At 44.5% G+C, this 144,179-nt stretch overlaps 3 protein-coding genes, 1 long non-coding RNA gene and 4 pseudogenes across 4 annotated transcripts; 4 read left to right on the top strand and 4 right to left on the bottom strand.

Moving 5' to 3' along the window:
* Nucleotides 1-25,568: 25,568 nt before the first annotated feature.
* LOC115202647 (claudin-4-like) lies at nucleotides 25,569-28,155 on the bottom strand (annotated as a pseudogene).
* Nucleotides 28,156-42,015: 13,860 nt separating this feature from the next.
* Nucleotides 42,016-43,659, bottom strand: LOC115204552 (claudin-4-like). The gene has a single exon (XM_029770217.1). The coding sequence runs from the start codon at nucleotides 43,573-43,575 to the stop codon at nucleotides 42,538-42,540; it is 1,038 nt and encodes a 345-aa protein (XP_029626077.1). The 5' UTR covers nucleotides 43,576-43,659; the 3' UTR covers nucleotides 42,016-42,537.
* A 485-nt stretch (nucleotides 43,660-44,144) lies between these two features.
* LOC115202648 (mucin-17-like) lies at nucleotides 44,145-76,701 on the bottom strand. Its single transcript, XM_029766728.1, has 5 exons — nucleotides 76,502-76,701; nucleotides 75,971-76,134; nucleotides 74,454-74,726; nucleotides 44,274-45,250; nucleotides 44,145-44,174 (listed from the first exon to the last, which is right to left on the bottom strand). Exons 1-5 carry the CDS (start codon nucleotides 76,699-76,701, stop codon nucleotides 44,145-44,147), a joined length of 1,644 nt encoding a protein of 547 aa, XP_029622588.1.
* A 3,316-nt stretch (nucleotides 76,702-80,017) lies between these two features.
* Nucleotides 80,018-101,885, top strand: LOC115202649 (claudin-4-like; annotated as a pseudogene).
* LOC115204555 (claudin-4-like) lies at nucleotides 101,373-101,932 on the top strand (annotated as a pseudogene).
* A 16,897-nt stretch (nucleotides 101,933-118,829) lies between these two features.
* Nucleotides 118,830-119,638, bottom strand: LOC115204557 (uncharacterized). The gene is made up of 2 exons (XR_003880384.1): nucleotides 119,514-119,638; nucleotides 118,830-118,937 (listed from the first exon to the last, which is right to left on the bottom strand). It is a non-coding gene; the product is annotated as an uncharacterized LOC115204557 (long non-coding RNA).
* Nucleotides 119,639-125,832: 6,194 nt separating this feature from the next.
* Nucleotides 125,833-127,474, top strand: LOC115204553 (claudin-4-like). Its single transcript, XM_029770218.1, has one exon. The coding sequence runs from the start codon at nucleotides 125,904-125,906 to the stop codon at nucleotides 126,954-126,956; it is 1,053 nt and encodes a 350-aa protein (XP_029626078.1). The 5' UTR covers nucleotides 125,833-125,903; the 3' UTR covers nucleotides 126,957-127,474.
* A 10,075-nt stretch (nucleotides 127,475-137,549) lies between these two features.
* LOC115204556 (claudin-4-like) lies at nucleotides 137,550-138,063 on the top strand (annotated as a pseudogene).
* The last annotated feature ends 6,116 nt before the right edge of the window (nucleotides 138,064-144,179 follow it).

The following is a 144,179-nucleotide window of genomic DNA, read 5'->3' on the forward strand; positions in this document are numbered from 1 at the left end:
GCCGTGCAGAGTGAACAGGGAGTACAGGAGGGGGCTGAGCACGCACCCCTGAGGTGCCTCTGTGTTGAGGATCAGCGTGGGGGATGTGCTGTTACCTACCCTTAGCACCTGGGGGTGGCTCGTCAGGAAGTCCAGGTTCCAGTTGCAGAGGGAGGTGTTTAGTCCCAGGGTCCTTAGCTTATTGATGAGATTTGAAGGCATTATGGTGTTGAATGCTGAGCCGTAGTCAATGAATAGCATTCTCACATAGGTGTTCCTTTTCTCCAGGTGGGAAAGGGCAGTGTGGAGAGCAATAGAGATTGCATTATCTGTGGATCTGTTGGGGCAGTATGCAAATTGGAGTGTGTCTAGGGTTTCTGGGATAATGGTGTTGATGTGAGCCATGACCAGCCTTTCAAAGCACTTCATGGCTACAGACGTGAGTGCTCCAGGTCGGTAGTCATTTAGGCAGGTTATATTAGTGACATCGTTCAGCGTTGGATTGGCTTTTTCTTCACTGTATTTGTGTCTTTATCTCACAAGACCGTTGAGAGAAAAGACATTGTCTGTGTCCCAAATAGCACCAAATTCCATACATACAGTAGCGCACGGCTTTTGACAAGAGACCTAGTAGTACATTTGGGACTTATCAATCCAATCAGCTGGTATTTACCAAGCAGCTTTCTGACTATGAGTCCTGAAGTCTACTCTCACAGAGAAGCAGTGCCACCTAGTGACTTGCTTTAGAGACTACAGTCATGGACTAGTGACCTGCTGTAGAGACTACTGTCATGGACTAATGACCTGATGTAGAAACTACTGTCATGGACTAGTGACCTGATGTAGAAACTACTGTCATGGACTAATGACCTGCTGTAGAGACTACTGTCATGGACTAGTGACCTGATGTAGAAACTACTGTCATGGACTAGTGACCTGCTGTAGAGACTACTGTCATGGACTAGTGACCTGCTGTAGAGACTACTGTCATGGACTAGTGACCTGCTGTAGAAACTACTGTCATGGACTAGTGACCTGCTGTAGAGACTACTGTCATGGACTAGTGACCTGATGTAGAGACTACTGTCATGGACTAATGACCTGCTGTAGAGACTACTGTCATGGACTAATGACCTGCTGTAGAGACTACTGTCATGGACTAGTGACCTGCTGTAGAAACTACTGTCATGGACTAGTGACCTGCTGTAGAGACTACTGTCATGGACTAGTGACCTGATGTAGAGACTACTGTCATGGACTAGTGACCTGCTGTAGAGACTACTGTCATGGACTAGTGACCTGCTGTAGAGACTACTGTCATGGACTAGTGACCTGCTGTAGAGACTACTGTCATGGACTAGTGACCTGTTGTGTAAACTACTGTCATGGACTAGTGACCTGATGTAGAGACTACTGTCATGGACTAATGACCTGCTGTAGAGACTACTGTCATGGACTAGTGACCTGCTGTAGAGACTACTGTCATGGACTAGTGACCTGCTGAAGAGACTACTGTCATGGACTAATGACCTGATGTAGAGACTACTGTCATGGACTAATGACCTGCTGTAGAGACTACTGTCATGGACTAGTGACCTGCTGTAGAAACTACTGTCATGGACTAGTGACCTGATGTAGAGACTACTGTCATGGACTAGTGACCTGCTGTAGAAACTACTGTCATGGACTAGTGACCTGATGTAGAGACTACTGTCATGGACTAATGACCTGCTGTAGAGACTACTGTCATGGACTAATGACCTGCTGTAGAGACTACTGTCATGGACTAGTGACCTGCTGTAGAGACTACTGTCATGGACTAATGACCTGCTGTAGAGACTACTGTCATGGACTAATGACCTGCTGTAGAGACTACTGTCATGGACTAATGACCTGCTGTAGAGACTACTGTCATGGACTAATGACCTGCTGTAGAGACTACTGTCATGGACTAGTGACCTGCTGTAGAGACTACTGTCATGGACTAATGACCTGATGTAGAAACTACTGTCATGGACTAGTGACCTGCTGTAGAGACTACTGTCATGGACTAATGACCTGCTGTAGAGACTACTGTCATGGACTAATGACCTGCTGTAGAGACTACTGTCATGGACTAATGACCTGCTGTAGAGACTACTGTCATGGACTAATGACCTGCTGTAGAGACTACTGTCATGGACTAATGACCTGCTGTAGAGACTACTGTCATGGACTAGTGACCTGCTGTAGAGACTACTGTCATGGACTAGTGACCTGATGTAGAGACTACTGTCATGGACTAGTGACCTGCTGTAGAGACTACTGTCATGGACTAATGACCTGCTGTAGAGACTACTGTCATGGACTAGTGACCTGCTGTAGAAACTACTGTCATGGACTAGAGAGCTGATGTAGAGACTACTGTCATGGCCTGCTAGTACACACACACACACACACACACACACACACACACACACACACACAAAACAATGAGACGTGGAGAGAGGGTGTTTTGAAAAGGAGTGCTGCTTCTAACAGGTGACTCTCCCAGGTAGCCACAGTTTGAAATCATGTCATAGTGCATGCCTGTGGGAGCAGAACCACACAGTTTGGTTAGCTAGAATTAGCTTCCTATTTGCCTGCAAACAAGCGGAACACGGACAGAGAGTCTGCAAACTGATACTCTTTATCAACCTCCTGTGTGTGAGAGAGGGAGAAAGATGTAGAGAGAGAGATATGTGTGGTTAACTGAAACTCCCTGTAATGACTTCCGAGCAAAGGGAGGGCGGGGCAGGGAGAAATGGGAGTGGGAGAAGGAGTGTACTGCCTCTGATCTGCCAGACTCACTAAACACAAATGCTTTGTTTGTTGGAGTGTGCCCCTGGCTATCCGTCAATTTAAAATAATAATAAATGTGACATCTGGTTTGCTTAATACGAGGAATCTGAAATGGTTTATACTTTTACTTTGACTTTTGATACTTAAGTACATTGTAGCAATTCCATTTACTTTTGATACCTAACTATATTTAAAACCAAATAATTTTTTACTTTTGCTCAAGTAGGATTTTACTGGGTAACTCACCTCTGTAAGGTATCTTTACTTTTACTCTAGTATGACAATTGAGTACTTTTTACACCACTGATTATCTGGTACAAAAAGTATTGCAAGAAAACTGTTTCAATGTTTCCTCCCATAGAAGGACTGAGAGGTAAAATGTGACGATAATGACCCATTCCTCCTAATAGACCCAGTAACAATCATTGTTAGGAAACATGGGATCTGTCTTGACAGCTGAAACTATTGAAACACAGCCAACCTGTCTGACAGCTGAAACTATTGAAACACAGCCAACCTGTCTGAAAGTTGACACTATTGAAACATAGCCAACCTGTCTGAAAGTTGACACTATGGAAACACAGCCAACCTGTCTGAAAGCTGACACTATGGAAACACAGCCAACCTGTCTAAAAGCTGACACTACTGAAACACAGCAACTGTGTCATGCTACTTCTCCAGATACCCCCCAAAATACTTAAGTAGTACTTTAAAGTATTTTTACTTAAGTACTTTACACCACTGCAGATAATCAACTAACCATGGTACTCTATATGGACCTTGATTAAATAATTGTATCAGGTGTGTAGGTGCTTGGCAGGAACAAAAGCCTGCATTGCACATCTAGTACATTTTTTGGGTTGCAGAATTCTGTTATTCGTGCATAAACCTAGTCCAGGGCAACAGCAATTCACTTTACTCTTGATTCAAAGTAAAACAATAACTTACAGGGATGGTTTCCTGGACACAGATTAAGCCTAGTCATTGGACTAAAGAGAATCTCCATTGAAATATATTTTTAGTCCAGGACAAGACTTTTGGTCTGGGAAACCAGCCCATACACAGCCTCTAATACAAGTTTTTTATTCTTCAGAAGTCTATTGACCAGTATTGGTCTAAACTATTTTCCTATTTGACTGAATAAACACTTTATTTGATAATATTAGCAATCAAGTGTGCTTTAACTGATTGTGCGATTGAATCCTTCCTCAGACACAGATTAAGTTGATGTAATAATGTTATCTTATCGCGGCTAATTCATGATTAGTCTTTCGATGGTGGAGTGGCCTGTCCGAGTGATACCAACGTGTGGTCGAGTGATAACATGTACACATAAACAAGATCGTATTCTACACCCACTTCCTTCTGTGGCAGCGTTGGAATAACCAGTCACACAACCTCACACACTGAAACGTACACCAGTACTGTAGGTAGTATGCTCGCACGTGATCACATGCACACACACGTTTCACTTCCAATTAGGTCTTTATCTGACAGATAAAACGGAAGTGTCCTTGTTTTTGAAAGAAAAGCACCTTTTTTGTCTGTTAAAATAACATCAAATTGATCAGAAATAAAGTGTAGACATTGTTAATGTTGTAAATGACTGTTGTAGCTGGAAACGGCTGATTTTTAATGGAATATCTACATATGTCCATTATCAGCCACCATCACTCCTGTGTTCCAATGGCACAAAGAACTTTCTTCTGAAACTCGTCATTCTATACTTGTTCTGAGAAATGAAGGCAATTTCATTTGAGAAATTGCCAAGAAAATTAAGATACGGTACAATGTTGTGTACTACTCCATTCACAGAACAGCGCAAACTGGCTCTAACCAGAAAAGAAAGGAATGGGAGGACCTATAATTGCAAAAAGGTTTTCTAATGATCAATTAGCCTTTTAAAATGATCAACTTGGATTAGCTAACACAACATACCATTGTAACACAGGAGTGATGGTTGCTGATAATTGGCCTCTGTATGCTGTCAGGTTCTAATTCTCAGAGTAAAAAAACTCAATGGACACTATGAAACCTTAACCAAGTTTATTCTTCTCAGAGGGTCAATACAGCGGCGTTAGACAAAACATCTTTCCACCAACACAAGTATATATACTCCAATTTAGATGCAATCCTCCTTCTCTCCAACACTTACATCTGTAATGGTTCGACAGGAAGATGAAATGATGGGGTAATAAATCGTTTCTTCTCCCTTAAGGTGACCTGACCTCAACCCCCTGATGCCTAATCCATGTCTCTCTCCCCTTATCAATGCCTGCCACATGTGATCGCTTCCCTGCACTCAGTCTTTCAATAGGATCTCTGATGTAATCTCTCTCTCTCTCTCTCTCTCTCTCTCTCTCTGTGCATGCTGGGAATTTTTGGGAGTTTGAGTGTTTGGTGAGGAGGACTCTGTCCTAACTAACTTTCTAGACTCTTGTCTTGATCTTTTCCTTACATTTTATTTTCTATGGTGTACGGTTAATGCAATATTTGTTTTAGCGGTATCCACAGTTTTTTTTCAGAGTTAGGGTGGAAGAGGACAGAGTAAGTTTTCTGGGGTTTGCAAGGCGTGGTGTGCGCGATGGCTTCTCAGCCTAGCGCGGAGGAGATGCTGTCGATACGGCATGGATTCAGGTGTGTTCCTGAGAATGGAGTTAAGGTGGAGGAGGTTCTGCTCGCGGTCGGCGAACAGGTAGGAGCTGAATTTATACATTCTGCTTCTAGAATGAACAAAGCTGTGGTTGTGTTCATGAAAAGAGAAAATTTGGTTGGTAGGCTAATTGCTAGCGGAATATTTGTAAGGGATGTGTTGGTGCCAGTTTAACCTCTTTCTACCCCTTCGACAAGAGTAGTCGTTGCAAATTTACCTCCGTTTATTACGGACGATCAGATCAGGAAAGAGCTGAGTCGTTTTGGTAAGTTTGCTAGCGGGTTTCGTGTACTGTCGGCAGGCTTTCAGGCAGTTGCTGTTAAGCACGTTGTTTCGTTCCGGAGGCAAGTGTTTATGTTTCTGAACAACAATGAGCAACAGCTAAATGTGCATTTTAAAGTGAGGTATGGGGAGGGGCTCTATGCAGGGTTTGCCAGCACAGACAGTCTACGGTGTTTTGAGTGTGGGGATTTGGGGCATAAGAGCTTTGCATGCCCACATAAAGGCCGTAGACAAAGTGAGGGTACAAGCGCTGGTGGGGGAAATCGAGATCAAAGTGCAGGGGGTAATGAGATGCAGACAGCAGAGGCTGGGCCTAGTCATACCAGGGATGGTGGGGTAGCTGAGGCTGGGTCTAGTAAGGCAAGAGATGGTGGTGTAGCGGAGGCTGGGTCTAGTCAGACTAGAGATGGTGGTGTAGCGGAGGCTGGGCCTAGTCAGGCTAGAGATGGTGGGGTAGTGGAGGCTGAGCCTTGTCAGGCTAGAGATGGTGGGGTAGCTGAGGCTGGGCTTAGCTATGATATGGAGGGTGGTGTAGAGTATGCTAAGTCTAGTCAGGTTATGACAGTGGATGAGGAGAGTACAGTGGGGAAGTGTAAGAGACTAGGGGGGGAGGAGGAGGGTGCCAAGCGGAAAAGGAAAAAGGGTGTGGTTAAAGGCACAATAGAAACTTTGCCTGTTGCTGTGGGAGATGCCCTGACCAGAGAGGAAGGGCAGGTGGTCAGGGTGGGAGATAGAGATGAGGAGGAAAGTGAGTCTGAGGAAGAGGATGAGGAGTTATTTTTTTCAGACTCCTCTTCAATAGGCCCGGAGCTGACAGCCAGTCAAGCAGAGGGGTCTAAGTACACGGTGAGGGAACTGACAAGGTTCCTGAATGAGACCAAGGGGAAAAAAGTCAATCTTGAGGCTTTTTTCCCTGATTCAAGAAAGTTTGTACGATCAGTACAACATGCTGTGAGAAATGAAGGGCATGGTGTCCTCTCACCCAGGAAACGGTTTAGGTTGAGGAAGTGGGTCACAACAGTGCGTAAGGGTCTACCTTCGGACACTGTTTAGATGTATACTTTCTTTCTGACACTGGGGTTTTTGAGCTTTGCTATTGGTCTCTTTCTCTGCTGGCTTTTCTCCCACTTCTTATGGAGACTCTACGGGTAGGCTCGCTCAATATAAATGGCACCAGAGATGCGGGAAAGAGGAGTGTGTTGGGTGAATATGTAAAACAAAAAAAAGTACAGGTGTTGTTTCTGCAGGAGACACATAGTGATGTATTGAATGAAGTCGATTGGGGGCTCTGGTGGAAAGGGGCAAGTGTGTTGAGCCATGGGACAAATCTTAGTGCAGGAGTGGCAGTCCTTTTTGCACCGGGTCTGTCTGTAAAAATTTGCTCCTCAAAGGAGGTGTGTAGGGGTAGGCTCCTTGTTGTTAAAGCAGAAATTAACAATATGGGGTTTGTCTTTATAAATGTGTATGCGCCTAACACAGGGAGAGAAAGAGGGGTTCTATTTGGGAGTCTTAGACAGGAACTCTCACAGGTAGTGCCTGAGGAGACACTGGTGGTTGGAGGGGACTGGAACTGCACAATGGATTTTACAAAAGACAGAAATGGGGAAGAGCCTCATTCAGTGTCAGTGGGAGTGTTAAGGGATATTATTAATCAGTTTGACCTAGTGGATGTTTGGAGAACTAAACATCCGAACACAAGACAGTATACATGGGTGAAGGTTTTTGGGGCTAGGGTGAGTGCAGCCCGACTTGATCGGTTTTATATGTCTAGGAATCGGAGCAATAGGCTGTTGGGCGCTACCATTCTCCCGGTGGGGTTTTCCGATCATCATATAACCATGGCTCGGCTGTCTATTTCACCAGGGCCCCGGCAGGCATCCTATTGGAAATTCAATGTAAAGCTCTTACAAGATGCCACTTTTTGCGCAGGTTTCCAGACCTTCTGGGAAAGGTGGAGGCAGCGAATAGAGGATTATGAGTCTCTGAGCCAATGGTGGGATGTGGGAAAAGTCAAAATTCGGCTTTTCTGTCAACAGTACACAGCTCTCTCATCCTCAGAGGCTAGGAGAGTTTTGGGGGAACTAGAGCGGTGTATTAGTGAGATGGAGGTACAGATGGTGGGGCAAGGCAATGTAGACCTCCAGGCTAATTTAGCTGAATTACGCAGGGACCTGGGCAGTTTTTTCCAGGTTAAAGCAAAGGGAGCACTTGTAAGAGCTAGATTCTCCATGCTCAAGGAGATGGATGCTCCCAGCTCCTTCTTCTTTGGTTTGGAAAGACAGAGCAGTGAAGCCAAGGGTATGCATTGTCTACGGCTGTCTGATGGGCGGGTGACCTCTGTGGTGGGTGAGATGCGGGAGCGGACTGTGGAGTTTTATACTGAATTGTATAGGGCAGAAGAGTGTGATCCTTTGTGTGCTCAGGTCTTGTTCACAGGACTCCCTAAACTCTCTCTGGCACAGAGGGATGATTTGGACGTTCCTCTGTTGTCCCATGAACTGGCAGAGGCCGTAACCCAGATGTCCACCGGTCGTGCACCGGGGGTTGATGGACTCCCAGTGGAGTTTTATAAAAAATTCTGGGGAATAATTGGACAGGATTTCTTTTGCGTGTTGCGTGAATGCGTCGGGGTAGGAGAGTTGCCGATGAGCTGCCGTCGGGCGGCTCTGACTCTCCTGCCCAAAAAAGGGGACTTGTGTGAACTTAAGAACTGGAGGCCTGTGGCATTGCTCTGTGCGGATTACAAGATATTTGCCAAGGTCCTCTCTAACAGACTGAAGTCCCACTTGGACTCGATAGTACATAAGGACCAAACATATTGTGTACCGGGACGCTCAATCACGGACAACTTGTTCTTAATTAGGGACATGTTGGACTTGTCGAGAGGGTCTAATGTGAACTTCGGACTGGTCTCTTTAGATCAAGAGAAGGCTTTTGACAGAGTGGACCATGAGTATCTGTTTAATGTGATGTCTGTGTTTGGGTTTGGGAGGAGTTTTTTGACCTGTGTGAAGCTGTTGTATGCTGGGGCGTCATGCATGGTCAAGGTGGGAGGGGGGCTCAGTAGGCCAGTCTGGGTGAGACGGGGCATTAGACAAGGATGCCCTCTATCTGGGCAGTTATACACACTAGCCATTGAGCCTTTTTTAGGACTGCTACGCAGGAGACTGCAGGGAGTGTGCTGGACAGGCATGGATGTGTTGACAGGAATAGCAGTGTCAGCATATGCAGATGATGTTTCTGTGATGGTCAGGGATGGCCAAGATATGCAAGCACTGGAGACCAGTCTGAAGGTGTACGAGGGAGCTTCTTCAGCTAAGGTAAACTGGGGCAAGAGCAAAGCTCTGTTATGCGGGGCATGGGGGGATAGGGCTCCTCCTCTGCTTCCAGGGGGTTTGCAGTGGGGTTGTGAAGGGCTTAAAGTGTTGGGGGTGTACCTGGGCTCGGAGAGGTGGGTCAGGAAGAACTGGGAGGGGCTGTCACAGGCAGTGGTGTCAAGACTGGCCAGGTGGAGGTGGCTCCTGTCCCAAGTGTCATATAGAGGGAGGGTGCTGATAATTAACAACCTGGTGGCATCTTCCCTGTGGCATAAACTGGCTGTCCTCAACCCCCCCGCCGGTCTGCTCGCAGACCTGCAACGCAAGCTGGTGGACTTCTTCTGGTCGGGCCATCACTGGCTGAGGGCAGCAGTGTTGTATATGACCGTCCATGAAGGAGGACAGGGCCTGGTGGAACTGGAGAGCAGGATGGCTGCTTTCCGGCTAAAGGCGGTGCAGAGACTGCTGTACCATACTGACGTTGGCTGGAGGGAACCAGCATGCGCGCTGCTGAGGAGAGCTGGCGGATTAGGGTTGGACCGGCAGCTGTTCCTCATGAGGCTGGAGAGGCTGAGTACAGCAGGTCTCTCAGACTTTTACTCTGGGGTGCTGAGGGCCTGGCAGCTGCTAAGGCCCACACGAGAAGGGGGTGTGGAGCCTGGGCTGTGGGTGTGGGAGGAGCCTATCTTCCACAACCCAGCCATCCCTTTGAGATCGGTCCAGTCGGCCACCTTGCAGAGACAACTGATGGCAGGGGGTGTAAAAAGGCTGGGTGACTTGAGACTGCTGGGAGAGGAGGGGTGGAAAAGCCCGGAAGTCTTGGCACAGCAAACAGGGATAATGTCTCTTAGGCTGCTGGAGAGATTCCTGGAGGAGGTCCAGGAGGCACTGTCTGAGCCGGTAAGAGGGATGTTTGAGCAGCCAAAGGGAGAGGGGCCACCAAGCTTTCCGCCACTGCAGGTGACGGCAGAGACTGGAGACTGGCAAGGGGGTCTGGAGGACTTGTTAGATTTTAACACTCCGAGCCTGGGGGAGTTTGAAGGGGTGGGAGGTAAAGCCCTCTACAACCTCTGTGTTAAGGTGAGGAACATTAGGAGCCTAACAGGAGTAAAGGCACATCAGTGGCAGGGGGTATGTGGGGCGGAGAGTATGGTGGGTTTTAGATGGAGGGGGCTCTACAAACCCCCAGCACCAAAGAGGTCAGGGGACCTCCAGTGGAGGGTTCTACATGGAGCCCTGGCCACTAACAGCTGGCTGGCACGGGTTGAACCGGGAGTTGGGCAGGAGTGTCCTTTCTGTAAAATGAAAGAAACAGTGCATCATGTGTTTTCTGTGTGCACCAGGTTAATTCCATTAATGTCTCTGTTGGAATGTCTGTGTGAGAGGTTGGGGGTGGTCTTTACTGTTGGGGTGTTCATAATGGGATACAGGTATTCAAATAAGGAGAAGGCCAAATGTGTTTTGTTGAATTTTCTGTTTGCTCAGGCGAAGTTGTCTATTTGGCTAACAAGGAGGAACAGGGTCAAAGGTGGGGGGATAACAGACCCTTTACTATTGTTTAATGGGATGGTCTCTGCGCGCCTTAGGGTTGAGTTTTATAAAATGATAAAAAGTGTGGAGATGTTTCAGGAGATATGGTGTGTTGGGGGGGCTGTCTGTATAGCCGGGGAAGATGTTTTGGATATACGGTTGTAGGAGTGGGTATTGTGATGTTGGTTTGTATCATGTGGTACATGTATGCATCACAGGATGTATTTTTGGTTTTATTTTTAAAGGGGGGTTGGGTGGTGAGTTTTAAATGAGAATGGTTCAATAAAGAAAGACAAAAAGTCTCTCTCTCCCTCTCCCTCTTCTCCCCCCCCCCCCCCCCCCCCAGCTGGACCTCACTTCCCGTGAGAACCCACCGAGGAGAGACATGATGATCTTTGCAGGTGCTGTAAGGAGTACTGTGTGGGCCAGACCAACGCTGTCCCAACACCCCCTGCTACAGAGACATGATGATATTTACCGCTGCAGGTGCTGTAAGGAGTACTGTGTGGACCAGGCCAACACCCCCGCCTGGTGTGTCTTGATGTACACTCAATCTCCAGAATTCAGCCGTGCCCTCGGTTATCTCCTGCGCCTCATGTGCTGCTTTCACCTGAGGATATACACACTGCAACGCATGGGTCATTTCCTGACAACATTGACTCCCCCCTTATGGTAAGATCACTAATTTGCGGCATTTGAATAACACCCCCGGTACTCCCATCGGTCCCCCAGTTACCAGCTATCAATCCATGTTGCATGAGTCCTCATAAACTGATATCCCAACAATGCCACTAAAATAACCCCTGCTACTACTAACATGGCCCATGCCTATAGCCTCCTTCACTTACTGTCCTTACAGCGACTGCTGTGAGAATAACTACTGCATGTAATACGTCAAGTGTTTGCCGGCTGTTAGAAATTGTGAAAGATATTTAATGAAATTGGAAGAATATCCAACTAACAAAACTCTGAGTCACAGGTTTCTTGAAAGTTTACCATAGTCTGAACTGCCCGGTATCTCTGCTACTCTCACCATGATCTGGTTATGTGTAATGTTCAATTTAACTTCATAATAGTCCCTACATTGTGCACAGTTAGCGGTCCTCCCTCTTCTATGAGCTATCTCCTGTAACAATATACATAGTCTGGGAATGATACCACTCTACCACTACAACCTTGATTTATGAGCCCCCCCACAGATCTCCTCCGCAGTCACATTCCACCCCACTTAAAAGCCCTATGTAAACATTCTGTCTCAAACACAGACCTCATGTGTATCTTGCCTCCTGCTACAGGTACATTTGCACATATCATTCCATCTAACCCATAACACACTAGTCACTACTCCTAATGCACTTCTACAGTTATAAACATACTAAACCATTCTCAAATCAATTAGTCAATATACATCAGTCCCTCCTCTGGAACAATGATCACTCTCATGTTCCACGAAACCTAAAAACATATTGACTTAAAAAGGACAGAGAAAAAAAGTACATGTTTAATAATTTCACACCACCCTTGATGCGACTAAAACTGAGGAAAGAACCATTACGTTCTATACCCATGTGATGCTGGTCTCCATGCCCTCTCCTTCATTTTCATCCTTGGGTGTTATCGCAAAACACAGACTATGAGCCTCGTATGCAATTAATTGTACCGTATCAACCAGCAATCTCGATGTATCAATGTGATTTAACATAAAAATTCTGATGAGATGGTAAAACAAAAGAAAACAAAAAAAAACCTTCATGGTTGACCCAAGTTGTCATCCAGTGAGTACTCTAATAACCCCCCTTTGTCCCTGTGGCCTGGTAATGAAAAATTGGTATCTCAATGCATACTTAGTCTAAATTGTTCGCAGTGTGCAGACCCCCCTTCTCCCGGCACTTATCATTCTAGTGTGTCTTCTTCAGAAAGCATTACAGTTCATCTTCCCAACAGCACATGTAACTCTTGCCTGTCACATTTGATGGCCCTTGATGATGTCCCGATTTCAATATCCAAATAGATACATCCGTTTCTCCCACATACACAAGTCTCTCACCTGAGCCGTTATCTCTCTCCACGCTCACTCCACACGCGTGGTCTCATCAGCTCTCCTGCCGCCCATGTTTGGCTCGGACTCAGAAGTGTTAAGTCACTGTTGCATTGAACGCCTTTGTTGCTCGTTCTTCAGCCGGTTAAGGAGGGTATTACGTTCTCCCCTCGAGTGTAGCTCGACTGAGGAGGAGACGTAAATGGCCTAAACACACCAGGTAATACAGATGAAAGGGGGAGAAATGTGGGGTGCAATGAGCGATAAATAAATCAGACCACAACCAGAACTAAATTTTAACCCTCAGGGGATATTTAGTGAAGTAGTTAAACAATATAAAAACACCCATAAATAATCAGTAAGAAACAAAACAACCACAACAAGGGAAGGTAAGAGAAGGGAATGTTTGGGATCGGGGTCCAAGTAATGAAAATAAACAAAAGGTCCCTCCTCTTCTACACACCTAATCCTTCCTAACACATTCTAAACCCTAACCCACTGTCCTACCTGGTTCCAAGAAAATACAAGGGTGACACCCGCCCGGCTAACCTAGTGTATAAAACAATGGGTTATCTACGTGAGAATGTACACCCATGGGCAGATCTACCTTTTCCCTTCTCCAGGACCTAGGTAGGGTGGAGCGCCTCAGGAGGACAGGCTGAAACACAAACAAAGAAATTAACACAAATAATCAAACAAAAAACAAGTTCTCTCTCTCGCGCGCTCTCTCTCTCTCTTCTCACACGGCAAACAGATACAGCCACGCCCACCATCGTTAGACGCAACTCGGTACACCTGTAATGCCCAGGACACAAACACACTAACAGGGGAAAATGGGGAACAAGAAAAACGTAACACGTAACAGAGGTTTTTGAGGTTCACACACACACTGTTTGTGGCCAAATTATTCATACCATGCATTAAGACACCATCTGACGTCACCTTCCATGATAACCTCAAGAGAGGACAGATCAGAACAACAGTTTATGTCACGTCCTGGCCAGTATAAGGGTTAATTAGTATTGTAGTTTGGTCAGGACGTGGCAGAGGGTATTTGTTTTATGTGGTTCAGGGTGGTGTTTTTGTTGTAAGGGCATTTGATTTAGTATTCCGGGGTTTTTGGGCACTGTTCCTTGTTATGTATGTCTATGATTGATCTAGCTGTTGTATGTCTATGTGTGGTCAATTGGGGTTGGGACTCTCAATTGAAGGCAGGTGTTGTCCATTTGCCTTTGATTGAGAGTCCCATATATTAGGGTGTGTTTGTATGTCTTTTGTGGGAGATTGTTTTTGCACTGCGTTTGTGAGCCTGCAAAACTGTTTCGTGTCGTGAGTCATTTATTGTTTTGTTTGTCAAGTGGATGCTTTACTCTTGTTTTTTGTCAGTAATAAAACATGAGTGTCCACAATCCCGCTGCATTTTGGTCCTCCTTTCCTCAACACGATGAAGAATGTGACAGTTTAGTTCAATTAATTTCTGTTTCAGGAAATCCAGACAAGCAATGACTCCTAAATCCCCAATTAAACTACATGTTCACTTGTGGGAAGGGTCCGTGGACACGTAAGGGACAGTTATGATGAGTGTGTTTCATTCAGTGACCTCATGGAGGACAGGAAACACACATAACTATATCTCTGAATGTGTACATTTCTCAATTATGGGGTTTGCATCTAATTCTTGTATAAAATGAATGAGTAAAGATGAAACTATTTCTGAAAAGATGTAATTTTATGTTAACCTTTAGAATGAGGGAATTGAATTCCCTGTAAAGTTTAACTAGTCAGTGGCCACACCCCCGTGAGCACAGATATGATCTGGTGTCATGGAACACCCTTTTCTACTGTAACGAATAAAACCCTTTCCTGTGGAAATCCTCTACAGACTAAGCAAACCCACAGCAGGAGCTGTGATTGTGAATAGTTGAGTACCAAAACTAGAAAACTTTACCACGTGGAGCATTGGCTACAAGGCTGGAAATGGTTAAAATCAGAGACTATAGATCCATACAGAATAAGAGCAAATCCCATCCAAAATAAATCCCACTGTATCAACACCACTAACGCATATTCATAACTGGTAAGTTGTGTGTGCGTGCTGGTGTGTGGTAAACCGTCCAAAAACACACATGGATCTGCCTTACTTATCTTTAATTCCATTTATAGCCTAATCCAAATACTTGTATACTTAAAACTGAGAATATCACTGACTGCTCTCCCCAATACCACAGTTTCCGGGGACATTCCATCGAGAAACCAAACATGATAATGGTAAATCCACTGTCCTTACTCCAATCATTAAATGTTTGTTTCAATCCACCCCAACGTTTATGTATCTTTTATTTAGCATGTACTACCCTTAGACACGCCAACTTTATCTTGCCACTGAGTCCAACGATTCACTGTTCTCTTTTCCCTGTCTGATTCTCTATAACCACCACACCACAATGTTCATGAACTAAAAAAAATGTAAAGTTCATTTTAGGTTTAGTAACCACTTTGCTAATTCCTCGTTACCCCGACATTCTGAAATCAATTTCAGAATAAGACAACATAAAACGTAAATCTATTTCATAATAAAACACATACCATTTCTCATGAGATAAAAAAAAACTAAGGTTTTCTGAGTTTGCAAGGAGTGTTTGACCAGATAATTTTAATGTGTTACCTTTTAAGAAACCAAACCCCCCGGCATTTCGCCTAGATTCTTCAACCCAAAATACTTTTTTCCAGTGGCAAATTTAGCCAATTTCTAATCATAAGGAATCTGCGATATTTGATCCCTGGCCTTTATTAAAAAGTTGGCACTAAACCACTACTGATCGGACTGAGCCATATACCGCTATGTGAAAGTTTGCATGGCAGCATTTCCTCTGAATGCAGCAGGCTCCATTTCTACTTGCAGTCATTCTTCCAATCTCTGATAGTCCCACATCTAAAACAGGGAGCTATCTCCCTATGCTTTGATGTTTTTTTGCTACGTTTCTTTGTCTTACCTTGGCCATTAGAACCACTGTTAGTGACTTTCACTGTTGTTGTATTAACCCCTCGCACGTCTGCGAAGTGAGTGGAGTTATATTCCACTCTCAAAACATCTTGCTGTATTTCCTCCACAACCCCCGCAATTGCCGTTTTGATCACGTTTCAAACCTGCCATCAAAGCCGAAGTACAAATGATCAATGTACTCCCGTACCCAGTCTTTTTGTAGCTAAGTACATCTATTATTTCCCCATATTCGAGCCGAATTGCTAGAATGCTCGTGCATTCTTTCAGCGCCCCCATTGCTTTATTAAACTCCACTTGGAGAATCGGGGCCGCCTGTCGCCATATCAATAGTTATTATTCCCAAACCTCTCCCGACGGTGTCTAGGGTGTTTTAGATTTCTTCACTCCCGTCTACAATACATACCTTCCAATATCCATTTTCCAAGGTACCACTACCCACTTCCCCGGAGAAAAGTTATGGTATTTGTGTCTATTAATTGGTCATGGCACTTAATACCTTGTATTAGAACCAATACTATAGCGTCTGCAAATTTGTTACTGGAGAATACAGATGACATAATGTCTTATTCCAGTATTGCGCCTGAAATATCACTGTTGTTGATAACCCACATTACCAAAATTATTCACACTTGTCTTCCTATTTCCACATAATCTTTCATGGTTCCCCCTCCCCATAGGGCAAAAACCAACCTCTCTCCGTATTGCTACTGCTACTAAACGTAACTCAAACAGTGTTAGAATATCATCTTTTTTTTTTACTCACTAGCTTCTTGAACTCTCGTCTTCCTAAAACTCACTTGCTTCTAGAACTCTCGTCTTCCTAAAACTCACTAGCTTCTAGAACTCTCGTCTTCCTAAAACTCACTAACTACTAGAACCCTCGTCTTTCTAATAGTCACTAGCTGCTAGAACTCTCGTCTTCCTAAAACTCACTAGCTGCTAGAACTCCCATCTTCCTAAAACTCACTGTTACTGCAGCTGGGACTGTTGTCCCTTTTACAGTTCTCGCAGGGGAATACCACTCCTCGGGACCTATCCAATACGGAATCTACCCTACGCTATATTGTCACTCCTGGATCTCGCAGAGGGAAACCTCCACTCGGGACCTATCCTTGCGGGACCTGCCCTACACCTGATTTCTACTTGGATCTCGCCGAGGAAAACCACATGTGATTGCTTCCCTACACTCAGTCTTTCAATAGGATCCCTGATATAATGTAAACGTAATACATTACCCTCTCTCTCTCATGTTCATGAATAAGTATATTTCATATTCTCAGAACCCAACAACGCCTATGCAGATATTCCATAAAAAATCTGCCATTTCCAGCTACAATAGTCAATGACAAAATGTACAATGTCTACAGTGTATTTCTGATACATTTTATGTTATTTTAATGGACAAAAAATGTGTTTTTCTTTAAAAAACAAGGACATTTCTAAGTGCCCCCAAACTTTTGGAAGGATATTATAGGTGAGTATTGAACACAGGTAAGATAGAGACAGGTAGGTTGGCTAAGTGTCTATGAGAAATATACAACTGGTGCATTGGCACTAAAGCAGTTCATGGTGTTCTGTGTAAATCTCAGGGTCATTGACAGAGAGCTAATGGTATGTCAGTCAGGCAGTCTTTATCCCTAGGGGAGGGTCCTTTATCCCTGAGGGAAGGGTGTTTTAATTATCCCTGAGGGAAGGGTCCTATCTCCCTGAGGGAAGAATGTTTTAATTATCCCTGAGGGAAGGGTCCTTTATACCTGAGGGAAGGTTTCTTTAATTATCTGTGAAAAAGGACCCTTCCCTTTGGGATATAGGACCCTTCCTCAGGGATGAAGGACAAGGTGGAGGACAAGTTTTACGTGTTCCTATTGTTTTTTTGGTTAGTTTTTTTGCATTGGTTGTAACTGATTTTTTAACTTATTTTGTACATAATGTTGCTGCTACCGTCTCTTACGAGCAAAAATAAGTTCTGGACATCAGAACTGCAATTACTCACCACGAAATGGCAGAATCCTTTTTTTCCTTTAACGAGTCTGATGAGCCCGATGTCAATGACATACTGCTTTCCTGGGAACAGGCTGGTACACAATATCTAAGGAAGTCTCGAGGTTTTGCTCGCCTGAGGTAGAGTGTCTCATGATAAGCTGTAGACCACACATCTACCGCAGTCAATGAGCTGTATTCCGCCATAAGCAAACAGGAAAACGCTCACCTAGAGGCGGAGCTCATAGTGGCCAGGGACATTAATGCAGGGAAACTTAAATCGGTCTTACCAAATTTCTATCAGCATGTTAAATGTGCAACCAGAGGGAAAAAATCTCTGGACCACCTTTACTCCACGCACAGAGAGGTATACAAAGCTCTCTCTTGCCCCCATTTGGCAAATCTGACCATAATTCTATACTCCTGATTTCTGCTTACAAGCAAAAATTAAAGCAGGAAGCACCAGTGACTATATCAATAAAAAAGTAGTCAGATGAAGCAAATGCTAAGCTACAGGACTGTTTTGCTAGCACAGACTGGAATAGTTCCTGGATTCCTCCGCATTGAGGAGTACACCACATCAGTCATTGGTTTCATCAATAAGTGCATTGATGACGTTGTCCCCACAGTGACTGTACGTACATACCCCAAACAGAAGCCATGGATTACAGACAACATCCGCACTTAGCTAAAGGCTAGACCTGCCGCTTTCAAGGAGCGGGACTCTAACCCAGAAGCTTATAAAAAATCCTGCAATGCCCTCCGACAAACCATCAAACAGGCAAAGTATCAATATAGGACTAAGATCGAATCGTATTACACCGGCTCTGACGCTTATAGGATGTGGCAGGGCTTGCAAACCATTACAGACTACAAAGGGAAGCACAGCCGAGAGCTGCCCAGTGACACAAGCCTACCAGACGAGCTAAACTACTTCTATGCTTGCTTCGAGGAAAATAACACTGAAACATGCATGAGAGCACCAGCTGTTCCGGAAGACCGTGTGATCACGCTCGCCGCAGCCGATGTAAGTAAGACCTTTAAACAGGTCAACATTCACAAGGCGGCAGGGCCAGACGGATTACCAGGACGTGTACTTTGAGCATGTGCTGGCCAACTGGCAAGTGTCTTCACTGACATTTTCAATCTATCCCTGACCGAGTCTGTAATACCAACAAGTTTTAAGCAGACCACCATAGTACCTGTGCCCAAGAACACTAAGGTAATCTGCCTAAATGATTACGACCCATAGCACTCACGTCTGTAACCATGAAGTGCTTTAAAAGGCTGGTCATGGCTCACATCAACACCATTATCCCAGAAACCCTAGACACACTCCAATTTGCATACCGCCCTAACAGATCCACAGATGATGCAATCTCCATAGCACTCCACAATGCCCTTTCCAACCTGGACAAAAGGAACACCTATGTGAGAATGCTATTCATTGACTACAGTTCAGAGTTCAACACTGTAGTGCCCTCAAAGCTCATCAGTAACCAAAGGATCCTGGGACTAAACACCTCCCTCTGCTACCAGATCCTGGACTTCCTGACGGTCAGCCCCTAGGTGGTAAGGGCAGGTAACAACACATCCGCAACGCTGATCCTCAACACAGGGGCCCCTCAGGGGTGCATGCTCAGTTCCCTCCTGTACTCCCTGTTCACTCATGGCTGCACGGCCTGGCACGACTCGAACAACATCATTAAGTTTGCCGATGACACAACAGTGGTAGGCCTGATCACTGACAACAATGAGACAGCCTATAGGGAGGTCAGAGACCTGGCAGTGTGGTGTCAGGACAACAACGTCTCCCTCAACGTGATCAAGACTAAGGAGACGCTTGTGGACTACAGGAAAAAGAGGACCGAGCATGCCCCCATTCTCATCGAAGGGGCTGTAGTGGAACAAGTTGAGAGCTTCAAGTTCCTTGGTGTCCACATCACCAACGAACATTGACTAACTGGTGCCCCCGCAAATTGACTCTGTACCGATACCCCGCTGTACAGTATATGGTCTCACTATTCTTATTTTACTGCTGCTCTTTAATTACTTCTTACTTTTATATATTTTTCTTATCTGTGTTTTTAAAGTTTTTTTTTACTGCATTGTTGGTTAGGGGCTCGTAAGTAAGCATTTGACTGTAAGGTCTACACCTGTTGTATTCGATGCATGTGACTAATAACCATGCTGGTCATTTACGAACATTTTAACATCTTGACCATGTTCTGTTATAATATCCACCCGGCACAGCCAGAAGAGGACTGGCCACCCCTCATAGCCTGGTTCCTCTCTAGGTTTCTTCCTAGGTTTTTGGCCTTTCTCAGGAGTTTTTCCTAGGGAGTTTTTCCCAGCCACCGTGCTTCTTTCACATGCATTGCTTGCTGTTTGGGGTTTTAGGCTGGGTTTCTGTACAGCACTTTGAGATTTCAGCTGATGTACGAAGGGCTATATAAATAAATTTGATTTGATTTGAATAACGTTTGATTTGATGTAGGGAATATGGTGCCATTTGTGGCGCACACAAGGACAGATGTTCACAGGAACACACAGGGACATGGATAGAGTTCAGTAATGACTCAGTTCACAGCAGCATCCAGTAGACACAGGGACATGGATAGAGATCAGTATTGACTCAGTTCACAGCAACATCAAGTAGAAGAGTTCATATTCTTCATAAAGGAATGGCTCTCAAATTTTGTGCACACATTTGTTTCCATCCCTGTTAGTGAGATATTTCTCCTTTCCCAAAATAATCCATCTACCTGACAGGTGTACCATATCAAGCTGATTAAACAGATCATTACAAAGGCCAATCTAAAATGTGCTGTTTTGTCACGTAACACAATGTCACAGATGTCTCAAGTTTTGAGGGAGATTGCAATTAGCATGCTAACTGTAGGAATGTTCACCAGAGCTGTTTCCAGAGAACTGAATGTTCATTTCTCTACCCCTGCCCAGTCATGTGAAATCCATAGATTAGGACCTCATGAATGTATTTAAATTGACTGATATCCTTATATGAACTGTAATTTAAAAAAATATTTGACATTTTCGCATGTTGCATTTATATTTTTGATCAGTATCTTTCATAAGATCCCTGGGTGACCATACTGTAAAAAAGGTGCTCTAGAAAAATAAAACACTTCATGTCGTTCGTCCCTGATTTTTAAATTTCTGCTGAAATTGACTCCACTAACAAAACCAGAACAAAACTACATCCTTGTAATTCCTTACTACCCAGACAAAGACACTAACGAGGAACTAGGTAGAAATGGGGAACCTGGGGAGATCAACCCAACGTCAGAATTACCATCAAATATGAGGAAGAACTCCTAGTTCTGTCTGCAGCTGTAACCAAATGTGGGAAAAACTGTTAGGTTTAAATCTAAATCAGTTGGTATAAACAGATAGACCAATTTCTTTTCCCCTTTTACAGGAAACCCTATTTCTAAGTGAATGAAGCAGATGTGAAGTTGAGCGTTTTTGGTAAATAGGTCAGGCTGATGTCTGCATTCGATAAGAGATCTCAGGTGTAAACTAGGCCTAAGCTTGGCAGGACAGACACAGAGAGGAAATGAAGGGTGTGAAAACATCAAGTAATTTGCACGCAGCTGTCAAGGGGCCCTTACCGACTGATTCTGACTGTTGTTTTTACCCAAATGTGTTAGCCAAAGCTTTATAGGGCATTAACATTTCATAATTGCCTGAAATAAAATAAAATAAAAATGCAAATGAAAGAGGTATTTAAAATCTTGGGACGATGATTATTATAATAGTTCATTTACAGGGGAAATGTCTGTTTTGGGGTGTAGGGAATCCCCTCGAAGGCATTTTGAAATGGGCTCCCCAATCTCTAAATCCACTCAGCATACATGGGTGATGAAAGAATCTAACATTTGACCCACTAACATCTGGTTATAAAACTCAGACAACCATCGTACTACTTACACCATGATAAGACCTTGGCCCTGTCCAGAAACAACCCCGGTGTAGGAAGAAGAACGAGCTTCCACCATATGAAGTTAGGAGACAGAACAACAGTTGCAATTTAATAAGAGTTGCATTTTTTTGTAAATAATAATGATAAAGCAATTTATTTTTGGTGGTATTTCCGCCACCTATAAAAACATCCCACCTCAACCCCAGCCTTTAGACAGCATTCTTACATGTTTTTAAAAGGAAGTGGTAACTGTGAGTCTTTTCTGTGCGTCACTGAGTCAACACGTGGCAATGTTTTTTGTGTGGCCATTTTTAGTAAGTCTTACTAATTCAAAGAACAATTTCAGTCCCAGAAAGCGCCAGCGTGGATGTAGGCTTTTGTTCCAGCAAGCAGTAACACACCTGATTCAACTGCTTTCTAAGTGTAGCTATTTTCAATAATCATTGCTAATCATAATCATATAACTATACTTCACGTATTGCTTACAATGTATTGCTTACTGTGGTAGAACGGATAAGATAAATCAAGGTAATGTAGGACACGATTTAGAGAATGTCTCTCTTAAAGCAATAGTAGCAGCAGCAGCAGCACCAGACTATGGTCACAACCACAATATGACATAACTCCTCTATGACCTGTTGAAGACAGAGCTTTTAGCGGAAGGTTGATTGAGTCATTGTTGAGTCTGACTTGTTCCTCTTGAAGATGCAGCAGCAGAGTATGGTCCCACCTATCAGGAGCATGGAGGCGGACCACCTATTGAATTCAGCCAAGTAACCCAAAACACCCAAATAATCCAGCAGGTATGGAATATTCTGTATCATGTAATGGGCAAACAAGAAGAGAGTGGTGAGCTGGTGGATACCAGCCAGGATGAAGAATATTCCAACTATAAAACTGCTCTTGACCCTGGTCCTGTTATTCTTGATGCAGTTATAGCACTTGCTCCCAAATATGGATCCCATCACTCTTAGAGTTCCCAGGATGGAGGAGATGGAAGTGATCGTCATCAGAGTCCATATGACCCACTGGTGGGTCCATAAGAAACTACTATACAGACAACACAGGGCACTAGGGAGACTATCCATCCAAAGGCTCTCAGAAACATGGCTCAATCTCACTAGGTTCTTGATAAAGTTGGTGCACTTGGCCCTGACGATGGAGACTCCCAGAACCCAGAAGATGATGGAGATTATGGTCATGGCTCTGACTGGCTGCAGGTTCTGGGGTAAGGCCAGCATGGAGTCGTAGACCTTGCACTGTATCAGCCCTGTGCTCTGGACCAAACAGCTCCTCTATAGCCCTTCCATGTGAGGTGAAGATGTTGGCTCCGATGAAGGCAGTCACTCTCCAAACTGGCAAAGCACAGACTGCTATGGAGATGATCCATCATTTTAATATTACATTTTACATTTAAGTCATTTAGCAGACGCTCTTATCCAGAGCGACTTACAAATTGGTGCATTCACCTTAAGATATCCAGTGGAACAACCACTTTACAATAGTGCATCTAAATCTTTCGGGGGGGGGGGGGGGGGTAGAAGGATTACTTTATCCTATCCCAGGTATTCCTTAAAGAGGTGGGGTTTCAGGTGTCTCCGGAAGGTGGTGATTGACTCCGCTGTCCTGGCGTTGTGAGGGAGCTTGTTCCACCATTGGGGTGCCAGAGCAGCGAACAGTTTTGACTGGGCTGAGCGGGAGCTGTGCTTCCTCAGAGGTAGGGAGGCGAGCAGGCCAGAGGTGGATGAACGCAGTGCCCTTGTTTGGGTGTAGGGCCTGATCAGAGCCTGAAGGTACGGAGGTGCCGTTCCCCTCACAGCTCCGTAGGCAAGCAGCATGGACTTGTAGCGGATGCGAGCTTCAACTGGAAGCCAGTGGAGAGAGCGGAGGAGCGGGGTGACGTGAGAGAACTTGGGAAGGTTGAACACCAGACGGGCTGCGGCGTTCTGGATGAGTTGTAGGGGTTTAATGGCACAGGCAGGGAGCCCAGCCAACAGCGAGTTGCAGTAATCCAGACGGGAGATGACAAGTGCCTGGACTAAGACCTGCGCCGCTTCCTGTGTGAGGCAGGGTCGTACTCTGCAAATGTTGTAGAGCATGAACCTACAGGATCGGGTCACCGCCTTGATGTTAGTGGAGAATGACAGGGTGTTGTCCAGGGTCACGCCAAGGTTCTTAGCACTCTGGGAGGAGGACACAAGGGAGTTGTCAACCGTGATGGCGAGATCATGGAACGGGCAGTCCTTCCCTGGGAGGAGGAGCAGCTCCGTCTTGCCGAGGTTCAGCTTGAGGTGGTGAGCCGTCATCCACACTGATATGTCTGCCAGACATGCAGAGATGCGATTCGCCACCTGGTTATCAGAAGGGGGAAAGGAGAAGATTAATTGTGTGTCGTCTGCGTAGCAATGATAGGAGAGACCATGTGAGGATATGACCGAGCCAAGTGACTTGGTGTATAGTGAGAATAGGAGAGGGCCTAGAACAGAGCCCTGGGGGACACCAGTAGTGAGAGCACGTGGTGCGGAGACAGATTCTCGCCACGCCACCTGGTAGGAGCGACCTGTCAGGTAGGACGCAATCCAAGCGTGGGCCGCACTGGAGATGCCCAGCTCGGAGAGGGTGGAGAGGAGGATCTGATGGTTCACGGTATCAAAGGCAGCAGATAGGTCTAGAAGGATGAGAGCAGAGGAGAGAGAGTTAGCTTTAGCAGTGCGGAGAGCCTCCGTGACACAGAGAAGAGCAGTCTCAGTTGAATGCCCAGTCTTGAAACCTGACTGATTAGGATCAAGAAGGTCATTCTGAGAGAGATAGCAGGAGAGCTGGCCAAGGACGGCACGTTCAAGAGTTTTGGAGAGAAAAGAAAGAAGGGATACTGGTCTGTAGTTGTTGATATCGGAGGGATCGAGTGTAGGTTTTTTCAGAAGGGGTGCAACTCTCGCTCTCTTGAAGACGGAAGGGACGTAGCCAGCGGTCAAGGATGAGTTGATGAGCGAGGTGAGGTAGGGGAGAAGGTCTCCGGAAATGGTCTGGAGAAGAGAGGAGGGGATAGGGTCAAGTGGGCAGGTTGTTGGGCGGTCGGCCGTCACGAGACGCGAGATTTCATCTGGAGAGAGAGGGGAGAAAGAGGTCAAAGCACAGGGTAGGGCAGTGTGAGCAGGACCAGCGGTGTCGTTTGGCTTAGCAAACGAGGATCGGATGTCATCAGCCTTCTTTTCAAAATGGTTGACGAAGTCATCCGCAGAGAGAGAGGAGGGGGGGGAGGGGGAGGAGGATTCAGGAGGGAGGAGAAGGTAGCAAAGAGCTTCCTAGGGTTAGAGGCAGATGCTTGGAATTTAGAGTGGTAGAAAGTGGCTTTAGCAGCAGAGACAGAAGAGGAAAATGTAGAGAGGAGGGCGTGAAAGGATGCCAGGTCCGCAGGGAGGCGAGTTTTCCTCCATTTCCGCTCGGCTGCCCGGAGCGATGCCCACCATCTCCTTCCACATTGAAATGTTTTATTTTACATTACATTGAAGTACATACTCAGAGCTTCAAATGGCATATTATCCACTGTAGTTGTAAGAAACATGGGGAAGTAATGCTGCTTTAAATGTTGATGACTTTAAAATCCCATTTATGAGAAAAATTCATGAAAACATTTTGCTGCAATTTTCACACTTGCTCTACATTAATCCTTTGGAAACATATATTTAGAAAAGGAATACTTTCACCAAATTGCCTAAATGGATTCTCTGAACAGTATAGCACCAAGTTCCCCCATTGGACAAACCATTACGTTAATGTTATTCAATTCGTTATTGTTGTATAAGAAAGATAACCTTTCACATTGAACAGCTACAGTGCTGCTCTACAGTGGTGAACTGCAGGATACCAGCCAGAATGAAGAATATTCCAACGATAATCCTGGCCTTGACCCTGGTCCTGTTACTCTTGATGCAGTTACAGCAATTGGTCCCAAAGATGAACCCCATCACTCCTAAAGCTCCCAGGATGGAGGAGATAGAGGTGATCATCATCAGATACATTCATATGTCCCTATAGGAGGGTACACAAGCACATTGGGCTAGGCATAATATAGAGATAGCACAGGGAACAAGGGAGACTATCCATCCAAAGACTCCAAGAGTGATGCACAGTAAGACCCCTCCAATCAGGAGCAGGTCAGTTCACCCAGACAAAGTACAGCGAAGCCCCCAGCTTCTTCTTCCCTCCGATCCACTTGGAGGAGTTGCTGATGATTGATCTTTCTACCAATGAAACAGCGATAAGGATGAGAAGTATTCCAGTGATAATTATCAACTTGGGCTGAGACGTTTTGTCTTTGATGCCGTTGGTGCACTTGGCTCCGACCATGGAGACCATGACCCCCAGAACGCCCAGGATGATGGAAGTGAGTATCATGGCTCTGGCAGCCTGCAGGTTCAGGGGCATGACATCACACTGCATCTGGCTTGTGCTCTCGATATCACAGTTCATACCCGATAGTCTTTCCAGTCTTGGTGTGCATCACCCACATGGGCAAAGCACATGCCATTATGGAGCTGATTCATTCTATGACTCCCAAGGCGATGCCCACCATCTCCTTCCCAATTGACTCCTTGAGTTACTCAACAAAGAGGTTTCAGAAAACCTGAGAAGATAGAGAAGATACTATATCTCAAGGAATTTCCGTACCAACAAAGTTCTAGAACAATATAGCCTTCTTTTCTAAATGTTCTCACCTTTCGATTATACTGTAACTGAAGATCTGGGTTAGTTACAAGGCCACTACAATGCTGTGATGTCACTAAACCCTTGTGTGGTGTTCATGTTTTTGTTCTTCACCCAATGTTCGCAGGTTTGATGGACCCACAACATTATTGGGTTTTAAACAATACAGCCAAACAATTTACTTAAAAATACTTAATGCCTAATTACATTTTAGGATACCTGAGGATTAAATAGAAACGTATTTAGATTTGTTTTAACAAAGTTTAGCGGTAGCTTTTTGGATGTTGAACGAGTGGTTTACTCAAATCGATGGCGCCAACTAAACAGACTTTTTGGGATATAAAGAAAGATTTTACATTTCCATTACATTTAAGTCATTTAGCAGATGCTCTTATCCAGAGCGACTTACAAATTGGTGCATTCACCTATAATATCCAGTAGAACAACCACTTTACAATAGTGCATCTAAATCTTTTAAGGGGGGGTTAGAAAGATTACTTTATCCTATCCCAGGTATTCCTTAAAGAGGTGGGGTTTCAGGTGTCTCCGGAAGGTGGTGATTGACTCCGCTGTCCTGGCATCGTGAGGGAGCTTGTTCCACCATAGGGGTGCCAGAGCAGCGAACAGTTTTGACTGGGCTGAGCGGGAACTGTGCTTCCTCAGAGGTAGGGAGGCGAGCAGGCCAGAGGTGGATGAACGCAGTGCCCTTGTTTGGGTGTAGGGCCTGATCAGAGCCTGAAGGTACAGAGGTGCCGTTCCCCTCACAGCTCCGTAGGCAAGCACCATGATCTTGTAGCGGATGCGAGCTTCAACTGGAAGCCAGTGGAGAGAGCGGAGGAGCGGGGTGACGTGAGAGAACTTGGGAAGGTTGAACACCAGACGGGCTGCGGCGTTCTGGATGAGTTTTATCTAACAAAACGACCATTCATGTTGTAGCTGGGACCCTTTGGATTGTAAATCAGAGGAAGATTTTAAAAAATTAAGTGAATATTTAATAGTTATTTGTGATTTTATGAAGCCTGTGCCGGTGGAAAAATATGTTGATGTGGGGCGCCGTCCTCAAACAATGGCATGGCATGCTTTCACTGTAAATCCTATTGTAAATTGGCCAATGCACTTAGATTAACAAGATTTTAAGCTTTTAACTGATATAAGACAGTTGTATGTTCATAAATGTTTAATATGCATAATTTTTATGATTATTTATTTGAATTGCGCGCCCTCCAATTTCACCAGAAGTTGTCAACAGGTGTGTTTTCCGGTCCTTCTTGGTATCCTCACACATTGCAGCGCTTCTTCTTGTTGGAACCGACTGCATTCTAGAATGATGAAAACACTTAGTTCAGGAATTTTACTGACATCTCACTCACTCACTCACTCACTCACTCACACACACACACTCACATATATAGTTTCAGCAGGCCAAGGTAGGAGAGTCAGACACACACACATGCAACAACATCACCCACACTTACTTCAGGTATTGGAGTTGTTGGTTTTGTGGGTCAGGCAGATGGGGCACCAGCATCCTCCTCCTGAATCCTCCTCTCGATGGCTGCAGAAGCTGTGGTCCTTGGGATATGTTGCCTCCTCTGGATTTGAGGTCTTACCAATGCCTTGCCCAGCTCCTCGAGAAAGAGCCATCTCCTCTGGAACTTCCCTCTGTTCCAATCTGGGTTCAACGCCATCCAGATGACAAATGCATTGTACGCCGAGATGTCCAAGATATTGAAGAATATCACAAGTGGCCAGCGTAGGGTTCTTCTTTTGCAGCTGTAGCCAGTCACCAGCTTGTCTAAATTGTCCACCCCTCTTTTTGTGGTATTGTAATCCATTATCATAGATGATGTTCCTGGCCACATATTCTCCCATCCCTATGCAGTGTACCCATGAGTACCACATTTTTGCCTTTCTTTGGCAAGTAGGACACGAGGGACGTGTTGGACGTGAACACAAACTTAGAGGAATTGATAGGCCTGTACCATGTATTCAACAGCTGAGGTGGGAGCTCTGGCTTGTTTTTTCGTACTGTTCCTATTATTGTCAGCTTTCTCTTGAGGAGCTCCTGTCCCCGTATACAGTTGCAAGTTATGATATATGACGAATATGATGAAGAAGCATCACAGGCAGCCCACATCTTGATTCCATATTTTGCGGGTTATGTACTGCCTGAAGGGGCAGTGGCCCCTAAATGGCATAAGCTGCTCATCAACAGTAACGTTTGACCCAGGGTTGTAAAACGGGGGAAGGCTGTCCACACACATGTCACACACTGACCTGATTGCAGTTAGCTTGTCTCTCTTCCGCCGAGCTGGTCTGATGTCTTGGTTATCGAAGCAGATAGGTCTGGAAATAATGGGGAAGTTTCCAGAGGCAATGTTGCAGGGAAACGTTATATCCCAGTTTCTGCATCCCACAGGGATTCTGTGGATTTCCCATTGGATCTGAAAACACCAGAAAGGATAAGAACCTCAAAGTATGCATGTAAATGATTCTCTCCAAAAACACGCCTTCACCTCCAAATTAGTGCAGTCCAGAATGATTTTCAAATCAAATCAAACTATATTTGTCACATGCGCCGAATACAACAAGTGTAGACTTTACAGTGAAATGCTTACTTACAAGCCCTTAACCAGCAGTGCAATTCAAGAAGAGTTACGAAAATATTTACCAAGTAGACTAAAATCAAAAGAAAAATCAAAAAGTAACACAATAAGAATAACAATAATGAGGTTATATACAGGGGGTACCGGTACCGAGTCAGTGTGCAGGGGTACAGGTTAGTTGAGGTAATTTGTACATGTAAGTGGGGGTGAAGTGACTATGCATTGATAATAAACAGTATTGATAATAAAGCAGTGTACAAAAGGGGGGGTCAATGCAAATTGTCCGGTGGCGATTTTATTAATTGTTCAGCAGTCTTATGGCTTGGGGGTAGAAGCTGTTGAGGAGCCTCTTGGTCCTAGTGCAAATGAGGTAATGGAGTTAAGGCAATAAATAGGCCATGGTGGCGAAGTAATTACAATAAAGCAATTAAACACTGGAATGGTAGATGTGCAGAAGATGAATGTGCCAGTAGAGATACTGCGGTGCAAAGGAGCAAGATAAATAAATAAATACAGTATGGGGATGAGGTAGGTAGATAGATGGGCTGTTTACAGATGGGCTACTGTAGATTTTCGGTGAAAGCACATTTTGCAATATTCTGAGTAGATATCACGGCTAGATAATTTGACACCCACCAAGTTTGGCCCTCACCAAACTCAGATTTACTATAAGAAAAATTGAATTACCTTTGCTGTTCTTCGTCAGAATGCACTCCCAGGACTTCTACTTCAACAACAAATGTTGTTTTGGTTCCAAATAATCCATAGTTATATCCAAATAGCTCCGTTTTGTTTGTGCGTTCAAGTCACTATCCGAAGGGTGACGCACCGGCACATTTCGTGACAAAAGATTTCAAAATATTCCATTACCGTACTTCGAAGCATGTCAAACGCTGTTTAAAACCTGTTGAGGCCACGGGTTAGCAATGAACCCTGAGACGGGATTGCTAGCAAGGCTGGAAATTCAAAACATTCTCAAACAATCAACTATTTTACACCATTTAAAAGATAAACATCTCCTTAATCTAACCACATTGTTCGATTTTCAAAGAGGCTTTACGGCAAAAGCATAAAGTTAGATTATGTTAGGACAGTACATAGCCACAAAAGTACAAACATCCATTTTCAATTCAAGGTCAGGCGTCACCAAAAGCAGAAACCAGCTAAAATTATGCACCAACCTTTGACAATCTCCATCAGATGACACTCCTAGGACATTATGTTATACAATACATGCATTTTTTGTTCCATCAAGTTCATATTTATATCCAAAAACCGCATTTTACAGTAGCGGTGAAATTCTGATTTTTTTCTTCTCTGAAATGCTTCCGGTGAACAACGTTACAATTTTCAAAATTACTATTCGAAAACATCGGTAAATTATAATATTGTCATTCAAATAATTATAGTTTAACATTTCGTAAATGATACTGTCTTGCCAGATTTCAAAATAACTTTACTGGGAAATCACAAGTTGCAATAAACCGGGTGCTGTGCTAAGAACAATAAGCTAGCCTAATTAGCTTAGCATCATCTTGTAACCATGTAATATCAATAATACTATTGTCAATAATCCATTACCATTACCAGGAATTCCAGGTCCACAACAAATGGGGTTTCTTTTGACAAAGTTCATAATTGATGTCCAAATAACTCCAAGTTGTTCCATGTTGTTAGCGCTTCGGTGGCTACTAAAAAGTAGCGCGGGGGGGGTGTGTGAAGTCACGGCGAAAAGTTAAAAAAGTTACAAAAATAATCTATTTACGTTTGTTCAAACATGTCAAACGTTGTTTAGCATCAATCTTTAGAGCCATTTTTAACGTGAAACATCAGTAATGTTTCAACCCGACCTCACCTATGTCTAGAAAAACGTTTTTTAAAAATGTCTCGTGTCTCATGATTGCGCAGGTGCAGGCAATAATGGAAGTGACGACATCCCAGGGACGTCAACTTCAATGCATTCTAATTTGCTCCCTGTTAATCATAGAAGCTTCAAACAACTTTATAAAGATCGCTGACATCTAGTGGAAGCCGTAGGAGTTGCGAACTGAATCCTTTCTCACTATGGTATCTAATAAACAATGACACTAAATAGTACAGCCACAAAATTCTCATTTTTTTTAAATCTATTTTTCTCAGGTTTTTGCCTGCAATATGAGTTTTGTTATACTTACAGACACCATTCAAACTGTTTTAGAAAATTCAGAGTGTTTTCTATCCGAATGTGTTAATAATATGCATATCCTAGCTTCTGAGTTGGTGTAGGAGGCAGTTAAAAATGGGCACATATTTTTTTCAAAATTCTCAATACTGCCCCCGTGGCCCGTAGAGGTTAAAATAAATGTTTATGCTATTTTTCTCGTAAAATAGCAATAATATTCCAACCGGGCGACGTTGTATTCATTCAAACACTGAAAGAAAAAAATGGAGTCGTCTCATGCACGCGCACCTCAGTGTCATTGTTCTCAGAAGGAGCACTCACAAAAACCCCTGCTGTTTTTCGCCCAGAGACTGGAGAGCTCTCATTCCACTTTCTGGCGCCTTCCTAGAGCCAATGAAAGCCATATAAAATGTCACGTTACAGCAGAGATGCTGTATTTTTGATAGAGATGCCCTAAAAGGAGAACAAATTGTCAGACAGGGCACTTCCTGTATAGAATCTTCTCAGGTTTTGGCCTGCCATATGAGTTCTGTTATACTCACAGACACCATTCAAACAGGAAAGGTGCATTTTTAGAAGTAGGATCTGTGGGGCGGTATGCGAATTGGAGTGGGTATAGGGTGTCCGGGAGGAAGCAGTTGTGAGCCATGACCAGCCTTTTGAAGCACTTCATGGCTACTGACGTGAGTGCCACGGGGCAGTAATCATTTAGGCAGGTTACCTTCGCTTCCTTGGGCACAGGGACTATGGTGGTCTGCTTGAAACATGTAGGTATTATAGACTCGGTCAGGGAGAGGTTGAAAATGTCAGTGAAGACACTTGCCAGTTGGTCCGCGCATGCTTTGAGTACAGGTCCTGGTAATCTGTCTGGCCCATCGGCTTTGTGAATGTTGACCTGTTTAAAGGTTTTGTTCACATCGGCTACCAATAGCGTTATCACACAGTTATCCAGAACAGCTGGTGCTCTCGTGCATGCTTCAGTGTTGCTTGCCTCGAAGCGAGCATAAAAGGCATTTAGCTCGTCTGGTAGGCTCACATCACTGGGCAGCTCGCATTTGGGATTCCCTTTGTAGTCCGTAATAGTTTTAATGCCCTGCCATGTTTGACGAGTGTCAGAGCTGGTGTAGTAGGATTCAATCTTAACAGTCAGGAAGTTAAAGCTTGGTCGCAAATGGGTCTTCCAAATGGACAATGACCCCAAGCATACTTCAAAAGTTGTGGCAAAATTCTTTAAGGACAACAAAGTCAAGGTATTGGAGTGGCCATCACAAAGCCCTGACCTCAATCCTATAGAAAATTTGTGGGCAGAACTGAAAAAGTGTGTGCGAGCAAGAAGGCCTACAAACCTGACTCAGTTACACCAGCTCTGTCAGGAGGAATGGGCCAAAATTCACCCAACTTATTGTGGGAAGCTTGTGGAAGACTACACGAAACGTTTGACCCAAGTTAAACAATTGAAAGGCAATGCTACAAAACACTAATTGAGTGTATGTGAACTTCTGACCCACTGGGAATGTGAGGAAAGAAATTAAAGCTGAAATAAATCGTTCTCTCTTCATTTACTCTGACATTTCACTTTCTTATAATAAAGTGGTGATCCTAACTGACCTAAGACAGGGAATTTTTACAAGGATTAAAAGTCAGGAATTGTGAAAAACTGAGTATAAATGTATTTGGCTAAGGTGTATGTAAACTTCCGACTTCAACTGTAGACATTAGTTAATCATTTATAGGCACCATTATACATGTATGTGCATTAGGAGCAAAGGTTTGTATTACTTAAGCACCATTAGACATGCACCTGCATTAGGGGTGTGCATATCTGTTTATTTTTGTCTCATTACTATGGTTACGCCACCAATAGAATCTATGCCCTAATGTCTGTGCCAATAAGAAAATGTAAAACAAGCTAAAATAAGTGCATGGCAAAAAGATAATGGTGGCCAAGGCCAACGAAGATGATTCATTAACATCAAGAGGGGATTCTATGTGTGTGACGTAAGGATGAAAACTGTATAAAAGGTGTGTGCTGAGGCTGGAAAGGCAGTTGGTCCATGGGCCAGCTCGGCTTTTTACTTTGTAATAAAGTCTATTTGAATTCACAAGTTCCGGTATCTGAGAAATATTATTGAGCGAATATTTCTACGACAGTAGACAGTGTGGTCTACAGCTTATCATAAGGTACTCTACCTCAGGCGAGCAATACCTCGAGACTTTTCTGGATGGTGTCTGTGATGAACAGTTCAAAAGAAGACTTTATGCCCTGCACATGAGTAACCGCCATCCGCGTCGGCCCTGGTTGCAACCTTATCACATTGGCAGCCATGCAGGGTGGCTCCTTCCTTGGTCAAGAAGACCATTCAATTTCACAATGTTTTTATGTCCAAATTTCTCCTCCTGCAGGCTGCTGATGAGCTGGTTGCTGACAGACTGGTCCTGGGGCTGGATTCTGACGGGCTGGTCCTGGGGCTGGGTGAGGGTCAATCTTATCCTCTTCTTCCAGACTTCGAATTGACTGAGACATGATCCTCATATAAGAAAAATTCTTCATCTTCCAAAGTGGAAGACGTTCCTTCCACTCTAACTTCTCTTTCTGCAAAAATAATTTCTAAGGCAGAGATTATTTTTGCCATACTGATTGATTGTGGTAAGGAGCAACACATGAAAAGATATGTATTTGTTGTGTCCCTCCCCCAACTTGCACCTGGCTGGGGTAGAGTGTGGGATAATGTATCTAGGTTCTCGCAAGACATTGTGTAGTTTCACACACTACGAACGGTTAAGAGTGCGCGTAAAGCAGGAGACAGGCAAACAGACAGGGAGACAGACAGGTTCTTGGTACTATGTTGAAACAGCAGACCCCAGGAGGATGAAGACAGAGTGAACGCACACAGCAAACCTTTTTGTTTCATTTTTACTTGTTTTCACCGACACACACACACACACTTTTCCACACTTTTATTACCCTCGGGTCCAGTGGACCCGAACACCACATAATGTGTGTGTGTGTGGGGGGGGGTGCACAGTGCATGTTCTTCACAGAAAATGAGCCAATGCCAATGAGTCTCAGGTTGAATAAATAATTATTTGTATCATTTTTCTATTAGTAAACATTGAAAATGGTTCCCAGAGACCTGAACACCACACAAGGGTCAAATATGTTGTTATGTAAACAACCTATTCATTCAGATGTGGGGCAGTTTGAGGTTGGGACACACTTGAGGGAGATACTAGTGACATTCAGTTAGATTGAAACTTCATGATGAAAAACATTTAAGTTTGAAATAAATAGTTATGAGGTTGGATTCATGGACTGAAATGAACTATACAATAGACTAAATAGACTAATGACAACAGTTTCATAAACATGTCATAAAATAATTATACACTATGGTATATGTTTCAGTCATAAGGTCCCAGTCGCTGACTGTAGGCTTGTGGTTAACGTGGTGAGCATAGACAGGAAATGCATGGCAGCAACCAGGAAACGCTTTGCGGTCAGATACAATTATTTTATTTGAACATCTTCAACAGGGTTAAACATTCAACTTCTGATTCTATTATTTCTCGAATTAAATTCATCCCATTTTAAAGAAACATAAAGAGAAGAATCAATACTGGTATAGGAAATCAGAGAGCAAAACAGTGAGAATATGTCCCTTAATTGCAGTCTCCTCAGGAACTTCTCCTCACGGTCTAAATTAACTGAATATTTGAACACAATATGACATAATCTCCTCTTTGGTGTGTTAAAGACAAGATGGAACATTAACGATGTTGCTTTCACACCAATCTGGTCCTTTCCGATTGTGTAACATTGAACAGAAAAGATAGATGTTGTTTCATCATAGATTTACATACACAGTGCCTTGCAAAAGTATTCCCCCCCTTGGCATTTTTCCTATTTTGATGCATTACAACCTGTAATTTAAATGGATTTTTATTTGGATATCATGTAATGGACATACACAAAATAGTCCAAATTGTTGAAGTGAAATGAAAAAAATAACTTGATTAAAAAAATTCTAAAGAATAAAAAACTGAAAAGTGGTGTGTGCATTTACATTCACCCCCTTTGCTATGAAGCCCCTAAATACGCTCTGGTGCAAACAATTACCTTCAGAAGTCACATACAGTGGGGCAAAAAAGTATTTAGTCAGCCACCAATTGTGCAAGTTCTCCCACTTAAAAAGATGAGAGGCCTGTAATTTTCATCATAGGTACACTTCAACTATGACAGACAAAATGAGAAAAAAAATCCAGAAAAACACATTGTAGGATTTTTAATGAATTTATTTGCAAATTATGGTGGAAAATAAGTATTTGGTCAATAACAAAAGTTTATCTCAATACTTTGTTATATACCCTTTGTTGGCAATAACACAGGTCAAACGTTTTCTGTAAGTCTTCACAAGGTTTTCACACACTGTTGCTGGTATTTTGGCCCATTCCTCAATGCAGATCTCCTCTAGAGCAGTGATGTTTTGGGGCTGTCGCTGGGCAACACGGACTTTCAACTCCCTCCAAAGATTTTCTATGGGGTTGAGATCTGGAGACTGGCTAGGCCACTCCAGGACCTTGAAATGCTTCTTACGAAGCCACTCCTTCATTGCCCGGGCGGTGTGTTTGGGATCATTGTCATGCTGAAAGACCCAGCCACGTTTCATCTTCAATGCCCTTGCTGATGGAAGGAGGTTTTCACTCAAAATCTCACGATACATGGCCCCATTCATTCTTTCCTTTACACGGATCAGTCGTCCTGGTCCCGTTGCAGAAAAACAGCCCCAAAGCATGATGTTTCCACCCCCATGCTTCACAGTAGGTATGTTGTTCTTTGGATGCAACTCAGCATTCTTTGACCTCCAAACACGGCGAGTTGAGTTTTTACCAAAAAGTTATATTTTGGTTTCATCTGATCATATGACATTCTCCCAATCCTCTTCTGGATCATCCAAATGCTCTCTAGCAAACTTCAGACGGGCCTGGAGATGTACTGGCTTAAGCAGGGGGACACGTCTGGCACTGCAGGATTTGAGTCCCTGGCGGCGTAGTGTGTTACCGATGGTACGCTTTGTTACTTTGGTCCCAGCTCTCTGCAGGTCATTCACTAGGTCCCCCCGTGTGGTTCTGGGATTTTTGCTCATCGTTCTTGTGATCATTTTGACCCCACCGGGTGAGATCTTGCGTGGAGCCCCAGATCGAGGGAGATTATCAGTGGTCTTGTGTGTCTTCCATTTCCTAATAATTGCTCCCACAGTTGATTTCTTCAAACCAAGCTGCTTACCTATTGCAGATTCAGTCTTCCCAGCCTGGTGCAGGTCTACAATTGTGTTTCTGGTGTCCTTTGACAGCTCTTTGGTCTTGGCCATAGTGGAGTTTGGAGTGTGACTGTTTGAGGTTGTGGACAGGTGTCTTTTATACTGATAACAAGTTCAAACAGGTGCCATTAACCTCTATGGGGTAGGTGGGACGCTTGCGTCCCACCTACTCAACAGCCAGTGTAATCCCGTGGCGCGATATTCAAATACCTTAGAAATGCTATTACTTCAATTTCTCAAACATATGACTATTTTACACCATTTTAAAGACAAGACTCTCGTTAATCTAACCACACTGTCCGATTTCAAAAAGGCTTTACAACGAAAGCAAAACATTAGATTATGTCAGCAGAGTACCCAGCCAGAAATAATCAGACACCCATTTTTCAAGCTAGCATATAATGTCACAAAAACCAAAACCACAGCTAAATGCAGCACTAACCTTTGATGATCTTCATCAGATGACACTCCTAGGACATTATGTTATACAATACATGCATGTTTTGTTCAATCAAGTTCATATTTATATTAAAAAACAGCTTTTTACATTAGCATGTGACTAGCATGTGACTAGCATTCCCACCGAACACTTCCGGTGAATTTACTAAATTACTCACGATAAACGTTCACAAAAAACATAACAATTATTTTAAGAATTATAGATACAGAACTCCTTTATGCACTCGCTATGTCCGATTTTAAAATAGCTTTTCGGTGAAAGCACATTTTGCAATATTCTGAGTAGATAGCCCAGCCATCACAGGCTAGCTATTTTGACACCCACCAAGTGTGGTACTCACCAAACTCAGAATTACTATTAGAAAAATTGGATTACCTTTGCTGTTCTTCGTCAGAATGCACTCCCAGGACTTCTACTTCAATAACAAATGTTGGTTTGGTTCCAAATAATCCATAGTTATATCCAAATAGCGGCGTTTTGTTCGTGCGTTCAAGACACTATCCGCGCCCGACGCGTTTCGTGACAAAAAAAATTCAAAATATTCCATTACCGTACTTCGAAGCATGACAAACGCTGTTTAAAATCAATTTTTATGAGATTTTTCTCGTAAAAAAGCGATAATATTCCGACCGGGAGTCGTTGTTTTCGTTCAAAGAGAGAGAAAGTAAACATGGTGTCGGCTCGTGCACGCGCCTCCAGTCTCATTGTCCTCAGATCGACCACTATCCAAATGCGCTACTGTTTTTCAGCCATGGCCTGCAAAGTCACCATTCATTGTTCTGGCGCCTTCTGAGAGCCTATGGGAGCGTTAGAAAATGTCACGTTATGCCAGAGATCCCCTGTTTTGGTTAGAGATGATCAAGAAGGCCAAGAAATAGTCAGAGAGAGCGCTTCCTGTTTGGAATCTTCTCAGGTTTTGGCCTGCCAAATGAGTTCTGTTATACTCACAGACACCATTCAAACAGTTTTAGAAACTTTAGGGTGTTTTCTATCCAAATTCTAGTTACTGGGCAGGAATAGTAACCAGATTAAATCGGGTATGTTTTTTATCCGGCCGTGCAAATACTGCCCCCTATCCCCAACAGGTTTTAATACAGGTAACGAGTGGAGGACAGAGGAGCCTCTTAAAGAAGAAGTTACAGGTCTGTGAGAGCCAGAAATCTTGCTTGTTTGTAGGTGACCAAATACTTATTTTCCACCATAATTTGCAAATAAATTCATTAAAAATCCTACAATGTGATTTTCTGGATTTTTTCTAATTTTGTCTGTCATAGTTGACGTGTACCTATGATGAAAATTACAGGCCTCTCTCATCTTTTTAAGTGGGAGAACTTGCACAATTGGTGGCTGACTAAATACTTTATTGCCCCACTGTAATTAGTTAAATAAAGTCCACCTGTGTACAATATAAGTGTCAAATGATCTGTCGCATGATCTCAGTATATTTACACCTGTTCTGAAAGGCCCCAGAGTCTGCAGCACCACTAAGCAAGGGTCACCACCAAGCAAGCAGCACTATGAAGACCAAGGAGCTCCCCAAACAGGTCAGGGACAAAGTTGTGGAGAAGTACAGATCAATCAATCAATCAAATGTATTTATAAAGCCCTTCTTACATCAGCTGATTACAAAAAGTGATACAGAAACCCAGCCTAAAACCCCTAACAGTGAATACAGAATGCTTCAGTCTGGTTTTAGACCCCAACATAGCACTGAGACTGCACTTGTGAAGGTGGTAAATTACCTTTTAATGGCACCAGACCGAGGCTCTGCATCCGTCCTCATGCTCCTAGACCTTAATGCTGCTTTTGATACCATCGATCACCACATTCTTTTGGAGAGATTGGAAACCCAAATTGGTCTACACGGACAAGTTCTGTCCTGGTTTAGATCTTATCTGTCGGAAAGACATCAGTTTGTCTCCGTGGATGGTTTGTCCTCTGACAAATCCACTATTGTTTTCACTATATATTTTACCTCTTGGTAATGTCATTCGGAAACATAATGTTAACTTTCACTGCTATGCGGATGACACACAGCTGTAAATTTTGATGAAACACGGTGAAGCCCCAAAATGCCCTCCCTGTAAGCCTGTGTTTCAGACATAAGGAAGTGGATGGCGGCAAATGTTCTACTTTTAAACTCGGACAAAACAGAGATGCTTGTTCTAGGTCCCAAGAAACAAAGAGATCTTCTGTTGAATCTGACAATTAATCTTGAAGGTTGTACAGTCGTCCCAAATAAAACTGTGAAGGACCTCGGTGTTACTCTGGACCCTGATCTCTCTTTTGAAGAACATATCAAGACTGTTTCAAGGATAGCTTTTTTCCATCTACGTAACATTGCAAAAATCTGAAACTTTCTGTTCAAAAATTATGCAGAAAAATTAACCCATGCTTTTTTCACTTCTAGGTTAGACTACTGCAACGCTCTACTTTCCGGCTACCCGGATAACGCACTAAATAAACTTCAGTTAGTGCTAAACAAGGCTGCTAGAATCTTGACTAGAACCAAAAAAGGTGATCATATTACTCCAGTGCTAGCCTCTCTACACTGGCTTCCTGTTAAAGCAAGGGCTGATTTCAAGGTTTTACTGCTAACCGACAATGCATTACATGGGCTTGCTCCTACCTATCTTTCCGAGTTGGTCCTGCCGTACATACCTACACATACGCTACGGTCACAAGACGCAGGCCTCCTTACCGTCCCTAGAATTTCGAAGCAAACAGCTGGAGGCAGGGCTTTCTCCTATAGAGCTCCATTTTTATGGAATGGTCTGCCTATCCATGTGAGAGACACAGACTCGGTCTCAACCTTTAAGTCTTTATTGAAGACTCATCTCTTCAGTAGGTCCTATGATTGAGTGTAGTCTGGCCCAGGAGTGTGAAGGTGAACGGAAAGGCACTGGAGCAACGAACCACCCTTGCTGTCTCTGCCTTGCCGGATCCCCTCTCTCCACTGGGATTCTCTGCCTCAAACCCTATTACAGGGACTGAGTCACTGGCTTACTGGTGCTCTTCCATGCCGTCCCTAGGAGGGGTGCGTCACTTGAGTGGATTGAGTCACTGACGTGATCTTCCTGTCCGGGTTGGCGCCCCCCCTTGGGTTGTGCCGTGGCGGAGATCTTCGTGGGCTACACTCGGCCTTGTCTCAGGATGGTAAGTTGGTGGTTGAATGCATCCCTCTAGTGGTATGGGGGCTGTGCTTTGGCAAAATGGGTGGGGTTATATCCTGCCTGTTTGGCCCTGTCCGGGGGCATCGTCGGACGGGGCCACAGTGTCTCTTGACCCCTCCTTTCTCAGCCTCCAGTATTTATGCTGCAGTAGTTTATGTGTCGGGGGGTTAGGGTCAGTCTGTTATATCTGGAGTATTTCTCCTGTCTTATCTGGTGTCCTGTGTGAATTTAAGTGTGCTCTCTCTAATTGTCTCTCTTTTTCTTTCTTTCTTTCTTTCTTTCTTTCTTTCTCTCTTTCTTTCTTTCTTTCTTTCTTTCTTTCTCTCTCTCTCTCGGAGGACCTGAGCCCTAGGACCATGCCTCAGGACTACCTGGCTTGATGACTCTTTGCTGTCCCCAGTCCACCTGGCCGTGCTGCTGCTCCAGTTTCAACTGTTCTGCCTGCGGCTATGGAACCCTGACCTGTTCACCGGACGTGCTACCTGTCCCAGACCTGCTGTTTTCAACTCTTTAGAGACAGCAGGAGCGGTAGAGATACTCTGAATGATCGGCTATGAAAAGCAAACTGACATTTACTCCTGAGGTGCTGACCTGTTGCACCCTGTTGATTATTATTATTTGACCCTGCTGGTCATCTATGAACATTTGAACATCTTGGCCATGTTCTGTTTTAATCTCCACCCGGCACAGCCAGAAGAGAACTGGCCACCCCTCATAGCCTGGTTCCTCTCTAGGTTTCTCCCTAGGTTCTGGCCTTTCTAGGGAGTTTTTCCTAGCCACCGTGCTTCTACACTTGCATTGCTTGCTGTTTGGGGTTTTAGGCTGGGTTTCTGTACAGCACTTTGTGACATCAGCTGATGTGTGAAGGGCTTTGTAAATAAATGTGATTGATTGATTGATTGAATACAGTGGTGATCATGGCTCTGGCAGGTTCCAGAACGTGTTCCCAATACCCCATGGAGTTGTACACCTTTATTTCCAGAATTCCTGGAAATATAATTGGGCCAATGCCCAGATAACAAGTATCCCATTTCAGACTCAATTTGGACCAATGAGAACTTGCCATATAGCTGTCAGTCCCGGACTGAAATTCCTCCCATGTCTCTGACCCATTAATCATTAATTCCCTATTACAGAAAAACGTATATTTCCATTGATCGTTAATTCCCTCTTGACCTTTAGTCCTCTGCGTTGTGTATTATCTTAAAATATTCTAAAAGTGCCCATCAAAATGCTTTCTCCCTGACTATGTCTCGCTCAGCAGATTTGTTCACTCTGAAGTTTGTTCCTGAGGTCTTCTGTAAGAATGGAGAGCTGATCCACTCAGAAGACCTCTATAACTACTCCATGCTGTGATGTCACTTAAATATGTTGTCATGGAAACATAAATCCTATCAATACGAATGTGGGGCAGGATGTGTTTGCGACCCAAATGGGTGAAAAACTCTGCTCAGGTTTTCAGATAATCATAAAACAGCATTGTTATAACAATATAGAATGTGGAGATCCAACCTGGAATAAACCAATAATTACCAAATAGGGATAATTATAATGTAATAACTATCCAAAAATGTTGTAGGAATGAGATGAAAATGAAGGCTTCCCAATCTGAGTTTGGGATAAAGACATAATAAAATGTTTTATTCTTCCCTCAACCCAATCCTAACCACAACCATTAGTGGGGAAAATGCTAAACTGACCCAAGTATAGCAATTAGGGGCAACTTCACCATACACCCAAAAGCCTGTTCTGAGGGGCAATAAAAAAAGGACTGGGCCTCATAGTACACATCAATAGATTGAAACTAGATGCTGAAAAACCCTTGAGTGTAAAATAAATAATTGTAAGGTTGGATTCATGGACTGAAATGATCTATACAATAGACTAAATAGACTAATAATACCTGTTTCATGGACATGGCTTGAAATAATTCTACACTGTGATATATTGTATGTTTCAGTTAGAAGGTCCCGGTCACTGACTGTAGGCTTGTTGGTGATGTAGTGAACATAAACAGGAAATGCACAGCAGCAACCAGGAAACGTTTTGCAGTCAGATACAATTATTTTATTTGAACATATTTAACAGGGTTAAACAATCAACTACTGATCCAATTCTTTCTCTACTTAAATGCACCCCATTTTAAAGAAACATAAAGAGAAGTATCAATACTGGTATATGACATCAGAGAGGAAACAGTCAGAATATGTCCCTTCATTGCAGTCTCCTCAGGAACTTCAGCCTCCCAGTCTAAATTAACTGAATATTTGAACACAATATGTCATAAACTCCTCTTTGATGTGTTAAAGACAAGGTGGAACAATAACTATGTTGCTTTCACACCTATCTGGTCCTTTCCGACTGTTAAACATTGAACAGAAAGGACAGAGTTTGTTTCATCATAGAATTACAATTATATAATTAAAATTATATTACCTCAATTTTATTCATTAAAAGAAAGTACAGCCTCTCTGTTAAAGCAGTAGTAGTAGCAGCAGCTACACCAGACTATGGTCCCACCACAATATGACATAATCTCCTCTATGACCTGTTGCAGACAGAGCTGTTAGCGGGAGGTTGATTGAGTCATCGATGAGTCTGACTGGTTCCTCTTAAATATGGAACAGCAGAGTATGGTCCCACCTATCAGGAGCATGGAGGCGGACCAGCTACTCAATTCAGCTAAGAAAACCAGGTCGAATAGGATAAAATCGACGAGATTAGCGAGCTGCCGTTGGACATCCATTATCAAGAAATGGACAACCACAATTTCAGTGGTGAGCTGCAGGATACTGGCCAGGATGAAGAATATTCCAACGATAAACCTGGCCTTGACCCTGATCCTGTTACTCTCGATGCAGTTGCAGCACCTGGTCCCAAAGATGGATCCCATCACTCCTAGTGCTCCCAGGATGGAGGAGATGGAGGTGATCGTCATCAGAACCTTCTTCATGTCCCAAATATAATAATAATGACTTATAGAGATATAACAGGACACTAGGGAGACTATCCATCCAAAGATTCCCATCGTCCATCCAAAGACTCCGACAGTGACGAACAGTAAGACCCCTCCAATCAAGAGAAGGATGGCTGCCACCCATCCGAAGTACAGCGAGGCCCCCAACTCAGTCTTCCCTTCAATCTGTGTGGAGGAGTCGCTGATGATTGGTTTGGCTACCAAGAACACAGCGATAAGGATGAGAATTCCAGCCAGGATGAAAAGTATTCCAGTGATAATTATCAACTTGGCCTGAGACGTTTTGTCTTTGATGCAGTTGGTGCACTTGGCTCCGACCATGGAGACCATGACCCCCAGAACCCCCAGGATGATGGCAGTGGGGATCATGGCTCTGGCAGGCTGCAGATTATATCTCCAATGCCACATGGAGTTGTCACACTGTGTCTGTCCTGTGCCTTGGGTCACACATCTCATCCACAGGCCGTACCAGACCACCTCTGTGGTGGCAACGTTACCGGCTATAATGGTTGTCACCCTCCAGGTGGGGAGTGCACAGATCACAATGGTCAGTATTAATCCTATGACTCCCAGGGCGATGCCCACGACCTCCACCATTTCCACGATAAACACGATATCCATGCCCATCAAAATGCGTTCTCACTGACTGTGTCTCTCTCAGCACATTCGTTCACTCTGAAGTTTGTTCCTGATGTCTTCTGTAAGAATGGAGAGCTGATCCACTCAGAAGACCTCTATATCTGCTCGATGCTGTGATGTCACTTAAATATGTTGTCATGGAAACATAAATCCTACTAATACGGATGTGTGGTATGTGGTTGTGACCCCAATGGGTGAAAAACTCTACTCAGTTTCAAACTCTCAAGTTTATCAAAAAGTTATAAAACAGCCTTGAGTAACAATGTGGAATGTTGAGATCCAACCTAGAATAAACCAATAATTACCAAATAGGCAAAATTATAATGTAATAACTATTAAATAAAAAATGTATTGAAGCTTCCCAATCTTTGTTGGGCCAAAGATGTTTTAGTCTTCCCTCAACCCAATCCTAACTGTAAACGTGAGTGGGAAAAATGAAAAACTGACCCAAGATCAGCAACTTGTGTTAACTTCACCTTACACCCAAAAGCCTGTTCTGAAGTGAAATGATAAAGGGACTTTGCCCTTAGTTTTTAACCACATCCTTTATTACTGTTTTAACACACAGAGTATATCAGCACAGTGCCCTGGAAGGAGAGATGTGCCAGTTGATCTCATACATAAAAACCAAGCATAGCCACATCTCCCCTCAATGAAGGATTTAAAAAAAATACAGTTTCACAGACAGCAGACAGAGTAGTAACAGACAGAGGAGTAACAGACAGGGGAGTAACAGACAGGGGAGTAACAGACAGGGGAGTAACAGACAGGGGAGTAACAGACAGGGGAGTTACAGACAGGGGAGTAACAGACAGGGGAGTACCAGACAGGGGAGTTACAGACAGGGGAGTAACAGACAGGGGAGTAACAGACAGAGGAGTAACAGACAGGGGAGTTACAGACAGAGGAGTAACAGACAGGGGAGTAAAGGACAGTTGAGTAACAGAGAGCGGAGTAACAGACAGGAGAGTTACAGACAGGGGAGTTACAGACAGGGGAGTTACAGACAGGGGAGTAACAGACAGGGGAGTAACAGACAGGGGAGTTACAGACAGGGGAGTTACAGACAGGGGAGTAACAGACAGGGGAGTTACAGACAGGGGAGTTACAGACAGGGGAGTAACAGACAGGGGAGTACCAGACAGGGTAGTAACAGACAGGGGAGTTACAGACAGGGGAGTACCAGACAGGGGAGTTACAGACAGGGGAGTTACAGACAGGGGAGTAACAGACAGGGGAGTACCAGACAGGGGAGTTACAGACAGGGGAGTTACAGACAGGGGAGTAACAGACAGGGGAGTACCAGACAGGGGAGTAACAGACAGGGGAGTAACAGACAGGGGAGTAACAGACAGGGGAGTTACAGACAGGGGAGTTACAGACAGGGGAGTAACAGACAGGGGAGTAACAGACAGGGGAGTAACAGACAGGGGAGTAACAGACAGAGGAGTAACAGACAGGGGAGTAACAGACAGGGGAGTAACAGACAGGGGAGTTACAGACAGAGGAGTACCAGACAGGGGAGTTACAGACAGGGGAGTAACAGACAGGGGAGTTACAGACAGGGGAGTACCAGACAGGGGAGTAACAGACAGGGGAGTTACAGACAGGGGAGTACCAGACAGGGGAGTTACAGACAGGGGAGTTACAGACAGGGGAGTTACTGAGACAGGGGAGTTACTGAGACAGGGGAGTTACTGACAGGGGAGTAACAGACAGGAGAGTAACTTACAGGGGAGTTACAGACAGCAGAGTAACAGACAGGGGAGTAATAGACAGGGCAGTTCTAGGTTTTACCATTTTACTGATGAACCAAACTGAACTCAAATGCCACAGTGTGTACGTGGTCACATGACCACAATGATACCTGCACATCGACTCAGTACTGGTACCCTGTGTATATAGCCAAGTTACTCACTGTGTATTTAATCTTTGTGTTATTATTTTTCTACTATTTAAACTAAAAATATCTCTGCATTGTTCGGAATGGCCAGTAAGTAAGCATTTCACTGTTGCTCTACACCTTTATGAAGAATATGACAAATAACATTTGATTTGATTTGATTGAGCTGGATGACACACCTAGTATCTACATTCCAAAAGGCATTCTATTCCCTACATAGTGCACTTCATCCAGAGCCTTGGTCAAAAGTAGTGCACTATCTAGGGAATAGCGTAGCATTTGGGACATAGTCACAGCATCTCTCTTCTCTTCACTATCTCTCTGCATTCCAGGCATGCTGTAAAACAGGTTCCACACGCATCATATTTATACAGTCCAGAGATGAGGAAAGAACTGTTCACTGTTGTTATAAAGGGTTAACAGAAGTGTTTTACATGTCTGCAGTCATGGACATATATCTTTATTATACGTTCTTAAACTATAAATATGAATGTTTTTAAAAACACTGAATCATGTTGCTGGTTCAATTTTAAACACTAATTTCATTGAAGTACGAAGGCAGCAGATTTAAAACATTATATTGGAATATGGTTTTAATGTAATGGAGTATGGAGAGCTGCGTGTCGCCAGCGAAGAAGAGGGAGGTACGGCACCTGTGTACACCTGAACCAGTCTGACCTGTTCCTTGGACTACAGGTGTAGTCATGTATTACCAGACACCTGACTGAATGGTGAACGAAACCACTACAGAGGTTGGTTTAAAGATATTAGGTCAGAGAGAGAGAGGGAGCGAGAGAAAGGGAGGAAGAGAGACTGAGGGAGAGGTAGAGAAAGTGAGAGAGAGAGAGACGTAGACACTGAGGGAGAGATACTGAGGGAGAGATAGGTAGAGACTGATCGAGAGAGACTGAGGGAGAGGTAGAGAGAGAGAGAGAGAGAGACATAGAGACTGAGGGAGAGAGACAGAGTGAGAGGGAGGTAGAGACTGATCGAGAGAGACTGAGGGAGAGGTAGAGAGAGAGAGAGAGAGAGAGACGTAGAGACTGAGGGAGAGAGACTGAGGGAAAGGTAGAGAAAGAGAGACTGATTGAGAGAGACTGAAGGAGAGGTAGAGAGAGAGAGACGAGAGAGATGCCTGCCTGTCTGTCTCATCCCAACTCCCGGCGCATTCATTACTATGGGACAGCTGGAGATAGAATCTGAATATTGAAACAATGTTGCAAATGTAAGAGAGACAGACAGCAATGTTTATAAAAATCTTGGTTGTTGAAAACTAAATGCTAGTCTAAAAGAAATCTGAGATAATGCCTAGATGCTTTTTAAAATGGAGATCAAGTTTATAAATTGCCTGGCTGGGCTGACAGGACAGTGGATTGCGCAGTTAGATGGAACAGAGTAAATAGGCATTTTAACGTCATAGATTTAGCCGGTGGTAACTTGTGGAATAGCCACCGACTGGAATGTGGTTTTAACCATTCAAGCATTCAGGATTAGAACCACCTGTTGTATAATTTGGGAATAACCACTCTTCAATGTCCCATGTCTTTCTGTGTGTGTTCTTATGCCTAACTGTGGCTTGAGATTGTGAGATCAGAACAGGACAGAACAGAACAGAACAGAACAGAACAGAACCCACAGAGTGTTGTCCAGAGAGTTAGCAGTCAGCATGTGGGAAGTTGGTGGGGGAATTAAGGGCAGCTTCATGGTTAGGGTTTGGGGAAAATAGGATTTTGAATTGGAATCAATTGTTTGGTCCCCACAAAGGATAGTAAAACAAATGTGTGTCTGCGCCCGCCCGCCCAGCCGCCCGCCTGCCTGCCTCCTCTTTTCAGTTCTCTGCAGCTAGCGACTGGAACAAGCTGCAACAAACACTCAAACTGGACAGTTTTATCTTAATCTCTTCATTCAAAGACTCAATCATGGACACTCTTACTGACAGTTGTGGCTGCTATGTAAGATGTATTGTTGTCACTACATTCTTGACCTTTGTGCTGTTGTCTGTGCCCAATAATGTTTGTACCATGTTTCTGTGTTGCTACCATGTTGTTACTGATACAGGTATCCTGTGTGTGTGTTTGTTTTCTCTCCTTCTGCCCTAGTCACAGGTGCCAGTCATCAGTCGCCAATCGGTCGCCAATCGGTCGCCAATCGGTCGCCAATCGGTCGCCAATCGGTCGCCAATCGGTCGCCAATCGGTCGCCAATCGGTCGCCAATCGGTCGCCAATCGGTCGCCAATCGGTCGCTAATCTGAAGACACACCTGCTCCTTTTCCCTTACCCAATCACATCCCCTTTCCCTTGGTTTAAAGGAAGCCCAATCAGTTGTCTCTGGAGATCTCTCTTTTGTTTTTTGCACCTACATCTCACTTTGTCTGTTATCCTGTGAGTATTGTATTGTTGTGGTGTAATACTGTTTATTGGTGGGAAAAGGCGAAACCAAAGCAAGTCGCCCATGGGCATACATTACCCATAGGAAAACTGTGTCTAAATACCCTAGTTAGAACTGGGTGGACCACCCACTGTATTTTACTGGTTAGTTAGCTAGCTGTTCTTTACCAAGTAAGACTAGCTTAGGGCTTTTCGGAAATGTATTATTTCTTTCCTTGGGTCCAGCTCAGCCCCTTTTTCCCACACCCCCATTACCGTATGTTTAACAATAAAGCTTAAGTGTTTGACGGTAGATTTAGGTTGTCTGTTGTTTTTAGTTCTCACTGTTCCTTTTCACTGTTATGATTTGCATGAGATATGTTACTGGTCTCGTTTCCATCCCCCCTAGACTGCAGGGCAAAAGGGGTTCGTAACACATGTTGTCATGTTGTGTTGCTACAATGCTGTGTTATGTTTTGCTGCCTTGTTATGTTGTCTTAGGTCTCTCTTGTTGTGATGTGTTTTGTCCTATATTTGTATTGTATTTATTTTTTATAATCGCAGGCCCGGTCCCCGCAGGAGGCCTTTTGCCTTTTGGTAGGCCGTCATTGTAAATAAGAATTTGTTCTTAACTTGCCTAGTTAAATAAAGGTGATGTCACGTCCTGACCAGTAAAAGGGGTTATTTGTTATTATAGTTTGGTCAGGGCGTGGCAGGGGGTGTTTGTTTTGTGTGTTCCGTTTTTTTTGGTATTGTTCTATGTTAGTATATTTCTATGTTTCTTTTAGTTAATCTATTTCTATGTTAGTTTATTGGGTTGACCTTCAATTGGAGGCAGCTGTTCCTCGTTGCCTCTAATTGAAGGTCCTATTTAAGAGGGGTGTGTTTTCATTGGAATTTGTGGGTAGTTGTTTCTCTGTATAGTCATTTTGTCCTTACGAGACTGTTTTTCGTCGTTGTTTTTTGTATTAAGTGCTTTGTTATTTTGTGTTCGCGTCTTTTTTCCTAAAATAAATAGGAAGATGAGTATACACATTCCCGCTGCATTTTGGTCCCAGCAATACGACGCTCCTGACAAAACTACCCACCACCAACGGACCAAGCAGCGGAGGATGGAGCAGCAAAGGTATTTGGAATCGTGGACATGGGAGGAAATTTTGGACGGGGCAGGACCTTGGCACCAGGCTGGGGAGTACCGACGCCCTAAGGAGGAGCTGGAGGCAGCCAAGGCAGAACGGCGTCATTATGAGGCATTATACGCACAGATTGGCAAGTGTGAGAAGCAGCCCCAATAAAAAAAATTTGGGGGGGGCACACGGGAAGAGTGGCTAGGTCAGTTAATAGACCTAAGCCAACTCCCTGTGCTTATTATGGGGAGCAGCGGATCAAGAGAGCACCGTGCTATGCGGAAGTTCGCACGATCTCGCCCATGCGCACGCACAGTCCGGTGCGAGCGATCCCAGCCCCTCGCAAGTGCCGTGCTAGAGTGAGCACTCAGCCAGAAGGGGTTGTGAGCTTCAGACCTCCAGTGCTTACTCATGGCCCAGTGTATCCAGTTCCCGCTCCTCGCACTAGCCTTGTGGTGCGTGTCGCTAGTCTGGCGGCTCCAAAGCCAGCACCACGCACTAGGCTTCCAGTGCGTCAGCCCAGTCCAGTACGTCCTTTTCCTGCTCCTCGCACTAGCCTTGGGGTGCGTGTCTCCAGTCTGGTACCTCCAGTACCAGCCCCACACACCAGGCCTCCAGTGCGTCAGTCCCGTCCAGAGCTTCCGACGACAGTACCCCGTCCAGAGCTTCCGACGACAGTACCCCATCCAGAGCTTCCGACGACAGTTCCCCGTCCAGAGCTTCCGACGACAGTTCCCCATCCAGAGCTTCCGACGACAGTTCCCCGTCCAGAGCTTCCGACGACATTTCTCCGTCCAGAGCTTCCGGCTACAGTGCCTCTTCCAGAGCTTCCGGCGACAGTTTCCCGTCCAGTGATTCTGGCGATGTTCTACAGTCCGGAGCCTGCAGAGACGGCCCACAGTCTCCGGAGCCTGCAGAGACGGACCACAGTCCGGAGCCTGCAGAGACGGCCCACAGTCCGGAGCCTGCAGAGATGGCCCACAGTCCGGAGCCTGCAGAGACGGCCCACAGTCCGGAGACTGCAGAGACGGCCCACAGTCCGGAGCCTGCAGAGACGGCCCACAGTCCGGAGCCTGCAGAGACGGCCCACAGTCCGGAGCCTGCAGAGACGGCCCACAGTCCGGAGCCTGCAGAGACGGCCCACAGTCCGGAGCCTGCAGAGACGGCCCACAGTCCGGAGCCTGCAGAGACGGCCCACAGTAAGGAGCCTGCAGAGACGGCCCACAGTCAGGGGCCTGCAGAGACGGCCCACAGTCAGGAGCCTGCGCAGCCAGAGTCGCCCTACAGTCCGGAACCGGCGCAGCCAGAGTCGCCCTACAGTCCGGAACCGGCGCAGCCAGAGTCGCCCTACAGTCCGGAACCGGCGCAGCCAGAGTCGCCCTACAGTCCGGAACCGGCGCAGCCAGAGTCGCCCTCCAGTCCGGAACCGGCGCAGCCAGAGTTGCCCTCCAGTCCAGAGCTCCCAGAGTCGCCCTCCAGTCCGAGGTCTCCAGCGACGCGCATCAGCCTGAGGTCTTCAGCGACGTGCATCAGCCCGAGGTCTCCAGCGACGCGCATCAGCCCGAGGTCTCCAGCGACGCGCATCAACCCAAGGTCTCCAGTGACGCACTTCAGCCCGAGGTCTCCAGCAACGCGCTTCAGCCCGAGGTCTCCAGCGACGCGCCTTAGCCCTGAGTCTTCAGCGGGGGTGGACAGGTTAGGTTGGGGACTAAGGCAGGGGCCTGAGCCACCTCCGTAGTTGGAGGATTGGGGAGGGGGGGAGCACGTGAGCCGTCGGTGACGGTAGCCACCCTCCCTTCCCTCCCTTTAGTTTGGGATTATTTTCTGTTTGTTTTTGGGGTTCTTGTATTAGGTTTTGTTGTTTCAGGTGCATCTGGGGTCTGCACCTTTGGGGGGGGTACTGTCACGTCCTGACCAGTAAAAGGGGTTGTTTGTTATTATAGTTTGGTCAGGGCGTGGCAGGGGGTGTTTGTTTTATGTGTTCCGTTTTTTTTGGTATTGTTCTATGTTAGTATATTTCTATGTTTGTTCTAGTTAATCTATTTCTATGTTAGTTTATTGGGTTGACCTTCAATTGGAGGCAGCTGTTCCTCGTTGCCTATAATTGAAGGTCCTATTTAAGAGGGGTGTGTTTTCATTGGGATTTGTGGGTAGTTGTTTCTCTGTATAGTCATTTTGTCCTTACGAGTCGTTGTTTTTTGTATTAAGTGTTTTGTTATTTTGTGTTCACGTCTTTTTTCCTAAAATACAGAGGAAGATGAGTATACACATTCCCGCTGCGTTTTGGTCCCATCAATACGACGCTCCTGACAGGTGAAATCAAAATAACAACTGCAACTATTCCCCCACCCTTTCTCTCAGTAAAATAAAACTTTGTGACCCTCTGATCTACCAGATATCTACTTGGTATGCATACTACGGCTCTGGGTGGTTCTAGAAGAGTAGATAAAAAAAACTGTCTTTTGTACTAAGTACACCAAGGGTTTGGCGAAAATGAAAGCAATACTGAAAAAGCACTGGCATATTCTGCAATCAGACAAAAAAATTGCACACCTCTTCAAGGAACCCCCACTGGTGGTCTATAAGCGTGGTCGCAATATTGGATCTGACATGTTCCCTGAGCCCACTCAGATACTCTTGACAGCCATTCCAAATGGGAACTACAACTGTGGCTCATGCGCACAGTGCAATAGCACTATAAAACGTCTTTCTTCAGACACCCACATACAGGTTGAAAGATCCCTGTGAAGGGTATCTCATGCAAGACCAAGGGAATAATCTATCTCATCACCTGTTCATGTGGAAAAGCCTATGTAGGACAAACGAAAATACAATTTAAACGCATAGCTGAACACCGCAGCTCAATCAGGTGTAAGAACATTGACAATCCAGTAGCAGCTCACTTTGTTGAAGCTAACCATCCCATCTCCTCCCTCAAATACACAGGCATTGAGCATGTTGCTCTACCAAGGAAAGGTAACATCGAGATCCTACTACTACAAAGGGAGGCTTACTGGATATCCTAAAAACATTGACCCCGATCTCAGACCCTTCTTATGAATACTATTTCCTTTATGAACAAGTCATATATTTAAAAAAATGTTTTACAGCTTATTAGTGGACACCTAATATGTTCCCCCTGTTGTTCATTATATTAAGGTTGAACCAATATTACATGTAACAAAAATGAAACATACGAAATTATGTGAAATTGAATTCTGTACAGGAAGTGCCCTCTCTGACCGTTCCTTGGGCTTCTTGACTCTTTTTATTGAAAACTTAGGATCTTTGCTGTAACGTGACACTTCCTACGGCTCCCATAGGCTCTCAGAACCCGGGAAAAAGCTGAATGATGTTGAGGCAGCCCCTGGCTGAAAAACATTAGCGCCTTTGGTAAGTGGTCTATCAGAGGACAATGAGACTGAGGCGCGTGCACGAGGCGACCCCATGTTTTTATTTTCTCTCTCTTTGTACTAAAACACAGATTCCCGGTCGGAATATTATCGCTTTTTTACGAGAAAAATGGCATAAAAATTGATTTTAAACAGCGGTTGACATGCTTCGAAGTACGGTAATGGAATATTTAGAATTTTTTGTCACGAAACGCGTCGGGCGCGTCACCCTTCTTTACCCTTTCGGATAGTGTCTTGAACGCACGAACAAAACGCCGCTGTTTGGATATAACTATGGATTATTTTGAACCAAACCAACATTTGTTATTGAAGTAGAAGTCCTGGGAGTGCATTCTGACGAAGAACAGCAAAGGTAATAACATTTTTCTTATAGTAAATCTGACTTTGGTGAGGGCTAAACTTGGTGGGTGTCTAAATAGCTAGCCCTGTGATGCCAGGCTATCTACTTAGAATATTGCAAAATGTGCTTTCACCGAAAAGCTATTTTAAAATCGGACATAGCGAGTGCATAGAGGAGTTCTGTATCTATAATTCTTAAAATAATTGTTATGCTTTTTGTGAACGTTTATCGTGAGTAATTTAGTAAATTCACCGGAAGTTTGCGGGGGGTATGCTAGTTCTGAACGTCACATGCTAATGTAAAAAGCTGGTTTTTGATATAAATATGAACTTGATTGAACAAAACATGCATGTATTGTATAACATAATGTCCTAAGATTGTCTTCTGATGAAGATCATCAAAGGTTAGTGCTGCATTTAGCTGTGGTTTGGGTTTATGTGACATTATATGCTAGCTTGAAAAATGGGTGTCTGATTATTTCTGGCTGGGTACTCTGCTGACATAATCTAATGTTTTGCTTTCGTTGTAAAGCCTTTTTTGAAATCGGACAGTGTGGTTAGATTAACGAGAGTCTTGTCTTTAAAATGGTGTAAAATAGTCATATCTTTGAGAAATTGAAGTAATAGCATTTCTAAGGTATTTGAATAACACGCCACGGGATTCCACTGGCTGTTACGTAGGTGGGACGAAATCGTCCCACTGGCCCTAGAGAGGTTAACATCATAACGAGTCAAGCAATAAATGTACAACTGAGAGGAATATGGTAGTTAATGTAGAGAAACAATTGTGCATATGTTTTGTCATGAAGTTATTTTACGAAAATCGCTATTTAGCAAGTTTTTTTCAGCCATATCCAATACCAGGTGTATCAAACTTATTCCATATAGCAAGCAGGGAGCAGGTTTCGAACGCTCAACATTCTAGCCCGAAGTCTTGCACACTATCAACTGTGCCCAAATGTATTAATTGGGGTTGGGGCCGATTGAGGCTAAAAACACTTTATCAATTGGAATCTTTAATGTGTAAAGTGGGAAAAGTATTATTATTCGTTTTTCACAAGCGTAGCAGGATGGGCTATGAGCTAAACAATAGACTATTCAACCTTTACTGAAGAATCGTATAATAGCCGAGCTAGGTGTGAACCCCCCCTCCCTTCCCAACTAGGAGCTAGGTGTGAACCCCCCCTCCCCTCCCCTCCCCTCCCCAACTAGGAGCTAGGTGTGAACCCCCCCCTCCCCTCCCCTCCCCAACTTGAGCTAGGTGTGAACCCCCCTCCCCTCACCAACTTGAGCTAGGTGTGAACCCCCCTCCCCTCACCAACTTGAGCTAGGTGTGAACCCCCCCTCCCCTCCCCAACTTGAGCTAGGTGTGAACCCCCCCTTCCCCTCCCCTCCCCAACTTGAGCTAGGTGTGAACCCCCCCTCCCCTCCCCTCCCTAACTTGAGCTAGGTGTGAAACCCCCCCTCCCCTCCCCAACTTGAGCTAGGTGTGAACCCCCCTCCCCTCCCCAACTTGAGCTAGGTGTGAACCCCCCTCTCCCCAACTTGAGCTAGGTGTGAACCCCCCTCCCCTCCCCAACTTGAGCTAGGTGTGAACCCCACCTCCCCTCCCCAACTTGAGCTAGGTGTGAACCCCCCCCTTCCCTCCCCAACTTGAGCTAGGTGTGAACCCCCCCCCTCCCCTCCCCAACTTGAGCTAGGTGTGAACCCCCCCTTCCCTCCCCAACTTGAGCTAGGTGTGAACCCCCCTCCCCTCCCCAACTTGAGCTAGGTGTGAACCCCCCTCCCCTCCCCTCCCCAACTTGAGCTAGGTGTGAACCCCCCCCTCCCCAACTTGAGCTAGGTGTGAACCCCCCTCCCCCCCCCAACTTGAGCTAGGTGTGAACCCCCCCCTCCCCAACTTGAACTAGGTGTGAACCCCCCTCCCCAACTTGAGCTAGGTGTGAACCCCCCCTTCCCTCCCCAACTTGAGCTAGGTGTGAACCCCCCTCCCCTCCCCAACTTGAGCTAGGTGTGAACCCCCCTCCCCTCCCCTCCCCAACTTGAGCTAGGTGTGACCCCCCCCCTCCCCAACTTGAGCTAGGTGTGAACCCCCCTCCCCTCCCCAACTTGAGCTAGGTGTGAACCCCCCCCTCCCCAACTTGAACTAGGTGTGAACCCCCCTCCCCAACTTGAGCTAGGTGTGAACCCCCCCTCCCCTCCCCAACTTGAGCTAGGTGTGAACCCCCCCCCTCCCCAACTTGAGCTAGGTGTGAACCCCCCCTCCCCTCCCCAACTTGAGCTAGGTGTGAACCCCCCCTCCCCTCCCCAACTTGAGCTAGGTGTGAACCCCCCCTTCCCTCCCCAACTTGAGCTAGGTGTGAACCCCCCCCCTCCCCTCCCCTCCCGAACTTGAGCTAGGTGTGAACCCCCCTCCCCTCCCCAACTTGAGCTAGGTGTGAACCACCCTCCCCTCCCCTCCCCAACTTGAGCTAGGTGTGAACCCCCCCCTCCCCAACTTGAGCTAGGTGTGAACCCCCCTCCCCTCCCCAACTTGAGCTAGGTGTGAACCCCCCCTCTCCCCAACTTGAACTAGGTGTGAACCCCCCATCCCCAACATGAGCTAGGTGTGAGACCCCCCTCCCCTCCCCAACTTGAGCTAGGTGTGAACCCCCCCTCCCCAACTTGAGCTAGGTGTGAACCCCCCCTCCCCTCCCCAACTTGAGCTAGGTGTGAACCCCCCCTCCCCTCCCCAACTTGAGCTAGGTGTGAACCCCCCCTCCCCTCCCCAACTTGAGCTAGGTGTGAACCCCCCTCCCCTCCCCAACAAATCATTTTCAGGACTATCTAGAAAAAGCAGCGGAGATGCGCAATAGTTTTCCAAGAAGAGGTTATTCTGCACATTGTGTGGATGAAGCTTTTAATTTGGCATTGGGGAAACATGCTTAAAAAACCCCGACTAGAGCTAAAGAACGATGTAAAGGGGTGTTTGGTTTATGTGGTCCGGGGTTTGTTAGTCTATGTTCTATGTTAGTATATTTTCTATGTTCTATCTAGTCTTTTGTATTTCTATGTGTAGTTAATTGGGGTTGGACCTTCATTTGGAGGCAGCTGGTTATTGTTGCCTCTGATTGAGGGTCCTATAATTAGGAGTTTGTTTTTCATGGGTTTTGTGGGAGATTGTTCTTGTTTAGCTGTTTGCCTGACGGGACTGTCAAGTTTGTTTTGTTTTGTATACATTTATGTGTTTCTCCTTCTTCACCAATAAAAAAGAAGATGAGTATACATTTTCCCGCTGCGTCTTGGTCTCTACCCTACGACACCCGTGACGGTAATGTTCACAAACACATATACTTTGAACTCCAAAAAGTGGGAGATGCTGTCAAGAAACACTGGCATGTTTTATTTACCCAATAAATTGGTCCATGCCAACTGCCAGCCAGAAAAGAAAATCAGCCAGGCTCTTTTACACCCTCTACCAAATGGTAGCTATGAATGCAGAGGTTGCGCACAGTGCAACAATATGATGTGTGTGAATATTTCTGCCACCCACATACAGGAAAACGGTTCCAAATAAATGACATTATTACGTGCTCCACCACCGACGTTATCTACATTATTATTATAGTTATTATTATTATTCCGTGGCCTCCAACTGCTCTAAAACGCTAATAAAACTAAATGCATGCTCTTCAACCGATCGCTGCCCTCACCGCCCGCCCGACTAGCATCACTACTCTGGACGGTTCTGACTTAGAATATGTGGACAACTACTAATACCTAGGTGTCTGGTTAGACTGTAAACTCTCCTTCCAAAGTCACAAAAATCATCTCCCATCGATAATTAAATCTAGAATCGGCTTCCTATTTCGCAACAAAGCCTCCTTCACTCACACTGCCAAACATACCCTCGTAAAACTGACTATCCTACCGATCCTCGACTTCGGCGATGTCATTTACAAAATAGCCTCCCTCTACTCAGCAAACTGGATGCAGTCTATCACAGTGCCATTTGTTTTGTCACCAAAGCCCCATATTCCACCCACCACTGCGACCTGTATGCTCTCGTCGGCTGGCCCTCGCTACATATTCGTCGCCAGACCCACTGGCTCCAGGTCCTCTATAAGTCTTTGCTAGGTAAAGCTCCGCCTTATCTCAGCTCACGGGTCACCATAACAACACCCACCGTAGCACGCGCTCCAGCAGGTATATCTCACTGGTCATCCCCAAAGCTAACACCTCCTTTGGCCGCCTCTCCTTCCAGTTCTCTGCTGCCAATGACTGGAACGAATTGCAAAAATCGCTGAAGTTGGAGACATCTCCCTCACTAACTTTAAGCATCAGCTATCTGAGCAGCTTACCGATCCCCATCCAACTACCTACCTCATCCCCATACTGTTTTTATTTAATTTCTTTGCTCTTTTGCACACCAGTATTTCTACTTGCACATCATCATCTGCACATCTATCACTCCAGTGTTAATTTGCTAAATTGCAATTACTTCGCTACTATGGCCTATTCATTGCCTTACCTCCTTACTCCATTTGCACACACTGTATATAGATTTTTCTATTGTGTTATTGACTGTACTTTTGTTTATCCCACGTGTAACTCTGTGTTATTTTTTGTCGCACTGCTTTGCTTTATCTTGGCCAGGTCACAGTTGTAATTGAGAACTTGTTCTTAACTGGCCTACCTGATTAAATAAAGGTGAATTTTTTTTTTTTATTAAATGTCCATGTGGGCTGTCCTATGTAGGTAAAACCTCTCGATCAATTAGGAGAAACGACAGGGATTATCAAGTCGCAGTACATTTTAATAACCTAAAACATGACATTTCTACCTTTTAGATGTTGTGGTATTGAGAAAGTTAAGATATCATACAGTGGAGGTGATATAAATGATACTCTGAGTAAAAGAGAAATATTTTGGATTTTCACCCTCTAGACATTATTTCCTAAAGGTCTCAATGATGAAATGCCTCTGTGTGTAATGTTATAAATTTGAACATGAATTATGCCCCTATTTCAGATTACTCTGACGTTTTTCTTACACTGTACCCAATGATTTATGAAAACTTGTTTGGTAGGTCGATGTCCTCATTGTGGTTCTACAGACGTGTTTAATACGTTTTATTTAGACACTTTATTTCAATATTTATGAAATGCATATTGTTATATTTGGTAGCACTTATTTGTTTTTCCCTCGACTCCAACCCCTTTCGATGCGTGGAACGGATGTGGGTGTGGCTAGGTCTACATAAGGGTGCTAATTTAAAAAACTCACAAAAGCTCTGACAAAGGCCAAGGCCGATACGTAAAGCTTATTAAAGATCAGTGATACGATCAAGAGCAGTGTGCGGGTTCCTTCCTACTTTTCCTCACCTTATCCGGCTGTTGCCATGCACCTGAAAAAAAGATTGCTCAGATGTGCGAGTGCCTTTTGAATTTGACTTTACAAACAACAAGAGGGCTTAATTAGAGTCTATTTCTTTCGGAGTGTCACAACTTCCGCCGAAGTTAGTTCCTCTCCTTGTTCAGGAGGTGTTCGGCGGTCGGTGTCACCGCTCTTCTAGCCATCATCGATCCACTTTTCATTTTCCATTTGTTTTGTCTTGTTTTCCCACACACCTGGTTTCAATTCCATCATTACATGTTGTGTATTTAACCCTCTGTTCCCTCCCATGTCCTTGTCCGGAATTGTTTATTGTAGTGCTTGTGCACGTTATGCTGGTGTGTGACGGGTTTTGTACCCTTTGATTTATTGTGCAGTTAACGGTGGTTTTATTTATTAAACTGCACCGTTGTAAATCAGTTGTTGCTCTCCTGCGCCTGACTTCTCTGCCGCCAGTACACACCCCTTACACGGAGCCTATACCTATATAAAATAACTTAGCCTACCTCAGCTAGTTATGAGGCTTAACAGCCTAATAGAAGTAGGATTATTTTTATTATCCCTACTTACAATTGCAACTGGACAAAAATGTAGCATCCTACACAAAACAATAATTTAAAGAAAAAAAGTCTGCACGTTCGAACTTAAACAATGTAACTAAAAAGAAAGCACACATTTGTAATTCCCAAACTCTAAAAGTAATTGGAAAGGTAGATACAAATGATGTGTGACATTGTGGTTACAATAAAGAATGTAGCCCATCATGCAAATGATTCCTATTAGCAGGACAATATACTTTTTGTAACCAGGCTACTGTTGTGAAAATCCCTCTACTTGTAATGTATTTGATGCTTAATGACTCTAAAGTGTTACATTTCTAACTCAAAACAGCAGTACAGTATTTCTTCATCAACGTCTTTATGCTTTCGTTAAAATAAAATAACGAGAAAAAAGGACATTCAAATGCGGATGTTTATATTTCTCCATTTGGGTATTGGTTAGACAAGAATTATAAAATGAGGGTGCAGAAATGTTAGGCTCTTAGTGTAACTGTCACGTCCTGGCCAGTATAAGGGTTAATTAGTATTGTAGTTTGGTCAGGACGTGGCAGAGGGTATTTGTTTTATGTGGTTCAGGGTGGTGTGTTTGTTTAAAGCGTGTTTGATTTAGTACTTCCGGGTTCTTGGTTGATGGTCTATGTTTATGTATTTCTATGTGTAGTCTGGTGAGTGTGTTCTATGTTTGGTTAATTGGGGTTGGGACTCTCAGTTGAAGGCAGGTGTTGTCTATCTGCCTTTGATTGAGTGTCCCTTATATTACGGTGTGTTTGTGTTTGTTAGGTGTGTGTGATTGTTCCGTGTTTAGCGTAAGTAAGCCTAACAGGACTGTCAGTTTATCGTTCGTTTTCTTGTTTGTTGTTTTGTATTCGTGTTGATTTAATTAAATGTTCAAAATGAACAACTGCACACCTGCTGCGTATTGGTCTACCTTTTCCGATGACGATTTCGCATTATCGTCTGAAGACGAAGATATTTGTGACAGAATCACCCACCACTCAAGGACCAAGCAGCAGAGGAAGGAGCAGAAGGAATTCGAGTTGGACTGGCGGGAGAAGTGGACCTGGGAGGAAATTCTGGACGGGGCCGGACCTTGGCATCAGGCTGGGGATTATCAGCGCCCGCAGTGGGAAATTGAGGCAGCCAAGGCAGAGAGGCGGAGGTACGAGGCCATGGACGCGCTGAGGGAGAAGCACGAGAGGCACCCCCAATAATTTTTTTTGGGGGGGCACACGGGTAGTTTGGCTAGGCGTAGGAAGAGCCGGAAGCCAGCTACCCGTGGTTATATGGAGGAGCGTATGGGGTGGAGAGCGCTATAATTCGCTGAGAAGCGCACTCTCACCCATATGCACGCACAGTCCGGTGCGTGTTATTCCATCCCCTCGCAGGTGCCGTGCTAGAGCGGGCATCCAGCCTGGTAGGAGGATGCCTGCGCAGCGGATCTGGTCGCCGGTACGCCTCCGAGGACCAGGCTACCCAACTCCCGCTCTACGCACGGCTACCATCAGGCCCCTGCACAGCCCAGTCTGCCCTGTACGAGCACCCCGCTCGTACAGGGCTACTAGTTCCATCCAGCCAAGGCGGGTTGTGCAGGAGGTAAGATCTAGACCGGCTGTGCGCCTCCATAGCCCTGGGTTTCCAGATCCTGTCTCTCGTGCGGACCCGGAAGTGCGTCAACCCAGTCCGACTCGTCCTGTTCCCGCTCCCCGCACTAGCCTTCAAGTGCGTAAACCCAGCCTCGCCAGTCAACAGTCGTCGGAGCTGCCCTCCAGTCAACAGTCGATGGAGCTGCCCGCCAGTCAACAGTCGTCGGAGCTGCCCGCCAGTCAACAGTCGTCGGAGCTGCCCGCCAGTCAACAGTCGTCGGAGCTGCCCGCCAGTCAACAGTCGTCGGAGCTGCCCGCCAGTCAACAGTCGTCGGAGCTGCCCGCCAGTCAACAGTCGTCGGAGCTGCCCGCCAGTCAACAGTTGCCGGAGTGGCCAGACTGCGCTGAACTGCCGGAGTGGCCAGACTGCGCTGAACTGCCGGAGTGGCCAGACTGCGCTGAACTGCCGGAGTGGCCAGACTGCCCTGAACTGCCGGAGTGGCCAGACTGCCCTGAACTGCCGGAGTGGCCAGACTGCCCTGAACTGCCGGAGTGGCCAGACTGCCCTGAACTGCCGGAGTGGCCAGACTGCCCTGAACTGCCGGAGTGGCCAGACTGCCCTGAGTTGCCAGACTGCCCAGACTGTCCCGAGTTGCCAGACTGCCCAGACTGTCCCGAGTTGCCAGACTGCCCAGACTGTCCCGAGTTGCCAGACTGCCCAGACTGTCCCGAGTTGCCAGACTGCCCAGACTGTCCCGAGTTGCCAGACTGCCCAGACTGCCCCGAGTTGCCAGACTGCCCCGAGCTGCCAGACTGGCCAGACTGCCCCGAACTGCCAGAGTGGCCCGACTGCCGGGAAAGGCCAGAACCGGAGCCACCTCCTGATATAGGTGGGTTGGGGAGGGGGGGGTGTAGCACAGTGCCGTTGTTGACGGCAGCCACCCTCCCTTCCCTCCCTTTAGTAGAGGGGAATTTTTGTTTTGTTGTTTGGGGTTGTTGTTTTTGTTTTGTTTTTTCTTTTAAAGTTGCTTCCGGGGTTAGCACCTTTAAGGGGGGGTACTGTCACGTCCTGGCCAGTATAAGGGTTAATTAGTATTGTAGTTTGGTCAGGACGTGGCAGAGGGTATTTGTTTTATGTGGTTCAGGGTGGTGTGTTTGTTTAAATGGTGTTTGATTTAGTATTTCCGGGTTTTTGGTTGATGGTCTATGTTTATGTATTTATATGTGTAGTCTGGTGAGTGTGTTCTATGTTTGGTTAATTGGGGTTGGGACTCTCAGTTGAAGGCAGGTGTTGTCTATCTGCCTTTGATTGAGAGTCCCATATATTAGGGTGTGTTTGTGTTTGTTAGGTGTGGGTGATTGTTCCGTGTTTAGCGTAAGTAAGGCTAACAGGACTGTCAGTTTATCGTTTGTTTTCTTGTTTGTTGTTTTGTATTCGTGTTGATTTAATTAAATGTTCAAAATGAACAACTGCACACCTGCTGCGTATTGGTCTACCTTTTCCGATGACGATTTCGCATTATCGTCTGAAGACGAAGATATTTGTGACAGAATCACCCACCACTCAAGGACCAAGCAGCAGAGGAAGGAGCAGAAGGAATTCGAGTTGGACTGGCGGGAGAAGTGGACCTGGGAGGAAATTCTGGACGGGGCCGGACCTTGGCATCAGGCTGGGGATTATCAGCGCCCGCAGTGGGAAATTGAGGCAGCCAAGGCAGAGAGGCGGAGGTACGAGGCCATGGACGCGCTGAGGGAGAAGCACGAGAGGCACCCCCAAGAATTTTTTTTGGGGGGGCACACGGGTAGTTTGGCTAGGCGTAGGAAGAGCCGGAAGCCAGCTACCCATGGTTATATGGAGGAGCGTATGGGGTGGAGAGCGCTATAATTCGCTGAGAAGCGCACTATCTCACCCATACGCACGCACAGTCCGGTGCGAGTTATTCCAGCCCCTCGCAGGTGCCGTGTTAGAGCGGGCATCCAGCCTGGTAGGAGGATGCCTGCGCAGCGCATCTGGTCGCCGGTACGCCTCCGAGGACCAGGCTACCCAACTCCCGCTCTACGCACGGCTACCATCAGGCCCCTGCACAGCCCAGTCTGCCCTGTACGAGCACCCCGCTCGTACAGGGCTACTAGTTCCATCCAGCCAAGGCGGGTTGTGCAGGAGGTAAGATCTAGACCGGCTGTGCGCATCCATAACCCTGGGTTTCCAGATCCTGTCTCTCGTGCGGACCCGGAAGTGCGTCAACCCAGTCCGACTCGTCCTGTTCCCGCTCCCCGCACTAGCCTTCAAGTGCGTAAACCCAGCCACGCCAGTCAACAGTCGTCGGAGCTGCCCTCCAGTCAACAGTCGACGGAGCTGCCCGCCAGTCAACAGTCGTCGGAGCTGCCCGCCAGTCAACAGTCGTCGGAGCTGCCCGCCAGTCAACAGTCGTCGGAGCTGCCCGCCAGTCAACAGTCGTCGGAGCTGCCCGCCAGTCAACAGTCGTCGGAGCTGCCCTCCAGTCAACAGTCGACGGAGCTGCCCGCCAGTCAACAGTCGTCGGAGCTGCCCGCCAGTCAACAGTCGTCGGAGCTGCCCGCCAGTCAACAGTCGTCGGAGTGGCCAGACTGCGCTGAACTGCCGGAGTGGCCAGACTGCGCTGAACTGCCGGAGTGGCCAGACTGCGCCGAACTGCCGGAGTGGCCAGACTGCCCTGAACTGCCGGAGTGGCCAGACTGCCCTGAACTGCTAGACTGCCCAGACTGTCCCGAGTTGCCAGACTGCCCAGACTGTCCCGAGTTGCCAGACTGCCCAGACTGTCCCGAGTTGCCAGACTGCCCAGACTGTCCCGAGTTGCCAGACTGCCCAGACTGTCCCGAGTTGCCAGACTGCCCAGACTGTCCCGAGTTGCCAGACTGCCCAGACTGCCCCGAGTTGCCAGACTGCCCCGAGCTGCCAGACTGGCCAGACTGCCCTGAACTGCCAGAGTGGCCCGACTGCCGGGAAAGGCCAGAACCGGAGCCACCTCCTGATATAGGTGGGTTGGGGAGGGGGGGGTGTAGCACAGTGCCGTTGTTGACGGCAGCCACCCTCCCTTCCCTCCCTTTAGAAGAGGGGAATTTTTGTTTTGTTGTTTGGGGTTGTTGTTTTTGTTTTGTTTTTTGTTTTAAAGGTGCTTCCGGGGTTAGCACCTTTAAGGGGGGGGTACCACATAAAACAAATACCCTCTGCCACGTCCTGACCAAACTACAATACTAATTAACCCTTATACTGGCCAGGACGTGACGTCCTGGCCAGTATAAGGGTTAATTAGTATTGTAGTTTGGTCAGGACGTGGCAGAGGGTATTTGTTTTATGTGGTTCAGGGTGGTGTGTTTGTTTAAAGGGTGTTTGATTTAGTATTTCCGGGTTTTTGGTTGATGGTCTATGTTTATGTATTTCTATGTGTAGTCTGGTGAGTGTGTTCTATGTTTGGTTAATTGGGGTTGGGACTCTCAGTTGAAGGCAGGTGTTGTCTATCTGCCTTTGATTGAGAGTCTCATATATTAGGGTGTGTTTGTGTTTGTTAGGTGTGGGTGATTGTTCCGTGTTTAGCGTAAGTAAGCCTAACAGGACTGTCAGTTTATCGTTCGTTTTCTTGTTTGTTGTTTTGTATTCGTGTTGATTTAATTAAATGTTCAAAATGAACAACTGCACACCTGCTGCGTATTGGTCTACCTTTTCCGATGACGATTTCGCATTATCGTCTGAAGACGAAGATATTTGTGACAGTAACCTTAGTTATGTTAGCCTACTCCTTGCTCCCCTACGGGGATTTGAATCCCCCGTGCCTCGCATTCTGTAGTACAGACATGGCCTGCTCTCCCTTATGTAAGGAATTGGGCACTTTCCCATGTTTACTACAGTATGTATTGTAGACTGCACAGTAGCCTAATAGACAAATTCACACATTTTGTTAATAAAATAATGATAAAAAATACTCTTTCAAAATGCAGATGTTGATTTAGTTATGGATCCATAACGAACTACTATGGGAATAAATATCACTGATTTACACAAATATTGCACAATTCTGTTATTCATGCATAAACCTAGTCCAGGACAACATCAATTCACTTTACTCTTGATTCAAATTAAAACAATAATTTACAGGGCCGGTTTCCTGCACACAGATTAAGCCTAGTCATAGGACTAAAGAGAATCTCAATTGAAATAGCTTTTTAGTCCAGGACAAGGCTTTTGGTCTGGGAAACCAGCCCATACACTGAAACACCTTCGAATACAAGTCTTCTATTCCTCTGAAGTCTATTGACCAGCATTGGTCTAAACTATTTTCCTATTCGTCAGAAAAAAAAACTTTATTTGATAATATTAGCAATCAAGTGCACTTTAACTGATTGTGCGATTGAATCCTTACTCAGACATAGATGAAAGAGACAGGTAGATGTGTATTGAACACAGGTGGAAATAGAGACAGGTAGGTGAGTATTGAACACAGGTACGAGAGAGGCAGGTAGGTGAGAATTGAACACATGTAAGAAAGAGTATTGATCACAGGTACGAGAGAGGCAGGTAGGTGAATACTGAACACAGGTAAGATAGAGACATGTAGGTGAGTATTGAACACATGTAAGATAGAGACACGTAGGTGAGTATTGAACACATGTAAGAAAGAGTATTGATCACAGGTACGAGAGAGGCAGGTAGGTGAGTATTGAACACATGTAAGATAGAGACACGTAGGTGAGTATTGAACACATGTAAGATAGAGACACGTAGGTGAGTATTGAACACAGGTAAGATAGAGACAGGTAGGCTATCAATGAGCAATATACAACTGGTGCATTGGAACTAAATCAGTTCATGGTATTCTGTGTAAATCTCAGGGTCGTTGACAGACAGTTAATGGTCAGTCAGTCAGCGCTGAGATCATTAAAGACCTTGGGCTTGCTGTTACCCACCTGTCAATTTATTAGAGTCTAACAAGACAGACACAGCCTAGGATTCATATACCCTGAGGGAAGGGTCCTCATCCTTAAGGGAAGGGTCACAGATGTCTGAAGTTTTGAGGGAAGGTGCAATTAGCACGCTAACTGTAGGAATGTTCACCAGAGCTGTTTCCAGAGAACTGAATGTTAATTTCTCTACCCCTGCCCAGTCATGTGAAATCCATAGATTAGGACCTCATGAATGTATTTAAATTGACTTATATCCTTATTTGAACTGTAATTCAGTAAAATCTTTGAAATTGTCGCATGTTGCGTTTACATTTTTGTTCAGTATATTTCATAAGATCCCTGGGTGACCCTACTGTAAAAAAGGCGCTTTAGAAATATACAACACCGTATGTCATTCGTCCCTGACTTTTTAATTTCTGCTGAAATTGGCTTTACTAACAAAACCAGAACAAAACTATGTCCTTGTAATTCCTCACTACTCAGACACAGACACTAAATAGGAACTAGGTAGAAATGGGGAGCCTGGGGAGATCAACCCAACGTCAGAATTACCATCAAATATGACGAAGAACTCATAGTTATGTCTTCAGCTGTGACTAAATGTGTAAAAAACTGTTAGTTTTAAATCTAAATCAGTTGGTATAAACAGATAAACCAATTTCATTTTGCTCTTTTACAGGAAACCATAGTTGTAAATGAATGATGCGTTTATGGTATATAGATCGGTCTAGAGTCTGCATTCGATAAGAGATGTCAGGTGAAAACTTGTCCTAGGGTTGGCACGACAGACACAGAGAGGAAATTAAGGGTGTGAAAACTACAAGTAATTTGCACTCAGCTGTCAAGGGGCCCTTACCGACTGATTCTGACTGTTGTTTTTACCCAATGTGTTAGCCAAAGCTTTATAGGGCAATTATATTTCATTGCCTGAATTAAAATAAAATAAAATAAAAACGCACATGAAAGAGGTATAGGATACAGCACAAGAGTTGCAATTTAATATGAGTTGCATTTTAATGGAAATAATAATGGAAAAGCAGTTTATTTTGGTGGTATTTCCACCACCTATAAAAACATCCCACTTCAACCCCAGCCCTTAGACAGCATGTTTACATGATTTTAAAAGGAAGTGGTAATTGTGATTCTATTCTGTGCGTCACTGAGTCAACACGTGGCAATAGTTTATTGATCGTGGCCATTTTGAGTAAGTCTTACTGATTCAAAGAACAACATCAGTCCTGAAAAGCGCCAGTATGGATGTAGGCTTTTATTCCAGCCAGGCAGTAACACACCTGATTCAACTGATTTCTAAGTGTAGCCATTATCAATCATCATATTGCTTACGACTATACTGTATGTATTGCTTACAGTGGTAGATTGGCTAAGATAAATTCAGGTTGTGTAAGACATGTTTTAGGGAATCAGAGTCAGTTTTTTTTCCATGAAGCAGCAGCAGCAGCAGAGTATAGTTCCTCCTATCAGAAGCAGAGAAGCGGCCCACCTATTAAATTCAGCTGAGAACATCAAATCAAATCAAATAGTATTGGTCACATGCACATATTTAAGAGATGTTATTGCTGGTGTAGCGAAATGCTTGTGTTCCTTGCTCCAACAGTGCAATAGTATCTAACAATTCACAACAATACACACATCTCAATTAAAATAATGGAATTAAGAAATATATAAATATTAGTATGAGCATTGTCGGAGTGGCATTTACTAGAATAGATTGGACAGTACATACATATGAAATGATTAAAGCAGTATGTAAACATTATTATAGTGGCCAGTGTTCCATTACTAAAGTGACCAGTGTTCCATTATTTAAGTGACCAGTGATTCCATGTCTATGTGCACAGGTGCAGCAGCCTCTATGCTGCAGGGTTGAGTAACCGGGTGGGAGCCGGCTAGTGACAGTGACTAAGGTCAGGGCAGAGAACTGGATGGAGGATGGATAGTGATGGCTGTTTAACAGTCTGATGGCCTTGAGATAGAAGCTGTTTTTCAGTCTCTTGGTCCCAGCTTTGACGCACCTGTACTGACCTTGCTATCTGGACAATAACGGGGTGAACAGGCAGTGGCTCGGGTGGTAGATGTCCTTGAGGATCTTTTTGGCCTTCCTGTGACATCGGGTGCTGTAGGTGTTGTCATGACTGCCCTGGGAGGAGGATCATAGGTCCCCCCTCTCTCTCCCTCTCCCAATTCAATTCAAGGGGCTTTATTGGCATGGGAAACATATGTTAACATTGCCAAAGCCAGTGAAGTAGATAATATACAACAGTGAAATAAACAATAAAAATGAACAGTAAGCATTATACTCAGAAGTTCCAAAATAATAAAGACATTTCAAATTTCATATTATGTATATATACAGTGTTGTAACGATGTTCAAATGGTTAAAGTACAGAAGGGAACATAAATAAAGATAAATATGGGTTGTATTTACAATGTTGTTTGTTCTTCACTGGTTGCTCTTTTCTCGTGGCAACAGGTCACAAATCTTGCTGCTGTGATGGCACACTGTGGTAGATATGGGAGTTTATCAAAATTTGATTTGTAATCAAATTCTTTGTGGATCTGTGAAATCTGAGGGAAATATGTGTCTCTAATATGATCATACATTGGGCAGGAGGTTAGGAAGTGCAGCTCAGTTTCCACCTCATTTTGTGTGCAGTATGCACATAGCCTGTCTTCTCTTGAGAGCCAGGTCTGCCTACAGCAGCCTTTCTCAATAGCAAGGTTATGCTCACTGAATCTGTACACAGTAAAAACTTTCCTTAAGTTTGGGTCAGTCAGAGTGGTCAGGTATTCTGCCACTGTTTACTCTCTGTTTAGGGCCAAATAGCATTCTAGTTTGCTCTGATTTTTTGTTTATTCTTTCCAATGTATCAAGTAATTGTCACGCCCTGACCTGAGAGAGCCTTTTTATGTCTCTATTTAGGTTTGGTCAGAACCAAGCCTCCTGCATGTCTTCCCAGCCTGGTGAGTCCTGTGCCTGCGCCCAGAGCCAGGCCTCCTGCATGTCTCCCCAGCCTGGTGAGTCCTGTGCCTACACCCAGAGCCAGGCCTCCTGCATGTCTCCCCAGCCTGGTGAATCCTGCGCCCAGAGCCAGTCCGGAGCTGCCAGAGCCGCCCGCCAGTCCGGAGCCGCCAGAGCCGCCCGCCAGTCCGGAGCCGCCAGAGCTGCCCGCCTGACCGGAGCAGCCAGAGCTGCCCGCCTGTCCGGAGCCGCCAGAGCCGCACGCCTGTCCGGAGCCGCCCGCCTGTCCGGAGCCGCCAGAGCTGCCCGCCTGTCCGGAGCCGCCAGAGCCGCCCACCTGTCCGGAGCAGCCAGAGCCGCCCACCTGTCCGGAGCCGCCAGAGCCGCCCGCCAGTCCGGAGCCGCCAGAGCCGCCCGCCTGTCCTGAGCCGCCAGAGCCGCCCGCCTGTCCGGAGCCGCCAGAGCCGCCCGCCTGTCCGGAGCCGCCAGAGCCACCCGCCTGTACGGAGCCGCCAGAGCCGCCCGCCTGTCCGGAGCCACCCGCCTGTCCGGAGCCGCCAGAGCTGCCTGCCTGTCCAGAGCCGCCCGCCTGTCCGGAGCAGCCAGAGCCGCCCGCCTGTCCGGAGCAGCCAGAGCTGCCCGCCTGTCCGGAGCAGCCAGAGCCGCCCGCCTGTCCGGAGCAGCCAGAGCCGCCCGCCTGTCCGGAGCAGCCAGAGTCGCCCGCCAGCCGGGCGCAGCCAGAGTCGCCCTCCAGTCCGGGGCCCGCTGCGAGGGTCCCCAGTCTGTGGTCGGGGGCAGGAGATCACGCTCTAGGGGAGCCAGTGAAGTGGGGTGAGCCAGTGGTGGAGCGGGGTCTGCGTCCCGCTCCAGAGCCTCCACCGCGGAGAGATGCCCACCCAGACCCTCCCCTATAGGTTCAGGTTTCTCGGCTCTCTCCAAAGACAGCCGTTACAGATCTACCCACCAAAAATGGACCAAGCAGCGTGGAGGAGAGCAGCACCAGGAGTGGAGGAAGCAGCGTGCTCCGGAGTTGATGGCATCCTGGTCGCTGGAGGAATTGGAGGGAAGAATAGACTGGACTTGGAAACAGCTATTTGATCATTGCGACAACCTGCCGGGGAAGCAGGTGGAGGTGAAGAGGCAGCCCCAAAAATTCTTTGGCGGGGGGCACACGGGGAGATTGGCGGAGTCAGGCGTTAGACCTGAGCCAACTCCCCGTGCTTACCGGAAGCGGCGTGGTACTGGTCAGGCACCGTGTTATGCGGTAGAGTGCACGGTGTCTCCAGTGCGCGCTCATAGACCGGTGTGCTACATCCCAGCCCCCCGCAAGTGCCATGCTAGAGTGGGCATCGAGCCAGGACGGGTTGTGCAGGCCGTGCACTCTAGACCTCCAGTGCGTCCTCAGGACCTGGTCTATCCTGTGCCTGCGCCCAGACTCTTCCCAGCCTTGTGAGTCCTGTGCCTGCGCCCAGAGCCAGGCCTCCTGCATGTCTCCCCATGAACTTCATCAGATGGCACTCATAGGACTTCATGTTACACAATACATGTATGTTTTGCTCGATGAAGTTCATATTTATATCCAAAAACAGCATTTTACATTGGCGCGTGATGTTCAGAAAATGTATTCCCACCAAAACGGCCGGTGAATGAGCACATCAATTTACAAAAATACTCATCATAAACGTTGATAAAATTTACAACAGTTATTGAAAGAATTATAGATATACTTCTCCTTAATGCAACCGCTGTGTCAGATTTTAAAATAGCTTTACGGAGAAAGCACATTTTTCAATTTCATGAGTACATAGCTCAGCCATCAAAGGCAGATACCCGCCAAGTTCTGGGGTCAACTAAACTCAGAATAAGTATTATAAATATTCTCTTACCTTTGCAGATCTTCGTCAGAATGCACTCCCAGGACTGCTACTTCCACAAAAAATGTTATTTTTGTTCGAAATAATCCATATTTATGTACAAATACCCCCGTTTTGTTCGTGCGCACAGATCACTATCCAAAGGCATAACGCGCGAGCGCGGTACCAGAGATGAAAAGTCAAAATGTTCCATTACCGTACTTAGAAGCATGTCAAACGCTGTTTAAAATCAATCTTTATGGTATTTATAACGTAAAATTGCGATAATATTCCAACCGGACAATAGCATATTAATTGAAGAAGAAAAAGAAGGAACGGCGCACTCGCAGGATCGCGCATAACCAATCCCTTTGTCCACAGGCAGTCCACTGATTGACTGAGCTCCTATTGTCTTCCCAGTGACAGGAGAATGCTGAAATAACTTTCTGAAGGCTTTTGACAGCCAATGGAAGCCTTAGGAAGTGCAACGTGACCCCACAGAAACTGTAGTTTCGATAGAGAATCAAAAGAAGAACTACAAATCTCAGACTTTCCACTTCCTGGTTGGATTTTTCTCAGGGTTTTGCCTGCCATATGAGTTCTGTTATACTCACAGACACCATTCAAACAGTTTTGGAAACTTCAGAGTGTTTTCTATCCAAATCTAAATAATATGCATATTCTAGTTTCTGGGCCAGAGTAGTAACCAGTTTTATTTGGGTAAGTTTTTCATCTGGCTGTGAAAATACTGCCCCCTACACCTCAACAGGTTAAACTTCTCTAGTGTCCGTGAGATATTTACTCTGAAAAATTAGAGCCTAACAACATTAATAAGTGACTGTAATCAATAAGATATAAAAATATCTGAAGAGAGTTAAATTCGAGAAATAATAACTTTTGAAAAATGTTCCCATGGTGCCCCGACTTCCTAGTTAATAACTATTCCATAGAGAATTGATTTGATAATATAAAAGTCTTCACATTTAATGAACAGCAAACATTACGACAGTGTTCTGGAGGGCAGGCAGTGTGCCCCTGGTGATGCGTTGGGCAGACCGCACCACCCTCTGGAGAGCCTTGCGGTTGAGGGCGGTGCAGTTGCTGTACCAGGCAGTGAAACAACCTGACAGGATGCTCTCAATGGTGCATCTTTAAAGTTAGGGGCCAAGCCGAATTTCTTCAGCCTCTTGAGGTTGAAGAGGTGCAGTTGCGCCTTCTTCACCACAATGTCTGTGTGGGTGGACCTTTTCAGATTGCCAGTGATGTGTACGCCGAGGAACTTTAAGCTTTTCACCTTCTCCACTGCAGTCTCGTCGGTGTGGATGGGGGCGTGCTCCCTCTGCTGTTTCCTGAAGTCCACGATCAGCTCCTTCATTTTGTTGACATTGAGTGAGAGGTTGTTTTCCTGACACCACACTCCGAGTGCCCTCACCTCCTCCCTGTAGGCTATGTTGTCATTGTTGGTAATCAGGCATACTACCGTTGTGTCGTCTGCAAACTTGATGATTGAGTTGGAGGTGTGCATGGCTATGCAGTCATGGGTGAACAGGGAATACAGGAGGGGGCTGAGCATGCACCATTGTGGGACCCCTGTGTTGAGGATCACCATAGTGGAGGTGTTGTTTCTTACCTACACCACCTGGGGGCAGGCCGTCAGGAAGTCCAGGACCCAGTTGCACAGGGCAGGGTTCAGACCCAGGGCCCCGAGCTTAATGATGAGCTTGGAGGGTAATGATGAGCTTGGAGGATTTTCTAAGGCTGGCCATGCTTTCCACCTGGCTACCCCTACCGCGGTCAACAGCTCTGCACCCCCCACAGCTACTCGCGCAAGCCTTCCCCATTTCTCCTTCTCCCAAATCCAATCAGCTGATGTTCTGAAAGAGCTGCAAAATCTGGACCCCTACAAATCAGCCGGGCTAGACAATCTGGACCCTTTCTAAAATTATCTGCCGAAATTGTTGCAACCCCTATTACTAGCCTGTTAAACCTTTCTTTCGCGTCGTCTGAGATTCCCAAAGATTGGAAAGCAGCTGCGTTCATCCCCCTCTTCAAAGGGGGACACACTCTTGACCCAAACTGCTACAGACCTATATCTATCCTACCCTGCCTTTCTAACATCTTCGAAAGCCAAGACAACAAACAGATTACCGGCCATTTCGAATCCCACCGCACCTTCTCCACTATGCAATCTGGTTTCAGAGCTGGTCATGGGTGCACCTCAGCCACGCTCAAGGTCCTAAACGATATCGTAACCGCCATCGATAAGAAACAATACTGTGCTGCCGTATTCATTGACCTGGCCAAGGCTTTCGACTCTGTCAATCACCACATCCTCATCGGCAGACTCAATAGCCTTGGTTTCTCAAATGATTGCCTCGTCTGGTTCACCAATTACTACTCTGATAGAGTTCAATATGTCAAATCGGACAGCCTGTTGTCTGGGCCTCTGGCAGTCTCTATGGGGGTGCCACAGGGTTAAATTCTTGGGCCAACTCTTTTCTCTGTATACATCAATGATGTCGCTCTTGCTGCTGGTGAGTCTCTGATCCACCTCTATGCAGACGACACCATTATGTATACTTCTGGCCCTTCTTTGGACACTGTGTTAACAACCCTCCAGACTAGCTTCAATGCCATACAACTCTCCTTCCGTGGCCTCCAACTGCTCTTAAATATAAGTAAAACTAAATGCATGCACTTCAAACGATCGCTGCCTGCACCTGCCCGCCACTCCAGCATCACTACTCTGGACGGTTCTGACTTAGAATATGTGGACAACTACAAATACCTAGGTGTCTGGATAGACTGTAATGTCTCCTTCCAGACTCACATCAAACATCTCCAATCCAAAGGTAAATCTAGAATTGGCTTCCTATTTCACAACAAAGCATCCTTCACTCATGCTGCCAAACATACCCTCGTAAAACTGACCATCCGACCGATCCTCGACTTCGGCGATGTCATTTACAAAATAGCCTCCAATACCCTACTCAATAAACTGGATGCAGTCTATCACAGTGCCATCCGTTTTGTCACCAAAGCCCCATATATTACCCACCACTGCGACCTGTACGCTCTTGTTGGCTGGCGCTCGCTTCATACTCTTCGAAAACCCACTGGCTCTAGGTCATCTACAAGACCCTGCTAGGTAAAGTCCTCCCTTATCTCTGCTCACTGGTCACCATAGCAGCACCCACCTGTAGCACGCGCTCCAGCAGGTATATCTCTCTGGTCACCGCCAAAGCCAATTCCTCCTTTGCCGTCTCTCCTTCCAGTTCTCTGCTGCCAATGATTGGAACGAACTACAAAAATCTCTGAAACTGGAAACACTTATCTCCCTCACTAGCTTTAAATAAAGGTGAAATATTTTTTTTAAAAGGTGTTGAAGAATATATTTAGCTTGTCTGGGAGCAAGACGCCGGTGTCTGCAACGTGGGTGGTTTTCACTTTGTAATCCCTGAGTGTCTGGAGTCCCTGCCACATACGTCTCGTGTCTGAGCCGTTGATTTGCCTGTTTGATTGCCTTACGGAGGGCAGAACTGCACTGTGTGTATTCGACCATATTCCTAGTCACTTTACCATGGTTAAATGCAGTGGTTTGTGCTTTCAGTTTTGTACCAATGCTGCCATCTATCCATAGTTTCTGGTTTGGGTAGGTTTTCATAGTCACAGTGGGTACAACAAACTCTATACACTTCCTGATGAACTCAGTCACTGTGTCCGTGTAAATGTCAATGTTATTCACAGAGGCTACCCGGAACATATCCCAGTCCGCTTGATCAATACAATCTTGAAGCATGGACTCCGATTGGTCAGATATCGCGGGTTATTCCTGTTTGAGTTTCTGCCTATAGGAAGGGAGGAGAAGAATGAAGTCGTGATCTGATTTGACAAAGGGAGGGTGGGTTATAAGGTTATTACTTCGCAGGAAGTTCTCATGGTCAGAGTTTTGTGTCAAGTCAAGGACAACCAAGAAGATCAAGATCAGGTGGATGAGACCAGCCAGGATGAAGAATATTCCGCCAAAGATAATCACTTCAGCTTTAGACTTCTTCATATTCCTCTGGGTACAGTTGGTTCACTTTGTTCCTGAGATGGTGAATATCATCCTTAGTAAACCTAGAATAATGGAGAAGTAGGTGATGATCTGAACCAGACTGACCTCTCTTTGGAAAGTAGGATGAATTATGTTGCACGCATGAACCTGGCCTTGACCCTGGACCTGTTACTCTTGATGCAGTTACAGCACTTGGTCCCAAAGATGGACCCCATCACTCCCAGAGTTCCAAGGATGGTGGAGACGGAAGAGATCGTCATCAGAGCCCATATAACCCCACTGGGGGGTACATAAGAAAGTACTATATAGACAACACAGGACACTAGCGAGACTATCCATTCAAAGGCTCCCAGAAACATGACTTCAATCTCACTAGGGCGACAGAAGTTGCACAGTATGACCCCCATAACCAGGAGCAGGGCCGCTGCCTCCCAGCAGATATAGAGCGAGACCCCCAACTCCCCCAAATGGTGCTGGCCGTCCACCAGGATTGGAGCCAAGATGAAGAACATTCTGGAGATGATCATCAATTTGGCCTTGGACTTTTTGTTATTGATGTGGTTGGTGCACTTGGCCCTGACGATGGAGACTCTCAGAACCCAGAAGATAATGGTTATTATTGCCATGGATCTGATGGCTGCTGATCCTGGGTTAAGGCCAGCATGGAGTTGTAGACCTTACACTGCATCAGGCCCGAGCTCTCTATAACCCTTCCCAGGTTACATGCGAGGTGACGATGTTGGCTGTGATGAAGAAAACCACTCTGCACACTGGCTCACTTAATTTCCATCACTAGTATCTTATATGATCTTGTGTTACCATAGCCCAGTGTTTTTCAATATGAATGCAAAGAACTGAATTAAGCTTCATAGTCTTCAAAAAGTCTTAGGGGATCTTGTGCAACATTGCCATATTGCTAACTTCTGCCAGGGAAACAACCTATTCATTCAAATGTGGGGCAGTATGTGGTTGGGACACACTTGAGGGAGATACTAGTGACATTCAGTTAGATTGAAACTACATGATGAAAAACATTTAAGTTTGAAATAAATAATTGTAAGGTTGGATTCATGGAGTGAAATGAACTATACAATAGGCTATATATACTAATGATAACAGTTTCAAGGACAAGGCTTGAAATAATTCTACACTATGATATATGTTTCAGTCAGAAGGTCCCAGTCACTGACTGTAGGATTGTGGTTAACGTGGTGAGCATAGACAGGAAAAACACAGCAGCAACCAGGAAACGCTTTGTAGTCAGATACAATTATTTAATTTGAACGTCTTTAACAGGGTTAAACAATCAACTTTTCATTCAATTCTTTCTCTACTTAAATGCACCCCATTTTAAAGAAACATAAAGAGAAGTATCAATACTGGTATATGACATCAGAGAGGAAATAGTGAGAATATGTCCCTTCATTGCAGTCTCCTCAGGAACTTCTCCTCCCAGTCTAAATTAACTGAATATTTGAACATAATATGTCATAAACTCCTCTTTGACTTGTTAAAGACAAGGTGGAACAATAACTATGTTGCTTTCACACCTATCTGGTCCCTTCCAATATTCTAACATTGAAAAGATAGGATAGAGACCATTTTTCATCATAGAATTACATATACATTCACAATTATTGGATCTCTATGGTTTTTGTAACAAGAAAGTACAGCTTCTGGACAGAGATGTTAAGGGGAGAGTGATTTAGTCATTGTCGAGTCTGGCTTCTTCCTCTTCAAGGTGCAGCAGCAGAGTATGGTCCCTCCTATCAGGAGCATTGAGGCGGCCCATCTACTGAATTCAGCAGAAAATATCAAATCCTCCCACGTGTTCTGGAAAGTTATGTGTTGAGTTATAGGTCAAGAAGACAGTGGTGAGTTGCAGGATACCGGCCAGGATGAAGAATATTCCAACGATGAACCTGGCCTTGACCCTGGTCCTGTTACTCTTGATGCAGTTGCAGCACCTGGTCCCAAAGATGGACCCCATCACTCCTAGAGTTCCCAGGATGGTGGAGATGGAGGTGATCATCATCAGAACCATCCACTTGGCCCTATAGTGGGCCAATATAGAGATATAACAGGACACTAGGGAGACTATGCATCCAAAGATTCCCATCATCCATCCAAAGACTCCCACATTGATGCACAGTATGTAACCTCCAATCAGGAGCAGGGCGGCCGCCACCCAGCCAAAGTACAGCGAGGCCCCCAGCACAGTAGTTCCTTCGAACTGCATGGAGTAGTGGATTTGGACAAATCTTGTTACTATGGATAAAGTAATGAGGATGAGAATTCCGGCCATCTTTGATGCAGTTAGTGTGTTTGGCTCTGTCCATGGAGACTGTGATCCCCAGAACCACCAGGATGATGGCAGTGGGGATCATGGCTCTGGCAGGCTGCAGAATGCGTTCCATATACCCCAAGGAGTTGTACACCTCACGCCCTGTCTGTCCCGTGCCTTGGTTCACACAGCTCATCCACAATCCGTACAACACCACCTCTGTGTTGGCAGCGTTAGCTGCTATGAAGGTTGTCTCTATCCAGGTGGGGAGAGCACAGATCCCAATGGTCAGTATTAATCCTATGACTCCCAGGGCGATGCCCACGACCTCCACCATTTCCACGGTAAACACGATATCCATGATATATATAATATCCATGCCCATCAAAATGCTGTCTCCCTGACTGCGTCTCGTTCAGCAAATTTGTTTACTCTGAAGTTCGTTGCTGATGCCTTCTGTAAGAATGGAGAGATGATCCACTCAGACGACCTCTATAACTGTTCGCTGCTGTGATGTCACTTCAGTATGTTGTCATGGAAACGCAAATCCTATTAATAACCATTCATAGGGAAAGTGCAAAACTGACTCATGATCAGCAATTTGGGGCAACATCACCCAACACCCCAAAGCCTGTCCTGAAGGGAAATGTTGGGACTGGGCCTAATAGTACACATCAATAGATTGAACTTACATGCTCAAAAACCCTTGACTGTGAAGTACATAATTGTAAGGTTGGATTTATGGACTGAAAGGAACTATACAATAGACTAAATGGACTAATAATAACAGTTTCATGGACTAGGCTTGAAATAATTCTACACTAGGATATCCTGTATGTTTCAGTCAGAAGGTCCCAGTCACTGACTGTAGGTTTGTGGTAGATGTAGTGAATATAAACGGGAAATCGAACTGTGTGACCCAAAGCATGGGACAGACACAGTGTGAGTGTCACGGCTGTTTGAATGATCGGACCAACGCGCAGAATGGTTGTAGTTCCACATCTTTTTATTCATAGTGAAACGTTGCAATACACCAAATACTTGAAATACAAAAAAAACGTGACGCAGAGAGGAAAACACACTACTCAAAATGAACAACCCACAAACCCAAAAGGAAAAACCCCCTACTTAAATATGATCTCCAATCAGAGGCAACCAGGACAAGCTGCCTCCAATTGGAGATCAACCCCCCAAAAAACCAACATAGAAATAGAAACCCTAGAACACAAAACATAGAAATAGAAAACCAACCAAACACCCCCTGTCACGCCCTGACCCATCTACTATAGAAAATGACCTCTTACAAGGGTCAGGACATGACAGTACCCCCCCCCCCCAAAGGTGCAGACCCTGACTGCACACAAAAAAAACCAACAAAACAACCACAAAAACACAAGGGGAGGGTAGGGAGGGTGACTAAAGTCTATGGCGGCTCTGGTGCTAAACCCAGAACCTTCCTATCCCACCGATCCTCCAGCAACGGAGGTGGCTCCGGCTCCGGGCGTAACCCCCGTTCCACCCGCAGATTCCTCCGCTTCTGTAACACTGACCTGTGGATCATTATTAGAAGAATCGGACTGAAGATCATTACCGGAAGCTCTGAGCTGCAGACTGCCGCTGGAGGATCTGGACTGCAGGCCGCCGCTGAAAGTCCTGGGCTGCCGGCCACCGCTGAAGGCTCTGGACTGCAGACCGCCGCTGAAGGCTCTGGACTGCGGACCGCCGCTGAAGGCTCTGGGCTGCGGACCGCCGCTGAAGGCTCTGGGCTGCGGAGCGCCGCTGAAGGCTCAGGGCTGCGGAGCGTCGCTGAAGACTCCGGACTGGGGAGCGTCGCTGAAGGTTCCGGGCTGAGGAGCGTCGCTGAAGGTTCCGGGCTGAGGTCCGTCTCAGTAGGTTCCGGACTGTAGGCCGTCTCAGTAGGTTCCGGACTGCCGGTCGTCTCAGTAGGTTCCGGACTGTAGGTCGTCTCAGTAGGTTCTGGACTGAAAAACGTCGCCGGAAGCTCTGGACTGGGAACTGTCGCGGAAGCTCTGGACGGGGAACTGTCGCCGGAAGCTCTGGATGGGGAACTGTCGCCGGAAGCTCTGGACGGGGAACTGTCGCCGGAAGCTCTGGACTGGGAATGTGAACTGGAATCCTGATGCGTGGTACTGGCATGGGTGGCGCCAGACTGGTAACCCCCACCTCAGGACGAATGCAGGGAGCAGGAACAGGACATACCGGGCTATGGAGGCGAACTGGAGACTGGGCATGCTGAGCAGGCCTACTCCTTTCTGGCTGAATGACCATCCTCGCCCTACACCGGTGAGGAGCTGGCACCGAGCGCACCGGGCTGTGAATGCGTATGGGCGATATATTGCGCATCACACCATAACCCATTGCTCGTTCATCCACTCGCTCCTCAGCACGCCCGCTCCGTAGTGTTCTTTCTGCCAGTACCTCTCTTCGGAATCTTGCGTCGAGCTCTGCGCTTGACTCCCTGACTGGCTCCTGTCTGCTCCACGGCTCTCTCCGATACGCACGGGAAGTTAGATCAGGTCTCCCCCCTGACGTCGCCAAACTCCCCGTATGCCCCCCCGCCTTACCTATTGACTGCCTCTCCGCCTTACCTATTGATGGATATAGCGCCTCGTAGTATCGTCGCTCCCTCTTTGCTTCTTCAATTTCCTCCTTCGGGCATCGATACTCCCCAGCCTGCATCCACGGTCCTTTTCCATCCAAGATTTCCTCCCAAGTCCATTCCTCCAGATACTCCTTACCATGCTGCTTGGTCCTTTTGTGGTGGGTTGTTCTGTCACGGCTGTTTGAAGGATTGGACCAACGCACCGCATGGTTGTAGTTCCACATCTTTTCATTTATAGTGAAACGTTGCAATACACTAAATACTAGAAATACAAAAAACAACAAACCGTGACGCAGAGAGGAAAACACACTACTCAAAATGAACAACCCACAAACCCAAAAGGAAAAACCCCCTACTTAAATATGATCTCCAATCAGAGGCAATGAGGAGCAGCTGCCTCCAATTGGAGATCAACCAAAAAACAACAACAACATAGAAATAGAAACCCTAGAACACAAAACATAGAAATAGAAAACAAGAAAACCAACCAAACACCCCCTGTCACGCCCTGACCCATCTACTATAGAAAATTACCTCTTACAAGGGTCAGGACGTGACAGTGAGGTGTACAACTCCATGGGGTATTGGGAACACATTCTAGAGCCTGACAGAGCCATGATCCTCACTGCCATCATCCTGGGGTTCTGGGGATCTTGTTCTTCATGGTCGGAGCCAAGTGCACCAACTGCATTGAAGACGAAAGTTGTCAGGCCAAGTTGATAATTATTGCTTGAATACTTTTCATCCTGGCTAGAATTCTCATACTCAGCCCTGTTTCTTTGGTAGCCAGATAAATGATCAGCGACTCCTCCACACAGATCAAAGGGAAGCCTGAGCTGGGGCCTCTCTGTACCTCGGCTGGGTGGCGGCCTCCCTGTTCCTGAGTGGAGTTGTCTTACTGTGCATCACTGTGATAGTCTTTGGATGGATGATGGGAATCTTTGGATGGATAGTCTCCATAGTGCCCTGTTATATCTATATATTGTGTGTCGGCCAACATACTCATGTACCCTTCCATAGGGACATATGGATGGATCTGATGACGATCACTTCCATCTCCACCATCCTGGGAACTCTAGGAGTGATGGGGTCCATCTTTGGGACCAGGTGATGTAACTGCATCAGGAGTAACAGGACCAGGGTCAAGGCCAGGTTCATCGTTGGAACATTCTTCATCCTGGCTGGTATCCTGCAGCTCACCACTATTTTTGGTTGACCATTGCTTGATGACGGAATGTCCACCTGCTGCTCTACCCTTTCGTCCTGTTTACCCAACACAACCTGGTTATTTTAGCTGAGTCTGTAGGTGGTCCGCCTCAATGCTCCTGATCATACTCTGCTGCTGCATATTCAAGAGGAACCCGTCAGACTCAACAATGACTCAATCAACCTCACGCTGACAGCTCTGGGTTGAACAGGTCATAGATGAGTTTATGTCATATTATGGTGAGACCATAGCCTGAAGCAGCTGCTGCTGCTACTACTTTAAGAGAGACATTTCCAACTTAACAGCTGTAGGCTTGTTGGTGATGTAGTGAACGTAAACAGGAAATGCACAGCGGCAACCAGGAAGTACTTTGCTGTCAGATACGTTTTTTATTTGAACATCTTTAACAGGGTTAAACAAACAACCTCTGATTTAATTATTTCTCTACTTAAATTCATCACAATTTAAAGAAACATAAAGAGAAGTATCAAACTTTTGGACCAAGTGCTGTAACTGCATCAAGAGTAACAGGAACAGGGTCAAGGCCAGGTTCATCACTAGAATATTCTTCATCCTGGATGGAAACCTGCAGTTTACCACTGTCTTCTTGACCTATTACTTGAAGCATAATACTCCTGAATTCATGTGGGAGGATTTGTTATTTTCTGCTGAATTCAGTAGATGGGCTGCCTCCATGCTCCTGATAGGAGGGAACATACTCTACTGCAGCACATTGAAGAGGAAGAAGCCAGACTCGACAAAAACTAAATCAACCTCCCACTAACATCTCGGACAAGAAGCTGTACTTTCTTGTTGCAAAAACCATAGGGATCCAATAAATTTAAATTTAAATGTAATTATATGATAAAAAAATGGTCTCTATCCTATCTGTTCAACGTTAGAATATTGGAAAGGACCAGATAGGTGTGAAAGCAACATAGTTATTGTTCCATCTTGTCTTTAACAAGTCAAAGAGGAGTTTATGACATATTATGTTCAAATATTCAGTTAATTTAGACTGGGAGGAGAAGTTCATGAGGAGACTGCAATGAAGGGACATATTCTAACTGTTTCCTCTCTGATGTCATATACCAGTATTGATACTTCTCTTTATGTTTCTTTAAAATGTGATGAAGTTAAGTAGACAAAGAGTTGAATCAGTAGTTGATTGTTTAACCCTGTTAAAGATGTTCAAATTAAAAACGTATCTGACAGCAAAGTGTTTCCTGGTTGCTGCTGTGCATTTCCTGTCTATGCTCACCACGTTAACCACAATCCTACAGTCAGTGACTGGGACCTTCTGACTGAAACATATATCATAGTGTATAATTATTTCAACCATGTTTATGAAACTGTTATCATTAGTCTATTTAGTCTATTGTATAGTTTATTTCAGTCCATGAATCCGACCTTATAATTACTTATTTCACACTCAAGGGTTTCTCAGCATGTAGTTTCTATCTAACTGAATGTCACTTGTATCTCTGTCAAGTGTGTGTCAACCTCATACTGCCCCACATCTGAATGAATAGGTTGTTTCCCTGGCAGAAGTTAGCAACATGTCAATATTGCACAAGATCCCCTGAAACTTTTTGAAGACTATGAAGCGTAATTCAGTTCTGTGCATTTATATTGAAAAACACTGGGCTATGTTAACATAAGATCATATGAGATACTAGTGATGGAATTTAATTGAGCCAGTGTGCAGACTGGCTACCTTCAAATCAATTAAAATGTAATTTGTCACATGTGACGAATACAACAACCTTACAACATTGTCACCTCTCATGTAAACTTGGACCAGGGACCTGACCTGGGACCTGATGCAGTGTAAGGTCTACGACTCCATGCTGGCCTTACCCCAGAACCTGCAGGCCGTCAGAGCCATGGCCATCATCACCATCATCTTCTGGGTTCTGGGAGTCTCCATAGTCAAGGCCAAGTGCACCAACTACACCAATAACAAGAAGTCCAAGGCCAAAGTAATGACCATCTCCAGAATGATCTTCATCCTGGCTGTAATCCTGGTGCTCGTTCCTGTCTCCTGGACGGCCAGCACCATTTGGGGGAGTTGGGGGTCTCGCTCTACATCTGCTGGGAGGCAGCGGCCCTGCTCCTGATTATGGGGGTCATACTGTTCAGCTCCTGCCCACCTAGTGAGATTGAGTTATGTTTCTGGGAGCCTTTGGATGGATAGTCTCCCTAGTGCCCTGTGTTGTCTGTATAATAGTTTCTTATGGACCCACCAGTGGGGTCATATGGGCTCTGATGACGATCACCTCCATCTCCTCCATCCTGGGAACTCTAGGAGTGATGGGGTCCATCTTTAGGACCAAGTGCTGTAACTTCATCAAGAGTAACAGGACCCGGGTCAAAGTCAAGTTTATCAGTGGAACATTCTTTATCCTGGCTGGTATTCTCCAGCTCACCACTCTCTTCTTGGTTGACCATTACATGATACAGAATATCCCATACCTGCTGGATCATTTTGGTGTTTTGGGTTACTTGACTGAATTCAATAGGTGTTTTGGCTCCATGCTCCTGATAGGAGGGACCAAACTCTGCTGTTGCATCTTCAAGAGGAACCAGCCAGACTCAACGACCACTCAATCAACCTCCTGCTAACAGCTCTGTCTGCAACAGGTCATAGATGAGTTTATGTCATATTATGGTGAGACCATAGTCTGATGCAGCTGCTACTACTACTTTGAGAGACATTCCAACTTAGCAACTCTCTTAAATTCCATCACTAGTACCTTATATGATATTGTGTTACATTGACCAGTGTTTTTCAATATAAATGCACAGAATTGATTTAAGCTTCATAGTCCTCAAAAACATTCAGGTGATCTTGTGCAATATTGCCATATTGCATAGTTCTGCCAGGGCAACAACAAAACAGCTGGGGTGGAAACAGGCTTGACTAGAAACTCACAACCACATAAAGTCCTCTTGAAAAGAACAACCACAGACTTCACCACATCTGTACAGGTTGTGCTTCCATGGCAGCAGATTATGTCAAGCACCCCTAGAGGGCTTCTGATTGGCCGGCCTCTCTCACAGAAGATCTCTGCAACAAATGTCTGTGAGAAAATAATGTTGAACAATCTGCTGTTGTAGAACTTTACCTGCAAGGACTGAAGCTGTAGGCCTGTAGAATCCAGGATCTTCTCTGGAAATATAACATCTCCACTGTTCCGGATTCTTATATGCATAGTCACTTCTTATATGCATAGTCACTTTAACTATACATTCATGTACATACTACCTCAATTGGCCCGACCAACCAGTGCTCCCGCACATTGGCTAACCGGGCTATCTGCATTGTGTCCCACCACCCGCCAACCCCTCTTTTTACGCTACTGCTACTCTCTGTTCATCATATATGCATAGTCACTTTAACCATACCCACATGTACATACTACCTCAATAAGCCTGACTAACCGGTGTCTGTATATAGCCTTGCTACTCTTTTTTCAAATGTCTTTTTGCTGTTGTTTTATTTCTTTACTTACCTACACACACACACACACACACATAGACCTTTTTTTTCGCACTATTGGTTAGAGTCTGTAAGTAAGCATTTCACTGTTGTATTCTGTGCACGTGACAAATAAACATTGATTTGATTTGATTCTCTTTGCTGAGTCACATCCTCGTTCTTCCAGGAAGTGCAGGTGTAGGAGAGAGAGACGCTCACAGGGAGCCAGCATGCTAATGGGCATGGAGATCATTGGCATCGCTATAGGAGTCATAGGATGGATTGTCTCCGTAGTGCCCTGTGTTTTTGTTTACATCGGGAGTGATGGACTTTCCACAGTACAGAGAGGTCAGTCTGAGTCAGCTCATCACTTACTTCTCCATTTTCATAGGGTTGCTAGGGATGATATTCTCCATCTCAGGAACAAAGTTCACCAACTGTACCCAGAGGAATATGAAGACATCTAAAGCTGAAGTGATTATCTTTTGTCATGACGTTGCCCTCTTTGAGTACAGGGAGGACAGTTGACCCCCTCCCCCTTGCACCATCCCCCAACCTACCTCCCCCCACCCAGGCCCTGTGTGAAGGGGTGGTAAAATTCTAGAGGAGAATCTCCTGCCACATGGCCCAGTTGAGACACAGAGGGGTTTCATAGAGAGACACAGGAAATTCTTCCAACTCACAGAATTGGGGAACCGAACGAAATTTATGTTCTGGAGAAGGTATAAAAGATTGGTGAAGAATCCAGCTACGAACTGGTCCGCTTGGTACAATTTTGTGATACTCAGAAGAGACAATATAGCCATATTACCATAAAACTGTTTATATAATAGCCTCAGCTATGGGACTTGCATCCAAATGGTTGTATAAAATGTATTAATAAGGATAAAGCTATTTGGAATACGTTGAGATGCTATGTACTGATGTTAATGTGATAGAATGTATTTCTGTACCAAGCTTAACTCAGTCATCGGCACGCCCCCCCAGGGACATGAACAGGACAAGGCGTCATGTGACAAGTCTGTTCTATGTTCACGTATAAAACCCCCACCTAGAAGTTATTTCTTTAGACCAGCTTACCTCAGAAGAGAGAGCCAAGGTTTGACCACCCAATTCCTCTACTGAAAGTTACCTATACCACGTGGTTAAACTTTTAGACTATCGAGACCGACAGAATAAGAACAAGTCTTTGATATTAATTATTAGTCTGCAGCTAAGTAAATTATATCATTGAAGGTGTAGACCAACGAAACATCCATTCTATAACTACATTAATGAATGTCGCTTTGAAAGATCCATTCTAACCGAGAGAGAGAGAGAGAGAGAGAGAGAGAGTTTTTGAGTTTTTATAAAACCTTTATTTTATACTCAAGTATTAACATCAATAATGACACACTGCCTTTTCAGAAATGAAACACCAAATGTAATTCTTAAAATAAAAGAAAAAAATACAAAACACTAAAATAACAAAAAATGTAAAAAAGAAAATAAAAAAATGCTAACAAACATATACATTCAGCTTATTTCATCAACAAAAAATAATTTCCCCTCCTCTACAAAACAAAGCGCTCCTTCGTATGCCCACTTCTCCTCAAACAATGGGAGATCTTTTACAGCTGAGAAGAACTCAAAATCTACTTTTATTCTTATTTTCACTAATCCTTTAAAAACACATCTTACATCCTGCCCATATCCCGTTTCTATCTTATGTTTCCTACTCAAAAAAATGGACATCTTAGCTTGTCCCAAAATAAAATTTAACAGTTGACATTTTCTTTTCTGTTGCTTTCTATATTGAAACCCCAAAATAAAAACAGTGTTATTGAAAATCTCCCCTACAGCTTTAAACAAAGACTCCAGCATTTCCAAGAGAGGTTTAATCCTCTCACACTCCACAAAACAGTGAAAAATGGTTTCTCTTATATTACAAAAAGGACATCCATCTCCAACATCTGAGTTAATAACAGATACAAAAGCATTAACTGCAATGATGCCATGCAAAACCCTCCATTGCATATCACCAGTACCCTTTTGTAACGGTGGCTTGTACAGTGCTCTCCATGCTGGCTTTACCTTGTCATCAATGCCCAATTTTACCCTCCATGGAGTGTCTTTTCTATTTTTCAATTTATCTTTATTCAACACCTTGACACACCCCCTATATAATTCTTTCCCATTCACCTCATCCAAACCCACCTCTTCCAACCCTCTCAAATCCAGTAATATCGCCTTTCTTTCTGACTCTGGGATATTTGGTGTAATCCCTAGTCTTGGAAATGAGACGTCTTCATCTTGTTCCTTCTTGTGGCTATGAAGCATACCCCACTCTTCTGCTGACAGAGCCTTCCTGCATCTTCCCAGCATTTGTCCTACAATCCTTTCCGACCTCACCCCCAAATGTTCAGCCACCCGTCTACCATCCATTAAGGCGGGCCCAGCCACGGCCATTAACTGTTTTAAGGTGATGATTTTGCCCTTCACCAGAATCTTGGAAAAATGTGGAACATCTGCAGTTGTGCAATCCAGTCTTGCCCCATACACCAGAGGTTCCTCCAACAGCCAATGCACTGACTCCGCTGAAGTTCGTCTGGACACCTTCATTATGCTCCACACCCTAAGAAGGCCTCTGTAAAACGGAGGTATTCCCTCCCTGGAAATCTGGCTACTATCAACCAAAAATAAAGCTTTCTTTAAACCTAATCCTCCAACCTGCTGTAATACAAGACCTGCCACCCCTCTCCAAACCACATTTTCCTGTCCATAAAGCAACCTTTGAATAAACTGCAACCGGAAAGCAGCAGCCCTACTAGCAAGATGTACAAGACCTTGTCCCCCCTCCTCTTTTGACAAATACAAAACACTTTGTGGAACCCAGTGATATTTATCCCAAAAGAAATCCACAATTATTGCCTGTATCTTAGCCAGAAGGCCAGATGGTGGTTCTAAAACTGACAACCGATGCCACAGTGCAGAGGCAATCACATTGTTAACTATAATAGTGCGCCCTCTATATGACATACGAGATAGCAACCAACGCCATCTCCTTATCCTCCCTTCCACCATTTCAACCACCCCAATCCAATTTTTTTCCATAGTCCCCTCATCTCCTAGGTACACTCCAAGATACTTAAAACCTCCCTTACACCATTCCAGCCCCCCTGGCAAAGCCATGATCCCTCCATCCCATTCTCCAATCTGTAAAGCACAACTCTTTTCCCAATTTACCTTTGCAGAGGATATTCCCCTAAAACGATCAACCATTAGACTCAAACTATCCACCTCCGCTTGATTTTTCACTAAAACAACTACATCATCAGCATAGGCTGAGAGACGAATAGGAGGAATATCCCTTGAAAGGTACACCCCTTCAATGTGACTTCTTATGCTATTTAGTAGTGGCTCTATAGCAATGGCATATAACATTCCCGACAAAGAACATCCCTGCCTAATACCCCTACACACTTTAAAAGGAGCACTCAAACCACCGTTAACTTTCAATACACTTTCAATGTCACCATATATCACCTCTATCATGGCAATAAAACCAGAGCTGAACCCAAACGCCTCCAAAGTGTGCCATAAATATTGATGTTCAACTCGGTCAAATGCCTTTTCCTGATCAATTGAAATTAGACCAGCATCCAACCCAATAGCCCTAGAGACGTCCAAAAAATCACGAATCAGAGAAATGTTATCTCCTATCTGCCTGCCAGGAACACAGTAGGACTGGTCCGTATGTATGATTTGCCCCATCACCTCCTTCAACCTGTTGGACAAAGCTTTTGACAGGATCTTATAATCAGTGCACAATAAAGCCACCGGCCTCCAGTTCTTCACCTCCCTAGGGTCACCCTTTTTGGGCAGTAGGGTGAGGACAGCCCTTCTGCAGCTTATTGGTAGTAACCCTCCGGTTAAACTATCATTAACTACTGCTAGCCAATCCTCTCCCAACATAGCCCAAAAAGACTTAAAAAAGTCAACGGGAAGCCCATCAATGCCTGGTGCCCTTCCATTTTCCATGCCTTTTAATGCAGTGTATAACTCCTGCAAAGACAATGGTTGCTCAAGCTCAACCTGAGCTTCTGCATCCACCTGTGGGAGCCCATCGAAGAACTGCTGTGTCACTGTTTTATCCTCTTTGTACTCACACTTGTAGAGCTCAGCATAGAACTCTACTGCCCTCTTTCTAATTTCACTAGGTCTAGTGAGCTCTTGTCCAACAGCTGATTTGAGACAATGAATAATTTTTCTTTGTCCGTTCTTTTTCTCTAAACCAAAGAAAAATTTGGATGAGGCATCCATTTCAGAGATTCCCTGAAACTTACTTCTCACCAATGCCCCCTGTGCTCTGATACCCAGCAGGTCTGCCAATGCAGCTTTTTTTTCTTGAGGGCCTGAGTGTGGCCTCGATCTCCTGTGGTCTCAACCAACGTAATGAGTTCCACTATTTCAGTCTCTAGGGCTTTCATTGATCTGGTGATATCCTTGGTGACATTCCTCGTGTATTGCTTACAGAATTGTTGAATGTGGATTTTCCCTATATCCCACCACTGTTGAAGGGATACAAAACTGGCCTTTTGAGACCTCCACCTCTCCCAGAAAAAACTAAAACATTTCCTGAAGTGAGCATCACTCAATAAAGTTATGTTAAAATGCCAGTATGCGCTTTTAGGTTTTACATCGTTAATGAACACCACCTCTGTTATTAAACAATGATCAGAAAATCCCACTGGGGTTATCACACTTGATTTACAGACCTGAGATTGATGCTCAAAACAATAAAACCTATCTAACCTGGCCATAGAGATGGTGTTCTCCCTCACATGCACCCAGGTATACTGCCTTGTGCCTCCATGTTGACTCCGCCAAATGTCACACAGTTCATTTGTTACAATGAGACGTTTTAAAAAAGTCCTTGAGGCTATATGAGGTTCTTTGTGGTTTCTATCTAAATCACTGACTGTGCAGTTGAAATCCCCAGCAATAAATAAATAATCTTCCTTGTTACATTTCTCAATGGTATTTGATAATGTCTCTAAAAAGCATACCCTCTCAACTGCCACCACTGGGGCATATACATTTATCAGACACATAGTGATGTTTTCATACCTTACTCTAACTTTTAGTAACCTCCCCTCAACTACCTCTTCAACCTCATATGACAAAGGCAAAAACCCTTTTGAGAACAATATGGCCACACCCCCACTTTTTGTGTTTTTATGACTACACACCACTGTCCCCCCCCACTCCTGTTTCCACATAACTTCATTTTCCAAATTACTATGCGTTTCTTGTAGAAAAATGATGTCACTTCCCTTTCCCCTAATTAACTCATACACTATGGCTCTTTTTTTAACGTCTCTTGCCCCATTTACATTTAAAGAAGAAATCTTAAAACTGCTCATGGTTGAAGAAAAAAATACAGAGGAAGACCCAGAAACCACATCTCTTTACAGAGTTAAAACTGCGACTGAACTCTTTCATTTCCTTTAGAATTTACATCACTTATCACTCTCGTTACCACTTTCTTGAGTCTAGCAATTTCAGGGCTTGTCAAACCTCCCCCTGTTATTTTTGACATCAGAAACTTTGCTGATTCAATAAACAATTCACTTTCAGGGAAAAAATCTGTTATATTATAATCCTGCATATATTTCTTCCCTTTTGTCAACTTCAGAAATTGACGTACCTTCCCAATCCCATACCTCCCTTCCTCCCCATTTATCTCACTATTTTGTTGTGACGCATCAGATGACTCACTCTCGCTATCCTCCCCAGAAGAAAACTCCACCATCTCTACAACCTGTTTATCTTCAAGTGAATTATCCATCTCTACCTTCCTCTTGGAATTAGACCCTTCCCCACCCCTTACATTTTTCCTCTTACTCCTCGGTATTTTGAAAACAGCTGCTTCCTTTCCCATTATTTCAATCTCCTCTTGACCTCCAATTTCGTTTTCCAGCACCACCTCAGCGACGGCAGTCGCAATCTCACCGACTGTTTCCCCTCCCTCTTTGTTCTGATCTACAACAATTGACCCCGTATCCACACTGCCTTCCTCTCCTACTTTTCCTACCACATCTGCCCACCTTCTCCCTTCCCCCGCACCCTTAGCATGTTCATCCCTTCGCGGTGGTGCGTTAGCTGCACCAGCACTAGAGCTGCTACCGGGCTCTGCGTGCTCATTCTCGGGACAATTACGCACCAAATGCCCCTCTCTTCCACAGCCAAAGCATTTCATCGATTCAGTAGAAGCGTAAAAGACATAATCAAATCCATCAATCTTAAAACTGAATGCTAAATTCAGTTCATCAGTGTCCTTTTTTAAAATCATATGCACTTGTCTCCTATGCGACACGACATGCTTCAGCAACGGAGATTTGCATCCAAAAAGAACCTTCTTTATTGTTGATACAATTTGACCATGACGAGATAACTCTCGCTCCAACACTTCATCTCTAACAAATGGTGGCACGTTAGAAAGTATAACTTTCTTTGCCGGATTCATAAGCGGAAATACCGGTGTCTGTGTTTCTCTCAACACAACACCACTCTCAACTATCGTATTCACCTTTTCAATGGAATCTAAGAATATCACTACAGCGCTATTCATCCTTGAAGCTGATTTGATACTATCATACCCAATGATAGCACCCACTGCCAAACTACATTCTTCCACTGAACACCCGGCCGCAGCAGGAATCTTTACTCCATGTCGCCGACTAAGTTTTTCAAACTCCAAACTTCCGCGAGTGGCCATTGCAACCAGCCCCACCCGCTGGTTGTGCCCTCGCGAAAACCAACCTCAACGATCCCACCACCCCTATACGTGCTTAGTGATATTTAGACAAGATACCCTTAAAACAACTAAACTAATCAACATATATATATACACACCAAAACCCAATAGGGTGAAGATAATTCCAGTCGCTCTCACAATCACTCCTTCTTCACGACTCACTCCCAGCATGCACTCCAACGAGAGAGAGAGAGAGAGAGAGAGAGAGAGAGAACTCTCCATCAGAACGACTCTCCAACAAGGATCCCGACGACACACTGAGCGTAAATATATATTGATTGCAATTGTTCCCGAATGAGTGAGCGTTCATGTGCAAAGGATTAGCATATCAATTGTTAATATTAATGAACTCTGTGTGCCTCCTCAGCTGCCCTTTATGACCCTTTGTTTAACAAGCCGCCATGCCTGTTTAGCCCACTAGAGCACATTACTCTACCAATTCTTTGTGACGATAATTACTGTTTGTATGCTTTCTGTGAATTACTTAGTTTAGTAAATAAATGATTTTAAGACAATTGATGTATGGATGACTTTAGTAAAGGCTGGATTCGTGCAGATACAACAATTTACGACGTTTGGAATGAGACTGGACACGAGGTAAAATACACCATTTAAACCAGAAGATTATCAGCCTATACTATAATAGAATATAATATATAATGTTATAATATAGGAACGTTATATTAGGAAAATTATAACTTTGTAATCTGAATATTTTCCTTGGTGCCCCGATCTCCTAGTTAATTACAATTAAACGATTAATCAGTTTAATCGCGTGATAATAATTACAGGGAGTTAATTGATAAACATGTCTTCAGTTTAATGGTGCCCCGAAGACACGACCCTTTGTTGGAATATTCTTCATCCTGGCCGGTCTCATCCACCTGATCTTGATCTTCTTGGTTGTCCTTGACATGAAACAAAACCCAGACCCTGAGAACTTCCTGCGGAGTAATAACCTTACGTTCTCAGCTGAATTTAATAGGTGGGCCGCTTCTCTGCTTCTGATAGGAGGAACTATACTCTGCTGCTGCTGCTTCATGAAAAAAAACCTGAGTTGATAACTGACTCTGATTCCCTAAAACATGTCTTACACAACCTGAATTTATCTTAACCATTCTACCACTGTAAGCAATAGGTTGTAAGCAATACATACAGTATAGTCGTAAGCAATATGATGATTGATAATAGCTACACTTAGAAATCAGTTGAATCAGGTGTGTTACTGCCTGGCTGGAATAAAAGCCTACATCCACACCGGCTCTTTTCAGGACTGATGCTGTTCTTTGAATCAGTAAGACTTGCTCAAAATGGCCACACCAAAAAATATTACCACGTGTTGACTCAGTGATGCACAGCATAGACTCACATTTGAGAGAGAGATGTAAGCATGCTGTCTACGGGCTGGGGTTGAAGTGGGATGTTTTTATAGGTAAACTGCTTTTCCATGATTATTTACAATAAAATGCAACTCTTATTAAATTGCAATTGTTGTTCTGTCTCCTAACTTCATATGGTGGAAGCTCGTTCTTCTTCCTACACCGGGGTTGTTTCTGGACAGGGCCAAGGTCTGATCATGATGTAAGTAGTACGATGGTTTTCTGAGTTGATAACCAGATGTTAGTTGGTCAAATATAAGATTCTGTCATCACCCATGCTGGGGTGGATTTAGAGATTGGGGAGCCCATTTCAAAATGCCTTTGAGGGGATTCCCTACACCCCAAAACAGACATTTCACCTGTAAATGAACTGCTATAATAATCATCGGTCCAAAATTTTAAATATGTCTTTCATGTGCGTTTATATTTTATTTCAGGCAATTATGAAATGTTAACACCCTATAAAGATTTGGCTAACACATTAGGGTAACAACAACAGTCGGAATCAGTCGGTAAGGGCCTCTTGACAACTTCGTGCAAATAACTTGTTGTTTTCACACCCTTCATTTCCTCTTTGTGTCTGTCGTGCTTCCCTAGGCCTAGTTTACACCTTACATCTCTTATCGAATGCAGACACCAGCCTGAACTATTTACCATATAATGTCAACTTCACTTCTGCTTCATTCACTTATAAAAATTGTTTCCTGTAAAAGGGCAAAATAAATCGGTCTATCTGTTTATACCAACTGATTTAGATTTAAACCTAACAGTTTTTTCCACATTTAGTTACAGCTGAACATTTACATTACATTTAAGTTATTTAGCAGACGCTCTTATCCAGAGCGACTTACAAATTGGTGCATTCACCTTATGATATCCAGTGGAACAACCACTTTACAATAGTGCATCTAAATCTTTTAAGGGGGGGGGGTTAGAAGGATTACTTTATCCTATCCCAGGTATTCCTTAAAGAGGTGGGGTTTCAGGTGTCTCCGGAAGGTGGTGATTGACTCCGCTGTCCTGGCGTCGTGAGGGAGCTTGTTCCACCATTGGGGTGCCAGAGCAGCGAACAGTTTTGACTGGGCTGAGCGGGAACTGTGCTTCCTCAGAGGTAGGGAGGCGAGCAGGCCAGAGGTGGATGAATGCAGTGCCCTTGTTTGGGTGTAGGGCCTGATCAGAGCCTGAAGGTACGGAGGTGCCGTTCCCCTCACAGCTCCGTAGGCAAGCACCATGGACTTGTAGCGGATGCAAGCTTCAACTGGAAGCCAGTGGAGAGAGCGGAGGAGCGGGGTGACGTGAGAGAACTTGGGAAGGTTGAACACCAGACGGGCTGCGGCGTTCTGGATGAGTTGTAGGGGTTTAATGGCACAGGCAGGGAGCCCAGCCAACAGCGAGTTGCAGTAATCCAGACGGGAGATGACAAGTGCCTGAAGACATAACTATGACTTCTTCCTCATATTTGATGGTAATTCTGACGTTGGGTTGATCTCCCCAGGCTCCCCATTTCTACCTAGTTCCCATTTAGTGTCTGTGTCTGAGTAGTGAGGAATTACAAGGACATAGTTTTGTTCTGGTTTTGTTAGTAAAGCCAATTTCAGCAGAAGTTAAAAGTCAGGGACGAACGACATACGGTTGTATTTTTCTAAAGCGCCTTTTTTTAAAGTAGGGTCACCCAGGGATCTTATGAAATTTACTGAACAAAAATGTAAACGCAACATGCGACAATTTAAAAGATTTTTCTGAATTACAGTTAAAATAAGGATATAAGTCAATTTAAATACATTAATTACGTCCTAATCTATGGATTTCACATGACTGGGCAGGGGTAGAGAAATTAGCGTTCTGTTCTCTGGAAACAGCTCTGGTGAACATTCCCACAGTTAGCATGCTAATTGCACCCTCCCTCAAAACTTCAGACATCTGTGACATTGTGTTGCGTGACAAAACTGCACATTTTAGAGTGGCCTTTGTAAGGATCATGTTGTTTAACAAGCTCCTTGATATGCCACACCTGTCAGGTTTTTTGTATTGTCTTGGCAAAGGAGAAATGCTCACTAACAGGGATGGAAATAAATGTGTGCACGAAATTTGAGAGCCATTCCTTCATGAAGAATATGAACTCTTCTACTTGATGCTGATTTGAACTGAGTCAATACTGAACTCTCGCATTGTCCCTGTATCTACTGGATGCTGCTTTGAACTGAGTCATTACTGAACTCTCACCATGTCCCTGTGTGTTCCTGTGAACATCTGTCATTGTGTGCGCCACAAATGGCACCATATTCCCTACATAGTAAACTGCTTTTGACTGGAGCAATAAGTTTGGGGCCTCCACCTTGTCCTATCATTGATAATAGCGGTAAAAAACCCTCTTCCCTCAGGGATAAAGGACCCTGCCCTAAGGATAGAAGATCCTTCCCTCTGGGACAGAGGACCCTTCCCTCGGGGATAAAGGACCCTTCTCTCAGGGATAAAGAAGTCTTCCTCAGGGAAAAATAAAGGACCCTTCCCTAAGGGATAGTTAAATGACCCTGCCCTCAGGGTAAAAAAAAACTCTTCCCTCTGGGATAAAGGACCCTTCCCTTAGGGATAAAGGACACTACGCTCAGAGTATATGAATCTCAGGCTGTGTCTGTCATGTTAGACCATAATAAATGGACAGGTGGGTAACAGCACGGCCAAGGTCTTTAGTGATCTCAACGCTGACTGACTGACTGACCATTAGCTGTCTGTCAACGACCCTGAGATATACACAGAACACCATGAACTGATTTAGTTCCACTGCACCAGTTGTATATCGCTCATAGACACTTAGCCTACCTACCTGTCTCTATCTTACCTGTGTTCAATACTTGTTCTTACCTGTGTTCAATACTCACCTAGCTGTCTCTATCTTACCTGTGTTCAATACTCACCTACCTGTATCTATCTTACTAATGTTCATTACTCACCTACCTATCTCTTTCTTACCTGTGTTCAATACTCACCTACCTGTCCCTATCTTACCTGTGTTCAATACTCACCTACCTGTGTCTATCTTACCTGTGTTCAATACTCACCTACCTGTCCCTATCTTACCTCTGTTCAATATTCTTTCTTACCTGTGTTCAATACTCACCTACCTGTCTCTATCTTACCTGTGTTCAATGCTGATCTACCAGTCTCTATCTTACCTGTGTTCAAAACTCTTTCTTACCTATGTTCAATACTCACCTACCTGTCCCTATTTTACCTGTCATGACGTTGCCCTCTTTGGGTTTTCTATGCACCATCCCCCTACATCCCTCTACCCAGGCTCTGTGAGAGCAGTCGTAAATTCCTAAGAAAATGTCCCGCCTCATGGCGACAGTATAAAGAGAGAGTGGGTTTCATAGAAAGAACCCAGGAATTCTTCCACCTCACAGGACTGGAGAACCGAACAACATTTATGTTCTGGAGAAGGTATAAAAGATCGGTGAAGAATCCAGCTACGAACTGGTCCGTTTGGTACAATTTTGTGAAGCTCATGAGAGACAATATGGCCACATTACCATGGCGCTGTTTATATAATAGCCTCAGTTGTGAGACTTACATGTAATGGTTGTATAAAATGAATGAATAAGGATAAAGCTATTTGGAATATGTTGTGATGCTTGTAAGATGTTAATGTGAGAGAATTGTATTTCTGTTTAAAGTTTCACCAAGTTATCGACACGCCCCCATGAACAGACGGGACCTGGCGTCATGAGACAGCCTTTTCTATGTTCCGAATATAACCCCCACCCAGATTTTCTATCACCAGATCGAGCTGACCTCCTCTACGAGTGGCTGAAGGTTTGACCATGCATTCCTCGTTCTGAACTTTAACCATACCACGTGGTTAAACTCTTAGACTATTGATAGTGACAGAATAATAACAAGTCTTTGATATTAATTACTAGTCTGCAGCTAGGAATTTGGTCTCATTGAACGCAAAGACCTACGGAACTGTCCTATAATGACATTAATGAATGTCACTTTGAAATATCCATTCTAACCGAGAGTGAGAGAGAGAGAGAGTGTGGTGGCTAATTTCCGCATTACCAAATGAGGATTTACAAACACACCTGTCCGAGTTAAAACTACATCTTTAATACTTAAGATACTTTTGCAAAAGTTCTTGACCCCCAATAATGCATTCTCTCGAATGAATCATTTAATGAGGTGCTTACAGAATGGCTCAGGGATCTTTTATAGCAACGATACAGCCCCTTCAACGTACATTGACAAACCACAGATACTTAGTAACAGTTCACAAAGGTTACGTTTTGTATGACAGATATCCATAAAACACATCAGACAGTAACTGCTATGTCAACAGGATTAATGGTATAGCCCAGTATCTGGTCTCCTTAGAACTGTCCCTCCCTGGTACGGTATTGAACAGAACTATTTCATCCAATGGCATATATCAATTGTCAACTCTAGATACTCCCATCTCAAGCAAACCCTCTCTTGACCCCACTCCTGGACAGGCTCACTGGAGGGAGTGAGCCTCTAGGCCATATATTATCACAGGATAAGTGTGAGATCTAAGAGACCATGGTCCCAGACACTGCCATAAACCTCCCCACAATAAGGAAAAGGAGGGTGTGACTTGCTCACAGACATTGTGGAGACAAGTCATTGGTTCCCCAGTAATCACGCCATCCCTTCACATGGTTTAAGCATAGGTGAAGAGACATTCACATATGAAGACAATATTTCATTCTGTCCTCCTCTCTTGCTGATATTCTGCAGAGCAACAGAGACAAGTAAAAGACAAGTCTGACCTCTTCCCCTCTCTGGGCCCACAGTGTCTGAGCCCCAGCTAAGGGAAATGTGTAACTGAAAAGACACCAGAGTCCAATGGACACTTTCTAATGACAAGTACCTCAAATAAGCATATTATACTAATAAAACATCTTAATTATCTATGTTACCCAACTAATTCTGATTCGTCCACGACAAGAGAGACAGAACCCAAAACTCTCCAACAGAACGAACTCTTCAACAAAGATCCCGACGACACACTGAGCGTAAATATATATATTGATTGCAATTGTTCCTGAATGAGTGAGCGTTCATGTGCAAAGGATTAGCATTTCAATTGTTAATATTTATCAACTGTAGTGTCTTCTCCGCTGACCCCACTCCCCTTTTGTCTAACAAGCCGCCATGCCGGTTTAGCCCACTAGGGAACATTCTCCTATCATTTCCTTGTAACCATATCTACTGTTTGTGATGCCTTTGTGAATTACTTAGTTAGTAAATACATGATTTTAAGACAATTGATGTATGGATGACTCATAGTGAAGACTGGGTTCGTGCAGATAACTAACAATTTACGACGTTTGGAATGAGACTGACGAGGTAACTAATACGTCATTAATCAGAAGACTAATTGATCAGATATTATAATATCTGAAAGTTATATTAGGAAAATTATAACTTTGTAATCTGAATATTTTCCTTGGTGCCCCGACCTTCTAGTTAATTACAGTTACACGATTAATCAGTTTAATCGCGTAATAATAATTACAGAGAGTTATTTGATAAACATGTCTTCCGTTTCAATGATGCCAAAGACACGACATACCTCACTCTGTTCAATACTCTATCTTACCTGTGTTCAATACTCACCTACCTGTCTCTTTCTTACCTGTGATCTAAACTCACCTTCCTGTCTCTATCTTATGTGTGTTCAATACTCACCTAACTGTCTCTATCTTACCTGTGTTCAATACTAACCTACCTGTCCCTATCTTACCTGTGTTCAATACTCTTTCTTACCTGTGTTCAATACTCACCTACCTGTCTCTTTCTTACCTGTGTGCAACAATAATGGTGTTCAAATCAAATCAAATATTATTTCTCACATTCACATGGTTAGCAGATTTTAATGTGAGTGTAGCGAAATGGGGGGAGGGTGCTGATGTACCGGGCCTTTCCCAATCGGTCGATGAGCTCGTCAACCCTCGGCATGGGATATGCGTCGAACAAGCTTATGTCGTTCACAACCCGGAAATCATTACAGAAGCGCGATCTACCGTCCGATTTGGGCACCAACACGATGGGGCTGCACCATGCACTGTGAGACTCTTCAACGACCCCATCCTCAGCATATCCTCCACTTCCTGTTTCACAGCCTTCCTTCGGGCCTCCGGAATCCGATATGGCCGCTTTCGTACCGTTTCCCCAGGCCGGGTATGGATGTGGTGTTCAAAGAGGCTCAGGCGGCCTGGCTTCTCGGAGAACACCGCCGTATTCCGATCGCCGAGCTCCCTGAGCTCTTGCTTCTGGGTTGGGTCGAGGTCCTCATTGCTCGGGACCACCACTGGTACCGTTGGCGTCCTGGGTCCCGACCATTACACGGCCAAGGCTGTCCTCTCATGCCACTTCTTCAACAGTGTCATGACGTTGGCCTGTGGGTAAGGTTTATGACCCCCCATAAATACTTCTCCCTTCCCCTCTCTCTCTGACCCTACTGAAGGACTTTTGAATAGCCTTTGTTAAATATAGAGAGTCTGGGAACATCAAACAAGTGGGGGGAAAGGAACCATATTTCGGTAATAGAACCAGTTGGAAATATACCAGGTACTTAATGAGTATGGATGTCAGTTCAGTTGTCATCTGAGACATTATGACTGATGAGAGGACGACATAAACTGTACCTGGGATAGTCTACACAGTCTAGTTATCAGATTCACATGGAATTGTTGTGCAATTTAAATGTTTGATATTGAAACTGTTTGTTAGGAGATTAAATGTAATTTTAGCTTCCAATTGAGAGAATTGGGTTTTTATAAGGAAAGAGCCCTGACCAATCAGTGGCCCGCCCCTGTGAAGAGACAGGGGTTATAAACGATGAAACACACCCTTCTCCCCTCGCCACTATATAAGCCAGTGACAAAATGTAACCAGCCTGTTCCGGGTACGTGAGGTCTGCAGCCTCTGCGTTAAAAGGACTCACATGTCAAGTACAGAACTAAGCCAACCTCGGCGTGAGCTTTGGTTGCGAATGGTATGAACTTTGAACTCTTATTCACTACAGAAGTGATACTTCCTAGCCGTTGAGTTAGCAGCGGCCTCTGTAAACGTGGGCTAGGAAAGGACGGACGACGGATCCAGTCTAACACACAACGAAGATAATACAATGTATACAATTTACCACCAGAGACATTCTTCCGAGGACAGGAAGATCTCTGTTGGCCAACACGGCCAGCATCTACGACCAACCTACCGAAGCGCAGCTCAGAGTAAATATTTATTGCATTTTCCTTTTCCAAATGGGCAGTAATTTAGAATGCATAAGATTCTGTATTTACGATAGCATAGCTTCCCCCTTTGTTCCTCAGTCTTCCCGCTCTTTCATTCAAGCCCAACCCCCTCTCTTTGTTTAACAAGCCTCATACAGGTTCCGTCCACAAGGGATGTTTTCTGTATGACATAATTTGTATTCTTTGTATATGTAATTCTGTGTGATTAGTTAGGTATTCGGTAAATAAATAATTAAACCCAATTTTTGTATTGCTGATTCAACTTGTTAGCCAGGGTTCGTGCAGATAACCAAGAATTTACAACTTTCATATGAGACTGAAAATAAGGTGATGATTAATATGGACTGCTATCGATGTAAAATATTACTGTCTTTAAGAGTTTATTTGGAAGATAACGGCTCTATAAACACTCTTCTGTGGTGTCCCAACTTTCTAGTTAATTACATTTACATGATTAGCTAATCAGGGGATATTAATTACAGAGAAAGGATTTTATAGGATAGCATGTCACATCACTTAATCCGGCATAGTCAAAGACACGACAACAGGTTCACGTGGTAAATCTGTTGGGGTTTCCGTCTCCCCGGCTGCCGTACCTTCGTCTTGATCGACGCAGCTTTTTCTCAGAAGCTTGAATCTGATGTAGGCATCTATATGCTGCCAGCTGAACGATTGATGTTTTCGGGTCACTGTACCCACCTTTCGACCAGAGTTGGCCATTCTACCATTCTGGCGGAGAAAATTGCACACTCATGCTGGTAGCTAGCTAGCTACTGAAGTTAACAAGGCAAATTTAAATAAATTGCACAAACTGGACACAAAAACAAAGTTCTAAAACCAAGAAAACTATTTATAATATACTTCCTCTCTCCTGTAAATTTAAAAAAAATCATTTGAATTGAATAAAATAAAAAAATGCTCAACTATCACTTTTCACTCTTAATCTCCATCCAACAATGTCACCAAGCTTCTCAACACAGAACCACCATAATGCTTTGTGGCACAATCCCAATACAACTCACGAGGTTCATTCTCTGATCCTAATTCTATGATTGGATGGACAACAGGTCTATTCATACAGCAAAAGTTTTGATTGGATGGATAAATACCTTTATGTCTATGGAAGGGGGTGAGGCCTACGAGCCTCCTAGGTTTTGTATTGAAGTCAATGTAGCCAGAGGAGGATGGAAGCCAGCTGTCCTCCGGCTACACCATGGTGCTACCCCAGACAGAGCAGTTGACGTTACTGTAGACCTTCATTGCAAAACAGTATGTTAATAAATGATTTGGTGACATGTGAATATATTTAAAACAGTTTTATCTAAAAAGGATAACTTTTTTAATGTTTCACTATTTTAATTTTTATGACATTTCACTGAGGAGGATGGTCCTCCACTTCCTAATATGAGGAGCCTGCACTGTGTTCAATGTTAGAATATTGGAAGGGAACAGATAGGTGTGAAAGCAACATAGTTATTGTTCCACCTTGTCTTTGAAAGGTCAAAGAGGAGTTTATGACATATTGTGTTCAAATATTCAGTTAATTTAGACTGGGAGGAGAAGTTCCTGAGGAGACTGCAATAAAGGGACATATTCTCACTCTATCCTCACTGATTTCCTATACCCGTATTGATACTTGTCTTAAAGTTTCTTTAAAATGGGATGATTATAAGTAGAGAAAGAATTGAATCAGAGGTTGATTGTTTAATCCTGTTAAAGATGCTCAAATAAAAAAAACGTATCTGGCTGCAAAGTGTTTCCTGGTTGCTGCCGTGCATTTCCTGTTTATGTTCACCTCGTTATCCACAAGCCTACAGTCAGTGACTGGGACCTTCTGACTGAAACATATGTCATAGTATAGAATTATTTCAACCATGTTTATGAAACTGTTATCATTAGTCTATTTAGTCTATTGTATAGTTCATTTCTCAGCATGTATTTTCAATCTAACTGAATGTCACTAGTATCTCCGAGTGTGTCAACCACAAACTGCCCCACATCTGAACAAATAAGTTGTTTCCCTGGCAGAAGTTAGCAATATGGCAATATTGCACAAGATCCCCTGAAACCTTTTGAAGACTATGAAGCTTAATTCAGTTCTGTGCATTTATATTGAAAAACACTGGGCTATGTTAACATAAGATCACATAAGACACTAGTGATGGAATTTATTTGACCCAGTGTGCATAGCGGCTACCTTCAAATCAAATAACATTTAATTTGTCACATGTGACGAATACAACAGGTGTAGACCTTACAACATTGTCACCTCTCATGTAACCTGGGACCTGACCTAGGACCTGATGCAGTGTAAGGTCAACGACTCCATGCTGGCCTTACCCCAGAACCTGCAGGCCGTCAGAGCCATGGCCATCATCACCATCATCTTCTGGGTTCTGGGAGTCTCCATAGTCAAGGCCAAGTGCACCAACTACATCAATAACAAAAAGTCCAAGACCAAATTAATGACCATCTCCAGAAAGATCTTCATCCTGGCTGTAATCCTGGTGCTCGTTCCTGTCTACTGGATGGCCAGCAACATTTGGGGGAGTTGGGGGTCTCGCTCTACATCTGCTGGGAGGCAGCGGCCCTGCTCCTGGTTATGGGGGTCATACTGTGCAGCTCCTGCCCACCTAGTGAGATTGAGTCATGTTTCTGGGAGCCTTTGGATGGATAGTCTCCCTAGTGCCCTGTGTTGTCTGTATAATAGTTTCTTATGGACTCACCAGTGGGGTCATATCAAATCAAATCAAATTTATTTATATAGCCCTTCGTACATCAGCTGAAATCTCAAAGTGCTGTACAGAAACCCAGCCTAAAACCCCAAACAGCAAGCAATGCATGTGAAAGAAGCACGGTGGCTGGGAAAAACTCCCTAGGAAAAACTCCTGAGAAAGGCCAAAAACCTAGGAAGAAACCTAGAGAGGAACCAGGCTATGAGGGGTGGCCAGTCCTCTTCTGGCTGTGCCGGGTGGATATTATAACAGAACATGGTCAAGATGTTAAAATGTTCGTAAATGACCAGCATGGTCAAATAATAATAATCATAGTAATTGTCGAGGGTGCAACAAGCACGTCCGGTGAACAGGTCAGGGTTCCGTAGCCGCAGGCAGAACAGTTGAAACTGGAGCAGCAGCATGGCTAGGTGGACTGGGGACAGCAAGGACTCATCATGCCAGGTAGTCCTGAGGCATGGTCCTAGGGCTCAGGTCCTCCGAGAGAAAGAAAGAAAGAGAGAAAGAGAGAATTAGAGAGAGCATATTTACATTCACACAGGACACCGGATAAGACAAGAGAATACTCCAGATGTAACAGACTGACCCTAGCCCCCCGACACATAAACTACTGCAGCATAAATACTGGAGGCTGAGACAGGAGGGATCAGAAGACACTGTGGCCCCATCCGATGATACCCCCGGACAGGGCCAAACAGGCAGGATATAACCCCACCCACTTTGCCAAAGCACAGCCCCCACACCACTAGAGGGATATCTACAACCACCAACTTACCGTCCGAAGACAAGGCCGAGTATAGCCCACAAAGATCTCCGCCACGGCACAACCCAAGGGGGTCATATGGGCTCTGATGACGATCACCTCCATCTCCACAGTCCTGGGAACTCTAGGAGTGATGGGGTCCATCTTTGGGACCAAGTGCTGTAACTGCATCAGGAGTAACAGGACCATCCTGGCTGCTTTCCTCCAGCTCACCACTCTCTTCTTGGTTGACCATTACATGATACAGAATATCCCATACCTGCTGGATCATTTTGGTGTTTTGGGTTACTTGACTGAATTTAATAGGTGGTCTGGCTCCATGCTCCTGATAGGAGGGACCAAACTCTGCTGCTGCATCTTCAAGAGGAACCAGCCAGACTCAACAACCACTCAATCAACCTCCTGCTAACAGCTCTGTCTTCAACAGGTCATAGAGGAGTTATGTCATATTGTGGTGGGACCATTGTCTGATGCAGCTGCTACTACTACTTTAAGAGAGACATTCCCAACTTAACAACTCACTGAAATTCCATCACTAGTGTCTTATATGATCTTGTTACCATAGACCAGTGTTTTTCAATATAAATGCACAGAATTGAATTAAGCTTCATAGTCTTCAAAGAATTTCAGGGGATCTTGTGCAATATTGCCATATTGCATAGTTCTGCCAGGGCAACAACAAAACAGCTGGGGTGGAAACAGGCTTGACTAGAAACTCACAACCACATAAAGTCCTCTTGAAACGAACAACCACAGACTTCACCACATCTGCACAGGTTGTGTTTCCATGGCAGCAGATTATGTCAAGCACCCCTAGAGGGCTTCTGATTGGCCGGGATCTCTAGACACACAGAAGATCTCTGCAACAAATGTCTGTGAGAAAATAATATTGAACAATCTGCTGTTGTAGAACTTTACCTGCAAAGACTGAAGCTGTTGGCCTGTAGAATCCAGGATCTTCTCTGGAAGTGTGACATCTCCTCTGTTCTGGATTCTATTTTCTGAGTCACATCCTCGTTCTTCCAGGAAGTGCAGGTGTAGGAGAGAGAGACGCTGACAGGGAGCCAGCATGCTAATGGGCATGGAGATCATGGGCATCACTATGGGAGTCATAGGATGGATTGTCTCCGTAGTGCCCTGTGCTTTGTTTTCATCGGGAGTGATGGACTTTCCACAGTACAGAGAGGTCAGTCTGGTTCAGATGACCTACTTCTCCATTTTCATAGGGTTGCTAGGGATGATATTCTCCATCTCAGGAACAAAGTTCACCAACTGTACCCAGAGGAATCCGAAGACGTCTAAAGCTGAAGTGATTATGTTTGGCGGAATATTCTTCATCCTGGCCGGTCTCATCCACCTGATCTTGATCTTCTTGGTTGTCCTTGACATGACACAAAACTCGGAGCCTGAGAACTTCCTGCGGAGTAATAACCTTACGTTCTCAGCTGAATTTAATAGGTGGGCCGCTTCTCTGCTTCTGATAGGAGGAACTATACTCTGCTGCTGCTGCTGCTTCATGAAAAAAAAACCTGAGTTGATAATTGACTCTGATTCCCTAAAACATGTCTTACACAACCTGAATTTATCTTAGCCAATCTACCACTTTAAGCAATAGGTTGTAAGCAATACATACAGTATAGTCGTAAGCAATATGATGATTGATAATGGCTACACTTAGAAATCAGTTGAATCAGGTGTGTTACTGCCTGGCTGGAATAAAAGCCTACATCCACACTGGCTCTTTTCAGGACTGATGTTATTTTAATCAGTAAGACTTACTCAAAATGGCCACACCAAAAAATATTGGCAAGTGTTGACTCAGTGATGCACAGCATAGACTCACACTTGAGAGAGAGATGTAAGCATGCTGTCTACGGGCTGGGGTTGAAGTAGATGTTTTTATAGGTAAACTGCTTTGCCATGATTATTTACAATAAAATGCAACTCTTATTAAATTGCAACTGTTGTTCTGTCTCCTAACTTCATATGGTGGAAGCTCGTTCTTCTTCCTACACCGGGGTTGTTTCTGGACAGGGCCAAGGTCTGATCATGATGTAAGTAGTACGATGGTTTTCTGAGTTGATAACCAGATGTTAGTGGGTCAAATATAAGATTCTATCATCACCCATGTATGCTGGGGTGGATTTAGAGATTTGGGAGCGCATTTCAAAATGCCTTCGAGGGGATTTAACATCTTGACCATGTTCTGTTATAATATCCACCCGGCACAGCCAGAAGAGGACTGGCCACCCCTCATAGCCTGGTTCCTCTCTAGGTTTCTTCCTAGGTTTTTGGCCTTTCTGGGGAGTTTTTCCTAGGGAGTTTTTCCTAGCCACCGTGCTTCTTTCACATGCAATGCTTGCTGTTTGGGGTTTTAGGCTGGGTTTCTGTTTAGCACTTTGAGATATCAGCTAATGTACGAAGGGCTATATAAATACATTTGATTTGATTTGATTCCCTACACTACAAAACAGACATTTCACCTTTAAATGAACTGCTATAATAATCATCGGTCCAAAATTTTAAATACGTCTTTCATGTGCGTTTTTATTTTATTTCAGGCAATAATGAAATGTTAACACCCAATAAAGATTTGGCTAACACATTTGGGTAAAAACAACAGTCGGAATCAGTCGGTAAGGGCCGCTTGACAACTGCGTGCAAAATACTTGTTGTTTTCACACCCTTCATTTCCTCTTTGTGTCTGTCGTGCCTCCCTAGGCCTAGTTTACACCTTACATCTCTTATCGAATGCAGACAGCAGCCTGAACTATTTACCATCAACTTCACTTCTGCTTCATTCACTTAGAAGTATGGTTTCCTGTAAAAGGGCAAAAATAAATTGGTCTATCTGTTTATACCAACTGATTTAGATTTAAACCTAACAGTTTTTTCCACATTTAGTCACAGCTGAAGACATAACTATGAGTTCTTCCTCATATTTGATGGTAATTCTGACGTTGGGTTGATCTCCTCAGGCTCCCCATTTCTACCTAGTTCCTATTTAGTGTCTGTGTCTGAGTAGTGAGGAATTACAAGGACATAGTTTTGTTCTGGTTTTGTTAGTAAAGCCAATTTCTGAAGAAATGAAAAGGTCAGGGGCGAACGACATACTGTGTATATTTCTAAAGCAACTTTTTTTACAGTAGGGTCACCCAGGGATCTTATGAAATATACTGAACAAAAATATAAAAGGAACATGCGACAATTTCTAATATTTTTCTGAATTACAGTTCAAATAAGGATATAAGTCAATTTAAATACATTCATTAGTTCCTAATCTATGGATTTCACATGACTGAGCAGGGCTAGAGAAATGAACATTCAGTTCTCTGGAAACAGCTCTGGTGAACATTCCCACAGTTAGCATGCTAATTGCACTCTCCCTCAAAACTTGAGACATCTGTGACATTGTGTTGCATGACAAAACGGCACATTTTAGAGTGGCCTTTGTGAAGCTCTTGGTCTTTAATTAGCGCCTTCATATGCCACACCTGTAGGTTTTTTGTATTGTCTTGGCAAATGAGAAATGCTCACTAAAAGGGATGTAAACAAATGTGTCCCTGTATCTACTGGATGCTGCTTTGATCTGAGTCATTACTGAACTCTCTCCATGTCCCTGTATCTACTGGATGCTGCTGTGAACTGAGTCAATACTGAACTCTCCATGTCCTTGTATCTACTGGATGCTGCTGTGAACTGAGTCATTACTGAACTCTCTCCATGTCCCTGTATCTACTGGATGCTGCTGTGAACTGAGTTATTACTGAACTCTCCATGTCCCTGTATCTACTGGATGCTGCTGTGAACTGAGTTATTACTGAACTCTCCATGTCCTTGTATCTACTGGATGCTGCTGTGAACAGAGTCATTACTGAACTCTCTCCATGTCCGTTTGTTCCTGTGAACATCTGTCCTTGTGTGCACACTACATAGTTAATCACTTTTGACTAGAGCACTACATTTGTATCCTCCACCTTGTCCATCATCCCTGAAAGAAGGGTCCTTTATCCCAAAGAGAAGGGTCCTTTATCCGAGATAATTAAAGGACCCTTCAGTCAGAGATATAGAACTCTTCCCTCAGGGATACAGAACTCTTCCCTCAGGGATAAAGGACCCTTCCCTCATCGATAAAGAGCTCTTCCTCCGTGAAAAATAAAGGACCCTTCCCTTAGGGATAGTTAAATGACCCTTCCCTCAGGGTATATGAAACCCAGACTCTGTCTGTCTTGTTAGACCATTATAAATTGCCAGGTTGGTAACAGCAAGCCCAAGGTCTAGTGATCTCAGTGCTGACTGACTGACTGACCATTAGCTATCTGTCAACGACCCTGAGATTTACACTGAACACCATGAAGCATTTTAGTTCCACTGCACCAGTTGTATATCGCTCGTAGACACTTAGAGACGGGTAGGTAGTCTATCTTCCTGTGTTCAATACTTACCTACCTTTTTTTACCTTTATTTAACTAGGCAAGTCAGTTAAAGAACAAATCCTTATTTTCAATGATGGCCTAGGAACAGTGGGTTAACTGCCTTATTCAGGGGCAGAACGACAGATTTGTACCTTGTCAGCTCAGGGATTCGATCTTGCAACCTTTCAGTTACTAGTCCAACGCTCTAACCACTAGGCTACGCTGCCACCCCTGTCTATATCTTACCAGTGTTCAATACTCACCTACCGTAATTTCCGGACTATTGAGCGCACCTGAATATAAAAACAGAATTAAAAAATATATATTATTTTGAACATAAATAAGCCGCACATGTCTATAAGCCGCAGGTGCCTACTGGTACATTGAAACAAATTAACTTTACACAGGCTTAACGAAACACGGCTTGTAACAAAAATAAATAGGCTTTAACGAAACACGGCTTGTAACAAAAATAAATAGGCTTTAACGAAACACGGCTTGTAACAAAAATAAATAAGCTTTAACGAAACACGGCTTGTAACAAAAATAAATATGCTTTAACAAAACACAGCTTGTAACATGCTGCCAAAAAACTGAGCACATCACAGAATGTGTTTTTTTGAAGAAGAAAAATTTTGAAAGCGGGAAAAATCCATATATTAGCCGCGTCATTGTTTTAGCCGCGAGGTTCAAAGCGTGGGAAAAAAGTTGCGGCTTATAGTCCGGAAATTACGGTACCTGTCTCTATTTAACCAGTGTTCAATACTCACCTAGCTGTCTCTGTCTTACCTGTGTGAGACAATCATTTTGTTAATAAACTCCTTTGAGATTTATAGAGACATAAACACAGAGGAGAAAAAAACCCTAGAACGCTAAGGGACTCTTCTAGAACCGCCCAGAGCCATAGTATGTATACCAAGTAGATATCTGGTTGTTCAGAGGGTCACTATTCTAGAACCACCCAGAGCCATAGTATGTACACCAAGTAGATATCTGGTAGTTCAGAGGGTCACTATTCTAGAACCACCCAGAGCCATACTATGTATACCAAGTAGATATCTGGTAGTTCAGAGGGTCACTATTCTAGAACCACCCAGAGCCATACTATGTACACCAAGTAGATATCTGGTAGTTCAGAGGGTCACTATTCTAGAACCACCCAGAGCCATAGTATGTATACCAAGTAGATATCTGGTAGTTCAGAGGGTCTCTCTTCTAGAACCACCCAGAGCCATAGTATGTACACCAAGTAGATATCTGGTTGTTCAGAGGGTCACTATTCTAGAACCACCCAGAGCCATAGTATGTACACCAAGTAGATATCTGGTAGTTCAGAGGGTCTCTCTTCTAGAACCACCCAGAGCCGTAGTACTGTATACCAAGTAGATATCTGGTAGTTCAGAGGGTCTCTCTTCTAGAACCACCCAGAGCCATAGTATGTACACCAAGTAGATATCTGGTAGTTCAGAGGGTAACTATTCTAGAACTACCCAGAGCCATAGTATGTATACCAAGTAGATATCTGGTAGTTCAGAGGGTCACTATTCTAGAACCACCCAGAGCCATACTATGTACACCAAGTAGATATCTGGTAGTTCAGAGGGTCTCTCTTCTAGAACCACCCAGAGCCGTTGTACTGTATACCAAGTCGATATCTGGTAGTTCAGAGAGTCACTATTCTAAGTTTTATTTGTTTTATTTCACAGACTGAGAGAAAGAGTGGGTTGTATTTCCCTAGGGGGAATAGTTGAAGACCCATGCAGTTTACAATGCAGGTAGACACACACACACACACACACACAAACATACACAGTATATTTGCTTTACTATAATTGTTGGGATCAAACAAAGCGAGGTGGCTGACAGAGATGGCCGCTTCGCGTTCTTAGGAAACTATGCAGTATTTTTTTTTTATGTATTATTTCTTACACTGTTACCCCGGGAAATCTTAAGTCTTATTATATACAGGAACTATTGGATATAAGAGCAACGTCAACTTACCAACATTACAACCAGGAATATGACTTTCCCAAAGCGGATCCTCTGTTTGGTCCACCACCCAGGACAATGGTCCACCAACCAGGACAATGGATCGGATCCCAGCAGGCGACCCAAAGCAACGGCGCTGCAGAAGGGGCAGACAGAGCGGTCTTCTGGTCATGCTCCGCAGACGGGCACGTCGCCCACCGCTCCCGAGTATACTACTAGCAACGTCCAGTCTCTTCACAACAAGGTAGAGGAAATCTGAGCAAGGGTTGCCTTCCAGAGAGACATCAGAGATTGTAACATTCTCTGTTTCACGGAAACATGGCTCACTCGGGATATGTTATCAGAGTCGATACAGCCACCTGGTTTCTTCACGCATCGTGCTGACAGAAACAAACATCTCTCTGGTAAGAAGAAGGCCGGGGGTGTATGCCTTAGTCGTGGTGTGATCATAACAACATAAAGGAACTAAAGTCCTTTTGTTCACCTGACCGAGAATTCCTTACCATCAAATGCCAACCGCATTATCAACCAAGAGAATTCTCTTCGATTATAATCATATTTGTGTACATCCCCCCCAAGCAGACATCATGACGGCCCTGAAAGAACTTCATTGGACTCTATGTAAACTGGAAACCACATATCCTGAGGCTGCATTTATTGTGGCTGGGGATTTTAACAAGGCTAATCTGATAACAAGGCTCCCTAAATTTTACCAGCATATCGAAAGCGCAACCCGGGCTGGGAAAATCCTGGATCATTGTTACTCTTACTTCCGCGACGCATATAAAGCCATCCCTTGCCCTCCTTTCGGCAAATCTGACCACGACTCCATTTTGTTGCTCCCAGCCTATAGACAGAAACTAATACAGGAAACGCCCGTGCTCAGGTCTGTTCTACGCTGTTCCAACCAATCTGATTCCACGCTTCAAGATTGCTTCGATCACATGGACTGGGACATGTTCCGGATAGCATCGAACAACAACATTGATGTATACGGTTCGGTGAGCGAGTTTATTAGCAAATGCATCGGTGACGTTGTACCAACAGCGACTTTTAAAACCTTCCTCAACCAGAAACCGTGGACTGATGGCCGCATTTGCGCAAAACTGAAAGCGCGAACCACTGCTTTTAATCAGGGCAAGGCGACCGGAAACATGACGATAACAAACTGTGTAGCTATTCCCTCCACAAGGCAATCAAACAAGCTAAGCGTCAGTATAGAGACATAGTAGAGTCGCAATTCAATGGCTCAGACACCAGAGGAATGTGGCAGGGTCTACAGTCAATCACGGACTACAAAAAGAAAACCAGGCTAGTCGCGGATCCCGATGTCTTTCTCCCAGACAAACTAAACAACTTCTTTGCTCGCATTGACGACAATATAGTGCCACCGACACTGCCCGCTACCAAAACCTGTGGGCTCTCCTTCACAGCAGCCAACGTGAGTAAAACATTTAAACGTGTTAACCCTCGCAAGGCTGCTGGCCGAGACGACATCCCTAGCTGCGTCCTCAGATCATGCGCAGACCAAATCAAATCAAATTTATTTATATAGCCCTTCTTACATCAGCTGATATCTCAAAGTGCTGTACAGAAACCCAGCCTAAAACCCCAAACAGCAAGCAATGCAGGTGTAGAAGCACGGTGGCTAGGAAAAACTCCCTAGAAAGGCCAAAACCTAGGAAGAAACCTAGAGAGGAACCAGGCTTTGAGGGGTGGCCAGTCCTCTTCTGGCTGTGCCGGGTGGAGATTAAAACAGAACATGGCCAAGATGTTCAAATGTTCATAAATGACCAGCATGGTCAAATAATGATAATCACAGTTGTCGAGGGTGCAACAAGTCAGCACCTCAAGAGTAAATGTCAGTTGGCTTTTCATAGCCGATCATTGAGAGTATCTCTATCGCTCCTGCTGTCTCTAGAGAGTTGAAAACAGCAGGTCTGGGACAGGTAGCACGTCCGGTGAACAGGTCAGGGTTCCATAGCCGCAGGCAGAACAGTTGAAACTGGAGCAGCAGCACAGCCAGGTGGACTGGGGACAGGAAGGAGTCATCATGTCAGGTAGTTCTGAGGCATGGTCCTAGGGCTCAGGTCCTCCGAGAGAGAGAAAGAAAGAAAGAAAGAAAGAAAGAAAGAGAGAAAGAGATAATTAGAGAGAGCATACTTAAATTCACACAGGACACCGGATAAGACAGGAGAAATACTCCAGATATAACAGACTGACCCTAGCCCCCCAACACATAAACTACTGCAGCATAAATACTGGAGGCTGAGAGAGGAGGGGTCAAGAGAGACTGTGGCCCCATCCAACGATACCCCCGGACAGGACCAAACAGGAAGGATCTAACCCTACCCACTTTGCCAAAGCACAGCCCCCACACACCTAGAGGGATATCTTCAAACACCAACTTACCATCCTGAGACAAGGCCGAGTATAGCCCACAAAGATCTCCCCCACGGCACAACCCAAGGGGGGGCGCCAACCCAGACAGGAAGACCACGTCAGTGACTCAACCCACTCAAGTGACGCACCCCTCCTAGGGACGGCATGGAAGAACACCAATAAGCCAGTGACTCAGCCCTTGTAATAGGGTTAGAGGCAGAGAATCCCAGTGGAGAGAGGGGAACTCGCAAGGCAGATACAGCAAGGGCGGTTCGTTGCTCCAGAGCCTTTCCATTCACCTTCACACTCCTGGGCCAGACTACACTCAATCATAGGACCCACTGAAGAGATGAGTCTTCAGTAAAGACTTAAAGGTTGAGACCGAGTCTGCATCGCTCACATGGGTAGGCAGACTTTTCCATAAAAATGGAGCTCTATAGTAGAAAGCCCAGCCTCCAGCTGTTTGCTTAGAAATTCTAGGGACAATTAGGAGGCCTGCGTCTTGTGACCGTAGCGTACGTGTAGGTATGTACGGCAGAACCAAATCGGAAAGATAGGTAGGAGCAAGCCCATGTAATGCTTTGTAGGTTAGCAGTAAAACCTTGAAATCAGCCCTTGCCTTAACAGGAAGCCAGTGTAGGGAGGCTAGCACTGGAGTAATATGATCAAATTTTTTGGTTCTAGTCAGGATTCTAGCAGCCGTATTTAGCACTAACTGAAGTTTATTTAGTGCTTTATCTGGGTAGCCGGAAAGTAGAGCATTGCAGTAGTCCAACCTAGAAGTAACAAAAGCATGGATTAATTTTTCTGCATCATTTGTGGACAGAAAGTTTCTGATTTTTGCAATGTTACGTAGATGGGAAAAAGCTGCCCTTGAAACAGTCTTGATATGTTCTTCAAAAGAGAGATCAGGGTCCAGAGTAACGCCAAGGTCCTTCACAGTTTTATTTGAGACGACTGTACAACCATCAAGATTAATTGTCAGATTTAACAGAATATCTCTTTGTTTCTTGGGCCCTAGAACAAGCATCTCTGTTTTGTCCGAGTTTAAAAGTAGAAAGTTTGCAGCCATCCACTTCCTTATGTCTGAAACACAGGCTTCTAGCGAGGGCAATTTGGGGGCTTCACCATGTTTCATTGAAATGTACAGCTGTGTGTCATCCGCATAGCAGTGAAATTTAACATTATGTTTTCGAATGACATCCCCAAGATGTAAAATATATAATGAAAACAATAGTGGTCATAAAACGGAACCTTGAGGAACACCGAAATTTACAGTTGATTTGTCAGAGGACAAACCATTCACAGAGACAAACTGATATCTTTGACAGATAAGATCTAAACCAGGCTAGAACTTGTCCGTGTAGACCAATTTGGGTTTCAAATCTCTCCAAAAGAATGTGGTATCAAAAGCAGCACTAAGGTCTAGGAGCACGAGGACAGATCCAGAGCCTTGGTCTGACATCATTAAAAGGTAATTTACCACCTTCACAAGTGCAGTCTCAGTGCTATGATGGGGTCTAAAACCAGACTGAAGCGTTTCGTATACATTGTTTGTCTTCAGGAAGGCAGTGAGTTGCTGCGCAACAGCTTTTTCAAATATTTTTGAGAGGAATGGAAGATTCGATATAGGCCGATAGTTTTTTATATTGTCTGGGTCAAGGTTTGGCTTTTTCAAGAGAGGCTTTATTACTGCCACTTTTAGTGAGTTTGGTACACATCTGGTGGATAGAGAGCCGTTTATGTTCAACATAGGAGGGCCAAGCACAGGAAGCTGCTCTTTCAGTAGTTTAGTTGGAATAGGGTCCAGTTTGCAGCATGAGGGTTTAGAGGCCATGTTATTTTCATCATTGTGTCAAGAGATATAGTACTAAAACACTTTAGTGTCTCCCTTGATCCTAGGACCTGGCAGAGTTGTGCAGACTCAGGACAACGGAGCTTTGGAGGAATACGCAGATTTAAAGAGGAGTCCGTAATTTGCTTTCTAATGATCATGATCTTTTCCTCAAAGAAGTTCATGAATGTATTACTGCTGAAGTGAAAGCCATCCTCTCTTGGGGAATGCTGCTTTTTAGTTAGGTTTGCGACAGTATCAAAAATAAATTTCGGATTGTTCTTATTTTCCTCAATTAAGTTGGAAAAATAGGATGATCGAGCAGCAGTGAGGGCTCTTCGATACTGCACGGTACTGTCTTTCCAAGCTCGTCGGAAGACTTCCAGTTTGGTATGGCGCCATTTCCGTTCTAATTTTCTGGAAGCTTGCTTCAGAGCTCGTGTATTTTCTGTATACCAGGGAGCTAGTTTCTTATGACAAATGTTTTTAGTTTTTAGGGGTGCAACTGCATCTAGGGTATTGCGCAAAGTTAAATTGAGTTCCTCAGTTAAGTGGTTAACTTCTATGGGCTAGGTGGGACGCTAGGCAAATTCAAAAACAACAAAATGTCATAATTCAACTTTCTCAAACATACAACTATTTTACACCATTTTAAAGATAAACTTCTCATTAATCTAACCACATTATCTGATTTCAAAAAGACTTTACAGCGAAAGCAAAACATTATGTTAGGAGAGTACATAGACAAAAATAATCACACAGCCATTTTCCAAGCAAAGACATGTGTCAATAAAACCCAAACACAGCTAAATGAAGCACTAACCTTTGACGATCTTCATCAGATGACACTCCTAGGACATTATGTTACACAATACATGTATGTTTTGTTCGATAAAGTTCATATTTATATCCAAAAACAGCATTTTACATTGGCGCGTGATGTTCAGAAAATGTATTCCCACCAAAACGGCCGGTGAATGTGCACATCAATTTACAAAAATACTCATCATAAACGTTGACAAAATATATAACAATTATTTTATGAATTATAGATAGACTACCCCTGGATGCAACCGCTGTGTCAGATTTTAAAATAGCTTTACGGAGAAAGCACATTTTTCAATTTTCTGAGTACATAGCTCAGCCATCACGGTGAGCTATTCAGACACCCGCCAAGTTCGGGGCAACCTAAACTCAGAATTAGTATTAGAAATATGCTCTTACCTTTGCTGATCTTCGTCAGAATGCACTCCCAGGACTGCTTCTTCCACAAGAAATGCTGTTTTTGTTCGAAATAATCCATATTTATGTACAAATACCTTCGTTTTGTTAGTGCGTACAGATCACTTATCCAAAGGCATAACGTGCGAGCGCGGAACGAGAGTCGAAAAGTCTAAATGTTCCATTATCGTACCTAGAAGCATGTCAAACGCTGTTTAAAATCAATCTTTATGGTATTTTTAACGTAAAATTGCGATAATATTCCAACCGGACAATAGCATATTCATTCAAGAAGAAAAAGCAGGAGGGGCGCGCTCGCGGGACCGAGCATATCCAATTCCTTTGTTGCCAGGCAGACCACTCAGTAACTGACCTCCTATACTCTGCCCAGTGACAGGAAAATGCTCAAACCACTTTCTGAAGGCTTTAGACAGCCAATGGAAGCCTTAGGAAGTGCAACGTCACCCCACAGACACTGGAGCTTCGATAGAGAATCAAAAGAAGAAGTACATTTCTCAGACTTTTCACTTCCTGCTTGGATTTTTCTCAGGTTTTTGCCTGCCATATGAGTTCTGTTATACTCACAGACACCATTCAAACAGTTTTAGAAACTTCAGTGTGTTTTCTATCCAAATCTACTAATAATATGTTTTTCATCCGGCCGTGAAAATACTGCCCCCTAGCACAGACAGATAACTAATTTTTGTCCTCTGATGTCCTTGGGTAGGCAGAGGGAGTCTGGAAGGGCATCAAGGAACCTTTGGGTTGTCTGAGAATTTATAGCACAACTTTTGATGCTCCTTGGTTGGGGTCTGAGCAGATTATTTGTTGCGATTGCAAACGTAATAAAATGGTGGTCCGATAGTCCAGGATTATGAGGAAAAACATTAAGATCCACAACATTTATTCCACGTGACAAAACTAGGTCCAGAGTATGACTGTGGCAGTGAGTAGGTCCAGAGACATGTTGGACAAAACCCACTGAGTCGATGATGGCTCCGAAAGCCTTTTGTAGTGGGTTTGTGGACTTTTCCATGTGAATATTAAAGTCACAAAAAAATTTAATTTTATCTGCTGTGACTACAATGTCCGATAGGAATTCAGGGAACTCGGTGAGGAACGCTGTATATGGCCCAGGAGGCCTGTAAACAGTAGCTATAAAAAGTGATTGAGTAGGCTGCATAGATTTCATGACTAGGAGCTGAAAAGACGAAAACGTTGGTTTTTTTTGTAAATTGAAATTTGCTGTCGTAAATGTTAGCAACACCTCCGCCTTTGCGGGATGCACGGGGGATATGGTCACTAGTGTAACCAGGAGGTGAGGCCTCATTTAAAACAGTAAATTCATCAGGCTTAAGCCATGTTTCAGTCAGGCCAATCACATCAAGATTATGATCAGTGATTAGTTCATTGACTATAACTGCCTTTGAAGTGAGGGATCTAACATTAAGTAGCCCTATTTTGAGATGTGAGGTATCACGATCTCTTTCAGTAATGGCAGGAATGGAGGAGGTCTTTATTCTAGTGAGATTGCTAAAGCGAACACTGCCATGTTTAGTTTTGCCCAACCTAGGTCGAGGCACAGACACGGTCTCAATGGGGATAGCTGAGCTGACTACATTGACTGTGCTAGACCAGCTGGCTGGTGTGTTTATGGACATATTCAATCAATCCCTATCCCAGTCTGCTGTTCCCACATCATTCAAGAGGGTCACCATTGTTCCTGTTCCCAAGAAAGCTAAGGTAACTGAGTTAAACGACTTTCGCCCCGTAGCAGTCATTTCCGTCATCATGAAGTGCTTTGAGAGACTAGTCAAGGACCATATCACCTCCACCCTACTGACACACTAGACCCACTCCAATTTGTTTACCGCCCCAATAGGTCCACAGACGACGCAATCGCAATCACACTGCACACTGCCCTAACCCATCTGGACAAGAGGAATACCTATGTAAGAATGCTGTTCATCGAACACGGCTCAACATTTAACACCATAGTACCCTCCAAACACGTCATTAAGCTCGAGAACCTGGGTCTCGACCCCGCCCTGTGCAACTGGGTCCTGGGCATTCTGACGGGCTGCCCCCAGGTGGTGAGGGTAGGAAACAACAGCCCCACACTGGGGCCCCACAAGGGTGCGTTCTCAGCCCTCTGCTGTACTCCCTGTTTACCCATGACTGCGTGGCCATGCACGCCTCCAACTCAATCATCAAGTTTGCAGACGACACTACAGTGGTAGGCTTGATTACAAAACACGACGAGACGGCCTACAGGGAGGAGGTGAGGGCCCTCAGAGTGGGGTGTCAGGAAAACAACCTCACACTCAATGTCAACAAAACAAAGGAGATGGTCATGGACTTCAGGAAACAGCAGAGGGAGCACCCCCCTATCCACATCGACGGGACAGTAGTGGAGAAGGTGGAAAGTTTTAAGATCCTCGGCGTACACATCACGGACAAACTGAAATGGTCCACCCCCACAGACAGCGTGATGAAGAAGGCGCAACAGTGCCTCTTCAATCTCAGGACGCTGAAGAAATTTGGCTTGTCACCAATAAAACTCACAAAATTTTACAGATGCACAATCGAGGGTATTCTGTCGGGCTGTTATCACCACCTGGTACGGCAACTGCTCCGCCCACAACCGCAAGGCTCTCCAGAGGGTAGTGAGGTCTGCACAATGCATCACTGGGGGCAATATACCTGCCTTCCAAGACACCTACACCACCCGATGTCACAGGAAGGCCAAAAAGATAATCATGGACAACAACCACCCGAGCCACTGCCTGATCACCCCGCTATCATCCAGAAGGTGAGGTCAGTACAGGTGCATCAAAGCTGGGACCGAGAGACTGAAAAAAGCTTCTATCTCAAGGCCATCAGACTGTTAAACAGCCATCACTAACATTGTGTGGCTGCTGCCAACATACTGACTCAAATCTTTCGCCACTTTAATAATTAAAAATTGAATGTAATAAATGTATCATTAGTCACTTTAAACAATGCCACTTTATATAATGTTTACATACCCTACATTACTCATCTCAGTGATGGGGGGTGTGACTATCCTCATCTGTGTTTATTTTTATTTGACCTTTATTTAACTAGGCAAGTCAGTTTAGAACAATTTCTAATTTTCAATGACGGCCTTGGAACAGTGGGTTAACTGCCTTGTTCAGGGGCAGAACGACAGATTTGTACCTTGTCAGCTCAGGGATTCAATCTTGCAACCTTTCGGTTACTGGCACAACGCTTTAACCACTAGGCTACCTGCCACCCCAGAGCCTGATCACCTTTGTGATCAGACTCACTCAGGATGGGGGAGTCGTCACAGAGAGAGAGCTTTTCCTGCTGTGCTTTCTCTTTGATCAACATCTTATATTCTGAGTTTCCACCCTGGGCCAATACCCTCTATCTTGACATAGGGTTAGTCTGCTCTGATAGCACTGTGCCATGCCAGGGGATGGTCTGCTCTGATAGCACTGTGCCATGCCAGGGGATGGTCTGCTCTGATAGCACTGTGCCATGCCAGGGGATGGTCTGCTCTGATAGCACTGTGCCATGCCAGGGGATGGTCTGCTCTGATAGCACTGTGCCATGCCAGGGGATGGTCTGTGTGGAAAATTAAGTTGCTTACATTGCCCTCATTGTAGCAGTCAGCAAATAGTGTCTCTGGACTGTCCTTGTGGAGCTTTTTGTATACTTATTCCCTGCAGTGTTATTTTTTGTATCCAACAGGTACTGTACTGGAATGACATCTGCGCATGGATAAGCTGCGCATGGATAAGCTGCGCATGGATAAGCTTCTGCATTTGGGTGGTGGAGGTTGTAAAATTCTCCTGCCATTGTTGGGCTCAGGCGTTTTCATACCTCTCACTTCACACTTCAGTGCTATTTGAAGCTGCAGCCAGGTCTCTTCTGTCCTAGCAGCTTGGTAGCTTAGTAGCCTTATTTACTTACTTTATATAACAAAATGAACTAGAGATTTATTGTCTTTCACTTTTTGGCTTCAGATGTAGCTTCGGACTGAATATTACTCACTCAGTTTTGTGTTGGATGGTATTTCCAGGTTTCCGCTGTGTTTCTTCTGCAGGTTTTGTTTGTTAGAAGTTTTTTCTTGATAGTCCTTGGTAGTAACAGGTTATTTTGTTCAAAATCAAGGTTTTAGGTATGGAATTGTGATTTGGATTGAAGGTTTTAATGTTGACGTTAATATCCTGTATAAGTCCTTGCTAAAATAAATAAATAACATTTATCCAACTCTAATTGTATATTTTTGCAGAAGAATTCAGGAGCCCATGAGCTCACTACCTTCCCTCTCTTAATTATTTGTCTCTCTCTCTCTACCTTTCCCTCTGTCTCTATATTCTTCTTTCATCTCTTCTTTCTTTACCACATGTACTCTTTCCTTTCTCCCCTTTTCTCCCCGCTCTGCCTGATATCTACTATGAGGCCCAGTCATCCATACCTGGTATTACAACAGACTGGACACGTTCTCCTTGATATCTACTATGAGGCCCAGTCATCCATACCTGGTATTACAACAGACTGGACACGTTCTCCTTGATATCTACTATGAGGCCCAGTCATCCATACCTGGTATTACAACAGACTGGACACGTTCTCCCTGATATCTACAATGAGGCCCAGTCATCCATACCTGGTATTACAACAGACTGGACACGTTCTCCCTGATATCTACTATGAGGCCCAGTCATCCATACCTGGTATTACAACAGACTGGACACGTTCTCCTTGATATCTACTATGAGGCCCAGTCTTCCATACCTGGTATTATAACAGACTGGACACGTTCTCCCTGATATCTACTATGAGGCCCAGTCTTCCATACCTGGTATTATAACAGACTGGACACGTTCTCTCTGATATCTATTATGAGGCCCAGTCTTCCATACCTGGTATTACAACAGACTGGACACGTTCTCCCTGATATCTACAATGAGGCCCAGTCATCCATACCTGGTATTACAACAGACTGGACACGTTCTCTCTGATATCTATTATGAGGCCCAGTCTTCCATACCTGGTATTACAACAGACTGGACACGTTCTCCTTGATATCTACTATGAGGCCCAGTCATCCATACCTGGTATTATAACAGACTGGACACGTTCTCTCTGATATCTATTATGAGGCCCAGTCTTCCATACCTGGTATTACAACAGACTGGACACGTTCTCCCTGATATCTACTATGAGGCCCAGTCATCCATACCTGGTATTACAACAGACTGGACACGTTCTCCTTGATATCTACTATGAGGCCCAGTCTTCCATGCCTGGTATTACAACAGACTGGACATGTGTGTGGTCTACACAGTGGATCTGAGGTACAGTTTCTGTCCATTCTTCAATTAATAGATTGTATTTCATTCATAGTCTCAAAGTCTCAAAGTGTCAAATTCCCCCTTGCGATTTTTAAGACAGCTAATAGGGTCCTGCTCTAATTCTGCCTTTATAAGGAAAAACAACATGACAACTGATTGGTTTATTGGATTATTGTGGTTGGCTTGAAAAAATACAGACACCCGATTGGTTGATGCTTGGCAGTGAGTTCTGTGAATAAGATCAAGGCTGGGAAAATAGGGCCTCCCCTTCTGCTTAAGTTACCTCCAGTTCACAGATCTGATAGGAATGGATGGGTGAAAGCAACATGGCAGAATGGAGGTGGGGTTATCCGTCTATCACACTCTAGACAACTCATATAGATCAAAGATGCATAGTTTATCTACATTTACAGTGGGGGGGGAAAGTATTTGATCCCCTGCTGGTTTTGTACGTTTGCCCTCTTACAAAGAAATGATCAGTCTATAATTTTAATAGTAGGTTTATTTGAACAGTGAGAGACAGAATAACAACAAAAAAATCCAGAAAAACTCATGTCAAAAATGTTATAAAATTATTTGCATTTTAATGAGGGAAATAAGTATTTGACCCCTATGCCAAACATGACTTAGCACTTGGTGGCAAAACCCTTGTTGGCAATCACAGAGGTCAGATGTTTCTTTTAGTTGGCCACCAGGTTTGCACACATCTCAGGAGGGATTTTGTCCCACTCCTCTTTGCAGATCTTCTCCAAGTCATTAAGGTTTCGAGGCTGACGTTTGGCAACTCGAACCTTCAGCTCCCTTCACAGATTTTCTATGAGATTAAGGTCTGGAGACTGGCTAGGCCACTCCAGGACCTTAATGTGCTTATTCTTGAGCCACTCCTTTGTTGCCTTGGCTGTGTGTTTTGGGTCATTGTCATGCTGGAATACCCATCCACGACCCATTTTCAATGCCCTGGCTGAGGGAAGGAGGTTCTCACCCAAGATTTGACGGTACATGGCCCCGTCCATCGTCCCTTTGATGCAGTGAAGTTGTCCTGTCCCCTTAGCAGAAAAACACCCCCAAAGCATAATGTTTCCACCTCCATGTTTGACAGTGGGGTCATAGGCAGCATTCCTCCTCCTCCAAACACGGTGAGTTGAGTTGATGTCAAAGAGCTCCATATTGGTCTCATCTGACCACAACACTTTCACCAGTTGTCCTCTGAGTCATTCAGATGTTCATTGGCAAACTTCAGACGGGCATGTATATGTATTCTTGAGAAGGGGGACATTGTGGGCGCTACAGGATTTCAGTCCTTCACGGCGTAGTGTGTTACCAATTGTTTTCTTGGTGACTATGGTCCCAGCTGCCTTGAGATCATTGACAAGATCCTCCCGTGTAGTTCTGGGCTGATTCCTCACTGTTCTCATGATCATTGCAACTCCACGTGGTGAGATATTGCATGGAGCCCCAGGCTGAGGGATATTGACAGTTCTTTTGTGTTTCTTCCAGTTGCAAATAATCGCACCAAATGTTGTCACCTTCTCACCAAGCTGCTTGGCGATGGTCTTGTAGCCCATTCCAGCCTTGTGTAGGTCTACAATCTTGTCCCTGACATCCTTGGAGAGCTCTTTGGTCTTGGCCATGGTGGAGAGTTTGGAATCTGATTGATTGATTGCTTCTGTGGACAGGTGTCTTTTTTACAGGTAACAAGCTGCAGTAAGGAGCACTCCCTTTAAAAGTGTGCTCCTAATCCCAGCTCGTTACCTGTATAAAATACACCTGGGAGCCAGAAACCTTTCTGATTGAGAGGGGGTCAAATACTTATTTCCCGCATTAAAATGCAAATCAATTTATAACATTTTTGACATGCGTTTTTCTGGATATTTTTGATGTTATTCTGTCTGTCACTGTTCAAATAAACCTACCATTAAAATTATAGACTGACCCTTTCTTTGTCAGTAGGCAAACGTACAAAATCAGCAGGGGATCAAATACTTTTGTCCCCCACTGTGTCCAACTCTAATCCCCCATACGCACATAAATACATACACACATCTCTTTCTCTCTTCCTCCCTTTCTCTGAACTAATATATTTAAACCAACTCCTGCAGTGGTTTCGTGCACCAGTCAGGTGTCTAGAGTCCTGGCACGCCAGGCTGTGAAGCAAACCCTAACATCCGACATGCATGTGGCATTATATGACTGAGTAAGTAATGGTGCTGTTTGAATCTGGGCAGTTTAGAAATGTGAATAAATATATAAACCCACACACCTGTAGTCCAAGGAACAGGTCAGACTGGTTCAGGTGTACACAGGTGCCGTACCTCACTCTTCTTCGCTGGCGACACGCAGCGCTCCATACTCCATTACATTAAAACCATATTCCAATATAATGTTTTAAATCTGCTGCCTTCGTACTTCCATTAATTTAGTGTTTAAAATTGAACCAGCAACATGATTCAGTGTTTTTAAAAACATTAATATTTATAGTTTAAGAACGTATAATAAAGATATATGTCCATGACTGCAGACATGTAATACACTTCTGTTAATGCTTTATAACAACAGTGAACAGTTCTTTCCTCATCTCTGGACTGTGTAAATATGATGTGTGTGGAACCTGTTTTACAGCATGCCTGGAATGCAGAGAGATAGTGAAGAGAAGAGAGATGCTGTGGTGGTGTCCCAAATGCTACCCTATTCCCTATATAGTGCACTACTTTTGACCAAAGCTCTGGATGGAGTGCACGATGTAGGGAATAGGGTGCCATTTGGAATGTAGATACCGGGTCTGTCATCCAGCTCATTCAAATGAAACAAAATACAATTGTATTTGTCACGTGCTTCGATAAACAACAATGCAGAAAAAAATGTTTTGGTAGAAAAATTGAAAACACAAGAAATAAATACACAATGATTAACGATAACGTGGCTACATACACAGGGTACCGGTACTGAGTCCATGTGCCGGTATCATGGTGATCATGTGATCACATAGACGCTGTGTGCCTTTGGATTCAGTTTGGTTCATCAGTGTCATGACGTTGCCCTCTTTGGGTACAGCGAGCACAGTTGACCCCCTCCCTCTGCACCAGCCTTTTCTATGTGCCATCCCCCTACCTCTGTCTCCCACACCCAGGCTGCTGTGGTCAGAAGAGGTTGTAAATTCCTATGAGGAGACCCTCTCACAGTATAGAGAGAGAGTGAGTTTCATAGAGAACACAAAGGAGTTCATCCACCTCACAGAACTGGAGAACCGAACAACATTTATGTTCTGGAGAAGGTATAAAAGATCGGTGAAGAATCCAGCTATGAACTGGTCCATTTGGTACAATTTTGTGAAACTCATGAGAAACAATACGGCCACATTACCATAATCATGTTTATACAATAGCCTCAGCTATGAGACTTACATCAAATGGTTGTATAAAATGAATGAATAAGGATGAAACTGTTTGTGAAATTGTGTAATGTGATTTTGGACTGTTTAATGAAGGAAACTCCAATTCCCTTTGGAGTTTAACTAAATCAGAGGACCACCCATGAGCACAGTTATGGTCTGGCGTCATGGGACAGGCCCTTTTCTGCTCTTCCGAATAAAACCCCCACCTAGGTTTTCTATCACCAGACCGAGCTTACCTCAATTACGAGATGGCTAAAGGTTCGAGACCAGCTTACCTCGATAATAAGAGGGCCAAGGTTTGACCATGCATTTCTCTTGATGAACGTTTAACCATACCACGTGGTTAAACTCTTAGACTATCGATACCGACAGAATAAGAACAAGTCTTTGATATTAATTACTAGTCTGCAGCTAGGAATTCGGTATCATTGAACGCGAAGACCGACAACCGCCGAACCACTATTCTATAACGACATAAATGAATGTCACTCTGAACTACCCATTCTAACCACGACGGAGAGAGAGAGGGCGGACAGACTCTCCAACAGAAACAAACTTTTCAACAGAGATCCCGACGACACACTGAGTATAAATATATATATATTGCTTGCAATTGTTCCCGAATGAGTGAGCGTCCATGTGCAAAGGATTAGCATTTCAATTGTTATAATTATCAACTCTGTGTAGTGCCTTCTCAGTTGACCGCCCACTCCCCTTTTGTCTAACAAGCCGCCATGCCGGTTTAGCCCACTAGGGCACATTCCCCTATTATTTCCTTGTAACCATATCTACTGTTTGTTATGCATTTCTGTGAATTACTTAGTTAGTAAATAAATGATTTTAAGACAATTGATGTATGGATGACTCATAGTGAAGACTGGGTTCGTGCAGATAACCAACAATTTACATCATTTGGAATGAGACTGACGTGAGGTAAAGAATACACCATTAATCAGAAGACTAATTGATCAGATATTAAAATAACTGAAAGTTATATTAGGAAAATTAGAACTTTGTAATCTGAATATTTTCCTTGGTGCCCCGACTTCCTAGTTAATTACAGTTACACGATTAATCAGTTTAATCGCGTAATAATAATTACAGAGAGTTAATTGATAAATACTTCTTCAGTTTTAATGATGCCAAAGACACGACATCAGTAAAAGGGTAATCCCTAGAACTCACCTGTCTGTTACTCCCTTCTCTGTTACTCCCTTCTCTGTTACTCCCCTGCCTGTTACTCCCCTGCCTGTTACTCTCCTGTCTGTTACTCTATACTACTCCACAGGTCTGTTACTCCCCTGTCTGTTACTCCACTGTCTGTTACTCCCTGTCTGTTACTCCCCTGTCTGTTACTCTCCTGTCTGTAACTCCCCTGTCTGTTACTCTCCTGTCTATTACTCCCCTGTCTGTTACCCTCCCGTCTGTTACTTTCCTGTCTGTTAACTCCTCTCTGTTACTCTCCTATGTTACTCCCCTGTCTGTTACTCCACTGTCTGTTACTCCCTGTCTATTACTCCCTGTCTGTAACTCCCCTGTCTGTTACTACCCTGTCTGTTACTCCCATGTCTGTTACTACCCTGTCTGTAACTCCCCTGTCTGTTACTCCCCTGTCTGTAACTCCCATGTCTGTTACTCCCCTGTCTGTTACTCCCATGTCTGTTACTCCCCTGTCTGTTACTCCTCTGTCTGTTACTACACCTGTCTGCTCTCTGTTCATCTGTCTTTGCAGGAGATTTTAACTGTAAGTTTTGCTAAACCATAAGACAAACATTTGCATTTGTAAAGCACTTCTCTTCACCTCAAAGGGCTGTACATATCCTAGGGCTCTATTTTAACAAATCTAACACAATGGTAAATTTTAGCGACTGCATTGGGAAGAACAAAAAAAGCTTTCATTGAGGGGAGTGGTGGCTATGCTTGGTGTTTAATCAAATTAAATGAAAAATAAGCAATCTGATTTTTAAAACCAAAATAATATTTCTAAATAGGACGGGGTCAGAAGCACAATATAATACATGTCATCTCTTGTTCCATGGTACTGGTGCTCACGTGGGCCTTCATGTCTTAACACATAACATTTACACTTCTGTACAAAATACTAGGCTCCAGTCAGTTGTATTGTGACCTATGTGCGAGACACATTCTCAAAAACATCTGTCGTTGATATGGCATTACAGAAGGACTGAATAGTTTGGAGGAGCACGCCTTGAGTGCTGATCTTGGGTCAGTTTAGCATTTTCCCCACTAATGGTTAAGGTTAGGATTGGGTTGAGGGAAGACTGAAACAGGTTTTATTATGTCTTTAGTCCAAATCAGATTGGGAAGCTTTCATTTTCATCAGATTCCTATAACATGTCTTGGTATTTATTATATTATAATTATCCCTACTTGGTAATTATTGTTTTATTCCAGGTTGGATCTCAACATTCCATATTGTTACACAAGGCTGTTTGATGAGTTTGAAACTGAGTAGAGTTTTTCACACATTTGAGTCGCAACCACATCCTGCCCCACATACGTATTGATAGGATTTAAGTTTCCATGACAACAGATTTCAGTGACATCACAGCATCGAGTAGTTATAGAGGTCTTCTGAGTGGATCAGCTCTCCATTCTTACAGAAGACCTCAGGAACAAACTTCGGATTGAACGAATGTGCTGAACGAGACGCAGTCAGGGAGACAGCAATTTGATGGGCATGGATATCATGGATATCGTGTTTACCGTGGCAATGGTGGAGGTCGTGTGCATCGCCCTTGGAGTCATAGGATTAATACTGACCATTGTGATCTGTGCTCTCCCCACCTGGAGGGTGACAACCATTATAACAGGTAACGTTGCCACCACAGAGGTGGTCTGGTACGGCCTGTGGATGAGATGTGCGACCCAAGGCACAGGACAGACACAGTGTGACAACTATTGGAGATATAATCTGCAGCCTGCCAGAGCCATGATCCCCACTGCCATCATCCTGGTGGTTCTGGGGGTCATGGTCTCCATGGTCGGAGCCAAGCGCACCAACTGCATCAAAGACAAAACGTCTCAGGCCAAGATGATAATTATCGCTGGAATACTTTTCATCCTGGCTGGAATTCTCATCCTCATCCCTGTTTCCTTGGTTGCCATACCAATTATCAACGACTCCTCCACGCGGATCGAAGAGAAGCCTGAGCTGGGGAACTCACTGTACCTCGGCTGGGTGGCAGCCTCCCTGCTCCTGATTGGAGGGGTCACACTGTGCATCAAAGAGGGAGTCTTTGGATGGATAATGGGAATCTTTGGATGGATAGTCTCCCTAGTGCCCTGTGTTATCTCTGTATGGTTCCCATACAATCATTATCCTGAGCCCCAATATAGGAACATATGGAAGATTCTGATGACGACCTCCATCTCCTCCATCCTGGGAGCTCTAGGAGTGATGGGGTCCATCTTTGGGACCAAATGCTGTAACTGCATCAGGAGTAACAGGACCAGGGTCAAGGCCAGGTTTATCGTTGGAACATTCTTCATCCTGGCTGGTATCCTGCAGCTCACCACTCTGTTTTTGGTTGACCATTACTTAAGAACGGATTTCCACCTGCAGCTCTACCCTTTCGTCCTGTTTACCCAACATCACCTGGTTATTTTAGCTGAAGTCTGTAGGTGGTCAGCCTCCATGCTCCTGATAGGAGGGACCATACTCTGCTGCTCCATATTCAAGAGGAACCAGTCAGACTCATCGATGGCTCAATCAACCTCCCGCTAACAGCTCTGTCTTCAATAGGTCATAGAGGAGTTTATGTCATATTGTGGTGGGATCATAGTCTGGTGTAGCTGCTGCTACGGCTTTAACAGAGAGGCTGTACTTTCTTTAAATGAAAACAATGGAGATAATATAATTGTGATTCTATATGTAATTCTATGATAAAACAACCTCTATACTTTCTGTTCAATGTTAGAATATCGGAAGGGACCAGATAGGTGTGAAAGCAACATAGTTATTGTTCCACCTTGTCTTTAATCAGTCCAAGAGGAGTTTATGACATATTGTGTTCAAATATTCAGATAACTTAGACTGGGAGGAGAAGTTCCTGAGGAGACTGCAATGAAGGGACATATTCTGACTGTTTCCTCTCTGATGTCCTATACCAGTATTGATATTTCTCTTTATGTTTCTTTAAAATGGGATGAATTTATTAAGTAGAGAAAGAATTGAATCAGTAGTTGATTGTTTAACCCTGTTAAATATGTTCAAATAAAATAATTGTATCTGACTGAAAAACATTTCCTGGTTGCAGTTGTGCATTTCCTGTTTATGTTCACTACATCACCAACAAGCCTACAGTCAATGACTGGGAACTTCTGACTGAAACACACATATATACAGTTGAAGTCGGAAGTTTACATACACCTTAGCCAAATACATTTAAATTCAGTTTTTCACAATTCCCGACATTTAATCCAAGTAAAAATTCCCTGTATTAGGTCAGTTAGGATCACCACTTTATTTTAAGAATGTGAAATGTCAGTAGAGAGAATAATTTATTTCAGCTTTTATTATCTTTCTTCACTTTCCCAGTGGGTCAGAAGTTTACACACACTCAGTTAGTACTTGGTAACATTGCCTTTAAATTGTTTTACTTGGGTCAAACGTTTAGGTAGCCTTCCACAAGCTTCCCACAATAAGTTGGGTGAATTTTGGCCCATTCCTCCTGACAGAGCTGGTGTAACTGAGTCAGGTTTGTAGGCCTCCTTGCTCGCACATGCTTTTTCAGTTTTTCCTACACATTTTCTATAGGATTGAGGTCAGGGCTTTGTGATGGCAACTCCAATACCTTGACTTTGTTGTCCTTAAGCCATTTTGCCAGAACCTTTGAAGTATGCTTGGGGTCATTGTCCATTTAGAAGACACATTTGCGACCAAGCTTTAACTTCCTGACTGATGTCTTGAGATGTTGCTTCAATATATCAACGTAAATTTCCTTCCTCATGTAGGCATCTATTTTGTGAAGTGCACCAGTCCCTCCTGCAGCGAAGCACTCCCACAACATGATGCTGCCACCCTGTCCTTCACGTTCGGGATGGTGTTCTTCAGCTTGCAAGCCTCCCCCTTTTTCCTCCAAACATAACGATGGTCATTATGGCCAAACAGTTCTGTTTTTGTTTCATCAGACCAGAGGACATTTCTCCAAAAAGTACGATCTTTGTCCCCATCTGCAGTTGCAAATCGTAGTCTGGCTGTTTTATGGCGGTTTTGGAGCAGTGGCTTCTTCCTTGCTGAGTGGCCTTTCAGGTTATGTCGATATAGGACTCGTTTTACTGTGGATATAGATACGTTTGTACCTGTTTTCTCCAGCATCTTCACAAGGTCCTTTGCTGTTGTTCTGGAATTGATTTGCACGTTTCGGAGAAAAGTACTTTCATCTCTAGGAGACAGAACGCGTCTCCTTCCTGAGCGGTATGACGGCTGCGTGGTCCCATGGTGTTTTTACTTGCATACTATTGTTTGTACAGCTGAACGTGGTACCTTCAGGCGTTTGGAAATTACTCCCAAGGATGAACCAGACTTGTGGAGTTCCACAATTTTTTCCTGATGCCATGGGTGATTTCCTTAGATTTTCCCATTATGCCAAGCAAGGAGGCACTGAGTTTGAAGGTAGGCCTTGAAATACATCCACAGGTACAACTCCAATTGACTCAAATGATGTCAATTAGCCTATCAGAAGCTTCTAAAGCCATGACATTATTTTCTAGAATTTTCCAAGCTGTTTAAAGGCACAGTCAAAGGCACAGTCAACTTAATGTATGTACATTTCTGACCCACTGGAGTTGTGATACAATGAAATATAATTGAAATAATCAGTCTGTAAACAATTGTAGGAAAAATTACTTGTGTCATGCACAAAGTAGATGTCCTAACCGACTTGCCAAAACTATAGCTTGTTGACAAGAAATTGTGGAATGGTTTAAAAATGAGTTTTAATGACTCCAACCTAAGTGTACGTAAACTTCTGACTTCAACTGTATCAGAGTGTAGAAGTATTTCAAGCCAAGTCCATGAAACAGGTAGCATTAGTCTATTTAGTGTATTACATAGTTAATTTCAGTCCATGAATCCAACCTTACAATTATTTATTTTACACTCAAGGGTTTTTCAGCATGTAGTTTCAATCTATTGATGTGTACTTTGAGGCCCAGTCCTTTTTTCATTGCCCCTCAGAACAGGCTTTGGGGTGTAGGGGGATGTTGACCCTAGTTGCTGATCATGGGTCAGTTTAGCATTTTCCCCACTTATGACTGAGGTCAAATCAAATCAAATGTTATTTGTCACATACACGTGGTTAACAAATGTTAATGTGAGTGTAGTGAAATGCTTGTGCTTCTAGATCCGACCATGCAGTAATATCTAACAAGTAATCTAACCTAACAATTTCACAACAACTACCTTATACACACACAAGTGTTAAGGAATTAATAAGAATATGTACATAAAAATATATGATTGAGCGATGGCCGAACGGCATAGGCAAGATGCAGTAGATGGTATAGAGTACAGTGTATATATATATATGAGATGAGTAAAGTAGGGTATGTAAACATTATATAAAGTGGCATTGTTTAAAGTGGCAAGTGATACATTTATTACATACATTTTTTCATTATTAAAGTGGCTAGAGATGAGTCAGTATGTTGGCAGCAGCCACTCAATGTTAGTAATGACTATTTAACAGTCTAATGACCTTGAGATAGAAGCTGTTTTTCAGTCTCTCGGTCCGAGCTTTGATGCACCTGTACTGACCTTACCTTCTGGATGATAACGGGGTGAACAGGCAGCAGCTCGGGTGGTTGTTGTCCTTGATGATCTTTTTGGCCTTCCTGTGACATCCGGTGGTGTAGGTGTCCTGGAGAGCAGGTAGTTTGCCCCCGGTGATGCATTGTGCAGACCTCACTACCCTCTGGAGAGCCTTGCGGTTGTGGGTGGAGCAATTTCCGTACCAGGCGGTGATACAGCCCGACAGGATGCTCTCGATTGTGCATCTGTAAAAGTTTGTGAGTGTTTTTGGTGACAAGCCGAATTTGTTCAGCCTCCTGAGGTTGAAGAGGTGCTGCTGCGCCTTCTTCACCACGCTGTCTGTGTGGGTGGACTATTTCAATTTGTCCGTGATGTGTACGCAGAGGAACTTAAAACTATCCACCTTCTCCAATACTGTCCCATCAATGTGGATAGGAGGCTGCTCCCTCAACTGTTTCCTGAAGTCCACGATCATCTCCTTTGTTTTGTTGACATTGAGTGTGAGGTTATTTTCCTGACAACACACTCCGAGGGCCCTCACCTCCTCCCTGTAGGTCGTCTCGTCGTTGGTAATCAAGCCTACCACTGTAGTGTCGTCTGCAAACTTGATGACTGAGTTGGAGGCGTGCATGGCCACACAGCCATGGGTAAACTGAGAGTACAGGAAAGGGCTGAGAACGCACCCTTGAGGGGCCCCAGTGTTGAGGATCAACGGGGTGGAGATGTTGTTACCTACCCTCACCACCTGGGGGCGGCCCGTCAGGAAGTCCAGGACCAAGTTGCACAGGGCGGGGTCGAGACCCAGGGTCTCGAGGTTAATGACGAGTTTGGAGGGTACTATGGTGTTAAATGCTGAGCTGTAGTCGATGAACAGCATTCTTACATAGGTATTCCTCTTGTCCAGATGGGTTAGGGCAGTGTGCAGTGTGATTGTGATTGTGTTGTCTGTGGACCTATTGGGGCGGTAAGCAAATTGGAGTGGGTCTAGTGTGTCAGGTAGGGTGGAGGTGATATGGTCCTTGACTAGTCTCTCAAAGCACTTGAGTGCTATGGGGCACTCACTTCCACAGCAGACTGGGATAAGCAGACTGGGATAAGAATTGATTGAATATGTCCATAAACACACCAGCCAGCTGGTCTGCGCATGCTCTGAGGACGCGGCTGGGGATGCCGTCTGGGCTGGCAGCCTTGCGAGGGTTAACACGTTTAAATGTTTTACTCACTTTGTCTGCAGTGAAGGAGAGCCCACAGGTTTTGGTAGCGCGCTGTGTCAGTGGCACTGTGTTTTCCTCAAAGCGAGCAAAGAAGTTGTTTAGATTGTCTGGGAGCAAGACATCGTGGTCCGCGACGGGGCTGGTTTTCCATTTGTAGTCCGTGATTGACTGTAGACCCTGCCACATACCTCTCGTGTCTGAGCCGTTGAATTGCGACTCTACTTTGTCTCTATACTGATGCTTAGCTTGTTTGATTGTCACCTTGCCCCGATTAAAAGCAGTGGTTCGCGCTTTCAGTTTTGCGCGAATGCTGCCATCAATCCATGGTTTCTGGTTGGGGATGTTTTAGTAGACGCTGTGGGTACAACATCATTGATGCACTTGCTAATAAACTCGCTCACCGAATCAGCGTATTCATCAATGTTATTGTCCGACTGTCACAAGGGTCATCAAAAGGGGACCAAGGGGCAGCGTGTAAAGTGCTCATATTTCCTTTATTAATGAAAACACTTAAACCAAAATAACAAAAACGGCAGCCAACAGTTCCGTAAGGTACACTGACAAAACGGAAAACAACTACCCACAAAACCCAAAGGAAAAACAGGCTGCCTAAGTATGGCTTCCAATCAGAGCCAACGATAGACACCTGCCTCTGATTTGAAACCATACCCGGCCAAAACATAGAAAACAAAACATAGAAATAGACATTTAGAAAAAGCCCACATATAAACAGAAAACCCAAAACAACCACCTGTCACGCCCTGACCACTCTACTATGGAAAATTACCTCTTCCAAGGGTCAGGACGTGACAGTACCCCCCCCCCAAAGGTGCAGACCCCGACTGCCCCAAACAAAAACCAACAAAAACAACCCCAAACACAAAGGGAGGGAAGGGAAGGTGACAAACGTCTATGGCGGCTCATGTGCTACACCCAGACCCTTCCTCTCCCTCCGATCCTCCAGCAACGGAGGTGGCTCCGGCTCAGGACGTAACCCCCATTCCGCCCGCAGATCCCTCCACTTTTGTAACAAAGGCCTGTGGATCATTATCGGAGGAATTGGACTGTAGATCATTACCGGAAGCTCTGTGCTGTAGACCACCGCTGGAGGTTCTGACCTACAGACCACCGCTGGAGGTTTTGACCTACTGGCCGCCGCAGGAGGATCTGGGTTGCAGGCCGCCGCTGGAGGATCTGGGCTGCAGGCCGCCGCTGAAGGCTCTGGGCTGCAGGCCGCCGCTGAAGGCTCCGGGCTGCAGACCGCCGCTGAAGACTCCGGGCTGCAGACCGTCGCTGGAGGCTCCGGGCTGAGGAGCGTCGCTGGAGGCTCCCGACTGCGGAGCGTCGCTGGAGGCTCTGGACTGGAGAGCATCTCTGTAGGTTCCGGACTGGGGATCTTCGCTGCAGGCTCCGTGCCATGGACAATCACTACTGGTTCCGCGCCATGGATCATCACTGGAGGCTTTGTGCCATGGATCATCATTATAGGCTTCGTGCCATGGATCATCACTGGAGGCTTCGTGCCATGGATCATCCCTACAGGCTCCGGGCCATGGATCATCACTGGAAGCTTCGTGCCATGGATCATCCCTACAGGCTTCGGGCCATGGATCATCACTGGAGGCTTCGTGCCATGGATTATTACTGGAGGCTTCGGACCATTGATCATCACTGGAGGCTTCCTATGGGGAGCTGGGCCCGGTCTCACCAGACTGGGGAGACACACTGAGGACCGCGTGCTCAAAGCAGGCACCGGCCGTACTGACAACTGCAAGCAGACTGGTGGCACCATAGGTCCCAGAGCGGTGGGGCAATTTTTACCCTCTGGGGCCCAGAGTTTTTCCTTATCTGTTAATCTAACCAGGAAAACTCTGGACACTATAAGCTATGACAGTGATTAATCAGTTGTAAAAAGCTTTTTATAAGGGCAATGATGGGACCAGTTTTTCCTAAATCAGGTCACATGGTTTTAAAACACGGATGAAAAAAAACTCCTGGCCCTAGGTGGGATGAAAACCCTGTCAAACTGCAGCAACCTTATACTTATCCATATTAATTATATTTAGACTAGAATAGGAAGGGGATTTCCTCTGCCCAGACACAGAGACAACAACTGATAGACAATAGAACTCACAGGGCTAAGCTTTATGAATGTTTGCATCATGCAGTTCTATGCAACTGTAGGCCTTATAAAAAATGAACTCACATCTGTCATCACTATTATGTTGATTGATTAATTCCAGTTAATACTTTTTGGATTGAAAACATATTGGCACCCTAGCCAGTCCAATTTTCAATAAACCAAATTTGATCACATTCACATTTTCTCCTGACATACAAATGGACTATGAATACATAACATTAGTTTACTTTGACTAAATGGACAGCACATACACTGTAGGCTGGATGCATCTGCTAATATTAGTAGCCTACAGTTGATCAGAATGAAAAATGGTCTAGTTTTCATCCCATACAGCAGATTTCTAATGTTTAGGTGTTTTTGATTGTCTCTGTCTGGAGTGATTATGTGTTTTAATCTTTGCAAAAATAAATACCAGAGGATAGTGGAAAGCCTACAGCAGCGCACGCGAAAAAATGCGCTGCGTCAACCTCTCTCTTTAATCCTTTAATGGATGAGGTGATGGAAGACATCAAATCATTCAGAATTGATTTCTACATCCCAGAAAAGACAGTCGAAAGTTCAATATGTTCAGCAAGTAAAATATTGTTACGTGCAGTTACCTCTGCAAGCTCATTGTAGTTTCCCTTGTCGGCGGAACTTTCCCTCTCATAGTGTCCTCTAAAAGAAAATTATTTCACTCTTTGAGAACATCCCTGTTTCTTCTTGCTTTCTTGTTGTGTCGCGCAGTCTGAATATACAGACCTTCGTCTTGATCGATGCAGCTTTTTCTCAGAATCCTGAATCTGATGTGTGCATTTACTTGCTGTCTGCTGAACGATCAATGTTCTTTTGGTCACTGTACCCACCTTTCGACCAAGGCTCAGACTTTCCAAATAGCAGGCAAGGCCAGCAATACAGGCAGCTTGATGAAAGGCTCCTTGTTAACCAGCTATACTTTTGATACCAGTTGTTATTGAACGCCCTCACCTTTTCATCCTTCTTAATGAAACTGATCTCAGGCAGAGGTCGACCCTCACTTTTAATTTGCACCGTGTACCCCAGAGAATGAAAGGGGTTCTTCAACAAAAAGTCATCAACATTTCGGCAGCGGTGGCCATTCTACCATTCTGGCGGAGAAAACTGCACACTCATGCTGGAAGCTAGCTAGCTACTGAAGTTAACAAGGGAAATTTAAATAAATTGCACAAACTGGACACAAAAATAAAGTTCTAAAACCAAGAAAACAATTTATAATATACTTCCTCTGTCTCCTGTAAATTGAAAAAAATCTTTTGAATTGAATAATATCAAAAAAATGCTCAACTATCACTTTTCACTCTTAATCTCTATTCAACAATGTCACCAAGCTTCTCAACACATAGAAGCCCCATAATGCTCTGTGGCACAATCCCAATACAACTCACAAGGTTCATTCTCTGATCCTAATTCTATGATTGGATGGACAACATGTCTATTCATACAGCAAAAGTTTTGATTGGATGGATGATGTCCTCCGGAAGTGGTCATAACTACCATTTATGTCTATGGAAGGGGGTGAGGCCTACGAGGTTTTGTATTGAAGTCAATGTAGCCAGAGGAGGATGGAAGCTAGCTGTCCTCCGGCTACACCATGGTGCTACCCCAAACAGTACAGTTGAAGTTACTGTCGACCTTCATTGCAAAACAGTGTATATTAATAAATGATTTGGTGACATGTGAATATATACTGCTCAAAAAAATAAAGGGAACACTTAAACAACACAATGTAACTCCAAGTCAATCACACTTCTGTGAAATCAAACTGTCCACTTAGGAAGCAACACTGATTGACAATAAATTTCACATGCTGTTGTGCAAATGGAATAGACAACAGGTGGAAATTATAGGCAATTAGCAAGACACCCCCAATAAAGGAGTGGTTCTGCAGGTGGTAACCACAGACCACTTCTCAGTTCCTATGCTTCCTGGCTGATGTTTTGGTCACTTTTGAATGCTGGTGGTGCTTTCACTCTAGTGGTAGCATGAGACGGAGTCTACAACCCACACAAGTGGCTCAGGTAGTGCAGCTCATCCAGGATGGCGAGCTGTGGCAAGAAGGTTTGCTGTGTCTGTCAGTGTAGTGTCCAGAGCATGGAGGCGCTACCAGGAGACAGGCCAATACATCAGGAGACGTGGAGGAGGCCGTAGGAGGGCAACAACCCAGCAGCAGGACCGCTACCTCCGCCTTTGTGCAAGGAGGAGCAGGAGGAGCACTGCCAGAGCCCTGCAAAATGACCTCCAGCAGGCCACAAATGTGCATGTGTCTGCTCAAACGGTCAGAAACAGACTCCATGAGGGTGGTATGAGGGCCCGACATCCACAGGTGGGGGTTGTGCTTACAGCCCAACACCGTGCAGGACGTTTGGCATTTGCCAGAGAACACCAAGATTGGCAAATTCGCCACTGGCGCCCTGTACTCTTCACAGATGAATGTAGGTTCATACTGAGCACATGTGACAGACGTGACAGTCTGAAGACGCTGTGGAGAACTTTCTGCTGCCTGCAACATCCTCCAGCATGACCGGTTTGGCAGTGGGTCAGTCATGGTGTGGGGTGGCATTTCTTTGGGGGGCCGCACAGCCCTCCATGTGCTCGCCAGAGGTAGCCTGACTGCCATTAGGTACCGAGATGAGATCCTCAGACCCCTTGTGAGACCATATGCTGGTGCGGTTGGCCCTGGGTTCCTCCTAATGCAAGACAATGCTAGACCTCATGTGGCTGGAGTGTGTCAGCAGTTTCTGCAAGAGGAAGGCATTGATGCTATGGACTGGCCCGCCCGTTCCCCAGACCTGAATCCAATTGAGCACATCTGGGACATCATGTCTCGCTCCATCCACCAATGCCACGTTGCACCACAGACTGTCCAGGAGTTGGCGGATGCTTTAGTCCACGTCTGGGAGGAGATCCCTCAGGAGACCATCCGCCACCTCATCAGGAGCATGCCCAGGCGTTGTAGGGAGGTCATACAGGCACGTGGAGGCCACACACACTACTGAGCCTCATTTTGACTTGTTTTAAAGGACATTACATCAAAGTTGGATCAGCCTGTAGTGTGGTTTTCCACTTTAATTTTGAGTGTGACTCCAAATCCAGACCTCCATGGGTTGATAAATTGGATTTCCATTGATTATTTGTGTGTGATTTTGTTGTCAGCACATTCAACTATGTAAAGAAAAAAGTATTTAATAAGATTATTTCATTCATTCAGATCTAGGATGTGTTATTTTAGTGTTCCCTTTATTTTTTTGAGCATTGTATTTAAAACAGTTCAATCTAAAAAGGATAACTTTTTTAATGTTTCACTATTTTAATTTTTATGACATTTCACTGAGGAGGATGGTCCTCCACTTCCTAATATGAGGAGCCTGCACTGTGTTCAATGTTAGAATATTGTAAGGGACCAGATAGGTGTGAAAGCAACATAGTTATTGTTCCACCTTGTTTTTAACACGTCAAAGGGGAGTTTATGACATATTGTGTTCAAATATTCAGTTAATTTAGACTGGGAGAAATTGAGGAGACTGCAGTGAAGGGACATATTCTCACTCTTTTCTCACTGATTTACTATACCCGTATTGATACCTCTGTATGTTTCTTTATAATGGGATGAATTTAAGTAGAGAAAGAATTTAATCAGAGGTTGATTGTTTAACCCTGTTAAAGATGTTCAAATAAAAACGTATCTGGCTGCAAAGTGTTTCCTGGTTGCTGCTGTGCATTTCCTGTTTATGTTCACCACGTTAACCACAAGCCTACAGTCAGTGACTGGGATCCTCTGACTTAAACATATATCATACTGTAGTGTAGAATTATTTCAACCATGTTTATGAAACTGTTATCATTAGTCTATTTAGTCTATTGTATAGTTTATTTCAGTCCATGAATCCAACCTTATAATTACTTATTTCACACTCAAGGGTTTCTCAGCATGTAGTTTCAATCTACCTGAATGTCACTAGTATCTCTGTCAAGTGTGTGTCAACCTCATACTGCCCCACATCTGAATGAATAGGTTGTTTCCCTGGCAGAAGATAGCAATATGGCAATATTGCACAAGATCCCCTAAGACTTTTTGAAAACTATCAAGCTTAATTCAGTTCTGTGCATTAATATTGAAAAACACTGGGCTATGGAAACATAAGATCATATAAGGCACTAGTGATATAATTTAATTGAGCCAGTGTGCAGAGTGGCCACCTTCAAATCAAATGAAATTTCATTTGTCACATGTGCCGAATACAACAGATGTAGTAGACCTTACAGCATCGTCACCTCTCATGTAACCTGGCACCTGGGACCTGACCTGGGACCTGATGCAGTGTAAGGTCAACGACTCCATGCTGGCCTTACCCCAGAACCTGCAGGCCGTCAGAGCCATGGCCATCATCACCATCATCTTCTGGGTTCTGGGAGTCTCCATAGTCAAGGCCAAGTGCACCAACTACATCAATAACAAAAAGTCTACGGCCAAAGTAATGACCATCTCCAGAATGATCTTCATCCTGGCTGTAATCCTGGTGCTCGTTCCTGTCTACTGGATGGCCAGCACCATTTGGGGGAGTTGGGGGTCTCGCTCTACATCTGCTGGGAGGCAGCGGCCCTGCTCCTGGTTATGGGGGTCATACTGTGCAGCTCCTGCCCACCTAGTGAGATTGAGTCATGTTTCTGGGAGCCTTTGGATGGATAGTCTCCCTAGTGCCCTGTGTTGTCTGTATAATAGTTTCTTATGGACCCACCAGTGGGGTCACATGGGCTCTGATGACGATCACCTCCATCTCCTCCATCCTGGGAACTCTAGGAGTGATGGGGTCCATCTTTGGGACCAAGTGCTGTATCTTCATCAAGAGTAACAGGACCAGGGTCAAAGTCAAGTTTATCAGTGGAACATTCTTTATCCTGGCTGGTATTCTCCAGCTCACCACTCTCTTCTTGGTTGACCAATACATGATACAGAATATCCCATACCTGCTGGATCATTTTGGTTTTTTGGGTTACTTGACTGAATTTAATAGGTGGTCTGGCTCCATGCTCCTGATAGGAGGGACCAAACTCTGCTGCTGCATCTTCAAGAGGAACCAGCCAGACTCAACAACCACTCAATCAGCCTCCTGCTAACAGCTCTGTCTTCAACAGGTCATAGAGGAGTTATGTCATATTGTGGTGGGACCATAGTCTGGTGTAGCTGCTGCTGCTACTTTAAGAGAGACATTCCCAACTTAACAACTCACTGAAATTCCATCACTAGTGTCTTATATGATCTTGTTACCATAGACCAGTGTTTTTCAATATAAATGCACAGAATTGAATTAAGCTTCATAGCCTTCAAAGAATTTCAGGGGATCTTGTGCAATATAGCCATATTGCATAGTTTTGCCTTGGCAACAACAAAACAGCTGGGGTAGAAACAGGCTTGACTAAGAAACTCACAACCACAGAAAGTCATCTTGAAACTAACAACCACAGACTTCACCACATCTGTACAGGTTGTGTTTCCATGGCAGCAGATTATGTCAACCACCCCTAGAGGGCTTCTGATTGGCCGGCATCTCTAGACACACAGAAGATCTCTGCAACAAATGTCTGTGAGAAAATAATGTTGAACAATCTGCTGTTGTAGAACTTTACCTGCAAAGACTGAAGCTGTAGGCCTGTAGAATCCAGGATCTTCTCTGGAAGTGTGACATCTCCTCTGTTCTGGATTCTATTTTCTGAGTCACATCCTTGTTCTTCCAGGAAGTGCAGGTGTAGGAGAGAGAGACGCTCACAGGGAGCCAGCATGCTAATGGGCATGGAGATCATGGGCATCACTATGGGAGTCATAGGATGGATTGTCTCCGTAGTGCCCTGTGCTTTGTTTACATCGGGAGTGATGGACTTTCCACAGTACAGAGAGGTCAATCTGGTTCAGATGACCTACTTCTCCATTTTCATAGGGTTGCTAGGGATGATATTCTCCATCTCAGGAACAAAGTTCACCAACTGTACCCAGAGGAATCCGAAGACGTCTAAAGCTGAAGTGATTATCTTTGGCGGAATATTCTTCATCCTGGCCGGTCTCATCCACCTGATCTTGATCTTCTTGGTTGTCCTTGACATGACACAAAACTCGGACCCTGAGAACTTCCTGCGGAGTAATAACCTTACGTTCTCAGCTGAATTTAATAGGTGGGCCGCTTCTCTGCTTCTGATAGGAGGAACTATACTCTGCTGCTGCTGCTGCTTCAAATCAAATCAAATGAATTTATATAGCCCTTCTTACATCAGCTGATATCTCAAAGTGCTGTACAGAAACCCAGCCTAAAACCCCAAACAGCAAGCAATGCAGGTGTAGAAGCACGGTGGCTAGGAAAAACTCCCTAGAAAGGCCAAAACCTAGGAAGAAACCTAGAGAGGAACCAGGCTATGAGGGTTGGCCAGTCCTCTTCTGGCTGTGCCGGGTGGAGATTATAACAGCACATGGCCTAGATGTTCAAATGTTCATAAATGACCAGCATTGTCAAATAATAATAATCATAGTAGTTGTCGAGGGTGCAACAAGTCAGTAACACAAGAGTAAGTGTCAGTTGGCTTTTTCATAGCCGATCTTTGAGAGTATCTCTACCGCTGTCTCTAGAGAGTTGAAAACAGCAGGTCTGGGACAGGTAGCACATCCGGTGAATAGGTCAGGGTTCCAGCAGCAATGATCAGCCAAACACAGCAATGATCAGCCAATCATTGCTGTGTTTGTAAATACAGTTGAAGTCAGAAGTTTCCTGTTTCCGGTCACAACTTGCAGACTTGTGCGTTTTTGTTGCCGTTTTTACTTTGCTACCTGACGGTTTTTACTTTTTCATTACCGTATATTTTTACTTTTTCACTCACTCAACTTTTTTTTCATTCAACTCTCCTACCCCGGAGGTTTTATCTGGACATGGTTCGGCAGGACTTCAAACAGCCGAAGCTAAGTAACATTAACATGATGCCTTCTAATTGCAGTCATTGTACTCATAATATACAGGAGAACGATCGCCTTACGGCGAGGATAGCTGTGCTGCAAGCCCAGCTTCAGACGCAATCGTTAGGCAAGGGTCATTTCAGTGTAGGAAAGGATGAAACAGCGTCTGTGTCACCAGCAAGTACAGATAGTAACGTTAGTATAAACCCCCTCGCACGGTCCCCGCAGCCGGACATCTTTCTCATGGTTTCTGGAGGGAAACGCTGTAGGAATGCTCAACCGGTGTCGCTTATTCAGCCGACAGAAACTTTCAACCGGTTCTCCCCGTTAAGCGAGTCGGAGTCGGAGGCCGAGACTTCTCTGGTCTCTGCTCCTCCCGTTGTGGGGTCTGAGACGCCGACGGCTCCCACCATTAGCTCTGACAAATTGAAAACCCTAGTCATTGGCGACTCCATTACCCGCAGTATTAGACTTAAAACTAATCATCCAGCGATCATACACTGTTTACCAGGGGGCAGGGCTACCGACGTTAAGGCTAATCTAAAGACGGTGCTGGCTAAAGCTAAAACTGGCGAGTGTAGAGAGTATAGAGATATTGTTATCCACGTCGGCACCAACGATGTTAGGATGAAACAGTCAGAGGTCACCAAGCGCAATATAGCTTCAGCGTGTAAATCAGCTAGAAAGATGTGTCGGCATCGAGTAATTGTCTCTGGCCCCCTCCCAGTTAGGGGGAGTGATGAGCTCTACAGCAGAGTCTCACAACTCAATCGCTGGATGAAAACTGTTTTCTGCCCCTCCCAAAAGATAGAATTTGTAGATAACTGGCCCTCTTTCTGGGATTCACCCACAAACAGGACCAAGCCTGGCCTGCTGAGGAGTGACGGACTCCATCCTAGCTGGAGGGGTGCTCTCATCTTATCTACGAACATAGACAGGGCTCTAACTCCTCTAGCTCCACAATGAAATAGGGTGCAGGCCAGGCAACAGGCTGTTAGCCAGCCTGCCAGCTTAGTGGAGTCTGCCACTAGCACAGTTAGCGTAGTCAGCTCAGCTTTCCCCATTGAGACCGTGTCTGTGCCTCGATCTTGGTTGGGCAAAATTAAAAATGGCGGTGTTCGCTTCAGTAATCTTACTAGTATAAAGACCTCCTCCATTCCTGCCATTATTGAAAGAGATTGTGATACTTCACATCTCAAAATTGGGTTACTTAATGTTAGATCCCTCACTTCCAAGGCAGTTATAGTCAATGAACTAATCACTGATCATAATCTTGATGTGATTGGCCTGACTGAAACATGGCTTAAGCCTGATGAATTTACTGTGTTAAATGAGGCCTCACCCCCTGGTTACACTAGTGACCAAACCCCCCGTGCATCCGGCAAAGGCGGAGGTGTTGCTAACATTTACGATAGCAAATTTCAATTTACAAAAAAAAAAACAATGACGTTTTCATCTTTTGAGATTCTAGTCATGAAATCTATGCAGCCTACTCAATCACTTTTTATAGCTACTGTTTACAGGCCTCCTGGGCCATATGCAGTGTTCCTTACTGAGTTCCCTGAATTCCTATCGGATCTTGTAGTCATAGCAGATAATATTCTAATTTTTGGTGACTTTAACATTCACATGGAAAAGTCCACAGACCCACTCCAAAAGGCTTTCGGAGCCATCATCGACTCAGTGGGTTTTGTCCAACATGTCTCTGGACCTACTCACTGCCACAGTCATACTCTGGACCTAGTTTTGTCCCATGGAATAAATGTTGTGGATCTTAATGTTTTTCCTCATAATCCTGGATTATCGGACCACCATTTTATTGCGTTTACAATTGCAACAAATAATCTGCTCAGACCCCAACCAAGGAAGATTAAAAGTCGTGCTATAAATTCTCAGACAACCCAAAGATTCCTTGATGCCCTTCCAGACTCCCTCTGCCTACCCAAGGACGTCAGAGGACAAGAATCAGTTAACCACCTAACCGAGGAACTCAATTCAACCTTGCGCAATACCCTAGATGCAGTTGCACCCCTAAAAATTAAAAACATCTGTCATAAGAAACTAGCTCCCTGGTATACAGAAAATACACGAGCTCTGAAGCAAGCTTCCAGAAAATTGGAACGGAAATGGCGCCACACTAAACTGGAAGTCTTCCGACTAGCTTGGAAAGACAGTACCGTGCAGTATCGAAGAGCCCTCACTGCTGCACGATCATCCTATTTTTCCAACTTAATTGAGGAAAATAAGAACAATCCGAAATTTCTTTTTGACACTGTCGCAAAGCTAACTAAAAAGCAGCATTCGCAAATGGAGGATGGCTTTCACTTCAGCAGTAATAAATTTATGAACTTTTTTGAGGAAAAGATCATGATCATTAGAAAGCAAATTACGGACTCATCTTTAAATCTGGGTATTCCTCCAGGGCTTCATTGTCCAGAGTCTGCACAACTCTGCCAGGACCTTGGCTCAAGGGAGATACTAAAGTGTTTTAGTACTATATCTCTTGACACAATGATGAAAATAATCATGGCCTCCAAACCCTCAAGCTGCATACTGGACCCTATTCCAACTAAACTACTGAAAGAGCTGCTTCCTGTGCTTGGCCCTCCTATGTTGAACATAATAAACGGCTCTCTATCCACCGGATGTGTACCAAGCTCACTAAAAGTGGCAGTAATAAAGCCTCTCTTGAAAAAGCCGAATCTTGACCCAGAAATTATAAAAAACTATCGGCCTATATCGAATCTTCCATTCCTCTCAAAAATTTTAGAAAAAGTTGTTGCGCAGCAACTCACTGCCTTCCTGAAGACAAACAATGTATACGAAACGCTTCAGTCTGGTTTTAGACCCATCATAGCACTGAGACTGCACTTGTGAAGGTGGTAAATGACCTTTTAATGACGTCAGACCGAGGCTCTGCATCTGTCCTCGTGCTCCTAGATCTTAGTGCCGCTTTTGATACCATCGATCACCACATTCTTTTGGAGAGATTGGAAACCCAAATTGGTCTACATGGACAAGTTCTGGCCTGGTTTAGATCTTATCTGTCGGAAAGATATCAGTTTGTCTCTGTGAATGGTTCGTCCTCTGACAAATCAATTGTAAATTTCGGTGTTCCTCAAGGTTCCGTTCTAGGACCACTATTGTTTTCTCTATATATTTTACCTCTTGGGGATGTCATTCGAAAACATAATGTTAAATTTCACTGCTATGCGGACGACACACAGCTGTACATTTCAATGAAACATGGTGAAGCCCCAAAATTGCCCTCGCTAGAAGCCTGTGTTTCAGACATAAGGAAGTGGATGGCTGCAAATTTTCTACTTTTAAACTCGGACAAAACAGAGATGCTTGTCCTAGGTCCCAAGAAACAAAGAGATCTTCTGTTGAATCTGACAATTAATCTAGATGGTTGTACAGTCGTCTCAAATAAAACTGTGAAGGACCTCGGCGTTACTCTGGACCCTGATCTCTCTTTTGAAGAACATATCAAGACTGCTTCAAGGACAGCTTTTTTCCATCTACGTAACATTGCAAAAATCAGAAACTTTCTGTCCAAAAATGACGCAGAAAAATTAATCCATGCTTTTGTTACTTCTAGGCTCGACTACTGCAATGCTCTACTTTCCGGCTACCCGGATAAAGCACTAAACAAACTTCAGTTAGTGCTAAATACGGCTGCTAGAATCCTGACTAGAACCAAAAAATTTGATCATATTACTCCAGTGCTAGCTTCCCTACACTGGCTTCCTGTTAAGGCAAGGGCTGATTTCAAGGTTTTACTGCTAACCTACAAAGCATTACATGGGCTTGCTCCTACCTATCTTTCCGATTTGGTCCTGCCGTACATACCTACACGTACGCTACGGTCACAAGACGCAGGCCTC

Source organism: Salmo trutta, chromosome 12, assembly GCF_901001165.1.
Source record: "Salmo trutta chromosome 12, fSalTru1.1, whole genome shotgun sequence".
Classification (NCBI taxonomy): domain Eukaryota; kingdom Metazoa; phylum Chordata; class Actinopteri; order Salmoniformes; family Salmonidae; genus Salmo; species Salmo trutta.

Bases quoted from the DNA above. Each gene is read 5' to 3' on its own strand.
- LOC115204552 (XM_029770217.1), bottom strand. From the start codon at position 43,575: ATGGGCATGGATATCGTGTTTATCGTGGAAATGGTGGAGGTCGTGGGC.
- LOC115204553 (XM_029770218.1), top strand. From the start codon at position 125,904: ATGGGCATGGATATCATGGATATCGTGTTTACCGTGGCAATGGTGGAG.
- LOC115202648 (XM_029766728.1), bottom strand. From the start codon at position 76,701: ATGGTGGAGGTCGTGGGCATCGCCCTGGGAGTCATAGGATTAATACTG. The intron at 74,727-75,970 runs GTATCCTGCAAC...GCCTTAACCCAG, and splicing joins AATATTCTTCATCCTGGCCG to GATCAGCAGCCATCAGATCC. The intron at 45,251-74,453 runs GTGAGATTGAAG...CCCCTGTCTCAG, and splicing joins GTGCAACTTCTGTCGCCCTA to TAACTCCCCTGTCTGTAACT.